We start from the raw sequence: 122,578 nt of genomic DNA, 5'->3' as shown, positions 1-122,578 counted from the left end.
CGTCAATCAGAACGCGTGGATTAATTTTCACGCGCCTGGTAAACAATGTTTTTTGCTGAACTTTTGGGAATCTTTATCGAATTTTGTGATAATGAGATGATATCGGCTCAATTCTCAACAGAGGTTATGCAATTTGTTAATATGTCACGCTTTTTACTGGAGAACAAAAACTTTTAGAACCAAATGCACTACATCCAGAGTCTATTAATTATCTGGTAGTCATCCTCTCAAAAATTGGTCTTGAGAGAGTAATAAGGGTTCTCCCTTACCCATAGAAAGATTCTGATGGTGTGCTAAATGCTTCAGGGAAGAGAGCAAAAGTAACCAATACGCTGTGATGTAAGTAGAACCGAATAAGATGGATCTCAATCGAGAGTTGTAGTGATATATGTAAAAAGAAAATCTATTGATATAACTATGATATGGGTATGGCCTCAACAAACAAACTCATCTGAGAAATTGAACAGAAATAACTCTTCTAAGCTTGCATCTACAACTTCACAGACGATTCAAGTAGATTCCGCGTAACAAATGTGTAATCCAAATATTACACTCTCAAATGTCTGGCAAATAACAACTAGAGAATGGCTAACAGTACGAGGACAATGGCAACTATCGTCCTCGTCCTCTTAATAATCGCATTTCTTAACTCTCTCACAAGAACCTCGAATCCAATTGTCTGAGCACCCGTAATAACGCCGGCCTGCTTGTTGCTCTGTGCTTCATGCTTTAGTACCACGTCATCCCGTATAAACAAGCTCAAAGTCTAGAAGCCATTCTCAGACATCATAGTTTTACCCATAAATTACCAATTTTGCTAAAGCTAGAGTGTCGAATGCTCTCAATCTCGCTAAATGATTAATAAGAATATATGATAAGTAATTCGATCAATACGTCATGAAAAACTTAATTTCTCAACTCCCCATATGATTTATACATCTATCTGTCTTATTTTTTGAGTCTGAATATCATCAGATCTTCTAATTCGTACCTTCTTTCAAGATGTTACGAGGATGGATTAGACGGCTTAGTCATCTGTTCCCCAACTTGCATTCGCTTAGCCACTCAGGGCCAATGCTAATCGGACATCAATACAGCCGCTTGAATTTACGATGGTTCTTCTCTGTGGTATGTATAGCATAGGATTGGGATAGGATAACAGTTCTCGTGTCTAGTTTACAGTTGATATCAATAGTCCGGTCTTTTAATGTTAAATGAACGATCGAAGGTTTCATCGTGTAACATCAGCTGGCTCTTAAAATTGTTTCTCCCGTTGAGCATCTATAATTTCTTCAATCTAGTTAGTCTCCTATAGTTTATATTATTTAGTCACATCTAATTCATATTACCTTGAATAACCGAGTTATATCATTTTTAGAATATAATAAAATTAATTAGAAAAGCAAAAATGAAAATCCTATGTTTTTATAATAATATTTAGATTATATTAAAGTATATAGTTATAATTATTTTTCTATTGAATATATATTCTAGTGATAATATATTTATTTCAAAAATCACAAGCACATTCGATCTAATTGAGTTAGCAATTTTACTGATCAGAGGGTCGAGGCAAAGTGAGTCCGGGGATTATAGCATGCTCCGAACGCGAGTGTTTGAACTCCTACAATTCCTTGTAATTGAAGAACCAGCTTCTGCGTGTAAACGTGACAACTGCTGTTGGTTATCTGGAGATCTAAGAGTGAAAATTCTTTTGCATTTTGTTTCTTTGATTCTTTTTTCTCTGGTTAGAATAACCGCGCACCAGCTATTGTGTTGCAATTTGAATTGCACGTAGCTTTTTCTGGCAAGTAACTTTGACAAAAACATATATTCCATTACAAAGATGACCCCAGATTTTTTTGCATGCATTACTCTAGTCTAAAGAAAGTGCTGGAGGTATAAGGATCGAGCGGACCTTTTAATAACTGGATTTCATAACGATAACAACGACATCATATCATATAGGTATACATTAGCGTCATTTGCACATACTTGTGACCCAAGACAAACCATAGAAGGGGAAATTACAACAGTGCATGACTATTTCAAGGTAAAGATGGAGACTCAAGTTACGAATCCATCATTGTAGGAAGAAACCCTTCCGCTAGGGCGAAGGAAGAATCTTATGAAAACGTTTAACTGATGTTCAACTTGAGGTAGTCAGAAATGGATGGATGTGATGCTTAGTGATGCGAAAGTCACTTCCTCGTCACCATTATTTCATGCCCTTCGATAACTTCCTAACAGGATTTCATATTTGACTTGCTAATTAGATTTTTGCAGGTGGTAGTAAGAAGAAGAGTGTGCCTACATCAATTGCCCTTTACAATTCCCCACACGAGTGAATTTTCAACTATACTTGACTTAATCGGATTCTCACTATACGCAACACATGCGATCAAGATTTCCCCCTCTAAATATCATCTCTCCCCATCTTCTTCACAGGACATGTTTGATTTATTAATCTTGAGTCTGGATGCTATTTCTCAATTTATAAGTCGTCCATGACGTGAACCTCTAAAGGATACCTTCGATTGACTTTAGAAGATACTCTATTATACTAATTATACCTACGTAGGTAGTTACAATCCACTAACCAGGATTGAGTTTAATGCCCTTGCTTTTTCTCCAACGCTAAACCACATATCGGCTATTGTCTCTTCAAAATAGAAATGTTATTAAATTGATCTCGGAATCTTGAAATTAGTCAATATTTTATATATTATATTTTTAATGTATATGCATAAAGAAGAAAGTATCAGAAAGCTTTATAATAATCATATAATTCATCGATAAGTGATTAATCTTTTCCGCTGGTTTTATTCATGGCTAATATACAAGCGGGTCAATAATGAGACTTTTGAGCTTTAAGATTAGATTCATATATGATTCTATAAGACTCTTACGATATCTACTTTAGTACTACACCATCTCGTATAGAGAAACTTAGACCCTATTACAGGTTTGAGAAGATAGATGACGTAGTACCTACGATAATAGACCCGAATTGTCAATGTTGTACTCTATCTAAAGAGCCAGCTGTGTGTAGGAATAAACGATCCTGATACACTTGAGGCTAGCCCCCTCCCCCCTACTTAGTATAATACTATAGTAGCCTATTGACTCAAGATCATGGCCTAGATTGCTGTCGCTTAAGTCTTTGATTCTAAATACTTGAGACATACCTATTTAGTCTCCTGTAATTTACATCTAGCTCATAATATCTTGAATAACAGAGTTCCATCATCAATAGACAATGATGAATTAAAATAGAGAAGCAAGATATATAAATCCAGTCTGCATAATGACATTTAGAAGGGTGATGAGCCTCTAGCTGTGATCGCTTTTCCGCTGAATATATATCCCAGCGATTGTATAATGACATCAAAAATCGCAAGCGCACTCGATCTGGCCGATTTAATAGCTTGAACGATTTGAGGGTCGAATATTAGCCAATACTCCTAACGTGAGGGTTTGAACCCCCCCAATTTCTAAAATTGATAATCCACTTTAACATTGATTAAAAGTGACAAACGCTACTGGTGCCTTGGAGAAATAAGAGTGAAAACTTTTTGTAGATTTGATTGTTGAAGAACCTAATTTCTTTCTAGATAATTTTTTGTTAAGGGCTAACTAATAATGTCGTTACTTCTATTATCGCGATCACCAGTACGTTGGTGTACATCTAGACTTTTGGATAACCATTCTCCTTCGCAATAATATCATTGAATTGACTTTTGTTCAAGTTGCTCGCGTTATCATTGAACCAACCACAGAAAAAAAGGGAGCAAAGTCCGAACCTATTTGATGTCATAATATCAATAAGAAAACACCTCACCCGAGAATATAAGCTCATTTCGCGGATACATAGTTCTGGATCATGATGTACCATATCAGAAATTCTTACAATTGCCTTTCTTCTTCACAGTTCTTGTGAGCGTAATGTTTCTCAATTCCAAAGTGGATCGAAGGTAAATTCCCCTGCCGGAGTTTCAAGAAAAATCCAGGTAAAGCGGTCGGAAAGAAGAGGCTGAAATGCTGGCAGGTGTTGTCATTCTACCGACTCCCAAGTATTGATATCCTGCGCGTAGGCAAATGAGTATCCTGCTTTCTCAACGTCCTAATAAGTATTTCTTCCGACTTTGTCCAATTATTTCACGAGTTGGCATTGAGTGGGTCTATGCCGTTTCGCCGTCGGCTAGTCCCCGCTGAAGTGAATGTCTTACTATCTATATATCTAATTTAACAATCGTTCTGTCACCCGCGTGTAAGGAGCTTCAAGCAAGAGCTTCCTGTTCTCTAGATTTAGTCTCCCTCCTCGCTCTGCGTCTCAATGACGTCATTGATCTAAGAACCATATTTTGGTATACTATTCCTCATTTCTAAGAGTCAAGATGAAATTGAAGCAGTGGTCGTTTACCATAAGAAAATTTATGATGCAATTATGGAGCCTCAGAGTTTTTAAAGGGTGTTATTGACCTCAGTATCAGGGGTTGGCATTACAGTTGTGGTTTAATAAACTATGTTCGGCTGCATTTTTGATGTGTAAATGCAAGATGAAATCAACTAAATGCATCCACGGAGGTGTAGATTTAAGCGCGTGGAGCCTCTCAGCTCTGATCCTCGCTTTGCATAATGTGAAGATTAATTATGAATTAATGCCTGCCCTTTGTGCTGGGACCTGGTGCATATCTCCTCCCAATCCTCCCATCCCTACTTACGCTAAGTGGTAACGTTTTCTTGCTCCAGATTCACATCCACCTTTGATTTAACTTTCATAAGCTTCTCGCTTCGTTGCTTGATTGTGCTTTCTCTTTTCTTCTCATAGTTGGATTTAGGCTTAACTTATTTAGCATTTTTGTGATTGTATGGTCAGCTTGTCGCTTTTTAATTCTTTGAAGGCGCTGCAAACGTAGTTTTCGGATCTTGACAGCTTGGTCTTTGACAAAGAACGATTTAGCTATCGATAAATTCTTAATAGATGGGAGAAGAATGATCTTAACTCCGCTAATTTGCTTACCGTGTGTAAGTCTCTTGCCTGCCCTCTGGACTGTAATTATCATTGGCTAGCTTGGAGCATGTTTTGACAGCGAAAATGAGGAGACCGCTCACCCTTGTCCCCAGTCGGAGCCAGAGCAGTACTTTTGTTTCGTGAAGGTGACATTGGGTTGTTTCTTCTTCAATATAGAGTTTGGTCTACTTTGAAAATGATAGGATGTGTTTTGTGACGTAGTAGAGGAAGTGAGATTGAGTTCTTTTTTTGTGATGTTGGGGGTTGAAAAGGTGTCTAATATAAAAAAAAAGAGCTAGTAAGAACATGCAGTACGGTTCTGAGAGGCGGCGTGCCGTACTATTTTAGAATTTATAACACGAGCACAAATACTGAAAGGATTTTACAAACGTGCCATCACATGTGGAATGGAATTGATACAAAATTGTTGACCCACCAGTGAATTGTAGAAAAAATAACTTTAAAGAGAGAAAATAAGGATACAAGAAGAGTCCGATGGACAGTTACCCACTGAGAATCATCGCAGTCTTCTGTGATTACGCACTTCATTTCGTAGCACTAGGCAGGCTCTGAAATGGGGAAATCGGTGGGAATTGAACCCATATCGCAGACATCTTCTCATTAACCCCCGAACTCACAGCGCACATGTTACCGTTGAAGTATGCTCTCGTGTTGCGCTTAAATGCTTTTTAAGGCGCGCTCAGGCGACTACAAGTAGTGATGTGTCGAAGCGAGATTTGCTTGCATGGCTCAACGAATCTTGAAGGAACTACGTCCGCTTGATGCTCATGATTGCTTTAGATTAGGGAAACTAATTCTACCAAATAACATTGAGAGCTGAGAATATTTAGATTGATCTCAAACTCACCTGCGACATTTATATCTCATGACATATGGGATCAGTTGTGTAGTACTTTTCGGTTGACTTGCGTTTTGGTCTGGCTCCCACTAATATCTCCGCATTAAAATGCCAGTCCCATTGGAACCATAAAAACAATAACGGACTAACTTATAAGTTTGTCGGTCTTCCAAGGTTCTGCACGATCGAGAATTCGAATTGCATTTCGCCCTCACCTAAACAGGTATTCAATCATCAGGGGCCACAAACAAGTGCGCACGATCTCTAGAAAATCAATCATTAATTCATTGAAATCATATATATTGTACATTCCTTGATACTTTTCTCTAGCCCAGATCTATTCTGCCAATTTCAATAATCCCTCCAAATTAATACTCTTAGGCCTCTCAATTGGCAATCCCAACGCTCTATCCCAGATCAATTGCGCCAAAGGTCCCAACCCTCTACTAACGCCAAAAGTCGCTGTATAGTAAAGTGTCTCATGGAAACCATAATGATGGAATAAAACACCGGATGAAGAATCTACGTTCGGATACGGATTTTTCGTCTTTCCGTGCTTCATCAAGACGTCTGGAGCTATTTCAGAGTTCTTCTTCACAAGTTGGAAGACGGGATCTTTAGCAATCTCTGGTCTAGAAGAGGCATAGTCCATGAGAGCTTCGAAACGGGGATCTGGTTTCCGAAGAACAGCATGACCATAACCTGGAACAACTCGACCCGAGTTGAGAGTCGACCAGAGATAGTCGGATACGTCTTTGTCGGTGAATTTGGTTCCAACATGCTCTTGCATTTGTAAAATCCATCTAAGAACTTCTTGAGCGGCCAGACTAGGAGCAATTAGTAATTGCGGCTTAACCGAAACGATTTGACTACATACCCGTGAAGAGGTCCAGCAAGACCTTGTAGACCAGCACTGTAACTTAAGAAGGGATCACTCAAAGCACTTCCGACCAAATGAGTGGTATGTGCTGAAACATTTCCACCTTCGTGATCACCATGAAGAGCCAAGTATAATCTCAGTAAGTCTTGGAAGTTCTCATTCTCCTTGCCTCCCTTACCGAGCATGGCTGCAAAATTGTAGGACCAATCTTGTTCCAGATCAACCTGAGCAGGGAGAGCTCCACCACCTCTGTAGGAGTTTTGGTAAATCTTGGCAGCAATGACTGGAAGTTTTGCCAAAAGAGATATGCTATCGTCGAAAGTTGGCTCCCAGTAATCTGCTTTGTTGACTCCCTTCTCATATGCCTTGGCAAATTTTGATGTGTGGGAGAGTGCTGAAACAGCAATAGCGAATTGAGTCATTGGATGTAGGTCCTTTGGGAAGTTGTCAAGCATTTTGTTGACGAAGTCCGGAAGTGCCGCTTGTTCTGCCAATTCCTTGGAGAATTGTCTGACTTGGGATGTAGAAGGGACCTGTCCGGTCAAAAGCAGCCAAAACATAGCTTCTGGAAGCATCTCTGTTCCGCTTGTTCCCTTTGGAAGCTCTTTCTGACAGTCCTTGATAGTTCTACCATGGAATCTAATTCCTTCATTGGCATCCAGAACTGATCCTTCCCATACCATGGCTTTCAATCCTCTGTCGTATCGTTAGTGTCGTTTACGCCATGTCGGTTTAGGAATTTATCGTACCTCATTCCACCAATTGTGTTCTCGATTTTAACTTCGCCAATAACTTTACTGCCATTTGCCTTGACCTTCTTCAACAACTCACGCTTCGCAGGAATGCACTCCTTGAAGGTAGTTTTGAGATCTGGCTCGGATGATGTAGCATAATTTCGATGAGCTGGGAGGGTGAAAGTACGAACACCGGCAGGCTATAAGAATATCATTGTTAGCATGATGTATCAAGTCGGAAGTGGAAGCCATACTCGCAAAGATCTGAAAGCCTGCGACGCAGTTCTGCCTTTCATCACCATAACGTCGGATGTATATTTTGGTTGTGGAGCTCGGATGGGGTAAATCGTGGGGCAGATTCGCGGGGTAAACCCAATTCAGATGCTGGATATCACTTGAATGGTCAGTAATAGAACAAGCGATAAACAATTCCTATTCAACTCACATTGGAAAAACGTCTCAACGATTGATTGTGGTAGATGTGAAATGAAACCAAAGTACTACCAAGAATCTAAGAAAGATATATGGGATGATGTTGGATAATACATTCCAGATCATCGGTAGGTTATGCCGAGGATAAACGGAGCACATTAGGACGAGACATCATTGACGAATCGTATTCTATCAATTGTAAATAATAAATTTGGTGGTGCGGATTTATCCAGCGGGTAAATGGCTCGACCGGCATTTACATGGACATGTGCTTTGACTATATCACACCAGGGGTGAAACTATAACTACGTATCTCGGCAACATCGATTGATCATCAAATAAACTACCGAACGAAACCGAAAATACGTCCATACTGCATCCCGATGACGGTGTAGCATGAATGGTTAGCGGCATAGGTAAGAGTAGGTATAAGTTATTACTCTGTTGAAAACCACCCATTTCCAATAGAGCATCTCAAAATGTTTCGCAGAATTGCTTCTGTGGCGCCACGCAGAGCTTTGTCTGCTAGAAGTTCAATCATTACTGTTCGTCATTTATCTACCTCGGGTATTAGGATGTCCAGCTTGAAAGCTCTCAGTGACCCAATATCGAGACCTCTAGCATCGGATTCATTCCAGCTCGTACCGGAATCGCAGAAAGCTGGCGCGGCTGAAGACGAATTATACGAACAACAAATAAAGGAAGTGGAAGCATGGTGGAATAGTCCAAGGTATGAAGGAATCAAGAGACCATATTCTGCGGCAGATGTTGTCTCAAAACGTGGGAGTCAGCAGCAATCATACCCAAGCTCCGTCATGGCTAGGAAATTATTCAATTTAATTAAAGAGCGGGAGGCAAATGGAAAACCAATACATACAAGTAAGATGAATCATGAGGCTCGGAGCTTGTAAGACATATGCTAAATCAATTGATTCATAGTGGGTGCTATTGACCCTGTACAAATGACCCAACAAGCTGCGAACCAGGAAGTCTTGTATATCTCGGGATGGGCATGTTCTTCTGTGCTTACGACCACGAATGAGGTATCTCCAGATTTCGGCGATTACCCTTACAATACCGTACCAAATCAAGTCCAACGATTGGCAAAAGCGCAGTCAATGCACGATCGAAAACAATGGGATGCTAGAAGAAAGTTAAGTAAGGAAGAACGGGCAAAGACACCATATACCGACTATCTCAGGCCCATTATCGCAGACGGAGACACAGGGCATGGCGGACTTTCGGCTGTTTTGAAGCTTGCCAAGCTTTTCGCAGAGAATGGAGCTGCCGCTGTACACTTTGAGGATCAAATGCATGGTGGAAAGAAGTGCGGACATCTCGCTGGCAAAGTTTTAGTGCCGGTCGGAGAACACATTAATCGCCTGGTGGCTGCGAGATTCCAATGGGATGTTATGGGGTCGGAAAACTTAGTAATTGCACGAACAGACTCCGAAAGCGGAAAGCTTCTCAGCAGTGCGATTGATGTGCGAGACCATGAATTCATTAAAGGCGTCGCAGAAGACGGTATCGAATCATTGGCGGAGACTTTGCAAGCCATGGAATTGGCAGGAGCTACAGGCGCTGAGATTGATACTTTTGAAGCGGAATGGGTGAAGAAAACGGAACTCATGACGTGTGACGAAGCCGTTGTCAAGCAACTGAAGGAACAAGGTGTCTCGGAGTCGAGTATCAACGAGTACCTTGAAGCTACTAAGCAAGATCGGGATATGTCGATCACGAAACGAAAGGATTTGGCTACAAAATACAGCAAAGCCCCAATAATTTTCAATATAGATATCCCTCGAACACGAGAAGGTTTCTATCATTATAAGGCTGGTATGGAAGCTGCCACAAAGCGAGCGATTCAATATGCACCATATGCCGACCTCTTGTGGGTTGAAACCGGAGACCCTAACGTCAAAAATGCAGCACAATTCTCCGGCGAGATTCGTGCCAAGTACCCTGGTAAAGGGTTAGTCTACAATCTTTCTCCCTCATTTAATTGGATGGGTCATGGTTTCACTGACGAAACTCTGAAATCTTTCATTTGGGATATTGCGAAGCATGGATTCGTCTTACAATTAATCTCGCTCGCCGGTCTTCATTCTACGGCAACAATTACCAGCGAATTGTCAAAGGCATTCAAGGATGATGGTATGCTCGCATATGTAAACTTGATTCAGAGAAGAGAAAAAGAGCTAGGTGTAGATGTATTGACGCACCAAAAATGGAGCGGTGCGTCATATATAGATGGCATTTTAGGTGCTATCCAGAGTGGTAGTAGCAGTAGTAAGAGTATGGGTGATGGGAATACTGAAGGACAATTTTAAGCATTTAGAAATGATGATACCCGAAGATAACTTGTTTCTTGTCTACCTGTCTCGTTTGATGTCCGCTTACGGTAGCCCGAGAGGCCCACATTTTGGTTGCATTTGTGATGGCGAGATACCAGTAAACTCAGACGAAATTCATTTGCTTTTGAGCATTAGTTTACTTGTTGAAATCAATCCGGATTGGTTGTGCGGACTGCATGATTGAATGTTTCAGCAAATTTTATAGTCTTTTGCTCGACTTCTGCTTTATTCCACTGCAACAGCAAGGTAGATCATTCTTCGAAGAGAATTAACTTGAGCTCAATCGACTGAGGCTTGGGTATCGGGTTGAACGCATTTCTTGTCTCTGCTTTTTCTTCGAGCGCTCACTCGCAACTATCCGTGCAAGTGTTAGCATAAAAATCTGACGCTGGTGATCCTTTTTTAAGTGGGATTTGGTCTGCCAGATCAGGGGGGTTGACAGAGCTCCCGAGTTCGCTCTCTCCCAATGACTCCCCAATAAGGATGATATGCAAGCTTCAATATACAAAGACCTGCTGCATAATGCTTGAATAAAGGCCTCAACCTGAATAATTATTTTCGAGGACATGAGATACATGACATGTTATGGATGTGAGATTTCGAAGAGATGCCCTATTTGTCTGGAATATTTCACTGTTTTGACTAAGGGGTTGAGGAGACAATGTTGCAAGCTACTGTCCCCTTCAAAATATGCAGCGACGCCATCTAAGAAGCAGAAAGGATGGAGTTAAACTATACTAATTAGACGAAACCTTTTTGGCAAGGAAAAAAAACTGGCTAGCATTTATCTACCAAGGATATTTTGTTTCATCGAACGATTGCAGAGTCCCCGATGTTCCTTCTCTTGTTGCATTATCAATCTTTTCCAGCATTCCTTTAACACTGTCCTCGATTTTGACCGGAGCACTCTCCAATCCAATGGCTGTCGCTCCTGCGTTCCCCATTTCCGTTTGTACCCACCCTGGAGTCAAAACAAAGGCAGTAAGTTTCTCATTTTCGAAATGGATCTTTCGAACCATGTAATTCAATGCCACTTTACTCATTCCGTATGGAGTAGCTGGAATTGGTATGTCCCCCATAGCACCGATACTCGCGAGAGCTGTCGACAAGGCTACGAAAACTGGAGTTGGAGACTTCATCAGGAGGGGAAGAGTGGCTTGGTAGAGAGTTAGAACTCCGATTGTATTGACTTCGAAATGATCCCGTACTTCGGATAGAGGGGTCTCGGAGACCTTGCCGTAGTATTGTGATATGCCTGCATTAGCGATGACTACGTCGATAGATGTAACACTGTGAGTCTTTTGGAGTGCTTCGACAGCTTGAGAAGGAGACAAGTCATCGGTGCTGGAAATTGCAAGCGGAATGATGCGACTACCGGTGGCTGTAGAGATATCAGAGAGAGATTTCGAGCTCGTGGACAAGAGGTCTCGGACGCCAGCTATAACGGTGGTGTTTTGTCGTTGAACCAGAGCTTCTAGAAGACCACGACCGAGTCCTGTTAAAATGGTCAGAGTTGAAGAATTATTGCAGATATGTTTAGATAATGCAAACCTCGATTCGCGCCAGTTATGAGGTATGTCTTTGTGTCAGACATTGTGAGCTGTGGATTTTACTGTTTAATCCTTGAACTGTGAATTCCAAAAAATGTTCCCGAGTGCGACTGCTAATATTTGCTTGAAAAAATGTTACCTAAGTCAGGAAAGAAGGGCATTTTATACTTTATCCACACTTTGCCCCCTAGTCCTTTCCCCATCCCAAGCGCCTCACTAGGAACTCCATTTGCCTAAAACTATCACTTCCATTCAATGACAATGCAAGGGGTACGATGTTAGGATTCGGGTTGAAGATATCTTAAAGGCATTACCACCCTCAAATATGGGTTCTCGATTACATATCTAATGTTCCAGTACATAAATGGCGCAATCTGTGGATAAATAACTTCTCGCTTATGGGAAGTTGCAGCTAACAAGGGTATTTGACTGGTTACCCCACTTTCCCTTTTGGCTGTAGTCTAATAAAAGAGGCATAATACCATCGGCTCCAGATCAACATGATTAATCAAGCCCTTATGAATTCCTTGGATAAATTCCAGGCCAAGCAATTATCAATGTTCAATTCATCCTAATTCCGAAGGCCTTGTTGGTTGTTCTGAAGAATTGACTACCTAGGTACATCAAAGTGCATCTCATTCTTCTTTACAGATCGATCTCCTTAATTCAACAAACATTGATTGTTGAGATGATAGATCAATGGCATGGAATCACCACTTTATGGATATATACGTAACTATGGTCATAGGCAGGGTAGACAGAAAACATCAGCCTGTCCCTACTTTCGCGTCCAATCCATCAAGCATGGTCGAAATGATTCTCGAATAATCTGATATATGTTTTAGTCATGGTATATTTGAGATGACACTCATCCACTATTCACCGTTTTGTAGGCGCAGGGCAGGTTAACCAAATTTCTGGATTTCTTTTGGCATTCAATTCTGCTGTACTCTATTTCAAGCATAGTCATTTATTGCTTGGTACCTATTCACTCATCTATTGCAATCTGATTTATACTCTTCAGAACTTTTCTTTTCTTGGAATCTTGCAAAGCTTTACCACAACATCTCATGGAAGACCTGAGAATTTTGGGTTTTGGATATATTCTCCACAATCGTCTTCGTTATACCCACAATATTAATTGCCATTTTCTTCAAATCCCATCAATTCAGCCTTACAAGAAAATCTGATCTTCTCAACCCCTAAACCCGGAATCCAGGACATCACCTACAAATTTATCCAGATATGTCGACAGCAAAACCTGTGGGTTCTGCTACGGCATATAATCCGGAGCTCGACAAATATGTTGATCTTTACGGTCCACCCATAGGAAGCTGCAGTTCTAGTTGCACAGAGTGCAATGCTCAATACCGTACTCTTGACCTGCAGCCCATAGATCGTCTGGCTTATGCCGAAGCATTGAGCGTCCACGAGGCCAAGACGATCGCGAAGTCGTACGCAGATGCTATCAAAGATGATTTTAAATACCTTCACCGCATGGTTGTCGTTCATGGTAACACGATTATCAATCGCTGGAGAAAGAAGTCTCGCGACAAACGCACCAAAACCTTACAGACAGCTTTCCCTCGCATGTTCTCTACGAAGTGGAACCTCGTTCATGTCCACTACGATTATGCAGACGTCACATGGCAACCAATGCGAGAGTTTCGAGAGACTTTGTTGGTTCCTTGGCTTAATCTTGAAACATTGAGAGATGATCCATACAAGTTATTGGCACTTTTGCACGCGCGCACAAAATATTCTCCCGAACAATGGGTTGCATTCGGTAACCATTCAATGAGAGCAAGTTGGGAGACCGGAGCACTTCGCACCGAGTATGCAGATTGCTGTGTGGTTTTTTATGGATCAAATTATGGTGATATTACTCCATGGAATACCACGAAAGTTCATCAAATGGACATCATCGGCTTTCCTCGTGGAAGACTAATTCTAGAGGCTCAGTCGATTATTCTCAAAACACTCCGAGGTACAGTCGAAGATCTTCTTCTAGGTGTTGATATAGAAAGCTCCTCGAGCAAATGGTATATGCTTGTCGACAGTAATTTTCGTGGCGCCTCCGGCTCTATCGCGTGGTCTAACTTCAGTGATCAAGCTTTCACCGCGCCTATCTTCGATCTTGATCGACTTCTGAATATTTCAAGAGCAGCTTTCCATGAGGCTGAAGATCATCTGTGGCTTCTTCAAACCGATCCAGTTTATTTGCAATATCGTGCTAAATTGGCTAGACAAGGATGGCTGTCTAAAGACACCGGTGATAGATTTCTTCCCAACTCTTCTTGGATGCTCTGTTACAAAGCTTTCACAACCATGCAGAGATGGTCGTGGGTTGTCGACGAGTTTGAACATGCTCAGGCTCAACGCAATAAATTCCGGGATAACATCAACTGTGGTGGAGACTTGCCAAGGAAATACAGCTTAGCTCTTGCTTACCTAGAGTTATTGTTGATCAATCTTCTACGTCAACGAGTCAAAAAGCTCGGCGAGTGTCTCCCGTGTTTCAAAGGATTTTCTGAAGATTACAAGATTTCTGATACAGGCAGTGCTTTCAGTGCTAAATTGAACACTGACAAATTTCCCACAAGCAAAGCAATGTTCTACGGTGATCCTCTTCACTGGTGCATAGTTCAGATGACGGCAGATCCTGAAGATGCAAATAATTATGACGCTTCGATGTTACTTGAATTCTTAACAGATTGGCTAAATAAAGACACGACAACAGCGCAGGACAAACAACGACTTGAGCCACAGATACTCGAAATATTATCCGAATTCGCAACTACCTACGAGTTACTCGCCGCAGTAAGACAACACAGACCTCTATTTAAACCTACAGACATAGACACCGCTCGAATAGAAGGCCGAGAGCGCTTAGCTTGGACAGGGGTCCCAGACGAAGAAAGATTACAAGAAACCGAGTGTTTAGCAGAGTTTCTCAAGATTGTTGAATTGACACCTTTTCCCAAAGGTAAAAGAGATGCAGCGTGGTTAAGAAAAGCAGATGAGGTCAGAAATAACACGTTAGCCTTGTGGGCCCACATGCGAACAATTCATGCTAGCATACTCAAGAAACACAAGTTCTCGACCGAAAAGGACTACAAACACGACATCACTATGTTGTCCTACGACAGTGCTCCAGAGCATCTTCTCGCGCTAAAACTACAAAGAGAAAGCATTCTTCAACCCAAAAAGCCAGTGCAACAACCGATCGCCGTCGATAGCAACTGGGATTTGACTCATGCTAACGAAGATCTTTCAACCTTGAACATCTCTAATCGTTCGAAAGAGAAGACCAAGATGAGACCTGAGCAGCAGACTTCCAGTCAATTAGAAGCTTCCGGTGTGGAAAGCGAAGATGATCCTTCTCGAGAAAATCCACACAAACCCGTTCATATCAAGTCGTCGAACCTACCAATTCTTTTGCGTATGTTCCCCAATAAAGTTGAAGAGTACGCTGCCAAGCCATTGGATTGGAGAACTTTTGTTACAGTCATGGACGACGCCGGATTTGCAGCAATGGAGTCTGGTGGCTCCGCTGTTACATTCCTTAATACTGTTAATGGTGGTAGGATAGTGTTCCACAAGCCACATCCCACTGCGAAGGTTGAACAATTCATGTTGCAGGCGTGGGGAAAACGATTAGGCAAGTGGTTCGGATGGACTAGAGAGTCATTTGTTGTTACATGAGTTAAGGAATCATGGTAAGATAGGGTATGGATGCTCAAACTTTGGGTAATATTGTGGGGTTGTGGCTGAGGTAGAGCAAAGCGAAACGCGCATTTTTGTTGGTTGACTGTCTTAATGAATTTGTTTTATGTATCCAGATAACCACCACTAGTTCTCAATTCCACAATTATCTCTTCTCTGTTTACCACAACACTAGGGGCAATCAAGACTCCGAGATACTGTGTTCCTCCTTTCCTGTCATATAGATAATGGAAAACTATTCTAAATTAATTGATTGATCAGAAGAGATAACTCCAACGTGCAAGTGATAGCTTCCCCTAAGTTCCGGAATACTTCTATCTTGGCTTTTAACCAAAGACTAAATAGCTAATATAGATACTACTACGGAGGTTGATGGGATAAGTCGTGTAAGTCCTATTTTTAATAAAAATTGTTGTTTTACGAAATTCCAATACTGCTTTTATTAATTTTACTAGATATTCAGTTATCCGTTTCAAAATTTCGAATTTTGGATTCTTTTATTCAAATTTTTAATTCTTATAATTTTGAAGCTTTTGAAACTTTTAAAGTTTTTTATAGATTCTAAATAGACTTAGAATAATATTTCTAAAATGAAAAATATGAATTTCGATAAATTTAAGTAATTTTGCTAGGGATAGAATAAATCTATAATACTTTTATTATCTAGAATCTGCTATATAAATTTTCAATCGGTATAATGATATAATTGGTTTAAATAATAAAAATAGGGAAAAGCTCGGTCGCTTTTTGGTGTGTTTTATAATACTTACACCGTCAACCTCTGTACAGAGGACTGTTGCTGAAATTTCTCCGAAGCGGCATTTTTGTCGTCCATGAGCCTGGAAGAGTGCCCCTCGAAAGCTTTCGATGTTTGTAAGTTAGCTGCTGGTTTCTTGTCATCCATTTGCTTCTCGAGAATGTGCATTCTCTCCTTAAAATAGCTAGGGCGACCATCCTCGTAGACAACTTCCAAGTTATCATTTTCCTTGAAATCCCCCATTGGAGCGCTTATCCACTCCCCGTCCGCCATCAAAGCAACACTACAATGCCAAGGGGTTGTAAATCCAGTTTTTGTATTAAGTAGACTCATGGATATCTTGTGATCGCCTGTTGACTGATGGATAGAAAGACGTAAATGGTTTGGGAAAGCATATTTGACCGCTCCTGCAAAAGCCTGTTTTCGGAAATTTAGCAAAGTGAGTGGAATCCTGGGCCTTGGTAGTATTTTTACTTACATATCCTCGAATTAACGCCTGTTTAGCGAGATATTTCACGTCTTTCCTGTAATTGGTTTTACTTCGACCGTTGCCAAGGGGGAAAATATATCGCAAATCTGACTCGAGGAATCTTCGATATCCGAGATAAGTCATTTTTGTATCCGGGTTGTTGGCGATCTCATCTTCAATATTGATGTCCTCTTTACCCCATCTATTAATCATAGATAGACGAAAATTGGTGGCATTAGCAACGTAAGTAATCTCGTCTAACTTTTCGGGCAATGGAAAATTGACAAGATCTTGGATTCTAGAGAAGCCGATATGGTCGAAACCTTTATTGACAGACATTGCGCGCAAGGCCTCTCCGTATGCCCATGTATCGCGATCTGATATACATACTAGATCTGGTATTCAATTAGCCGGCAATTTGAAGGAAGACTGGTAAAGAATAGGTAGGAGATAGACAAACCATTATAAACGAGTCCATCTGAAATTATTGTACACTTGGCTCCAGGCTGGTACACTTCTCCAATGCGCAAACACATTGTATTCAGTCGATCAAGAGCAATCTCTTCGGCTTTGTCAGGTAGAATACCGAAGACCTTATGCACCTTGTTTGATGACTTGAAGGGAAATGCCGGAAGGCACATTTCCACCGGTGTTCCACTGCTGACGAACTTCTCGATGACTGACAAAAACTTGGGCCTACCCGCGCTATGTCGATCCTTGGTGTCATCGAATTTATTGAGGGCGTAATCAAAGATAATATCCAGAATTTCGTTGCATACCACCGTGATGGAAGGATTAGTGGTAGATGACATCGTGCAACACTTCTCCATAATGGAAGACCTTTTGGACCAAATGATAGTATCTTGACACAGAACAGACTATTCGACTTGTATTCCAAGCCAGATCTTATGGCTAAGAATGTATCTCTTTGAAAGTGGTTCGTACGGGTCGATTGTAAAATTGATCCTATTCAATGCACAAGAACAAGACTAGAAGCAGTGATATGGAAATTGATATCTGTCAAACACTTCTCGAGCATGTCTATTATATATCTCAGAACTACCGGATTCTTTTGGAAAGTTTGCTGAACACTAGCAAGGATTATTACTTTAAGATTATTTTAGAGCTAATTAGATTGCTTTTAAATAAAATAAAACACCTCAAAATATTTGATAAATAATCCATCTAATAAGCAAATCAATTATTTTTGATACTTAATACAACCCTAACCCACAATGAACTTAAATTCTGAATCCTTACTAGCGTTCAGCAAACTTCCCAAAAGAATATGATATAGACAGCCTCACTCGGGATAGCTATCAAAACGTTCCATCATTGTCAGTAGCAGCCTTGAAAGCCATTGTATAGACAAACTCTAAGTAACAGTTTTTGAAATTCCGCAGCCGCATAGAAGTCAAACTTCTATTTTGAGACATTTGATTTCATTTAAAAGCAAGCCAATTAGCTTCAAAATAACCTTAAAGTAATTAACCTTGCTAGCGCGTGGCCTATTTGTCAAAAGAATACAGTAGCTCGACAGCTGTCAAAATGAAGATTCGGATTTCCGTGCATTGCAGGTCGATTTCGAGCCAAATCTAACCTTCTTGGCTCGACCTTTCGATTTTTCGGATGTCCAAAAGTTCGAGAAGGTGGGTATCGACTGATATCGAACTTGTATGGTTCGTACGGCTCCGTATTTTCGGCTCGCCTTGCCTTCCGCGGAGCTTCTCGGCAAAGGTGCTTTCGAGAACCGCCTTACAGAAAAACTTGGCTATACCGGACTGGGATATACCGGAAACTTGGATATACCAGACTTTTTTTTCCATTTTTTCCTAAATTTATATGGGGATACCGGAATTCCGACAAAAACCGGTATACCGGACTAAATTGACTGAATTCCGGTATAAACTCTTATTATTGATCAATATGCTACGTGCTAAAAGGGGTGAATCTTCGAATATAGCGTCATCGTCGTCGTCGCCGTCGTCGAAAAGGCCGAAAAACGTCGGCCACCATGGTCCTCGAATCAATTCAACAAATCAACAAAAAAAAGCTTTAAGAGCATAGTGGCAGGACCCTAAATACGGGAAAAGGAAGCATGATGATGCGATAGCATGGTATAAAGCTCAATATGGTGTAGAGCTAAAGAAGTCGACTATTAGTGATCTTTTAAGTAAGAAATTCGAATGGTTCGATACAACAGAGCTCACAAAATACGAATTAAGTCAATCCAAAACTCGACCTCCTGCCTACCCTGCTCTCGAAGAAGCTCTGCTTGAATGGCAGATTCGATACGATCGTCACCCTGATGCAGGACCTACTACGGGCGATGTTTTACGTCTTAAAGCTACAGAATTCTGGCAAAAGCTCTCTGAATATAAAGATAAACCTCTGCCATTCGATGAGGGGAAGACATGGTCAACTGGGTTCATTGATGGCTTTAAAAAGCGGAGTTCTATGAAAGAAAGACGTCGATTCGGTGAGGGGGCTTCTGCAGATATAGGCCCGGAATCAGAGGCTATAATGGAAGAGATACGACGTATTGCAGCTTTATACGATGCAGATGACGTCTACAATTGCGATGAAACAGGGCTTTTTTGGAGAGATAGGCCGGATCGCACGCTTTCTACATTCGAATCTGCCGGCAGGAAAAAGGAAAAAGCTCGATTGACAGCACTCCTTACTAGCAATTCTACAGGCACTCATAAGCTCCCCCTATGGATTATTGGGAAAGCACGTACGCCACAAGCATTTAGAAGAGAGGGGTTGACAACTCTCGATGGTTTAGGGGTGAAATATCGATCGAATGCGAAGTTCTGGATGAATAATGGTATATTCGCTGAATATCTTATATGGTTCGATGGTATTATGAGGCAGATGCATAAGAAAGCTTTGCTTATTATGGACAACTTCTTTGCACACGAGCTAGCTGTCACTACTCTTATTGAAGCTGGCAAACTACGCAATACGAAGATTATATGGTTGCCCCCAAATTCTACGTCTAAACATCAACCTCTTGATCAGGGTATTATACAGAATTGGAAGCTCCATCTACGACGTCGATCTATCAGATTTATGGTTCAATGCTTTGATAAAGATCTGCACTATTCTAAAGAGCTTGATATTCTACTAGTGATTCGATGGGGGATATTAGCTTGGGAAGACGTCAAAACTAGTACCATTTCGAATTGCTGGGATAAATCACAGTGCATCAACCTGGGATCGCAACCTGCGACGCCACTGACGGTATGGCAAGGTTCTGAAGAAGCTTTAGAGTCTTTACGCCTCACTTTGATACGTTTAAAGCACCAGGGCATTATAGCTAGTGTACCAGATGATATACGAGAGTATATTTCACCTTATTCAGAGCGTATTATTGAGAATGATGACAATCTTGATACTCTAGTTGATGATATTATTGAAGCTAGAGAGATGGTTGAGGTGGATGAAGAGGATGAAAAACGAGAGGAGGAGGTGAAGCCTCCTATTAGTCATTTTCAAGCTCTTGAAGCTATTCAGATTCTAATTAAATATCAAGAACAGCAAGGTGTTCCTGATATGAGTCTAATTAAGAGTCTACGCAAGAGAGGGTGTGAAATAGAGCTTAAATCTGATCAAGGGAGGGTACAGGAGACTATACTAGACTACTTTAATATAGAATGAAGTTGATGATTTTAAGCCGCAAAATATTGATGCCTTGTTGCCTCACCATTTTTATACCGGAATCCTCTTTATACCGGATTTGATTGGTCTGAAATCTCAGTCCGGTATAACCAAGTTTATCTGTATTTTCATCAGCTGGAAGAAACTTGAATTTATCCGACGAATTGAATTTGAAGATCTAAATATATCCAGATGCCAAATTTATCACCAGCCCACCCGCTTCACCCCTCGGCTCGCAGGCTCATGTACTGCCGTAAAGCTACCAATACGGACCCATGACTTCACAGGCTTCTCACTTCTGCGGACTAGAATTGATAATTGAACGTCGGACAAAATTCCATGGAAATCACGAAATGAACCGAGTTCTGTCATGCAGGTTCCCACCCGGCCCGAGTTACACTCAATTTAATGAAGTGTTTCCAAACCCTTAAATTTCAGTATTTCAACAAAAACACCTTATTGTTAGATTTCCTAATTTCAATCTACAATATCTTCATTAATTATCATTCAATTCAATTGAAAAGTCAATCAAATGATAGCGAATGATTGATTATACTATTAATATAAATTTCAGATAATTCAAGCTCTTTTTAATTGAATTAGAAATTTCAAAGCGAAAATTCGAAAACAATTAAAAATAGTTTGGAAACATATTAATTTTCAGTTTCAAATACTCTATCCACCTCCAACTCTACAACCATTTTTTCAAATTATTTATAAAATTGATATATCAATTCCTCTAATTGAGATATCAATTATTCTAAAGAGTTTATTAAATCTAAAAATATATTAATATAATTAAAGATAATTAAATCATTTTGATAAAATTAATGAAATATAAAAATTCGCTTTTTTTTTGGAAACAAGTTATTAAATCGGATATACACTTTCGTCAGGGGCATCTCATCCCCCCACTAAGCTCACTCCCTATTCCTACGAACGACAATCAGAGCAAACTGAGCTCTATATCCCTTACGACAACAATACCATTACGATAAGAGGAAGAAGAAAAGGAAGAAAAGGAGGAAGGATATTGCATAACGGAAGAGAGATCAGCTTGCCTGATAGGAGAAAGCTTTTAGGTTCCAAAAGGCTGGCTCTACTCGCCCCATCAAAGTGTATGCAAATGCTAATGCCTAGCTATTCAAATAAGCATTCAACCACACTCCCCTGATTATTAGCTGTAAAGGGGAGCACAAAACCAGATTCACTCGTTGAATCTACTATTCTTTTCTTCAAATCAATCTCTAAGACGATCACTCCAAGCTCAGCGATCGTGATCGTAAAGGAGCGAACAGCTCCTCTCATTGATATTAAACTATCAGATTCAGGCGATACAGGAGGAACTGGGTTTCCCTTTTGAGGTTTTACTAGCATACGCATCAACACTCTTCTGTATTTGTAACTTTTTATCCTGGCACGTCTAAATACCCTTCGGGAGGTTCAAAACAGATGTTAATTAATATAAATAAATAAATAAATAAATAAATACACTTTCGTCAGCCGTATAGCCTCTTGGTGAATGTCATCCGGTGGGGTACATATTTACGATTACAAATTTGAAATTATCATTTTTTGTCAATGGACGCACAAAATTTATCTGCACTGGAATACATGTATTGATCTCTCTGTAACCATGCAAAACATCATTATCATTGGCTTTGCTTTTCCTTTTGAAGATCAATCAAACATTTGTAAGTCCTGTGCTTAAATAGTACTATCATATCTAAAACGGTGTCCAAATATAGCAAGGAAACCATTTACCAAATTGTGAATGATTTAGCTGTCGCCGAGCCAGATCGTATGTCATTCTCAATGGCGAAATTCTCTGATCTTCCACATAAGTTTTGACAGACCTTTATGCTTGCACATTTTCCTTCGTGAAGGAATCAAAAAAGGCCATGATTGCTCTACGTTCAGCAAGATGGTGCAGTGAATCCCCTCCAAGATGACCTGAAATTTGGACATAGACTAGGTAAGTATTAAACACACAGACAGAATTCCGATACGATCGATTGACGATATTGGGACCTGTCCATCACAAACGGAACTTTGAAGCGTACTCTTCAGATGACTGACCATATGAAAATAATTTCCGACTTACCACGTTGAACTAGAGTGCTACGAAGGCTGGCTGTGTTGTCGCCAAGCTTTCATCTGGCTGCAGCGGATGACAATTACATATCATTCTCACATAGGACTCGTTTGCTATTGAAATAACAGCATTGATGATAATTATCTGTCTCAATTGAACCAAATCGCATTCAGTATATGGATTAACCTCCACGATCTTCCAGTTTACATCGTACTGTTTTGCCCTAATACCCAAGCTAAGCTGGCGATGGATTGACCTCATCATTAGCGATGAGGACTGAGTCTAACCAAGGGGCTTCTTCCGCATGCTTCCGGAAAAGTTACCAGTTTTCCTATAGCACTTGTGTGTTAGAAACTTCGTCAAGCCCGTTCTTTGAGCTTCCGAAGAAGCAAGTGACGATTGATCGTGATTTCCTACGGGCAACGATGCAATGTTCAATTGAGCACGAAGAAATTAGGGACAAAGCACGCTGCCGCTGATTTCTGACTCATGATATGAGCCAGGAGAAATTGAGCAAGCTTACTTCCGGAGTCGAAACAAGAATCAAACATTCCAACGCAGATAGCTATCAGAGTGGAAAGGCAAACAATTGACTCTCTCTCTGGAATAGTTTGTTTCGGGAAACTTTTGTCGCCTCTGCAAAGCTAGGGTCTTTGAAACCCCCGTATAAACCCACCATTTTGGCAAGTTATCAACCGCCTTTTGAAAGATAGAAACCTAGACGAGGGTTGAGTTATCTTCTTAGATAGATATAACACGTACGCAGTAGCAAAAGAACCCGTTGAGTTCTATCCTCCTTGGCCGTAGAAATGGCGTTTCAGCAGCTTATGTGGGGCACAGAGAAAGGAAGGAATCTCATTAGTTGCCAAAGTGCGGCTGATTCGAATCTGTACTTAAAAACTTCCTCAAACTTGCTCATGCTTCAGTTTTAACTCGGTTTTATTAGGTAGCACGATTTATCTCCGGTGTGCCACTTCCCATGACAAGTAATCGGCAACTGCAACGTGAAAATCTTCAGAAATTTAGTATTGGCTCGGGCTTCAACTTTGTATGATTACCTAGCTATAGAATCAGAAGTCTTTAAAATATCATGTCTTTGCTGTGTTTAAAGACGCTTCAATATGATTGAGTGGAAAGAAAATCTCATACACTGTTGTATTCATCATCAGATACTATTCCCCGGCTAGAAGCCCCTGTACAGAAATTGAGCATATTAGCGCAAGTTTGATCATGAGTATGCAAGCTAAAGACCTCCTGCATTGCTACCAGAAAATATCTATATATCTTCCCACGATTTCCAGGATGGGATTAAAGAATCTACAACTCCGCTTGTTGCTCAACTTAACTCATAAGGGGTTTTCATTTGCTTCTTATTTCTGCCTCGGACAGCTCGTCGCTCATGCATAATAAGTCTGTCAAAGTTCACACCAGTTGATTATGATACCCTAAAATGAAACTTGTGCTGAGAGGGACCTTAGAAGGCTTGAGATTAGCCAAAATACCGTTAATGTCAATTCCTGCGAACGACATGTAGACAACACATTATAACAAGGCGTCCGGGAGATTGAGGTCGTAACTCTGACAAGCTCGAGGACCTGGCTCGTCATCGCTTATGTTATGATCTGGATCACCTACTTCGTTCAAGGTCTGGTGTCTGGCGTCAGTGGCTCTCTCCTTCCATACATCACGTCGGACTTTGCTTTACACTCCCTTACGCCTACTACAAGCATACTGAGCGCTGTTATTGGCGGAGTGACCAATCTAAGCATTGCGAAGGTTCTGGATATCTTTGATCGTCCTCAGGGATATATTCTCTGCGCTTTGCTGTGTACTGTCGGTCTTGCTATGTCAGCCAGTTGTAACAATGTCGAGGCGTACGCAGCATCTCAAGTCTTCTACACAGTCGGAATAAATGGTATAGGATACAATCTGAGTGTCTTCGTCGCAGATACATCCTCACTACGGTATCGAGGTCTGATGCAGGCATTTGCAGTTCCCCAAATCTGATCACTTGCTGGCTAAGTGGGCCGATATCAACAGCCTTTTTGAATGGACCTGGCTGGCGCTGGGCCTATAGAACGTTCGCCGTTCTTGTTCCACTTGTGACTTTTCCGCTTTCTGGCCTTTTTATGTGGCAGTTTTTCAAAGCTAAGAAGCTAGATCTTATACCAAAGAATGATAGTGGACGCACTACCTGGCAGTCTACCATTTACTACTGCCGGGAGTTCGATGCTGTTGGTCTCATTCTAATATCTGCTGGCGTCGCGTTCTTTCTATTACCATTCAACCTTTACACTATTGAGGCCAAGGGGTGGGGATCTTCCCTTATCATCTGCTTCCTAGTCTTTGGAGTCGTATTGATCATCGCTTTCGCCATATGGGAGAAGTTGTTCGCCACCATATCATTCATTCCATGGTCTCTCCTCAAGGACCGTACAGTCTTTGGTGCTTGCCTCCTCTCCTTTACACTATTCGTCAGTTACTCCTGCTGGGCCAGCTATTTTACCTCTTTTCTACAAGTTGTGAACAGCCTTAGTATTACCGAGGCCAGTTATGTCATGCAGACGTACACTGTCGGCGGTGTCCTGCTCGCACTCGTCACTGGCGGTGTCATCAGCTTTACTGCACGATACAAACCCATTGCACTTTATTTTGGTGTTCCACTGACGATCCTGGGCATGTCGCTCCTGATTTACTTTCGTCAACCTGATCAAAAAATTGGGTACATCATTATGTGCATGATCTTTATTTCGTTTGCAGAAGGGGTCTTGGTCATCTGTGCCGAGATCGCCATCATGGCCGCCGCCGCAGAGCAACAATACTTCGCCGTCAGTCTGGCGGTGCTAGGCTTGTTTGGAAACATTCGTTCTGCTGTTGGTCTAACCATTTCGGCTGTTATTTGGCAGGGTATATTGCTCAAGAAGCTTTCTGAAAATTTTCCAGATATAGATCAAGCAGATCTACTCCTAATATATGAGTCCTTACCGACGCAATTGTCATTCCCGCCAGGAACGACTGAGCGCCTTGCGATTCAACACGCCTATAGTGACGCGCAGAGAGGATTGTTGATTGCTGGTACCGTTGTCTGGGTTAGCGGGTTAGCGGCGGTCTTATTGTGGCGGGACATCAGGGTTATTGGTATTCGCCAGACGAAGGGCCAGGTTGCTTAAGCGATAAGTTCAATCTCAATACATAGATTATCTGCAATGAATACACGCGTATAGTTTCCAGTGCTCCCATCAATAAGATATAGTAATCGTCTTTGTACACCAACTCTTCTGTGCTTCGTTGGATTCGTAGCTCATGGACGTTATTTTTGCGCAATTTTCGGGAAAAGGTCGTGAAAGGGAGATATTGCATATCTTCCGTCCTGAGTTTGAGGATCGAAGCTCTTATTTCAGGAACAGACACTTTGTAACCACAAGATAAATGAAAGCTTGAAATCGGCCGGCTCGTTGCAACTCAGCAAGCGGGTCCAAAGGATTGTTTGACCCACCACGGAGCTCTTGAACTCATCAAAATAACTCCATATGATTATCTTGTTTAATCAACAAAACAAGATCGAACTTAATTCTCACATCATATGAGTCTATTCAATCCTGCAAAGTTGTTGATCATGATAAAAACAAGAACGAGTCTCCAATTGCATTGGCATGTTCAAGGTCTGACATCGATTAGTAACGAACACAGAGGTCTTGGCACACCTCCACAATAATTCTACCTGAAAAGCAGGGGGCCATTGCCTTAAACAAGTTAGATTGGGTTTGTAATCAATCGTTCAATGTCAGCACATTCCAAAACAGCTCCTGCATCGCCATTATCATATTTAACAGCTAAAGAAATTAAAATGACCTGACGTAATCAGCCTCCAATTTGCTGTACAATGTTGCAGTTGCCAAAGACTATAAATTTACAGTAGCGTTACCCACCGGGTGAGTGTGTAAATGCAAAAATCGTGAACTCGAGGCGTCTCAAAATCTTGAAAAAATGATAATCAATACTCTGCCCGAAGATGGAAAATACGCTTTTATAACCTCGACTCCTTCTTATTCGGCAAAAGGGAAGCAGGAGACAAAGACCCTAGTGCGAAAACATGTGATGCGTCCATTCATGAAACAAAATCGGCCAAAAAGGGCAAATGGTCTGAAAAGCATTGCGCCAAGGTCTTTTGTTGGTACGTCACCACTGCAGAAATCTATCCCACACGCGAATAGAGAGGAGGTAGACACAGAAGCAGAAGTAGGAAGCGAAGTTCTAATGGGTTTGCAAACCAATTCGATGGTTCTACTGGGAAATGGCCGTGTGAATCCCTTTCAAGCATGGCCAGTTAAGATGGATACTCAAGAGCATGAGCTGGTGTATCACAGTAAGCTCTTCCAGGTTGGCCAATTTAGTTATTAACTTTCCCCAGTCTGGGATCCATCACAATGCTTCCAGCCATTCAGAGACTTCTGGTTCACGCTCGGTACAAACGATTCTGCAGCAATGCACTTGATGTTGTCTAATGTTGTCCTACACCTCAATACCCTTAAAGGAAATCGAGACGAGGATCGTGATTCGATTATGTACCATCTCTCGGCTGTCAGATCCGTAAATCGAAGATTAGCACATTTTGCGGTGGAAAATTCAGATGGAATTCTGGGAGCTATACTTGGCGTGCGTTTTACATGATATACCTTTATTTATTTATTGATGATTCTAACTCAGCATAGTTTATGTGCCACGACGTAAGACTTTCCGCAATTTTGACATAGCATCTACTGAGTCTACTAGCATCTTCTCTCTAATCCGGAGAGGTGGAAGATCCACCAGGCTGGCTTCTATAAAATATTGGGTCTGCGAGGCGGACTATCAAGTATCGAAAATATCCCACCAATGCGACTGTCTTTGTTTTGGATTGAACATAATATGTCTAGCGACTTGGACGTAGTTCCTCTTTCTCCTCCACCTGTTCAATATCTTACGAATCCTTATCTTCCAAGGTATCAGACTGAGGGCGAAGCTTATTTTCTTAGCATCTGTGAGCACTCTGATATCTCATCTTTTCTTTCTGTGGGTATACTCGATATCATGAAGCAGTTGAGTATCCTCACAGTCACGATAGCTCGTGAGAATGAAAAGAGAAATCTATCGAAAGATGCGCAATTTCTTTGGGGGGACCAGAACTTTGCTGGTCTGTGCGTCTATCCGATCTTGTCGAGACTTTTAACTATACAGAAAGAGCCGAAGCATAATATCGAAGAGTTGTGTAGGATTGGCGGGCTTCTGTTCATTGCGCAGACAAGAAGATGGTTCGGCGTCGCGCCCGTATTGACCAACGTGTTTATCACCAAGCTGCGTCGAATACTGGAGAGCGATGGCGACATCTGGAATACCAAGGCGAAGAGTCTAAGAGTATGGACTCTCGTTATGGCTGGCTGCACAGCTAATACAGAGGATGAGAAAGCTTGGGTAGCTGAAACCCTCAAGCGGGATGTCTTTGATTGGTCCGAGTTGGAGGACGTGAAGAATATGTGGTGGATAGATGAAATATTCCAGGTTGGGCTGTTGAATATCGAGACAGCCTTTTATTCACTCCAGGAGATTAAGTAATTATCAAAAGAAGTTACTATCTTTATCTACACGGTACAGAGAATTTGATCAGCAGATACCTAAGTCAACAAGAAACTTTTCTCTCTGAAATCGGGCTTTCTAAGCGGCGCACGAAATAAGACCAACAGAAAGGTTGCAAAATTAAAATAAAATACAAATCGAATGGCGAAACAAGTAATTTATAATCAAAATTTGTTACTGGAAAACCAAATTTGCTGCTTGACGCCTTTAAAAACGTGTTACAGGGCAAAGAGCCTTGTTACTTTACGTAGTGACACTTCAGAATACAGGATGTCTGGCATAATCCGCAATGGAGACTACGTGGTATCATATTAACCATGCTACAAATGTAACTAAATATCAGTAAGATGACATTGAAGGGCACATAAATGAGTATGAGATTTTCTGACTGATCTTTTACCAAAGTTATCCAACTACACTACGTCGTTTTCCTAAGTTCACTAATCCCCTCTCGGATTCTAGTGCTGAGCATTATCGGCTCTTTCTGAATAATCATCAACGTCTTCAACTTTGTCCAATCGAGTCTTTTCCCGGTTTCAGCCACATCGAATGTCCACAATAGTCTCGCAATAACAAGCCGAATCTCTGCCCAGGCCAAGTCTTTACCAATGCAGTTAGAGTGACTAATGCTAAAAGGCTAGCTCACTGAAAGATGATCATTATCGAATCCGGATGGTCGACTTCCTATCGGAAGCCAGCGTTCTGGGTGAAATTCATTTGGAGAAGAGAAATATTTCTCAGAGCGGCTCATAGCGTAGGGTCGGACGGAAATACTTGTTTACGATGGTCAGTAACATTGGAGTATTGGGTTAAATGAAGAATGCTTACCCTGCGGGTACAAATGTATCGGCATATGTATCACCACCTGGGGGAACAATTCGAGGAAGACCACCCGGAACCGGATTTGTAAGTCTCAATCCTTCATTTATTACCGCATTGAGGTATGCAAGACCGCGGAGTGTCGCAATTTTGATGTCCTCCTCACGTTGAAACGTCTCTCGAATCTCAGAGACAAGTTTGTGCAATTTATCTGGGTTCTGAACCAAGTAAAGTAACGTTCCTAAAATCGATGTTGCGGTTACGTCTATTCCAGCCACCAAAAGAATGGCCAAGTTTGACTGAGTTTCCTTCAAAGAAATCTTGTGGAAGTCCACATTATCTTTCATGAACGAGGCAACAAAGTCCGGCTTTTGCTTTTGCAGATTTAGGCGTTTATTGATCCGATCATTCGCGAACTCTGAATGTTTTCTTTGCATCTCCATCACGCTTTTCGGGAGTAATTTGAAGACCATTGTCTCGATGAATGGATACCATCTTGTGGCCGCTGCATATACCATTCCTCTTAGAAAATTATTTAGGGTGTTGGCCCAGGGATGAAGTTCGCTGTTTGCTAAACAACCAAAAGACTCGCCTAGCGCAAGTTCGCCAACAACATCGACTGTGAACCAGCTAACCCATTGGAAGACATCTATGATTGTGCCATTTTCTTGGGATGTGGAACTCATGAGTAAATCATCCAAGCGATCAATAAGTAAGTCTGCGAAAGACTCCATCAGAGGAATTTGATTCCGCAGACTAGTCTCGGTAAACGAAGTACTGAGCGCTTTTCGAAATCGAGCACGTCTCTCTGTATCAAGAGACGTAACAATATTCTGAGGCATCTCATCCGGTGCTTTCGATACCATCAGTAAAAATCTCTTCAATAGATAAACCCACTTCACGTGTACCTTTATACCATACAGGATCCTTAGTAGGATCTGCATGACCCGGTCGATGTACATAAATATCATTCCAAGCTTCTTCCTTCGTGAAGGATATTTCATTTGGAGCCAAGCGAACTACTTCGCCATACTTTTCGTGGATTTTCATCTGGTCTAATACAAGGTTACCTCGCACCAGAGAGATAATATATGGTAATCGACTTGATCTCCATAATATCGGACCTGGAAATTTTCGTAAAGGGTGGAAAAAGAGATTATATATCACGGTGGCTGTTGGGTACTGTGATGTTTGCGTGTTAGCACGAGGATTCATGAAATCAATAAGTGCTAAGGAGACGTACCAGAATGATCGCTGCAAAAGTCAACAGCAGTGTCGAAGACAGATTAGGTCCCGCGAAATCAATCATGATGGTACTCTCAAGTAAGAACTATTTCTTGAGGGCATTTCCATCAACTGAAAAATCTTGTATTCAATACCTGTTGAGTTCAATAATGGGTTATGTTAATCCGCAATCTGATTATGACAGATTCCCCGCCCTGTGGTTGGTTCAACACCAGGACATGCAGTGATCCAACATTTTGATAAATGTTGGTGTTGAACTTCTATCATAGATACAAGCAATGAATGATTTCATGACGACACTTCCGTCAACGGCCTTTTATTTGTAGCAAAATTTCTCAAGAGCTTCGTTTTCCTTGTTTGTCATGAAGCTTATAGGTCATCCTCTCTGGCAGAAACTCTGAGGAAATGCCAGGACTTCCCAGCCTTGAAAAGGGTTTCGAAGAAAGTCTATGAAGGAATCCAAATATTCACATGTGGAATGATTCCTCGCAACAGATGAAAAGCTGCGTTATGTTTTAGAGTTAAATCATACGATTAGGGATGGCGTTAATAGTTTTTGAAACTATCTGTTATATACCAACTGCATGATATGTTAGTGATAGTATTCAAACTCTGCATATATTGCTCTTTTTGAATGTCAGCTTTCATTTAAGGTAGGTTGATAGACATGTATCTGCAACCAATTGTCTGGTCATTTCAAAAATGAGTTGTTAGCTGTAGGTATAGTACCGGAGCGAGATTGTAGAATTAGCAGCCAAGCATAGAGATATGATACAGAAGCTATCCTCTTACAGCTGCAGAAAATCCTCTCGCGGTCTTCAATATACAACCGATTGTATTATAAAATCTTTATCAATGAGTGAAATACCTGTGCCATAATTTGCACATACCACGCCGTCCTTGCAAATCCGGAATTGGGAGAATCAAAGTTGGTGGAGACCAACAGTTGGACAGAAAAAGTCAGCTCGTGCAACTAGCAAAACATTATTAATGTGTAGACCTGAGTGATTCTCAGACATCAATTTTATCATCTATTTCGTTTTTGTAAAATGGAAATGATTACTACGGAAACATCTTTTGAAGTCTCAAACTTTTGCCTCTCATCCAGCCATCACCAATGAACTAAAACACACCGTAATTGCCATCAACCCAGGAAAACAAACCCAAACACCAACACATAAACCTCATAGCTCTCTTGATAATCTCTGCAGTGCAACCTCAATCCACTTCCTCAGCCATACATCTGTAGTCGAAGAGTACACACACCTCGATTCGCTATACACAACAACACACCGTCTAAATTCCAAAGCACTTCAAGTCAGCAGTAGTAACCGACTTGCGATGCGGAACTCAGACGGCGTAGTATAGAAAGGCTAAATCTGTCGGGTTTTGATTGTTGTTTTAGAGATACTCAGGATCTTACTATCTTAATCTAAATATACTTAATACAGTAATGCGATCACCGCTCGAGTCAGTGTATGAGAATGATGTCATCAAAGGAATAGTAACCTCAGAAATCCTCAATTATCGATCAAATTTCGTTGTGATAGCAAATCAATAGGTAGGTACTCATCATCGCTTGCTAGTAAAAACGAAACATTCAAATGGAAAGAAACAACCTTGGAAATTAATACTATTCCTTCTGATCTCGCTTTGTACAAACATGAGTGAGTATACTCAGTAACTATTTACACATCAACATATCATAAATCACTCAATTTTTTCATTCTCCCCAAGACCTAGACTCAAACCCCATTTTTCATTCCCGATCACACTCTCGAAACACTCTTCCCATTATATAATTGCAAAAGAACCACACAAGTAATTTGAATACATACTAGGTAAGTAAACGTATCTACAAGATTTCTTTCTTTCGATAACAAATCACATTATTCAATTCGTTCCGCTCACGTGATATCACATGAACATTCCTAAGTCGGAAGTTCCGACTCGGAACTGATGAGCGAAACTGGAATGTCCCCGTTGTAAATCCATATAAAACTATATACATTATTCGTGGTTGAAGTACTAGGCATGTATTACCAAATTCATCGCCATTAACTACCTACCTACCTACCTACCTACCTACCTACCTAGTAATCCATCAAAATATTCGATTCTTACTGCCCTTTCCCAAACATAAAGCATCTATATTATCTCTCCCCTCTTCCATTTTATTCTCACAAAATATGTCTAGTAAAAATCTATCTAAAATGAATAAAAATCCCAAGAACACATATACATACATACACATCACATCACATCACATCATATCAGAAAAACATTTACAATACCTAACCTAACCTTAGTATTTCCCCCTAGCGCGGGGTACTCCTTCCTCCCCACAAAGCCACGCACCTAATCCATCCCACCTAATATCCATCCCACCACCCCTCCACCCCTCGATCCCTCCCACAAAAAAACCCAAAAATGAAGCTAAGTGCGGGGTAGCTAGCTCCAGCTCCAGCTCTAATCTACCCTACAGAAAAGATGTGTAGAGTAGGTAGGTTTATTCGTATTAAGTGTAGTGCGTATTCTCTTGAAAGCTATGTACGGTTCAGTTGAGTATATCAACCAAAATGATTACCTAATACGCCTAATGCGTTTAGCCTACTTTCTCCTACCCACCGGAGCCACTCATTGATATCGTATGGATATGGATATGGATGTCGTATGGATATCGTGTGGATATGGATAATGGTGGGGTCGAAGCAATGATATGATATAATATGATATAATATGATATGATATGATATGATATAATGGTGTGTTGATAATACTCCGTAGATGAGAGGTGGGGTTTAGAAAAACAAAAACAAAAACAAAATAAAATAAAATATATGGATGGTGATTAAGAAATACTAAAGAAATACTGGTGGGTGAATGAACCCCACACCACCCACGTCCCGGACCACTTCTGTTCTCTCCACAAATAATGGAAGAGGTGAAATGTTGTGGGACACAGGGGTCAAGACTCGGGTGGTGCGGGAGAGGGCGGGTGGATAGTTGGTCGGTGATTTGAGGAGATGTGTGTATTTGCTCATGGATTGATGGATGGATTTATGTATGTATGTATGTGTGTTATGCATCGGATGGAGGAGATGCATGCATGGAATGTGTATATTTGGTAGATTAGTAGGTATTTTGTTCATATTAACCTGCCTACTTAATATACATAGCTATACTATACCCGAGCATTTACACTCGCGACTAATTTTATATAATTACACTTAAACCATGCTATCATTCCTTCATAATCCTACAATTCCCTGTCCTACAAGTTCCTAAATTATCTCCTAACTGTGCCATTCATCGCGGAATCAATACCATCCACACCATTAAACAAACCCAAACTGGCTTGCCAAAGTTTGTTCTCGTTCAATAACCACACTTGCATTTTATCTCCCTCATTTCCGAGGATAAAGTTCGCGGAACCACCAGCTACTGCAATTTTGCCGAGCAAAACACCGCCCTCGTTCCAGACATTGACTCCATCTCCACATCCTGCATATACATTTCCTGCCTCATCAGTTTTAATTCCATCTGGAAGACCTGATTGTGGTACTGCGAAGATTCTCTTGTTGGCAAGAGCTGGTTCACCTCCTCGAATTATAACATCGTATGCGTAAATAGCTCTTGGGGCAGTAGGGGCAGTGGAATTGCCGGCTCCGTCGGTAATGTAAGCGGTTTTCTCATCAGGACTAAATGTGATACCATTTGGTTCTTGGATGCCATCCGCAACGACACGGATGTCATTTGTACCTGGCATGTAGCGGTAGACTTGAGGTGGAAGTAAGGGTTGAGGACGGATTCCTTGCCATGAACCGTATGATGGATCTGTGAACCATAGGGCTCCATCGCTTGTCACGTGGACATCATTGGGTGAGTTAAACTCAACGCCGTAGTAGTTGTTGATGAGGGTTGTGGCAGTATAGGGAGCTGTGGCATTCATGAAAACAAGACCACCGGGTGCGGTCATGGATCCTTGGTCGCAGATTACGAGACCATCGTTGTATTTTGCTCCTCCGTTTGCGAGGGTGAGGGTTCCTTCTGGTTCAATAATGGTAGCGGACCATGAATCACCGGATTTATCTAAACGAGTGATGGAAATGGCCTTGTTGTTAGTGGCAGCAGAACTGGTATTTGAGGCATATTGGTTACTCGTGACGAAAAGAGTTGATTCATCGAAAAAGATGGCGGCTTCATGGAATTGAGGGAAAGAAGAATTTAGGATATTGCTAATAGCTGGCGCGTCTCCAAGAATTGAAGTGAAAGATTCATTGTAGACTTGAAATGGTGAGGTATTGCTAACATTGTACAAGTCCAATGTGGTGATTGTGTCGGCGTTGTATGTCTAAGGGTTCATTAGTTTGTGGTCATAGCTGTTACCATCACTCTGTACTTACATATATAGTTTCTTGAGCCAAGGCACCAGTGGCAATGGCCAAAGTTGGGAGAATATCTCGAGAATACATCATTTGTTTGATTATAGGTTCTAAAAGAATGAACAAAGATAGATCAAGCCAAGTAAAACAGTCAACGAAAGAACATAGCTAAATACTTATACTGAAGAAATATGGGTATGGATCGTCGAATATGCCGTCCTGGTGGATCTATCTATCAATATCACTTGGCATATAGGCACAGTCATCGACAGTGGCATGTCATTTGTAATTTGTCCGAAGTCTTGAAGCATTTGCCAATGCTCATTGTAATTTGGGTCAACGCCGTGAAACGTAAGTGCCAAGAATGTGAAAATTGACGGTGAAAAGGGTTCGTGAACATTGTTGAATTTGGTGCTTCCAGAAGGCATGAAAGGCCCTATTTTGTTTCTTTTGTTCGTGTGAAACATGCTAGAAATTCTTTTGGGGAGTGCCAAGGTTGAAATCTTCATTCATCAGATCTTTTACCTCGTCGTCGACCAAATTTCTGGAACCTCGAGGGACTTTAAGATTTCTTGGCATCATCCCATGGCTCATTTCAGAGCCAATGCGATTATGTGCATTGTGCTCTGATAAAAGTCTTTACCGATGTATGGCCGTATTTTCAAACCTTAAAATTCCTGCCCGTCTGAAGGAAAGCCACAAATGTTAAAATGGCATTATAAATACCTCTCGGGAGGAGATACGCATCATAGTTCGAGTGGAAATCATCGACTCGATTACTGATCTTGCAGTATCTGCAGTATCTCCTTATCGCCAATGCCCTAAGGTGGAATGAGCTGCATTGAATTGTATCAAGTTGGGCTGGGCTCGATTATATAGAACTACCTACTAGGCAGGTGTACCTAGTAGATATTGGATCGGATCGTATCGTACTATTGAAGTCTGTGAGCACGTGTTTTGGATGTAAGCAATTTAATTGGTCGTTCCAAATCCGATAAGTTCTACCGAAAAGAGCCCAATAGAATGGTATGATGAGTGTTTATGACTGTTTTTGACGGTTTTCCAAGTATCTTGGAACTGCGCTTGCCGCGATTAAAGAATACGGAAGCCGAGATGTCCATTCCTTCAAAGCGTAAGTGTATCGGTATGTCCCGGTATATTCACAGTGTGTATGTATTTCCGTCATTATTACCGATTGTGGATAAATAAAATCTGGAAATATGGAAACATATATCAAATGATAAAACAGCTTTACTTTTTTATACACCAGTACTGAGGATTCACATGAGAAAAGTCTGTGCTGTGCTTGTTGTCCCCGCCAGATTATCATTGAATCCCAATTGATCAGAGTACCATCGTAAAAAAACCACAAAAAAATACCTGTTGCCCAAAATGGATTAGTCTCTTATCTACCCCGCTAAGGTTAACCGTTCTTTCCAAATGTACCGATTAACCTTCAACCCTCACCTACCTACTACTGTCAACAAGATACATATCAAACTACACAGCAACGTAGCTTTACCTTGATAGACAATTACTCATCTGTCATATATCCCTTGTCTTGAGTTCTCCTGTCTGACTGGTATTACTTTCATCTGGTATTCACGATCTTTTCCTGGGTTCATTCCAATATTACACAGTCATCGATTATCTACTCCATCTCACCCTCGATTGAATCATGAATTCGAGACAGCATAGTACTACCACTAGTAGGGCCAACCGAGTCCAGAAGCAGCCACGCATCTACACTTGCTCGGTATGTCAGAGAGTGTTTAAGAGAAGTGAGCATTGTTCAAGGCATGAACGTGGTCGTGAGTACAATCGATCGTGCGAGTCATGCAAGTTCCTTTGTTGATACGAGTTCAACCTCTAGATACCCAGGAGAAACCATTCCCTTGCAAACTATGCGGTCGTAGATACGCGCGAAAGTATGTTGGATATTGCGCGACTTTGATGTTCGTTGTAGAAGATCGATCACATTGACTAATTTCTTATCTAGGGATGTCGTCATACGACATGAAAAGTCTTTCCACCGTGTCGAAAATCCACGACGTCAACAACCTCCTCCCCCTTTACAACCGTCATCTCCAGATTTAGATGCTGAGTCTGAACCGTTCGCAGATTCGATGGTTTCTAATGCGCAACATTATACTACTGATCCTCGGCTCCCCCAGATGCCAGTAAAACTCGAACATCAAGAATCACCAGAGATGCAATCTACATTAGATCCTCTACTACGAGAACATGATGCACAATTGGCTGGTCATTCCAGTTCATCTGGTCCTCAAATGAATGGTCATGGTGGGCCAAGTCATGGATTTCAACAATATCAGAATGGTTTCATAGATCCAGCCTTGGATATTTCTGATCTCTTTGGACCATCGCCTAATCTAGTAGCCCGAACCTGACAATCACAGTATTATTCGCAACAAATGCAATAAATTTCACGGCTTCTTAAAAGGTTATATGCAGCACAACGATATTACGATAAATGCAATTCAGGGGAATGGGATATCACGATTCGGTGTTGTGGGGATATATACAAATGGCAAGGCTTGAGATATTTTTATTAATAATCTCTCGTGTGCATTTGCATGGAAATGCTGTCAACTTTGAGATGTTTACTACACTGGCATAGAGGTTTTGCTTGGAGATGTGTTTTTCCATCTCATCTTTTCTTTTGGGAAACCTGCATACACAGCTTTCAGACAAGCAAGTCAACGGTGAATTGCACTGGAAGGGGATTTTGGTACTTGATTTCTTTGAGAAGATACCATATTTGTGCACCTCGAGGGCGTATCACTTATTTCTAAGCGATTAGCTCAATACAGAAGTTTCGAGATTTAATGAATGCAATCCACAATGTGCTTGTGAAGCCGTTTATTTCTTTGTTTCAATAAACAACAACAGGTCGGTAAATGATTTCTTTGTTCTATTCGTCGAAATTGTCGAAGCATCACCTCGCTTCCATGCTGTTGTTCAAGTGTTTCAAATTAGAATTCGTTCGATACCCGCCTGAAATCGAGACTTTTTAAAGCGGTTCGTGTATTTGAGTACCATTATCAAGAATAAGTCGAGTTCAAGTTCAGAACAATGTCTTTGAAACGTGTCAAGTGTCGAGTGCAATGGATACAATATCCAGTTAAATTAAATCAAGTACCAACACTACAACCACAGAGATTACAGCTATCAACTCTATTTTCTTGACACCCCACTTCACATTATCCAAGATGCCACCACAATTAACCAGAGTCAATGTAAATTCTCTCCGAGCAGACCAATGCACCTGTGCGATCTGTCAAGACAATCTCGGTGGTGGAGAGAACGGAGAACCTGTTAAAACTGCGTGTAATCACGTTTTTGATCGAGAATGTGTTCAACGTTGGCTTGACGCTGACCACACTACCTGTCCCATTTGTCGCGAGGAAATTCGTAACATCACCGGTGGCGTAAGAGACGCCGCAAGAGATCGGATTAGACAGATCAATAACGCTGCTAGACGCGTTAGAGATAGAGCTGTTGAGGAAAGAGAAGATATGATGCAAGCTCAGGCGGATTACGGAGGTGGTGATGAAGATGATCATCTTGAGGGAAATGTTGGAGAGGAGCTTGAACCCATGCCCCTTGACGTGCCGGGAAATTTCAGTACTCCTGCGCCTCCCCGTTATCGTTCTTCGATCGGGAGATCGGTGTCGAGAAGCCAGTCTTCTCCCCCAAGAAGATTCCCCTCACCACTTCCCCATAGATATCCTTCTCCTCCAAGAAATCTTCTCCACTCAACTCCTCCCCGAGTTTTCAGTTCCTCGTCAAGCACCTCTGCAGCAATGCAACACGCCGAAGCAACTTACATCAACGCCCTCTCCACCCTCCGATCCCTCGACACCAGAATAATTAACCAAGCGCATCTCTCCTACGAAGCCAACGTCGTCAAACACGACGCAGAACGCAACGTCCAACTCGCCTTTCAGGAACTCCAACGCGCAGTCCGATCGAACGATCAGGAATCAATCGATCTTGCGCTTGCGATGCAGGAAAGCGTTACGATTCTCTTGGACGATGCGCATAATGCGATGGCGCAGTATAGTGCGCCGTTGAGAGAATGGATGGAGGAGAGACCGAGGGCGAGTGAGAGGTTGGATCGCGCGAGATTGGCGTTTGCGAGAGAGAGGGAGGGGCTTATGAGAGGGGTTGGGAGTGCGAGGGGGGGGAGGGAAGAGAGAGGGAGAATGCGGGGTTTTGAGATTGATGGGGATGAGGAGGCTTGGGAGACTTATAATCCGAGGGATTTTGAGTGAGTGGATGGGTAGGTAGGTAGGTAGGTAGGTAGTAGGTAAGTGTGGCGATGACTTGATGAGGAACAGGTGGGTTAGAATATCTGAATTCTGCATTTAGTTTTTGTTTCTTCTTTGTCTGCTTGCTTGCTTTCTTTCCTTTGATTTTCTTGATACTTTTCTAGCTCACATTCTACCTGAATGAGAATTTAGTTTTTGATCAGTTGGTAAGTATACCATATCGATGAACTTTCGCCCCCTTCCCCATTTGTTTTTAATAAGATATATGATTAACTTATTAAATTATGATCACGATTGATCACTAGTGAAATGAATACAATACCATGCAATGTGATGTGATGTGATCTGATATGATATGATGTGATATACTACAACCCTCCAGTCCCTCTAAAATGTCTCGACTGAACATGACATGTGTGCGTATGAATTCATCAAACAGGAGCCTAATTACTGTAAAAAGGGTCAAATATCTTAACCCCCCCCGACCCGATCCTTCCTTGTGTATCACTACCTAGGTATAGATAAATGATACATTCATAATAATCTTCCATATATTACCGAGGCCGAGTGTTGGTATCAACTTGGTTGATAAGTGTAAGTACTTTAGTCTATTATGGTTGTATTCGTTCTTGATCATTATTATCTATAGGAAGCTAGTATTTAATATAGTAGAAGTGCTAGCGCTAGTGTATACGCTAGTGCAATACAGTGCCCTCTTTTGATCACATGATCGATATCCCGACACCGAGGTATACTGATACAAGCGAATACATAGCTAAAGAGGTAAGGAGTCACATATGATACATACGATATGAGAGATATATCGAAACGGATAGTTACTCGCTCCGCTGACTCCTGAGTGGTAGGAAGGATATCGGAGGTAGAAGTTCTACGGGTTGTGAGGAGCGGGAAGTGTGGTGCTTGGGGTAATGGATAGATGGGGATGGATAGACGGAGAGAGTATGAGTTTGGAAATTAAGGATTCTTGAGTTTTGGGATTTGGATTTTGAGATCTGAGATAACCATTGAGCTTGACTGTTTCCTCTTTCTCGATTCATCATTGTCTGATGTCTAGATTGGGGATTTGGGAGATGTTTGAGGGATTGATTACATATATGCAATGCAATAAATGTTTTGCTTTTGTTCAGATCTCGAAGTTATCCTAAATATTTATCGCATCTTGATACATTTCTATTGCCTTTCCTTATTTTTTAATAGGACGGCTAGACTAGTAAGAGTTTGTTTGCTGTTGTTGTATGATTGAACAGATATCTTTGGTGAATGTGTGAGGGTTTGTATTTGAGGTGTTGGACTAACTATAATCTCAACGTAAGAACTTCAGGTGGTTAGCAGAATTTCTTGAAAGCTTGTAAGTCATGATATGATGACTATACATTTAGGAAAGATTATTCTAAGGCTTTTACGTGATTTAAATTGATTTTCATAGACTATCCCGTTAGATCAAATATTTTTATCTAGGTACTCGCGTGTTCATTTGTTGAAGAAGTTTTTGTGTATGTAATAATCACATTACCACAGGTTTAAAATGTTAAATTTTGTGTGGTTATACGGGTTGGTCGTTGATTTTCTCATCATCTACTTGTCTTTTTAGCAGGGATGATGGATTAGGATCAAGGATATATCTTTTATAAAAGGGTTTGAGCATGTTGAAAGTCGAATCATTAGAAATATACATGGATTCAACATGATAACATAACGAAACACTATATTACAATAGGCGGATTTTACTCGATACTTTTAGCAATGTAGATGGCATTAATAGTTGTACCTCGACTTCCATTCCGTACCTAAGTAAAGGAGAAAATTTCCACAAGCGAGACGTCGAGCTGGAAATTTATAAGGCTCCTCGTATAAGATTTGAGGCTGACTGGTAGATTTAAAGTTGGTTAGGAGCAGGATTAGACTATTAGTTATCTTTTCTTTTGAGAAATAAATACCTTGAGTGGTGTAGAAGGAATGTTGTAATCAGCATTTCCCATACTTCAATAACGCCTCAAAATATCCATACATGAGCTTCATCTCAAGTGAGTGTTAAAGACATAATTTAATTGCCCAATCATTCCATTCATCTTGTATCTGACGCATGAAGTGACAAGTAATACACATACTAGAGAAAGATAGCGCATGCCTTCATATAGTACACCGGAATAAACGAAAGTTGACAGAAATCCTGAAATATCATATACAGATACATAGACAATTCAAAGTACACACTAATCAAGTGAATGAATGAGTGAGTTCACTGTCGGTAATGGCTCTAAGCCATCTGTTCGATGTAGTGGTACGCTCGATTATTAGGTTTCTATTGCTTTAAAATACTGTTAAAGTACCTGTTAGACTCCGCATCTCACCACAGATTTATAAGGATAATTTCACTTCGAAATTGATATTGTCTTGTTGGTCGTCGAATCTTTTCATCTTCGTTAGTTGACGAATTCGTAATTTCTAGTCCAATCCTCAATGTTATTATACTCGATAGCACTCCTTTTCAAGTACAACCTTCACTTTGGTTCAATCTGTTTCAATCTTGGCTCTATAAATAAATCACAGTTTACAGGATGCATCATGTACAGGTTTTGAATCATTACATGCTAATAGAGATTAATATTGCGGCTAGCGAAGCTGTTCTATGGCGAGATGCAATATTGAAACACCTACCTTATGAGCCAACGTACAGGTACCGTTAAATATCATTAGGTTCAATGGGTGAAAGCAGAATCACTTGATTTCATGATAAATATATGATAAACACATATCGGCAACTACTTTCTAAAAAAATTCAAACAAGGTCACTGTTGAAGCAACCGCTCAACAGAAGAGCACAGCAGAAGAAGAGAAATTTATTGTGCTCTACGGAGGACCTCGTATAGACAGCCTAACTGTGCATCGTATCTCATCCACATGCTCCCGTGTTCATTTCTTCTCTGCCTCTGCCATAGCGAGATCCTGATCAGCATAGATCTTCTGGACTGTAGGCCTCGTCTTCATCCTCTCCAGCCATGCCTCCACATGTGGGCAATCTTTATAGATATCTTCACCACCATATCGAGGTGCCCATCTTTGCCATGCTATGAAACAGAGATCGGCGTATGTGCATTTATCGCCGACCAACCAGTCTCGAGTCTTCAACACGGATTCAAGAACTCCAGTGACTCTACGGATCTCTTTCGCGTATCGATCAATGGCACTCTGGATGCTTTCGGGGTGGATATTGGTGAAATAAGAAGCCTGACCATAGTATGGCCCTTGACCAGAAGCTTGGAAGTGCAGCCACTGCTTAGCGAGATATTTTTCGGGGAAGGTGTTATGACTCAACCGGTGCTCGACATCATATTTTTCAATCAAGTACTCGATGATAGCACCGGATTCCCAGAGTGTAATGTCGGTGTTAGGATCTTCGATAGATGGCAAACGTCCGTTTGGGTTGATTTGAGTATATGGCTCCTTCTTGACTTCGGAGAAATCCACAAACTTTGTTGTGTAAGGGATGTTCAGCTCCTCGAGGATGAGGGCCACCTTCCACGGGTTAGGACCGAAAGGATGAGAATAAAGTGTGATTGGAAGCATTTTGAATGACGTCAACCAAAAAGATGGTAAATTTAAAGTTTCAATAGCGATTGGATTATTCGATGAGAGGATTGGTTTGAGGGTAGGGTACTTACGAGACTGTTCAAGGCAAGAGGCCATATATAATAGAATCTTTATTATTCTAGATCGTAGAGATTGGTAATTCGGTCTATCGGATGCGAAACTGTCGATCTCGAAGCAATCTGATCTTAGTAATATTCGAAACCATATTAAACAAAACATAGAGACAGAAGCTTACCGCAATGTCAAGATCAATTGCTGATGAAAATAAGGCGGTTCTCGGAAGCACCTTTGCCGAGAAGCTCCGCGGAAGGCAAGGCGAGCCGAAAATACGGAGCCGTGCGCCAGAAAATTACACTTTCCCGGCGGAAGCTACTAATGACTTTCTTATTCGTTGGGAGAACAACTCTGCATAATCTCTGCAGAATATACGACAGCTGTCAGAAAAATTTAGGCCGGCATACTTCGTGTCTGATAAAGCCGCGCGGGAGCAAAGAGTTGCCTTGACATTTCTGCACAAGGCTAATAAGCCAGCTCTCGCCACCAATTTTCAATTTATTAGACTTCTACCAACAAGGCACCCCCATGACTCAAGTGACTCTCATCATCGCTGACCCCCTGGATATTACGCAACTGTCGTTGAAATATCGTACGGTCCGTGGCCTCATGTCTACCTCCTCACAACTGTAAAAAATCTAATTACAAATCCAACCTCTAAGATCGATTGATGGTCTTAATATTCCAAAATAAAATTTATAATCAATATTGATTATTTATAGAAACCTAGTTGGCTGATTTCAGTCGTCTGACTTCAGTATCACTCTTACCAGATTTAAATTCCTACTACATTGAATATTGATATCCATTCCTATCATAAGACTCTGAGAGTTATCTCATTCGATTCCGTCGACCTTCAAGACCCTTCCCTCACCTATGATGGCGTCTGAATCTCAGCAAGGAGGAGCGATCCCTTCAACCACTGAATACTACAACCTCGGATCATTCAAGCTGGACATCAGTACCAAGAGCAAAGATGCGCAAGTGTGGTTCAACCGTGGCTTAACATGGGCCTATGCATTCAACCATGAAGAATCGGCCATTTGCTTCGAACAGGCTATAGCACACGACCATTCTTGTGCAATGGCTTACTGGGGGTTAGCATATGCCCTGGGCCCAAACTACAACAAACCCTGGGAGACATTTGATGAGAGTGATCTCAAAACAACGGTGCAGCGGACTTATAAAGCCTCTAGAGATGCAAAAGCAAATGCCGCCAGTGCGACGACTCTCGAACAGGCACTCATCGATGCAATCCAATTTCGCTTTCCGTGCGACTACCCAATTAAGGATTTCTCTGCCCAAAATCGAGCCTATGCCGACGCTATGGAATCAGTCTATGAACAGCATCCGGATAGTCTTGACGTAGCCACTCTTTATGCTGACGCAATGATGAATCTGACCCCATGGCAACTATGGGATCTTCACACTGGAAATCCAAGCCCGGGCGCTCGCACCTTGAAGATTAAGAGTGTTCTCGAGCGTGCTTTGGACCAGGATGGAGCAAATCGACACCCAGGTCTGTTGCATTTGTACATCCACTGCATTGAGATGTCTCCGAACCCAGAACTTGGATTGAATGCCGCAGATCATTTACGCGACCTGATACCAGATGCTGGCCACGTCCCTCACATGCCTTCGCACCTAGATATCCTCATCGGTGATTACCGGCGCGCAATTGCCTCCAACTATACCGCAACAATTGCCGATGAAAAGTTTCTAAGCCGATCTGGTCCGAATAATTTCTATACCATGTACCGACTTCACGATTACCACTCCTTGATTTACGCGGCAATGTTTGCGGGCAAGCCTAAGATCGCGCTTGAAACTGTAGCGAAAATGGAAGCATCTTGTCCCGAGGCTTTGCTGCGTGTCCAGTCACCTCCTATGGCGGATTGGCTTGAGACTTATATGTCGATCCGTGTTCATATCTTGGTTCGCTTTGGAATGTGGCAAGATATTATTCAGATGGAGTTACCTACTGATCGTCAGTTGTACTGTGTCACTACAGCTATGATTCATTACGCAAAGGGCGTGGCATACGCCGCAACTTCCAACGTGCAGGAGGCGGAGAAAGAGCGGAGTCTATTCATATCTGCTGTGGAGCAAGTTCCAGCCACCCGTTCGTCTTATCCTAACAAATGTGCTGATATCTTGGCTGTGGGTGCTGCTATGCTGGATGGAGAAATTCAATACCGCCGCGGGAGCTATGAGGAAGCATTTGCAAGTCTTCGCAAGTCCATCGAACTCAGTGACGGACTTACCTACAGTGAGCCATGGGGTTGGATGCAGCCACCGCGCCATGCCTACGCTGCGCTAATGCTGGAGCAAGGACATGTCGAAGAAGCCGCAAAAGTGTATAGCGCGGACCTTGGACTTGACGGGATACTGCCTCGTGCTCATCAACATCCAAACAATGTCTGGGCTCTCCAGGGCTATCACGAGTGTTTGACACGCCTTGGCCGTAAGACAGAGGCGCGCCTCATTGAGCCACAGTTAAAAATAGCCCTTGCGGTTGCAGATGTTCCTGTCAAGTCATCCTGCTTTTGCAGACTTGATACGTCTTGTTCGCCTGTTATAGCTTAGGGTGTATGAGCAGAAACCGTAGCTGCCACTGAAATGACTCTTCAATCTGAAAGGTTCTAGACATGGTTCGCATTGATGGCTGGCAAAAGAACCTCATCATTTTGTTTCCGACTTAAAAGCGAGGCAGCACATATAAATCCAAAACAGGCTGTGATAGACACTAAAAAGGAGGTGACAAAAGCAGTGACCCTATTCTTTTTCAGTTTTGTAAGTGGAAAACATTTAGAATAGAACACTGTAAAAGCAGAAGGTGAATAGCGTTCTCTGGTCTATTCTGGAAGTGTCTTCTCTATGGATAGCAGCTTATATATATCAAAAACTTTCCCGCCGAGCTTCACAATATGGCTAAAATCTGTTCTGAATTTTGGGCATGCCACTAGTAAAAGACTTTAAATCGTGCTTAATGGTAGGTTTCTGTAATGAGATTGTCGTGAACGGTAGTCAATTATACTACCTAGAATCTAGAACTAAGGAGAGAAGAGAGGAAAGAGGAGAAGAAAGAACACGGTCCTTGCGTACAGATACCCACCTACCCACTAGCACTCCTAGGCTAGAACATGACACCTGCCACAGGAATACAGAAAAGAAGCGTCATGTGACAGAAGCAAGACAATGTCCTCTTTAATTAGACACCCGGATTGTGCTATGCCCTCCCTTAAAATGTTTTTAAAATCTCATACCTACTGTTCCTCTCACCTACCTACTTAGTGTAAGAACTTAGGTAGCTATACCCTTCATAAATGTGAGAATTTGTAAGACAACTCCTACACACATTTTCATTATACAATAAAGAATTTAAAATCCACAATTTTCGGAACACTGCTGAAGTGACGAAGTAGAAAAACAGGTACAGAGGTTGATGGGATAAGTCGTGTAAGCCCCATTTTTGATAAAAGTTGCTGTTTTACGAAATTCCAATGCTGCTTTTACTAATTTTACTAGATATTCAGTCATTCCCCTTAGATTTCGAATTTCAACTCTTATAATTTTGAAGCTTTTGAAGCTTTTGAAGCTTTTAAAGTTGTCAATAGATTTTAAATAGAGATATAATAGCATTTCTAAAAAGAAAAGTATGAATTTTGATAAATTTGAGTGATTTGCAAGGGTTAGAATAAATTTACAGTACTTTCGCCATCTGGAGTTCACCATATAAATTTTCAATCAGCGTGATGATATGATTGGTCCAAACGATAAAAATGGGGAAAAGCTCGGTCGCTTTTTGGTGTGTTTTACAATACTTACGCTGTCAACCTCCGTAGAAGTGATCGGGATCGAAGGAATCATACTTGTAGGCGTGGAAGGGGTCTCGAGGGGGTGTGGATTTATGATCCAAACTTCTTGCACCCCACTGTAACTAGCACCCTTTAAGCTTAGAGCCGAACGGAAATAAAAGGTGTCCGGGAGATGGGAATTTACGTCGCATTTGTGGAAACTTACATTAGCATTTGTCTTGAAATAGACTGACAGATATATTATTTCGTTTTCTCGTCAAACAAAACATCATGCTTGCAGCACGAAGTAGCACTGGTTGCTGGACGTGTCGGCTCCGAAAGAAAAAATGTCAGGAAGAACGACCCACGTGTTCCACGTGTGATTCACTTCGCATCAGTTGCCATGGCTATAGTGAGAAACCCACTTGGATGGATGGAGGATCGTCAGAGAAGGCAGAATCGGAGCGAATCAAAAGAGACATAAAAGAGAACAAGAAACGGAAAAGAGAGATAGCCAGTCTCACTGTGGCAAAGAGTGGCCCAGCATCTACACCCATTACCGACAACTCGATGACAGATACAGAGTCCAGCGATGCACCCCAGAGGCCATTGTGCGTGGGCTGCTCACTGAGCCTCATGATTAACGAGTATCATGGACGCGAGGCGAGCCTCTTGATGCATTATTTAGATATTGTCTTTCCTGTTCAATTCAGATTCTATAGGCCTTTGGCCTCAGAAGGTGGCCGTGGCTGGCTTCTGAGTATCTTATTACATACGAAGCCACTGTATCATGCGACGCTGAGTTTAAGCGCATGTCATCACAGCGCTATGTACTCAGGCAGTGGGTCTAAAACTAGTGATAACATACTTGAAGACCTGCAAAGGCACCATTGTCTGGCGCTGGTTGGTCTCAGGCAACATATTGATCGGCTTAGTTTGGAAATTGGTTTGGGCAGGACAAAGACAAAAGTCGAAATACTTGCTTGTATGATCTGTTTGATTTCATTCGAGGTGAGCCTTATAATCTAAGGAATTGAAAACCTGCTAAATTGTGCATGGTAGGTTTTGAAAGGAGATAGTAATGACTGGCAGACCCATTTGCAGGCTGCGAGAACTATTTTCATGGGTCTCAAGGACAATTTTCTTCCGCCATTGAATAACTTAAATGCAGTGCAGGAGATAGGAGACTCCCCAAACCCCGATTCCGACGCTCTTTCTTTGGACGAAGAATTGGCCCTCGAGTTCTTTTCTACGGCCCTGATCTGGTTTGATGGTTTATCTTCCGTAACTATAGGTGCAAATTCAAAGTATTCCGATGTCTACCCTTCTATTCTGCGCATTGATAATGGCACAATCCAACTTTGTAAGTTGATGGGAGGTCAGAATTGGGTTATGATTGCTATTATGGACATTGCGCTCTTGGCCGAGTGGAAAATTATGCGAGAGGGTTTGGGCGATTTAAGCCAATCTCAGCTGGCTAGGCGTGCAGCCTGTATCGAAGATCAAATTGAACATGGTATACAAGAGAACAGAGCCCGTCAAATTGGCGAAAATTCTGATCCGTGTGGCATTCGAGCTCAAGAAAGCCAACATGTCACTCATATATTCGCATGTGCTGCAAAGGTCTATTTGTATGTCACTCCGTCCTGGTGCATACCCTAGGATTCCAGAGATCAGAGACAGCGTGTCAGCAGCCCTGAAAGCCTTTCGAGATCTTCCCGATGGTCGATGGATACGCCACCTTGTATGGCCTTTCTGCGTTGTTAGCTGTATGGCAGACGAAGAGCTTGAAGACGAATTTCGACAGATGGCGGCCCTGGCAAATAAAGATCGAGACGTTTTCTGCAACTTTCAGAATACATCCTCGATCATGGAAGAGTGTTGGAGACTTCGCAAATGTCAGCCTAGCAGTCCTTGCAGCTGGGCAACAGCCATGTCCAGTCTAGGGGTCAAGACTCTCCTTGTCTGATTGATACTCTTATCAGTTAAATCTTTACTATAGCTCTAGCGAGAAGTGTGGTCTCGGGTCTCTTGGGTGAGATTCTACATACGATCGGTCATACCTCAAACGCGCGCTATACTTGCCTTCACATTTATTCTTACGGTCGCCAAAGTTTTAGACTCAGAGCTTGCCAATATTTCGAGACGAAATGAGCAGCCGGTGGAATTCTTGAGGGACTGGAAGCATATATGTTCATGTAAAAGCGCAAATTCTCGTGTCAGATGTTATACTTGGTGAGACTTGTGTTACAACGAGAAACATATCTTGCATCACATGATCTTACTCTGCAATCATTATATGATGGGCAGCCAGGATAAGCAGGCTATCCAAGTTATCTAAGGAACATCTTCACAGATATCAATACACATCACTAAAGTGGAGTGTAATTCAAATACGAAAAATACTGGTCATGACACTGGTAGAGCTCCGTACTCAAGATCAATCATTTGGTACAACATACTAGTAGTTACAAATTGAAAACATTCATTGTTGTTACCAAGCTCCTGCTTGACGCTCAAGTATGAATCACATTGAGAACGAGAACTTCCACGTTATTGGTGAAGGATACCATAATGGATTTGAAAATTTTCAAAACTTTACCCATACTAAAATATTCGTCTTAGACAAAACTGAAAATCTACTCGATAGTGACACAGACTTTACCAACATGCTTCTGCTCCTTCATATATGTGTACGCTCTAGGATATGTTAGCACTGACTACTAGCAATATAAGGAAGGCCTTCCAATCATACTCTTTGAGATCCTCCAACTTGAATAAGCGACGATCAATGACCGGTTTGAGGTTGGTGGCGTCAATGGCAGCATTCTTTAAATGATTAGCACAGGATACAGAACCGCATAGAATAGAGACCAATGGAGAAAAATGAACTAACCATCTCTTCGAACATTGCTCTGCTTCCGACGAACAATCCTCGAACGGTGAAGACCTTGCTAACAGTTTCAAGGAAGCTCGGCTCCTTCTCGTCAGTCTTGGACAACCAGCCAATAACACTGATAACGCCGTCAATCCTGATCGATTTGATAGATTGCGTCATGGTTCCACCTCCACCAATTTCGATAACATGATCGACACCCTCCCTTGAACCTGTCAATTTCTTGGCTTCCTCTCCCCAGTTTGTAACCTCTCTATAATTTATCACATGATCCGCGCCCAAATCCTTCAGCTGTTGGACTTTTGCAGGAGACGAAGTTGTAGCAATGACCGTAGCACCAGCAGCCTTCGCGAATTGAATGGCAAATAGCGACACTCCGCCCGTGCCTTGTGTTAAGACAAACTCTCCTGGTCTGACTGGTTTGAGGCCGTATAGAGCGTTCCATGCTGTTACTCCAGCGCCCGTCAAAGTGGAAGCCTGCTGATAATCCAGTGATTTGGGCATCAGCACAAGACCCTCTTCGTTGAAAGTTCCATATTGACGAAGAACACCATCGAGGTCCCCGCCGAGTGCAGTACTTATGGTCTTCGAGGTAAGTGAGCCATAAGTATGTTTCTGGTTGAATAGAGTCACGACCTTCGAGCCCTTCTGGAACCGTGTCACTCTTGCACCAACTGCCACTACTTCTCCTGCACCGTCTGATCCTGGTACGACGCCTTTTTTAAACCCGAATGGGAACGTTCCCTAGTCTGTGTTAGCATCCTCCCATCAAAAGAATGATTGTGAGCGGACATGAGGTATTGAGACATCTCTGTAGTTCAAAGAAGCGGCATGGAACTTGACGAGAACATCATTATCTGACAAATCTGGAATAGCCTCTTCTAGGTTGTAGTCTAGACTGTCAAATCCGTCTGTTCCTTGGACTCTCCAGACTTTCGTTGTAGTTGGTAGAACGGCAGCCATTGATTATATTGGGGAAGAATGAAAGAATGATGTAAGTATGTTCTAGGAAAGTATTAAGACTGTTCGATATGAAACCATCATTGAAGCAGGACATCCGCTCTTTATACCATACTAGGTCTTAACCTCTCAAGGTTGCGTTATGCGAGCATTAATCTTCCACCACTGACACTTACTAAAACCGCTTACATAATTCGCTTCAGATCGAATTCTTAGCTTCTCCCGCGCGGCTTCATGCCCCACATTGTGTCCAAGCATCGAAAAGCTTGAGGATTAAAATAACTCCTTAGGTCAAGCCTTTAACTATTGACTTTCGCTCTTCGAAAAAGTGGATTTGCGTAATATACGAGAAATCCTGTTCTTTTACCAATCATAACAGTCCAAAAATCCCTCAAGAAGGCTTACATAATTTACTGCAAAAGGAGTTCTTGGCCTGTTCCGCGCGGCTTTCTTCCCATCCCACCTTGAGTTCAGATCACTGCTGGCATCGAAAAGCTTAAACTTCAAGCTAATTCCTTGGCCCAAACGTCACCCCAAACTTTCCCTCTTGAAAAAGTTGGTGTAACCTTAGAAATACACGAAGACACGGTACCGTTTATTACAAAACAAGATAGTCTAAAAACCGGTCCATAATCAAGGTTCTACGCCAGAATGTCTGTCAAGCTAACAGTAAAAATCTCAAAGTTCAGGAAGGCGGTTTCTCTCGTCAGGTAGCTTTCATTTGGTATTGTATGTAGGGTTGGGCAATTATATAATCTGGAGGATGATTATATAATTCTATATTATCACGTTTTTTGAGCGATATGAAATATTATGCCAAGGTTATGCACGTGTTTTGATAGCTAATTAAACCCTTAGAATGAATGAAAGTGGGTCGAATTCGAAGGTATTTTCTGATGGGTGATTAACAAAGTTATTATGGGAAGGTATTTATTATATTTTTGATTAATAAGAGATTGAATCGTTTATTCAACCAATTAAATTCATTTATTCAAATCAAGCTTTTAAAATTACCTCTCGATTGAAATAATGAATAAATTAGTATTCATTTATATAAATTCACAAGTATTAAAAGTAGCGAAAAGGAGTGTTGATTATATATAAGAGATTTTAGATAATTTGGGAAAGGATTTGATATTGAATCTAGAAGATAATCTTGTTTTTAATAATGATATTGAGGTTGAATTAAATGAATTTGTTAATCTTTTTGAAGATATAAATTTCAATGCTTTGAAAAGGTTCCTTTTCTAGTATAATCCAATCAAATTCATTCTTTTTATTCGGAATATTTTCGAAATAACCCACTAAAAAAATCGATATATAATTGTCACGATAGAATTAGCCTATATAAACCCAATTAGCTTAATGCTCTTGGTGATATCACTTTTAGCGTGATAATAATTTACTTGACCAATATTACATATTATAATTTGTTGACGAATACGTTCAAATAATTTGATATATTTTTCCCAACCCTAATTGTATGGTATTTACCGAGCAGAACGACTCCACATATCCTCGTATATCAGCAGATCCTGGCCGGCAATACCCACCAGTGGGTACACGGACTCACGGGACAGCGTGACAGGAAAGCACAGTTTCATACTAAAACGAGTGATTTTAATAATTCAAATAAAATTCAATATACTATTGAATTCTTTCAAAATTGATATATATAGTTCTTCAAGTATTAAAGAATAATTCGTATAAAAATGATCGAGATAAAATGTGATTTGAGCTCAAAACACAAATAGTGCGCTTTCTCATCAAAACTTTTAATGAGGAATCATATATTCTTTTATAAAAAGATCAATGTTGATTTTTTCGATTCAATTTTAGATCAATATAGAATATTTATGCTTTAGATCTATATATTTGATTTTCAAATTAATTCATAGAAATTTTGAATTTTAATCGAATTATTAAAATCGCTATTTTTGGTGTGAAATTGTGCTTTCCCTCTTGAGTGTCCCGTGAGTCCGTGCACCCACTGGTGACCCTACGAGGGCGTGTTTTTGATGAGGGCCGGGGTCCGTGCACAAGTATTTTTCCTACTAAAATTCACCTACTTTAGAATTCAATATTAAATAGATTTAATAATATTATATATTTGAAACCTTGTGAATAAGTAGATTTTGATATAAAGTTTCATAATATGATTTTAAATTGTTTATAAAAATTAATCTAATTAAAACTTATAAGGAATTTTTAATACTTAGAATTGTTATAAAAAATAATGCTTATTTTAAGAATTGAAATTCTATATAAGATTTATCAATCAGTATCTTATCAAAATCAATGAAGTTAATATTAAAATAAATATTAATTAATTCTTTAAATATATTTCAAATTATAAAATTTTATAATAAATATTTGAATTAATTTCAATTTATAAAAATAAAGTATAAAGCATAGTTTTTGGTAAGGAAATTCGCTTAAATTTTATCCGGGCCCTCGTATATAAATTTAGGGATGTCCTTGCGTGGCTGGTGATCTCAAATGATCGTGCTAAAGTAGCTATTAGAAGGTTTGCTTTAATATCAACGTGTCGTGCATAGAGACGCAGATTGAGTATGTGGTGTCAAATACGAACGACGTATGGAATTAGGTACGTCATGATAATCATCCATACTTTCCACGAATCATACTATTCACTAGTAGGAAGAAGTGCCAGGCTTGTGCTCAGTGCCGTTGTTTGCCACTTAAAGGCGAGGTTTTAGTTCTAAACGGTCCCGAGGTCGTCTCCCATTGCCTCCCGCGTACCGAGGATTAAAGTTTGCTGCAACTTTTGCTACCAATGAGCCGCGCGGGTGTACTGCGCGGAGACTCTAATCATGATTCGGGCAGCAAGAACGATCCCTAGGAGTTTGCCTCCCTTCGATCTTCCGTGCGAAGTCAATGCATGTTTTGTTACTGTCTGACAAATCGGATCTAGATCGCAGTCACTAAAAGCATAAAACAGCAGCATTTCCTCGTTCTTTCACGATCAATCATCGACATATTGAACAGTAGTCAATTTCAGAAACAATCTTTTCTTGCTCACTTTATTTAAGTCTATAAATTCCTTATTATTAAACATGCCTAAAGGATCTTGTTTGTGCGGCGAAATTCAATATGAATTCACAGGTTCGTCTTTTCAGGCCATCATCTGCTTTTTCATTCGATGCACATCGATAACATCTTTTAGGCGAACCAAAGATGACTGCTCTCTGCCATTGTCATGCATGTCAAAAATGGTGCGGCGCTACCTCGTCCTCCAACGTGCTTTTATCTCGAACTCAGTTCAAGCTCTTGCAAGGAACGCCAAAGACATATGAGATTCCCGGAGATTCGGGAAAAATGAACAAGCGTTCCTTCTGCGGGACCTGCGGAACCAGTCTTTTTGGTGAACTCGAGCTCATGCCTGACTTTTTTGGTATTAAAGCTGGGTAGGTCACTTTGATATTCGAGAGTGTAATTCTAGAACTAACCCGTCTAATAGGAGCCTCGATGATGGCGCTGCTGATTATGGTAAAGTTGCGACTGAGTTCTATACGGATTACCGACTCAGTTTCTGTAAAGCTATTGAGGGCGCGAACCAGGAACCCAGGTTTGGAAATTAAGTAGACGGTATTATATTTTGGAAAGGATGAGAAAGATTCGTGGTTCAATCTTTAAGGTTACCATGTTCATGGAAGGTCTTTGTATGGGATTGTCGGCTGGTGCAAGTATTATGTAGATATCGAATAAAACTGACAGCAATTCTTCCGGCTTTGGCAGCCCCGTAAGATTAGACTCAAATTGTTTCCTTTACCAGCTCGCTGTATGTGTAAGGTGTACAGGATTGTATTTCTTCTTTCATCATTCCAAATATTCTATGTTTCGCGAAGGATTGTGGTACCTTGCCGTGATGAAATCTTGCAGAGCAAGTGTCAGATATGTACTCATAGTATGCGAGTCAAAGGAGATGTTCGGCCAATTCCATGTATCTGCTACCCATTTTATACACTAATTTTGCTATCTCTCTCGGCTCTGAGTAACATAATATCAAGATATTGTTAAGTGTTACCCGGGTTCGTAGCCAGCACCGCGTACATGTGAGAGATTCGTATTTGCTGGCTTTCCTCCCCCGCACCCATACGATGGCATTAATTATCTATTCATCCGTTGATCCAACCAAAGAATTTGCGCTACAAAAAAAAAAGAGAAAAACAAAGAGAAAGTGGTGTGCAGTTGTACATAGTATAGTGTGCATCGGTAGCTCTTAGAAGAGATCAGGGTCAATTCTTGCCGCGCCAGCCAAGCACCTCCTCAGAAACACCTGTCCCTTAGCGGGGACTTTTATTCGACGAAACGTAGCTACCATCAAACTTGACATAGCAAACTCCATGCCTACATCGAATCCTGAACGCTAGAGAACTGATCCGCGGGAGGTGGGGAAAGAAAAGAAGGGATATTGCTTGTCAGGAGTGCTTCTTGGCGAACATGGGCTAGGGCCTTCCGTCCCAACCTTTCTCTCATAATATTTAGCTTCCGCTTTGGGTTGTTTGAATAGCATGTCGTAAATGATTTTAAGTCGGCGGTGACTCGTACTCTTTTCTCCTTTCCAATCGTATAGTACACCCAGACGGCAGTACCACCACGCGCTTGGCATTCTGCTTGCAGTACAGATATTGAATCTACATCTTCATGATGCTTCACTCGCTTGTATGTAGGGGGCGTCATTGTAATGAATACTACAGTGATAAAACGGTAAAAAGTGAGTAGAAGTCTGGTATGCCAATGGTTATGGGAGTAGAATGAAGCTTTATTCTCAGGTTCGATTGTTTTTCCTGCAAGCCTTGTAAAATCTGTCGCGTCAAAAGTAATTCACTGTTGCTACCAAGCCTCCGAACCCTCCACGCGTTTTTACTCACTTTTGCATAAGACGCGACCTATTCCACAAAACATACTTGAATGCAGAGAGTGAAGATGTACTATCATCCTTTGCGCTATTAGAACTTGGGTGATATACTATGGTTCTCCCTCCCATCAGCTCTGAGGCATCGTTCCTATCAACCATCTTAAACATCCGAAGCATCTTCGAGAACCCAATGCTTTGCTCTGGTAATTGAGCTCCACGTCTCATTCAAATACAACAACATATCATAGCAGCTTTGTTGTGCTTTAGAAGCTCAAATTTCTGACAGAAGTAAGCATAACGAGCTCTATTCTTGACGGGCAGCTACAGATCACACTTACTGCTAGCCCCTAGACTATATTCGACGATATATGACGAACAGCTTCACATTCGACTTGTTCTCCTTTTGTTTGCTTCCAAACCTTGGTGAAAAACTATCTGGCTTTGAAATGAGCCGCGGTTGTGACTCTCTATTGTCCAAGGAACCTACGAGGATAGGCCCACAGTATACTCTTTCAATAGTAAGGTCCGCCGCATTTTCGAGAGAGCCGAACAAGAGCCGAATTCAGATATGCAACAAAACTTTTATTGCATGGAGTCCAGCCTAGAAAGCCGAACAAGAGCCGCCGCATTTTCGAGAGAGCCGAACAAGAGCCGGATGCAGATATGCAACAAAACTTTTGTTCCATGGAGTCCAGCCTATCACGACTATGCCATAAATCAGATATGAATTTCCGAAAACTTTCAATCTCAATGTCATTCAGACAATACAAAAAGCCTTAATTGAATTCTTTCAAAGCTCAAACATAGCTCTTGTAGAATCTGGCTGGCTAACTCTTTGATACCCTCACCTATGAATCGCATGCCCTATTTCATTGTCATCAAGGTTTCTTCTCCCTTTTCGAACATCAATAATACGTCTTTGCTCTTGCGTTCGGCCTCAACAAATGGATTTCTGTTCACTATACGTACGAATCACAATGATAACTGTTTTGGGCAGGAGAATTCTACCCTCTTCCCTCTCCGATCTCCTCATCATACCACTCCTAACAACCTCACATATTTAAGGAGAGCTATTTACAGGTTACGATCCACACAGCATCGGAGAATGTTAGTATACGGAGTGGTCAGCGCAAGACCATCGATTATTTTTGTATGTTGTGGATAGAAAAAGACAAAAAATATTATTGCAACACTCAAGGACTTGCTGTCTGTAGCTCTAAAACATAACTCGACGATGGATATCAAAATTATACAACCAGTAGACTACTGGAGAGCGATATGTTCTTTACAAGCCCTGACTATCAGTTTCACTCCAATAACTACAACTGTTACCTCGATCATTCATTCATTATTAGCATGAAAAGTGGATTCTACAAAACGTATTGCTCGCGTACATCACCTCAAGTTTCCCAACCCACGAAAAAGCAAGCAAGTCAAAATGACAAAAAAGGTTATTAATCAATTTATGAATAACTATTTTTTTTTAGATCTAGTAGGTGCGGCCGACAATTCGTGATGTGCACCCAAGCGAAGTGAAATCAATTCGGTCGCTGCGACTGACGATCTTGTGGAAGTGGTGGGATGGACCACTGTACCACGCAGTCTGGGGTGATTTGTTGAGGGAGGAAGTTTATTTGAGGTGATATTTTGCCGTGAGAGATTCACTTTTGGCTGGTGGATTTGGTGGTTCGGGTAGGTTGGGAGTGGAGGAGAGTGGATGTGAGAGGGAGTATGAGTTTTTGTTTGCTATTTTAGATGTGACATATTAGGAGTTTTGAGTATGTAGAACAAGTAGGAAAGTCTATCTGCTTTTAAAGACGTGGAAGTTACTGATCAAAATTAATGCGCTATATACAAACTCAAACAAGCGCGCTTCTATACCCAATCTATTACCTCCCAGTACCTCCAGCCCAACTCTCTCCACATTCAATCCTTCCTCAAACCCGCCAACTCCAGCCTTTCTCTCACCGCCCAATCCATCCCCTCCCTAATATTCTCTTCCATATCATTCACGGGTCTATATCCCAACCTCTCCCTCGTCTTCTCAATAGAAAACGTCCTATCTTCCGTAATATACCTCCTCGTATGACTTCTCAGTTTCTCAGTTTCTCCGGCATCACCGTCCCAAAAGTACACGTCCAGTAAATACACTCCGTCACAACCGCAAGTCCAATCATGAACCATGCGGGAAAGACCCGGATATCTTTACGATCTACTGTAGTCCCAGCTGCGGCCCAGACTTTATGTGCGAAATCCCAAAAATGGACGGGATTTCCGTCTGTGATGAAAAATGCTTCACCCGCGATTCTCGGATTTATTTTCTCGTTTGTTGAACTAAATCAGATACCCTACTTTCAGGCCACTTCTATTTTAGACCACCCTTTCACACCATAAATCACTTTTTAAACCTATTAATATTTTTATCAATATAATAAAATTTAATTTAAATTTGTATATATAATTTTTCAATGTATTCTATTTATAAATAAGAAAGTTAGAAATTTCATTTTTGGTGTAAAAAGTGATCGAAAAGTGGCTCAAAACAGGGGTGGCCCGAAAGTAGGGTACCCGACTTATCAGCTTGGCGTTCCCTGAGAAGAGCTTTCTCGGCTAGTATATGAGCTCTTGCGGAATTACTAACAGAAACAAATTCCATCAAAGCTGTATTGTCCCCAATTTGAGAATGATGGTGTTTCTCTTGGAGAACTCCAAGCGTCCCTGGTGTCATCTGCACATCATGTTTACCATATATAGGAGCAATACGAAGACAGCGTGTCCTTAAACCTTTCGGATTATTGGCTTTCAAACCAGCGATATCTGCAATTGCTTTGGTAACCGTGTAGTAATTGAAATCCGCCTTTGAGTTAAGATCAATCAGAGGCTGTGTCTCATCATTAAAATGATAAGGAGGTTTCGATACAATAGTCAAAGATGTATAAACCAAAGCTTTGGTATACAAACTTCTCGCAGCGCAATCGAGAAGATTTTGCGTTCCACGAACATTGACTTCGTAGAAGAGATTTGCATTTGCGGTATTTCCAAAGGATACGGGAGATGCGACGTGGAAAATTAAAGTTGGTTTGATGAGGTCGAATAACAACTTGATGTCTTCTGGTGAAGTTAGACTCCCCGCATGGTATGAAACACCGGGTTGGACATTCACAGGGGGATTGCGCAAATATACGTCTACGGAATTGAAGGATGGTTCTTGTAGAACTGCTTGGACGATGTGGTAGCCCATACATCCTCATCCACCGGTGATAAGTACAACTTCGTCGTCCATGTCGAATTACAGGATTTGAATAGAAAGAGACTCTGAGTAAGAATCATGCGCACTTCGCTCACGTAACATCTTTGAGAAAGAAAAATGTTTCCCAAGATATCTCCGACATTGAATTACCAAAGAAGATTCCATTTTAGATTTCTGTTCTAGAACAACTGGTCCATATTATTGAACCAGCTTTTTAGAACCAAGGGTTCATGTAGAGTAAATTAGCAACCCAACTTGATTGACCGCTCAGCTCGGGTAAATATCCACCACCGTCTGTGCCGTACATACAACATGATGCCAACAAAATTGCAGTCACCCTGGAAAATTCGGGCACCACATTGTCCTGGGCAACCATGTTACCGGTAAATTACTATCTAAAGGCCATGTTCGAGAAAAGAATGGTTGGAATATCGAAATTGAAGCATTTCCTTCCCCAGTATTCATCAATTCATACCCGGAGTCAAGCGAATCGACAAACACCGATCTCACAAGACTAATAGACCTCATTCTCTCCCCCAACTTTCAAGACTTCTCCATTCATCCATGCTATCCCAAACCCACTCAACAAGTTCACCAAGCATCCCGCTGCAGATAACTCTCATCGTGCGCTACATCTGCCCACCCATGCCTTTTCTCTTTTCCAAAATACACCTTCGCATTTCCCAGCCTCGCAAGCTCAACCCCCAATTTCGCAAGTCTCTCTTCCTCCCAAGAGCCCTTCAACGAATTGTTCGTTTCGCCATGCAACCCACGGGATCTCTTCATAAATCCCGAATCGCCTCTTTGAGATCCAACCTCACCTCGCGAAAGCGAATCTCCACCATTTTTCCAGAAACTCCCCGATGCGAATGAGAGTTTCGATTTCAAAGCCAAGAAATGTGGAATACATTGACGGAGAAGATTCCACGTTGCCGGCATACAGGAAACAATTACTCCGATGAAAATTTCTGCCAATCTATTTGCGGTTAAGAAACCATATTTGAATGTAAGGAAAGAGAATACTTACGAACAGATAATAAAGTTCTGAAGAGCATACGTCGTATCTTTCGTATTACTCTGTTTGTTGATGAATCGATAATAAACGCTCAGCGCAGAAGCTATGCATGCACTATCCCAAATATCAGTCATTAGAAAAATTTCGTAGCCCCAAAGATGAAGATAAATCAAATCAAATCAAAGCAAACCACCACAAAGAAAACACCCACAAAATGCCTGTCAAAAATACAATTCCCACAACTACCTTCCTCCTCCACGGCAAACAAAGCTCTCCCACCGCCTTCAACGGCAACCCCAACAAAAACAAATCAATCCCCAATCCCACCGCCGACCAAGGCGAAGCGTAGATTTGCGCATACTGTTGTTCCATGGTAAAAAGATGCGTTTGCCATGTTTCGTCTGCGTGGGGGGAACTCCAGATAATCATCAGGATACCGGTTGTGGAGTAGAAAGAACGGTGATGCAGATTCCGATGTAGACGCATGTGCGCAGCCATTTAAATGGACGGAAGAGATCGAGATAGAGGAGGAAGAGGGTGAGTTTTGTGAGGAGGAGAGTAGGAGATACGAGGGCGTTGCTGAGGAAGGCGACGGCCTGGGGGTTTGGGGGTGGGTTGTTAGTTAGGGAGCATAAGAGGAGGAGGAGGGAGGGAAGGGGAGTATTACGATTATAAAGTCGTTGCTTGTTACATCCCCGATCGTTACGTCCCATTGGTGTTTTCCTACTGGTCCTCGGGTTACACCTAATTTCATAGTGTTAAAAAGAATCGAAGGTTGTGTTTTGATTTCCATGAAAGTAACTGAGAAACTCACCAATAATCGAAGCAATATAATAAGCCACCGCGAACGCCTTCCAAAACGAAACAAAATAAATCAACTCAAGCCACTCAAACAAACAGACAAAAAATCACTCCCCATCCGAATTACTCACCGTAGCAAACAAACAGCTCACTATCCCAACTCCCATTAGCAAAGTTCCCAAGAATAACCATTCTAATCCAATCCCATGTATAGAAAATAAATAAATCAAACTTACGATCCCCCCAAACATAACTCTTCCCCGTACATCTAACATACACCCTCGCGAAAAAACAAACCATCATGAAGAAAAAAAGCACAGAAGAAACGAGTATGAGTATGTATCCTTTACTTTCCGGATGTGCGAGGTTCGCTCTTACTCCCGGGGGCGGTGCCTGGGCCGGAAGATCGTGGAGAGAGGATAGGATTTGCGGAGGTGGACATGCTGAATTTATCTCGTTTATTGAGGGAGAGAAGGTATGGGAATGTAGTGTGAATCGTGATGAATCATTCACGAGTAGAAGTAAAGAATGGAACGCAAGATAAGCGAGCGAGAAGCGAGCATAAAAAATGCGAAAATCATGAAAGGTTCTCGAGTATCATATAAATAAGGTTACCTACTCACAATTGCGGAAACGCCAGACAGAAAGAATCAAAAGTAAGTCATCATGAATCAAGATACCAGCATGAAACAACCACTCGAAAATAGATAAAGTCGTACCTCCCCAACTTGGGGGTAAGGGCCAAGCGAAGCGGGGGCGGGGGCGGGGGCGAAGCGAGAATTGCCAGCCAGCGGGTGTACAATATGGGGGCGAAAAATCATCGGCATCTCCATCTTCAACACCCTGACTTAACTCAGCTCAACTCATGCCAAAAAATATCAATCTACGCATTTTTCCCAATTCCCAGACAAATTACAGTACGTTCCCTCCACCGCATCTCCCTTCGCCCATCTTTTTTCCCCTCTCCCTCGCACAAATACAAATACACAAAAACAGTCACAATAAAATCATTATCATACCCCTCTCCCCCCCCTCTCTCTCTCACTTACATTGCTAACCACCCCAAAACATTACCCCAATACCACACACACACACACACACACATACATCAAGAAAAGCAATCCAAATCAAACCAAACCATACACGATGTAGTGGGCCAATATCACTATCGTACATCGAGTAAGCGGATGTTTCTTGGAGTGCATGTTCTTGTGAGATTCGATTCCCTCGTGAAGAGTAAGCAGCTTTCAATGGTACAAGAAGAAAGATTTCATCAACATAACTACAGCGCACTTATCACCAAACACATGCACTTTCATAGGAACAAGCATGTTGTAAATTGACTATTCAATTTCCAGCCTCCGCACATCGGCATTGGCGTCCACCCATCCTTTTATCTATCTACCTATCTATTGATCTATCCTCCTAGTTACTGGACAAACCCGTCCTATCATAACTCAAACATTCATTTCAAAAAGACATTTATCAGGAAAGATTAGATCCCATCCACCCCGTCTATAAAGTACGCATAACGCAATTCTTTTCATATGACCCTATTGATCATGAAATCATAAAATGAAATTGCGAAGAACATCGCTTTTATATCATACGTGTCGATCCATCCAGAAATAAATGACCCTCTAATGGCGACCGCGTTCTAATGAATATGAACATATATGCAAGAAGCAAATTTTGGTATCTGACTGATTCCAATTCCATTATGATTCGTCATCAGTGTCAGCTGGATGAGGAGTACCCTTTGGAGAGTTGAGCCTAAGATATTATTAGTATGATGTACGACTATAAAGTTTAGCAAACAGGAGATCAACTAACCATTCAATGTGTCTAAGTCTCTTTCTAACTTCAGACTCCTTAAGTTCCTTCTTGGTCTTCTTCTTCTTCTTCTTGGCCTTGAAGCCAAGATCCCCATTATCCTCTGCACCACTGTTAACAGCACTGGCACTAGCACTTGTTGCAGCACTTGCAACACTGCTGTTGAAACCACTTGATGGTCTGCTATCTTCGAAACGATCAGCTGAGATAGCCATGGTACCCTTGTGAGTAACACGACCAGCAACAACATGCCATTGCTCAGGGCAAAGAGCACCAACGAATTCTTCGTTGTGAGAAATCATAACGACACCACCCTTGTAGTCACGAATAGCAACAGCGAGACCTCCCAAAGAATCACGATCCAAGAAATTGGTAGGTTCGTCAAGAACCAAAAGATGGGGGTTGTTCCACATAGCTCCTGCGATAACAACCTTGACCTTTTGTCCTCCGGAAAGACCGGAGATCTCGTTGTGGTTGGCGATTTCAGGGTCAAGTCCAAGATCCTCGAAATGTTGAGAGATAGCAGTTGGAGTAAGCTCACGGAAACCAAGACCTTCACGAGATGCCTCATGGTCGTCGAATTCCTGGATCAACTTGTTGAAACCAAGGGAAACCAAAGTTTCTCTAGAGATTTGAGAGTTGTTACTTTGGCACATTCCAACCCACTTAATCTCGTATTGGAAAGTCTTCTTGTACTTTTGACGTCCCATGATAGCTTCGATACGCTTTGCACCGGTTCCATCACCGAGATCAATCATCTTTTCCATTTGAGCTTTATCTTCATCAGACAAGATACGTGTTTGCTTCATGTGTACCTCACGATCATCTCCGTTAGCATAACGCCATTGGAGATATTGGTTGGGGGTCTTTTCCAAATGCATCTCAACGTGCTCCAAAGCGTGTTGCTTGATGTATCCAATACGCAAGTTGGGATGTTTGTAAACATTACCAGAAGTTGGGATGGTTTCACCAGTAAGAAGCTTGATCAAAGTAGACTTTCCGGCACCATTACCACCGATAATGGCGGTTCTGGAAGACAAAGTCAATTGACAGGAAACCTCGTGAAGAGATGGCTTGGTAGCTCCCGGATAGGTGTATGAGCAGTTGGACATTCTGAGAATGGCTTTGGTTTGAGATTTAACACCAGTAAGAATACCTGGAGGAGGAAACTTGAATTTGACAAGAGAGTCGGAGAGAGTGTAGTAACTCTTGGCTTCTGGCTTTTGCTTGACGAAAGCAGCAAGGTTACCCTTGTAGACGGCAAGCTTCTTTCCTGGCTCGTAATGATAGATATCGGTACAGACTTCATCCAAGAATCCGGAGTCGTGAGAAACAATCAAACTGGTGATTTCGGTGTGGGCCTTCAAGTATTCTTGTAACCATTTTACGTTGGCAACATCCAAGTGATTGGTAGGTTCATCAAGGAGAAGAACATCAGCCTTCATCAACATAGCTCTGGCTAAAGCAAGCTTCATCTTCCAACCTCCAGAAAGGGATCCAACCTTCTCAGATTGACGACCTTCTGGACCAGCAGTGAAGCCGACTTCGCACAAAACCTCGGAGATACGTTCACGACCTTCCTTGGCAATTTCTGGATCCTTTGCGACGAAGTCCAAAATGCTAATATCAGCATCTTCACCTTGGTTGTGTTCAACGAAGCATGTTCGGAGTTCATCTTGACTTGGGAAACCCTCGAGTTTGCCGTTTGAGATGGCTCTCATAAGAGTCGACTTTCCGGCACCGTTGCGACCACAGAGACCATATCTGTGACCCTTAAGAAGGCGTAGGTTGGTGTGGTTGAGTAGAAGCATACCTCCGTATGCCAAGGAGAAGTTTGTGTTGACAATTTCAATTTCACCATCATCCTCCTTGATTGGTTGTCCAAACTTTCGGTGGTCTTCCTCAAGGTAGAATTGTTGAACAGCATCACCAACAGTAGCGGCTGATCCTTCCTGCTTCATGATGTGCTCAAGGTAGGGTGTGACGTTGGCAGCAACACGTGCAATTTGACGATGGTTGACATCCTCAACGAGCATATCAGAGATGTATGATTTTGTGAGTTTGGCGATATCCGAGTTATCGGCAAGTCCTCCTGCCTTCTTGATCTCAGCTTCGAGAACCTTGGAAACATCAGCAGCAGTGATTTTAGTGACGTGTGCGACACCGTTAGCAACGTTTCCGGCATCATCGCTCATAGCCTTGTCCATGACTTTCATGGCACGATCAGCCATCTCTCTGACTTCTGGCAAGGATGCACGTTCCAAAACACCCTTGATACCAGGTTGCAACTTTGGCAAGAAAGTACGAGCTTCAACGGGGTCGTGAACCAACTTTGTCAAGTTCTCAACAACGACGACGGTTTGTCTCAAAACTTCTTGTGCGGTAGCGCGGTCGTTAAGAGATCTCTCGAGAAGGGGTGTGAGGAGAGCAAGAACGGGAGATGTTACAATGGCAACGAAAGTGGTTTGAGACAAAGCGTGGATAGCCTTTTGGAGGGTCTCCTTTCCTGGCTTTTGCATGGTTTCGATCAAAAGTGGGATTCTGGGAGCAACATCGTCGTTGGAAAGAAGGGTGGTCAAAGAAGTCATAGTAGTGACAGATTGCTTCTCAACCTCGGACTTCAAGTCGTGCATTCCAGCCTCGACGAGAGGAATCAATTGTGCCAATTTTGCACCCAAGATTTCTCTCAACAAGTCCTTCTCATCAGCTTCCTCCTTGCTGCCACCAATAGACATTTGTGCCTTGTCTGCCATCTTTTGTATTAACTTGAATGCAGCGACAGTTCCTTGCCACTTTCCGGTTCGTTTGGCGAGATAAGCAATGAGGATTGGGAGGAGACCATAGACGAGAGCTTCAGCGTTCAAGTTGGAGAATAATGCGTCGAGAGCATACTGAGCAGCATCGCGAACGACAGCGCCCTTGTCGGCGAGAGCGTCGAATGCACATGGTACCAAGGTAGTATCTTGCAAAAGGAAGACAACCTCAGAGATCTTTTGCTTAGGAGGGAAGCGTTCAAAGAGAGCACCCAAAAGATTTTGAGCGCTTTCTCTTCTCAATCCACTCTTTTTATCAGCCGCAGCCTTCTTGATTTGTGCCAAGATGCCATAATCTTGAAGTCCGCGGAAACCGACGGAGTTGAGAAGAAGGTCGCAGAGAGCGTACGATGCATCGACTGATGCGGCGGATGTCTTTGCTTCGAAAATGCTATCGAGGATACCGGAAACTTCCTCTTGTGTGGGGGCAACACCATTTGCTGCCTTCGAAATCATGGTAGGCATCTCGTGAGTGGGAGATTCCTGATGTGGCATTATAATGCCTGGAGAAACTTTCGAAAGTGTGTAATATTAAGGTATCGATGTAATTCGTTTTCTAAATAAGGGAAATTTGAGTCGTGAGAAGAAAATTCTTTGAAAAATGGGAAAAATGTGTTCTTTGGGTCGAGAGAAACCTAGTATTGGTCGCAATTCGCAAAGATTGTCGGGATTTTGGAGTGGAGAGTTTCTGACCGAGCAGAATGAAGTCTTTGAAGAAGTGAGAAACAAGAAGACTTGAATCTCGTTTTTTCTATGTTGAAGTTGTATCTTGGCCGCGTGTGGCTAAGATAATTATCAAAAAGAAGGGTTTGGGGGAAGAGGAAGGATGAAGAGAAGAGGAAGTGTATGAGGGGTGAAGAAAAAAAGATTATAGATAATGGAATTTTTTGGTGGGTGGGGGAGCGCAATCAGCTTGTGCCACTAAGGAGTTTGGAGTTAGAAATCACATGTAAGACAAGACCAGACAAGACCCTACGGGAAAATTCAGACATTTTGAGGAAGATGTAACTACTTTGGGTTTAGCTTGTGAGGTAGTATGTGACACTTGCGTTGAGTCTTTATCAAACCGATTATTAAGTTGGAGATGGAAGAGATCTCATTGGTTGAAATGAGTAAATGCCAGATATGAAATTCATGATTGGTTCATATGCAAAACTGAAACTTCCCATCTCTTTTATTGAGGAAACTGAGGACCCACACGTGACCCATTAAGGGTCTTTTTTTGATCAAGGATTGATAGGAGGTGGGTGGGCACGCACTGGGTATCGGCTGGAGTGAGTGGGTGGGTATTTAGATGGGCATTAGATAATCCATGGATCCGTGGATATGGATGATTGCTTGATTGCCGATACCGACTCAATCCGAGCTTTCTCCTGAGATTTCCTAGTCATGATAAGAAAATAATAATTCGAATGGCCGGCATTATCCAATATGAGTCTTTGATTCCGTCATAGAATTCCCGTGCTCAATTATAAATCTATATTTATATTTAGTTTTCATACAAATATGACTCGGCGTTGTCTCCTAAGTATATCTTCATTTTTATATGTTCTGACTTGTACTCATACCCAGGTACATTGCATTCACTACCCTCCTTATCTTTCGTTTGTTCGAGTACCGGTACTCAATTGTTGATTCGTCAATTCGTCAATCCGTCAATCCATCATACCAAGACTCGGTGACGAATTCGACCAATTATGGTGAAAGCCCCCTCAATCGAAGAATCGGGTCCTGCAGCTCAAAGTTCCCTTCCAACAACAGAACTTCCTTCTCCCAGCCGATCTCATAATGCTTCTATTAAAGAATCCCATGATTCTCTATGGGCTAGAACGAAATCACATTTCAGTGAAGAGATAACTCTCGTTCATGCTGATTTGCCAATGATAGCATGTGCTCTCGTATCCGGTATCTGCGACAGTAGTGCCTACAATGCTTGGACATGTTTTGTTTCTATGCAAACCGGTATGCGTTTCTGCAATATCTCTGTCTGCTGTCAATATTTATGCCATGTTCATCACTAATACATCTTTCTACAGGTAATACCATCTTTCTAGCTCTCGGTGCATCTGGTCAACCAATCAGTCATCCATTCGGTTGGGTAAAATCCTTAATTTCCATATTCTTCTTCCTCTGCGGTTGTCTCTTTTTCGCACAAACACGACGATTCGGCGCCGGAAAGATTCGCGGGATCCTATCCATATCATTTCTATTACAAGGAATTTGTATCATAATCGCTGCAGCATTGGTACAAAGAAATGTGGTACCAGAACCACTTGGGGTCAAGTCAATCGAGGATGAAGTCAATTTTATCGAATTGATTCCCTTAGCATTCCTGGCATTTCAATCGGGTGGTCAAATTGTTACATCGAGAATTTTGGGCTTCAATGAAATTCCTACTACGGTTTTGACCAGTGTCTACTGTGACATTGCTTCGGATCCAAAGGTACTTGCACGAAATAATGTGAAGAGGAATAGAAGAGTAGGAGCGGTTCTTGCTATTCTTTCTGGTGGAATTGCTGGGGGTTGGATCAGTCGAAGTTCGGCTGGTTTATCTGCTGCTCTCTGGCTTGCTGCTGCTATAAAAGTTGTGATCTCTTTTAGTTGGGCGATATGGAAGCCAAAGCCAGTCGCTTTGGCATAAATGGTTGTTATGAGGGGAAGAATACGGAATGCCGGCTTTGAGTCTCACTGCCCATGGGTACAAGATACTGGATCATGGAGCACGATCTACTTCAACACTCTGGAAGAAGTCTATATACCGTGTTAAGTCATTTCTTTCGTGGAAAGGGGAAATAATCGTGAGTCTGTACATTTCTACAACAATACCAGTTCTTACATATATAGGACATAATTTCAAATGCAGATGGGGGAAGGACTAGTATTGTCTAATTTAATAAGAAGATGTATTCAATGGTACAAAAGATGTATTTAATAGCAGAGATGTATTTAAAAGCAGTATCTGTTTACAGAATTAATATCATACATAGATTCAACAATTAGACTTATGATTGTGTCATCAATATACTCATGATCCAATACAACCCTCGGCAGTAAATGATGAAAAAAATATCACAACCTCGAATTTTGAGGAAAAGAGAGAAACAGAAGAGAAAAAGCCATCATGTGTGATTGCTCAAGAGAAGGCGAGGCTAGCAATGGTGTTTTGGCTAGATAGTGCGATGCTGAAGTTCGGAGTTTAGACGGGAGAATGACAGTATGGAGGGGATGTAGGTGGGTGGTTTTGAGGGGGAGTTTGAAGGGGAGTTTGAGGGTGGTATAGTAGGTGGTATAGTGGGTGGTATAGTAGGTGGTATAGTGGGTGGTATAGTGGGTGGTATAGTGGGATGGATACATGAAGTTGGGTATTGGATTGGGGCTTGAATTGGGGTGTTTGGAATTGGACATTGGGGGATAGGGTGATGATTGGGATTGGGATTGGGGGATAGAGTGATGGGGAGAGGAGGGCGATGAGGGTGATAAGGGGGAATGAGTGATATATAATATATAATGTGTACTGTATAGTGTACTGTATACCTAGTCCATGATATATTAATATATATAATATATAACATATAAATACAATACCTAATAATCACGCAGACAACTCGAGTGACAAAAATTCTTATGGCAATTTATAGGGAGAGAGATATAGATATCGGTATTTATTTAGAGATGGGAAATATTTATTGTGTTGTGTTGTATTGTTGTATGGTATAGTACAGGATAGTATAGTATAGTATCGTATAGTATATTGAGGGAGGGTTGGGGTTGGGAGAGGGAAAGATGGGGGGATGGGGGGGATGAGGGGGATGAGGGGATATTAAGGTAAAGATTATTCAGAAGCAGAAGCATAGATATGAAAATATGAAAATATGAAACTGTTCTGACTTTTGATTTTGATTTTGGAAGTGTGGTGGAGTCTGTGAGATGGAATGGGATGAATGGTTAATTTTATTTTGGGAGTTGGAACTTGGAAGTGTGATGGTGTGATAGGGTTTGTGAGATGAGATGGGATGGAAGAGATTTGTGATTATAATGGTGAATTTTCTAAGTTTTTGATAAGTAAAGAAAAATAGAAGAAAAGCTGAAGATGGGAAGAAAATGATATAAATCAGATTTAACATTGAGTTCAGAAGAATAGAGAAGACATAAATCGAAGGAGTCATTGAATGAAATCTCGGATTGTAGTTTAGGATATTAGCTTGAGATTTTTTTTTTTTGCTTCTTCTTTTTTGTATGATTTCTTCGTAGGCTGAAAAGATTAATATAATGAAATAGACGATTAGTTTTATTAAGTGATCTTAGATTTATAGTAATCGTATGGGAAGAGGGGAAATAGTTGATTTGTTAAATAGTGATTTGATGAGTAGATATAATATATTCGTTATAGGGGGAAAAGATATTAATAAGTGATAAGCGAGTTGTTCTTTCTTATTTTGAATTTTATGGATTTGCTGAGATGATTTAAAGAACTTTGGCCCTGTTTTGGAATATGTTGGCGGTTTGGGTTGAGTTGGTTTTGTATGTATATACGTATGTTGTATTGATTGATTGATTGATTGATTGATTTTATTAACGTCCATCTTCAGTCCAAGACTATATAGGACAACTAGGCCCTAAGGGCCTAATGGATAACTTTTTAATTTATAATATTGAATATAATCTAATTAAAGAAATGAAAACCAAATACTGAGGAATAATATCCGCTCATTATACACATTATATATAATAAAATTTTTTTGAAAATCAAGAAATTGTAAGGAGGTTAAACCCCTTTCTTATTTCCTCAACTACTTCTTTTTTATTCTTTTTTTTTTTTTTTTTTCTATTACTACTCCTTTCTTTATTACTTCTTATTCAAGAATCCTTACTAAATACCATACCCTTATAGCGATTTTGATAATATTGATAAATTGATAGTTAATTCGATACCTATTTTTATATACAATAGGAATTGTATAGTGTTTTTGATTAATAGTATCTTCTTAAAATCTTTTTTCTTTCTGTTTTATATATCAAATAACTAATAAGGAGGTATTGAGGTGTCTTGATATTATTATATCTGTATTTATTATTGATAAATTTGAAGCAATATAAATAGGATTTGATATATTCATAACCTAATTTGAGTTGAAAGAATATACTAATAATATTTCGAATAGTTCCGCTTGATAGCTTGATTTTCGAGCCAATTTTCTATGGAAATAGTTTCGAGTAAGTTGATAGGGATTGGTTTGATCTGAGTTTGTATTAATTGAGAGTATTAAGCCATTGATCTGAAGCATATTCTTTGATAGTTATATCTAGTAGTTCAAAGCTTGTTTCGTTCGAGATAGGTTGTATTGTAATTGCTTCTTTTGCTAGTTTATTTGCTAATTCATTTCCTTCAATTGAGATATATCCTGAGACCCAGTTTAAAGATATTTCAGCTCCTTTAGTTTTGATAACTTCCGCCGCTTTGATTATTCTTATTGATATGCTTATCCTAAATAATCTAAAGATATCTTTAAACGATATAAACCTGTTTGATTGTTTGAATAGATTTTGAATTTTTAACCAGTATAAGCAATTGAGCTAGCATATTCGATAGCTCTTGTAACTCCACAAAGCTCTCCATTATATACCAATTGATTAATACCAATATTGCTTCGCTCTTGATATAAAATTCGATTATTTGACTATATAGCCACTATACCTACCTCAATACCTACTCCCTTTTCGATGGAGGAGGCATCAGTGTAAATATAAGTAATATTCTTATCCCTATGATTGAAAACAATATTGTAAAGAGTAGCAGTATCTTCTTTTGACGAATTGCTAATATTAACTCTGAAAGGAATTTCTCTTTTTTATAGGGGAAAGTTAAAATGAATGATCTTTTCGAATGAGGAGGGGTTGAAATCCTTATTTATCGATTCTTGATTCTATTCAATTGAGTGGGCTTATATTGTTTTCTTAGAGGAATAGAGATCGCTTTCAAATTAGTTTGATATTGAGCTAATATACCTTTTTCGATATTAATTGGGTAATTTGGTGCTAGTTTGGCTAGACAGAATGCGTATTGTCTAATATTTGAATCTAATCGGATTCTTGAAGGCTTTAGACCTGCTTCTACTTCCATTGGGAGGATTGGAGCAGTTTTTGAATACTCCTAATATCTTTCGAAGGGCTAGGTTTTGAAGTGATTGCATCTTATTCTTGAAATGAGCTTGGCCTCTCCACCAAATCACTGATCCGTAATCGGCTATACTGGTCACGCATGCTATATATAGCTGCCTGAGGGCTTTAGGGCTAAGGCCTTTTTCGATATTAGCTAATCGAGCTATTCGATGGAAGGCTCCTTTAGCCTGTGCGATTCGAATATTAACATGTTGATTGAATTGAGGTTTGGGTCAAACCATATTCCCAGCCATCTGATTTGGGATTGAGGTGTGATTGTTTCAGAATTGGGTAGAGTGATTGGATAACGTATGTTGTATATATACATGTATGTATATATTTATATATAAAAGTAGATATATATATATATGTTGTATGTATGTATGTTGTATAATATGTTTATCTTTATCTGGGTTTGGGTTTGAGTAGAGTTAAGTTGAGTTACGTTAAGTTGATGAGGTTGCAGTCATGTCGAAGAATTAAGTGAGTGATACGAAATTCTCGCTTCGATTCTCGCTTCGGTTCTTGACTGTAATCTATAATGTAAATAGGTATAAATGCGGGGCGTGGATTGGTGGGTGGGTGTGTATTGGATGTATGCATGTATATGTGGAGATTGAAAAGTATTAGGAAGTGGGTGAACTTGTTTGTTGGATTTTATGGAGTAGGAAAGAATTTTGGGATTATTGGATTTTGGATTCTAGGGTGGGAGGTTGATGGCGGTGGTTTTCGTTTCGGATTTGGTTTCGGGTATAGATTTGGGCTTGATCTGTAAGGAGGCAGAAAGTGGTGGGGAATGGAGAATGAGAGTTTGCGATTGAGGTGACAGAATCTGCAGGTTTGTAAATGATAAGATGATAGGAAGAGTGACGGTGAGAAGATTACCTAATGTCGTTGATGATGAGATACGTGAGAAGAGAATTGCTCAGTGACAACGATACGTTACTACAGACAACGATAACTATAGATAGCATTTCTACTTTTGGATTTTTAGAGTCTACGTAGTTGATACGGGACATGAGGAAATTCTAGGCACAGGTGGAAAGCGCAGAGGTAGAGCGGACGCGAAGTTGTGCTCATCCATGATCGTCTTCCTCATTGTTTGCTTTTAATTTACTGGGTTTTCGTAGGATGGAAAGGGTTTTTGAGTAAGATAGGAGTGGGAGAATAGGACTCTTTGGCGGTGGAGAGGATTCTGGGTGACTGATGAAGGTTATAGGTAAAATACATGCATCGTCATTTGGTTGAGGCTGAATGAGGACATTTAATTGCTCTATATATTAAAATATTCCCCTCCATTTAACTATTTTCATTCATCTCTACCAAAGTATATGAGAGTGACTCATTGAAGATTCGGATATATGTAGATCATAAACTCCGGAATTATCCTTACTTATTTTTGATGGATGATTGTTGTAAAAAGGCAGGTACGCATAATGCCAGTGATGGATTGTGACCGGAAAGGAGTCGGGATCTTGCAAGTATACAGTGACCACAATTAAAAAGAGCTGAAATGCGTTTTATCGCATGCGTTTTATTCCCTAATTACTAACTTTTAAATATTTTATAATTCAATACCTACAATTTCTGAATGGATTTAAATTTATTATACTTAGGCTGTGGAAGGAGCTTATTTTATATAAACGAGGGCTTATTATTGGGGCTCGATAAATGAGATTTTCATTGTGTGAATTAACATCGAATTTAGAATCTCTCGCAAGGCAGTGAGATCGACTATTAATAACACTGAATCAAGGCCAGGAGGAATCTCTAAGCCTGGTAGATATGGGAAGATCCTATATTCGGCCAGGGGATTATCGATTTATGCTAAAGCATGTATGATGAATCCCAAGGCGAAAGTTTGAAATACATTGATAGGAAATAGATCTAAAAAATAAGTAATATTATATCAAGGATTTATGTAAACTCTATGGGATTACTTATTGATATACTAAGAAGCATTCTGAATTTAAAAAGGAGCATGCTAGACTGAGATTGAATTAATACAAGTACCAGAGCATATTAAAATATTGAAAAATGGAAGCTTTATATATAGAATAACAATGTTCCGCTGAGTATAACTGTGGGAAAAGAGATTGAATAGATATTCGGAACTTTTATTCAAAAGTGGGATTTTTGTTTTCATATTATTTATAAACCTGAATGGGATATTAAAGTCATAGTATAAGCAGCTTTCTGGAGGATAAAAGGATTCCATTATATCTAATAGAAAGGGATTAGGAGTCTAAGAAGTATGGGTACTCTGCAAGATCTTATATTCAGGTTTTTAAAGGATATGCTCCTCGAGGAATATATAATTCTCTCATTTTTTATACAGAATAATATACTTATATATACTACTCGTACTGTACAGGATTGGTTTATTGAAAATGAGATCCAGACTATTTGATTAGCCTCCCTACTCCCAAACCTTAATCCTATTGAGAATGTCTGGTAAGTATTAAAGTGTAAGATGATGTAATTATATTCTGTATTTATAGAATCTATAGAATATAAAAGAGAAAATCTAAAGAAACTAGAGAAGTGTTTGAAAGTGATATAGGAGGTATTAGATGAAGGATTATTCGAATTTCTAATAGAGAGTATATCGAGATATATAAAGTATATATTGATATAGATGGGTAGTATACAAAGTATTAGAAATCGATATATTGATAGAATATATAAAAGTAGTTTCAAAAATAGCATACGCGACAGTATACCCAAAATCAGATTTTTAAAAGAAAGAATTGAATTTATATCCTTCATTTTTCCCCGCAATGTGGATACCACTAAATTAAAAAAAAAGTGGTTCCGGCTTATTTCAATTGTCTAGTACTGTAATGGGTTGATAATTCCTACCTGATTTCATTAGCGAGAACAGAAATTTCAGTACCGGATTCCATGGTGAGTGTTTTTAGTCAGATCGTGCTTGCCTCATCTGTTTATTTGGATGAGGATTCGGCGTTTCAGGGGGCAAGAAAGAATTTTCGAGAAAGTGGAAGGAGGGCCGCAGATACGAGAGTGGTGAGGTGTAGAGTTAAATAAAGATAAGGGGAAACGGGATTAGAGAAACTTGGAAGTGATAGAGATTCAGAATTTTAGATTGTGAGAATAGAATCAATTATCTGAGTAAAAATATATTTAAGTCTTCTATGGTGAAGAGAACGTGTCAGTTCTTTTATGACTTTGACACTGAATAAGATATAAATCGATAGGTAAATTATTGATTAGATCTACTTCTTCTCAATATCTCTTTTATTTGTAAGACACTTTAAGATGAATTTATACTATTCCATCAAGTAGATTTCGTATCAATCCGAACTCATTAAGTTTCATAAAGTAAGATTTAGGGGCTCGCCATCAGAAGCACATGAGTCTGTTCAGTCTATATGCGATCATAGCATATTCAATGAGATTAAAACCACCAAAGTCTATTACACAACATAGGAAATCGAGTAATTAATTTCATTGAAAGTATCAGTAATGGCTGTATGTTTATCGTTACTTATTCATTGATAACAGCTGAGACATGTATGATTAGTTGAAAAAATGAACAAGGACCTGAGAATCATTTGAGACTTGTACTTGAATGTTCCAAGAATCCTATATAATCAAAAACTTATGAACATCTATAAGCATTGAATATTTACAAACAATGGGATAATAAAAAGCGCTTAATAAGTATTGATAAACACTCAGGCATTCAAAAGTACTCAAACATTGAGAGGCATACAAACATTCATAAGAATTTGAATATCAACAAGCATTTAAATATCAATGAACGCTTGAAATTTCTAAATACATGAACATTGATAAGCACTCGAATATTGACACTCATTTAAACATTGACAAGCTCTTGAATATTCAGGATGATATATATTACGGAATGTACCTGAACAATCAAATCATGTGCAAGTCTATCCAAGCACTCAATGGCTCCTGACAACTTGGGAAATTTGAGAGAAGGAAAGAACGACGATCAATGTTTACAGGTATGTAATGAACTTTTCGAATGCTTCTCAATCCTTTTCCTCTTTGTCGTACATGAGGTACCAAAAGTGATACAAAATTCCAATTTCCAGTTCCAATTTCCCATTTTCCGATCCAAATCCAATCAAAAAGCTCCCCTCTCTCCTTTCCTCTCCCACGATGACTTTCTGGGCCTTTCGTTCGGCCGAAAAATTTCCTCTCCCGTGTGTTGGAGAACCCCTGTTCCAGGGCTGTCTGTCGTTATCTAAAGAATTGGTATTCCAAACCAATGTCTTCTTTCTCATCGTGCAGTTGGCAATTTTTTCGGTTTCTTGGTGGGCTACTAGCAAGTGGAGTCTTGGTACGGACCTGCAGCCAGCTTCGCTGTGCTGTCAGTGTTTTTCCTCGGCTCTCCTCGTTCTGGACCTGGTCTCCCTGTTCTCCTATCGACTTCGCGCGGCGGAATTTGGCTTTGCTATATTCAATTCTCTTGTTGCTTTCCTCGCTTTTGTAAGGATATTGTATATCGATCATGAGAAGAAGAAGGAGGATCCTAAGTGGAAGGAAGGTCCAGGCGAGGTTGCTTCCTTGATTCTGGCATTTTTCGACATTTTTCTTATCGCCCTTGTTATAATTCGATTGCGAGCCACCGAAGCGCAAGCAGAGCGAGAGATGATGAAACGAGAAAGATCTGCGTGAGATCGTAGATCGACAACCCTTAGAGCGGGTTAACCCGGGGGTCGCACACTGGGGCAGCCGCATGGTGCTGTTCTAGGCTCGACCATGCTTGCACCGAGTCCAGCGGCCAAGGGACCGCATCCCGAGCCCCTACAGAGTTCGACGTTCACGGTCGTTGTCGGGCGTTAGTATTCGAGGGGACTGTCAATCATCATCAGACACCCCAGGATTGTCGATCATCACTAGACTTTCCATAAGTTCGAGCTGGGAATCTCCTTGCGAACGCGAAGAACAATGAACTCAGATCTGATCGACCCATTAGCTGCATGGGAACTCAAAGACGGTCAGATCACCTCCTACCAATCACTTCAGCATTGATCTATGCTATTTGAATATCCTCGCGATAAATTATCAAATATTTCGCCGGTAGGAGGTCTTACCCTGGATATCATCATCATCACTCAGATGTCTTTCCTTCAGATATCATCATCATCCAGATATCCTCACTTTCGAAAACTCCATTTATTCGAAACCCGCTCTATCAAAGGTTCTCCTCAATATTTATCGCAACTAGATGCTATCAGCAGAGGCTTCGCATTGGTTTCCCGAAGCGCAAGATACAACATCAATCATATCTCAGCGTCTCAATTCAAAGCTTTGAAGTGGCTAGCCTGCTTGGATTGCTATCTCAGTATTCCGTCAGTCTCCGTGTCGATTTGTCAACATTGTGAATTGGAGATTCCGTGAGAACCTCTATCTCAATGTCGATATTCAAAACCAAAAGCTCAAAATCAATATAAAGCTACTTCTCGGACTACTTAGTCATCATCAAGATATGCTCAGAGCCGGTAATCAAGCCAGAGACGACTAATCTATTTGAATTGACATCTCAATAACCGAACTGGGGCTTGCATAGCCAACAATCTCGTTGACGATCTTGCACTCTTATGCCATATCACTCCTCACTTCGAAGCAAAAAAAATTCAGAGTTTTGAAGTTATGACCATGACTGTCCGCTGAGAGTTAAAACTTAGAGTATAGTCAATACTTACTCTTTGTTTGATAAACTTTTGAGAATCGTCATTCTTAGACCTCGATTTGACATCAAACTTACTCGGCTGCTGTGCTGTTTGTCTCGCGTTTACTTTTGTTGCACACGCAGTCTTTTATGATCGAACAATCATCTTCATGGCACATTTCACCCATGGTATCTATCATCAAACTACCCAATATGATCAAGATATCTCCTCAAGAACACCCTATCTCACAAAGGGTTTCGCACACCGAGCTCTCTTTTTGCTAAAACATTGAGTTATCGAAGCCAGAACGCTGACTCGCATCGAAGACTGACCTCATTACAATACTTTTTGCGTTGAGATGTCATAGGATTGGGCCAAATACTTCATCGCAACAATCCATACGTTGAAAGCACAATTTTCGTCAGAATATTGTGAAACGAAAGTACGCTTTACCTCATCATTCCTGTGAGGATTCATAATAAGTCCACTAAATCACTTATTAATATCTTACTAATTAAGAGATATCTTAATGACTAATATGCATATAATATGATCTTATATTTAAAATCATATTATCATACAGTTGTATAATAGTATCTCTTATCAAATTGATTTATAATGGAATAGAATGAAATGGAATTAAATGGAAGTATATGGGAAATATCGGTAAATCGATTGGTTGTACTTTCTTTTTATTATATAAAATTATTCTATAAGATTCGATTCAAATCAATCTTATTTATAAGCATAGAAAATACTGGAATTTCATTATAAACTATATAAACCTAGGATATTCTTTAAAGAAAACCTAGGAAAAAGCAAGCAATTTCATCTCAACTCAGCCTAGCTCTTCTAAATTGACTTCAATTCAACTCTTATATATATTCGATTTATCCCTTAAGCTTAAATTGACTAGATCTTCCACTATTATTATAATAATAATATTCCTTATTATTATAAAAGCTAACCTCTAAGAATTCCTGCTTCGATTTGATGAGAAATTGGAATTTTGACCTTCTCTTTGTTACAATGGGTCATGCATCTGCTCATGCGGAGCATTCAAATCCCCCGAGCATATTGTGCATTGCCGCAAAGTCCTCGTGACCTATGAAACCTGGCCCCCAGATATCAAGCCCAAATACCCACTCTGCAATCAAGCAGCTCAAGAACGACTACTGAAACAACTAATGCATATACTAGCCAAATTCGCTAAATTCATTGCTATAATAGATTTCTATAAAAGCATATACCCTAAAACACTATCAGAAGAATAGAAAGAGAGAAGGAAAGGAATCGATTGATCCAGGCGAACATAAGCAGAGAGTAGAAGAGAATAGATCTAGAAAAGCTATATAGAAAAAAATTGAAGTATACAGCATACCATATTACAATAGAATATATACAAAAGCTACCCTTATAGAATAAAGCAGTTTTCAAATAAATACTATATAAAAAATCGGAAAGCACGTACGGAAGCACTCAGAGGATTGGAGACAAAGGTGTAAGTGCGCTAGCTATCGCTTGGGAGGCTATTGAGGGTATTGAGACCCTATCTCTAGAAAAGGGGGATTATGTAAACTAGAAAATTATCCCGCAGTTAGCCCAATTGTAATGCCCCCTGGGAGGCTTGCCTATACGGCCTGGTTGAAAATTACTAATAATAATAATAATAATAATAATGGGTCATGCATCGAAGGAGGATTTCCAGAAGAAAAGATGTGGAATTGGAACATTCACTTGATTGAAACAACCTCTGGATAAAAATTCTATGGATTTGGAAACTCAACATTCTATTTATGAAAAGTTGTGGAACTTGGAATTTTCACTTACAATAAATTCGTGATGAAACTGGAACACTATCCTGATTGGAGTGGAAGACTTTCGTTGGAACACTCCTTTGTCCGAATGTTGTGAACTTGGAACACTCACTTCATTGCGGCAAAGTACGCTAAAATCACTGAGAAAACTCCCTGCATTGATTACCTCATTATTGGAACGCTCATTAGCTCTGTTTGAATCACCATCGGATCGGAGTTTCATGGGAAGACTCTCGTCGTTGGCAAGTTTAGATATCGGAGCCTCGTTACAAGGGAGATACTTTGTTCATTACAGCACAACATGTTATGGTATATTTTTTGAACGGGTTGCCGAAACACGACTTAAAACGGCAGGCATTGAGAGATGTTTCTCCGGGACTATGTTCGTGGAAAATTTCTATTCGTTGGCAACCTTTAACACTCAACAGCAAAAGAGGTGGCATGTATATTTTTCTCTCGAATTATTGGTGAACGTTGAGGCACGTTGATTTAAAAGCTGTTGGGCAACCTCTCAACTACAGCGCCATCTTGAGATAAGAGCGAATTCAGAATAATAATTATATGAGAGAGTCTCAAATTCAAAGAAGTGAGCTTCTCTGTCGTTGGATAACTCAGTCTCTTCCCCGAGACTCGCAAGTCAAATTTCGATCCTCATATGGACGTCAGCTGTGATGAAAAGTTTGAGGGGTTACAAGTTTCTCCTCTTTAAGAGACTTCCTCTTTTCAGGTACTATCTATGGCTTTGACTCTACGGCATTGGAATATCTCGTTCATTGAGATACATCCTTCTGTTTACATGACACTGGGATTGTGTCTTTTAGACAGCGAAACCACTGGCCAGCATAGAATTTTGCCATAATCCAGCTTTCGGCTTGTCAATTTGGACTGTTGAAAACCAACCTTAATTCATCGATTTCCAGCTGGTAATTCATACAAATCAAACACCCAGATGGACTATGTTTTTATTAATACTGCCGAGCTCGATCTCTTTCCTACTTAAACACATCAGCGAATAATTAGAATGTCGAAATAATGGGTTGCTTGAAGAATGAGTGGGAAGAAGAATGAACATAGCTTGAGGAAATTTCCTTTCACTTCCAGGATAGAGCTATCCTTTGTTTTTCTGGCTAACATTTAGATAGTGACGTCCAATATACCTCACGGTACGAATCCGGTTGTCTCGAACCAGTCTTGGCACTTTCAGTACACGGAATTCATTGAACTCTCGATATATCAGATGATACTTTGGATTATCCAGGTCATTATAATGCTTTAAGTCTCGGCTTACTCGAAGTTAAACCTTGGTATTCTAAGTAAAGAAAGTGTTTGAAATGTTTTGCATTTCGACATCTGAGAAGTGGTCACGATATGTGTATAGTGAAGGTGAGCAAAATTAACAAATTCCAGGCCAAAATCAAAGTAACTTTCGAAAATACCAGAATCGAATGATCTTTTGTCGTAAAGCTGGATCGATTCCAAATTTTCTTGGAACACGACACTGTACAAATGACAATCAGTAAATTCCGATTGTTCGTGCTAAATTACTAGCTTGAGTCCGTCGTAGAATTTAGGTTCACGCTACCCACGATCCAAGGTTTCACACAAACTTGGAAATTATCATAAATACATCAAAATTTCTCTTCACAAATTGTTTCACTATCTCACTCCTCCGCAAAGCATCACGATCTTCGGATTTTGCCACAACGCTGAAGGTACTGAACTTAGTCTTATGGCTTCAGATTTGAATGAACCGAAGATACTAATGGTTGAATGTAGGTTTCAAATTGATCAGAACAAGAATTCAAAATGCTCCTCGACAAGCTTATGCCATTCTTCGAATTTATCGCCTACTTTGGGGCACTTTTGTCTGGATGGTTGATTTGTTCACAATATGGCCGTGACGGTTATACAGGGGGCGAGAGTCGGATGCGAGCAAAGCTACTGTTGCAACTATTACAGATGTCTCCAGAGGAACGATCTGATAGAATCTTGGATCTCTTCTTCTTTGTACTGTCTGGAAAGACAACCGAGGTACCTGAGGAAGTTCTTCCCGAGATTCTCGAGCATCTCGAACGACGAATTGGTGGCACAGAAACTGTTCAAAGAAGCGAATGGTTCCGGACATTGTCCACATCCGAACTTAACAGATATTGCGACGCGCAGCTTAGAGTGACTCCAAGTCGTCGACGTAATTTTGCATTAGAAATCAAAGAGAACTGGAACATACCAACTGTGGAGCGTCCAATGGGATTTGAGAAAGAGATTGCCAGGGTTCAGAAGCGTATTGAGGAGTACAAGAGAGGAATTTCTTCAACGAAAGCAAAGATGGCGGAAAACATTGATCTTGAAAAAGGACCTGGATGGGAGAGATGAGAAATTGGTATATAGTCAAGGGATTAAGCTGATAGTGATGTACAGTATGAATAAGTTCGATTTCTCAACTGTTACATTATCTAATATATCGCCTAATTGTATTCCGGAAGTCATGAGGAGATTGTAATGATTTCAGATATCTAAGTTCGTTAATTGTCCGTCTACATGATTCCATTCAGATAACCAACAAGAACTTCAATAAAAGATAGACTCCTAAATTAAAGCTCATCTTTCTCCCTATTGCCTCTTGAAACTTTCTTTCCCTCAATAATTGCCCCCCTGAAAAGCCTGTCTCTCGCCTCCATACACTTGCGCCTGTGAGCATTACATATTAGTGGCTTCGGCTTATCGATCCTTTTCCTTGCTACTATCGCCGCCCCGAATGATGTTACGTATATCATATTTTCATCTTCCAAATTCAGATCTTTCTGTCTATTCCCCACAATATCTCTTCTTTCTTTTCCTTCCGCTGCACTTTTCCACTGTCCATCCAAGATCTTAGCCATTGGAACGCGCATGGCCTTCCTGGAGGTTGGATCTAAAGCGTGATTTCCCCTGAGTACAATATCCAACGGATCCATCTTGAATATATTCGAGAAAAAATGCTCGTCTTCCCAATATGGCTGAATGGAATGAATTCCAAAACGAAAAGAGTGTCTTTCATGCCATTTACATAGCTAAAAGGTATGCGGGGCTCTGTTTGCAAGAAACTTAGTTACGTGGCGAGCACAGGTGAAAATCGAATCAACTAGTATGGGAAGATGAAAAATCTCAATCATTGAGCCTTCCTTATATAAATTTCATGCTGCAGAAGAACCTGTGTAATATTTTAGACACTAAACTTTGAAGGTTACGTGTTCAATATTTTACTTTCGATGTTTCCATACAAATTTACCCCAGATCTCTCCCTCAAACTCCCTTCTCAAGATCCACACATCCCGCTTCATCTTTCCCCGATTTTCGTGCATTCTTCGAAATCCCTCCCTCCAAAGGCGCCTCCTCCTTCTCTTTCTCTCGCTCCCTCTCCTTCTCCTTAAATTCCTCAATACGCTTCTTAACTCTCAAAACTTGCTTCTCATACCCCATCCACTTTTCTACGCACAAAACATCCCTGAACCTTCCACCATCCATCTCATTCCTCCGCATTTGCATCTCAAGATATTCATACACTTCCGGAAGCACATCATTTTCCAATCGAGACCGAGTACTCTCATTATCCGCGATGACGAAAAAACATAATTCGAGGATTCTCTCTGTACGCTTCTCCGGAGGAGCTTCTAGTATTTCGTTGAGGACTCGGGCGCGCATTTGACGGTCTTGTTTCGCGCGTCCAAATGTTTGAGCGCACTCCCAGCCAGCAAAGAGCATGACGAGCATTGAGGTCAGAGAAGCAATCGGGAGAAACCAATCGATAAACATCGCTCACCTATTTTTCCTCCTGATTGGAGAACAATTGGGCTTTTATAGTCAAAAGGATTCGTCGTGTTCTATTATTTCCAACGACAAGTCTTAGAGGTTGTAACCGTTCCTCCTAATTCAATGAAAAAGTAAATGTGATGATCCTAGGTAATTGTTGTCGAGAAATTAAGATCCAAAAAGTTGTGCAGAGTATGAGGATGAGGATCATATAGATAATTCTCGAAAATGGGAGAATGTGAGGTAAAATTCGTCCTGCGAATAGCGTAGACCTAAGTTTTGCGACGGACTGTGACTAGATTCCTAGTTGAGGAACAAGCGAACTGTCGATCAAATTTTTGAACTACGTTCCGGAGGTCTTGCAGATCAAGAGCAAACTCGAGAGTTGAATGTTAGCAGATACGTGTGTCGTAACTGGTGCAACGCTAAAGCAAGTTCGAGGGTCTGATTGTATGATTATGAGAAGTAGATACTAACTTGGTCTTTATTGGTGACGAGATACCAAAAAAATTCGGACTTGCAGACTGGATGTGCGTACAGTAAGTAATTATAATCCACCCAAGAACATCGCAGTAGAACCACTCTAAAACACCGGCTGCCAACCACGCAAAAAAGTTGTCAACAAGTGCTTTGAATTGCATTTTGATTATTGGATTGGATTGGATTGGATTGGATTGGATTGGATTGGATTGGATTGGATTGGATTGGATTGGATTGGATTGGATTGATTAGATTAAATTGAATTGGAAAATTTGGAAATTGAATCACTTTGGTACAACGAGAGAAAAGCATCTTGTTATTGGAATTTGAATTTGAATTTGGAATTGAATTGAATTGAATTGAATTGAATTGAATTGAATTGGAAAATTGAATCACTTTGATACAAAGAGAGAAAAGCATTGAAAAACGTTCGAAAAATTTCTTACATACCTAGGTACTTGTAAATAAAGATCATAGTTCTTTCCCATCTTCATTCTCAATTTCTTAACATTGTCAAGAGCCATTGAGTTACTTGAAAGCACTTGCACATTCAAATGATTTGATTGTCTGTAATCAATTTGAATGCTAGAATCGGGATAGACAATTAGATACATTTGAATGCTTGAACTGCTTTGATTGTTGAAGTCGCTTAGAATGTCTGGTTGACTCTGAGTATTCAAACTATCTTGAATATTCAAGTGCATATGATTATTTGATAACTTAAAGAATGTTCAAGTGCCTATAATTGTTTAATAGCTTATAGAATGTTCAATTGACTATAAATATTCAACTGACTTTAAACATTCAATTAATTATAAACATTCATATACTTATAAAAATTCAACTTCTTCGAAACATTCAACTTCTTATAAATATTCAAATGACTACAAATATTCAAATGTTCAAATGACTATAAATATTCAATCAATTACAAATGTTTAAACATTTATACACACACAATAAATTTCGAAGGAAACTTTTTCTTCGAAATACAACCTTCTCACAATCGCTCTAGATCATAGTTATCAATACAATTCCATTGCAATTATCTCTAAGTGATTCTGGCCAGTAATTGTTGTGATACTGTCGTCAACATTTCGAAATACAAAACGCATGCAAAAAAACGCATGAAAAACTCTATCCTAAGACTTCAGAATAAATAACCTAATCTCAATATTAATATGGAACACTCCGATTATATAGTTATAAAGATTCCAAATACTAATCTGAATACTTTTTAGATATAGATATGAGAAAAGCCACCCCAAATCAATCTATAATATCAAATACCTATCTAGCAATTACTTCCAGCCCTTCTATAATCCCAAATTTGCCTACTTATTCTAGAAGAATCCCAATCGAATTATTAAGTCTTACTTCATTAATCAATCAAATAACCAGCCCTGAAATCAGAATATAAGATTTCAATATATCTAGCAATCCTTTTATTATTCAAAAGCCAAACAATATTACTCAAATCTTCAATTAAAACAAAAAGCGAAACTTTATTATACTACTTACCAATCCAAACAAGTAATTCAAAATCCAAAACAATCCAATCACTCCTAAAGAAGTTATTCTAAAAGCTAGAGATCTTATAGTTTTAGTTTTTACTCTTTCTCAATCACGTGATAAGTAATCTAAGCTATTAGACCTTTTAGAAATCTTTAGAGAATATACTGAAAAAGGAAATCTCACTACAGCTTCCAAAATCATCATATCCCAAATCAATTACTTGGAAATAGCTATACAGAAAATCGAATCTCAAACCAAAGCTTTAACCAAATCGGCTCCCACCAGTACCACAATATTAATATCAAAACCTTTTTACACTAATATTACAAAAAAAGGAGAATAGAATCTAGTTACTAAAGGAAAAAGTAACAAATCTATTCCAATAGAGAAAAAGACTAGTATTATCCAAAAACGATTACTCTTAATCAAATCAGAAATCCCTAACTCTAAAACCTTCTCGCCTTTAACGATTCGAAACAAGATTAATAAAGCCTTCCAGGAAATTGGAATTAAAGAACCAATAGTTGCTATAGTAATATTCTTTTTCAATAATAATATCATTATTATTATTAATAATCCCTTTACAATACAATTCCTAATTGAAAAAAAAGCCATTTGGAAAAATATTATTAAATTCGAAAGAATTCAAAAAGACCAAGAATGGCATAGGGTTATTATTTATAATATCCCTATAAAAGAGTTCTCTGGGTCTAAAGGAATGGATTTGATTATAACTGAAATCAAAATCTTCAATATAGATTTCAAGCTAATAGGAACTTCCTTCTGGCTTATTCTAATAGCTAAAAGAGCCTACTAAAAAGATGGTGCTATCGTTATAGCTTTTACCTCAAAATCAGAAGCCGAATTAGCTATTCGAAAGCGATTGTATATTGCAGGCACTAGTATTAGAATAGAACAATTCTATAAATCCAAATCTATTATACAATGCCAAAAATACCAGGGCTTTGGGTATCAAAGCTTATATTGCAAAAAAGACCCTTTTTGCAGATTGTATAGAGGCAAATACATTACAGCAATATATCTCTATATGGTTTGCAATTTAAGAGAAAAACTCTGTTTTCATATTATTATCAAATGCTCTAATTGTCAAGGAAATCATATAGCTAGCTCTAAAAGCTGCGAAATCTTCAAAGCTATTCAACAAAAAAGCCAATAGTATTAATTTTTTTTTTTTTTTTTTTTTAATTAACGTCCTTTTCTCAGTCCAAGACTATTTAGGACGGCTAGGCTTTAAGAACCTAACAACTGCTAGTGGATATCTATAGTAGATATATTCAATTTGGGGGAGTAAAAACGAATGCTGGGGTGCTATGCCCGATCTCTATTCGGAGTGCAAATAGAGATTAAATAGTCTTCATCCTCTGAGACACTTCCTTCCTCACTCTTCCCCTACCCCTAATCCAATTAAAGCATCCCAATATCCAATTTCTCTTTTTAAAATCCTAAATCCAATTTGCTATCCCTCCCTTTCTATAAAAGGCAAGAGTTATCCCCTCCCGAGTTGCCTCCAATATAACAAAGGGTCCTCTTGCTAGTGAGATAGCAGAAGAAGGCACCACTCTTCTCTGTCTTTATCTCTTTTAAACTAGCCCCTTGTATATCTTCATAAGCTTGATATCCTCCAGCTCTTATTAGATGTGTATAGTCGAAACTGTTGAAAATAGTGGGGCAGGGCCGAATCCTAAGCCCTATTGCCCACACACAAATCAATTCGGAAAATTCGAAAATTCGAAATTAAAAGAAAAACGTTGTATTGTATCGATGCCCAGAGCATGGTATTAATTTGAAAGCGATGGCATTCTCTGTATTGTGTCGTCGTAGTATTCGAGTGGCTGAAAGCCAAAGGGTATAAAAAAGGGTTGTAGTACGAGTAGAGCGGCGGCAAGCTCTATATCGAAAAGACTCTTCTAAAAGAAGAGACCTACTGCGTATCATATTTCTGTATTTGAAATAGTAATCGATGGTAGATGTTGAATCTAACCGGGGCTTCCGTAACCTTCGTATCCGCGTCTAAAGCTGGTATTCAACTCTTCGTAGGTATTGCTGTCGTAAAATCGTAATATAATCCTTCGCTATATCTCTGAACCTCTCTCCTTCCAATTCTTCCAATTCCATCTGCGACTCAATCTTAGCTCTGCAGACTCTCAAGAGAGAGCTGGAGGTTCGTAGGATGCACCGCGTACAGGTGTTGAGTCTTCGCATCCCCCAATAGTATTAATCAATGTGTTACAATAATATCAGATTTCTTCAAATAAACCTTAACAAAAGCCCTCAAGCTACAGAAAATATTCTACAGCTTACTCTTAAGCTCAATATTGATCTGATTTTAATTTAGAAACTTTGGATTCAAAAAAATGGAACCAATTTCTCTAATTGCAGATCGACTATATATTCCAATTTTATACAAATTCTCCCCAACTTCAAACCCCAATCTCAAACCCCGAATCCTCCTATATATTTCCAAAGACCTCCGAGCTATAGTTAATCTAGTCCCTCATTTGCCAATAGACCCGAATATACAGATAATAAACTACCAAAATGGAAGCGAAACCTTCCAAATTATCAATATATATAACGAAGCAGATCAAGCACAGAAAAAAGGATATACAATTGATCGGTCCCTTTATAATCTATCGATTAATCAACAAACAATAGTATTAGGCGACTTCAACTCCCATTATCTATTATGGAATCCCTTTTCAAATAAAAGCGTTAATGCTGACCAACTAGTAGAGTGGATTGAAGATCAAAATCTAAATCTATTGAATGAACCTGGTGCTATTACTTTCTTTCGAACTAATCTGACAAATCTAAGTATATTCGATCTCACATTAGCTTCTCAAAGTATCTCTTCAAGGATACAAGATTGGCAAATACTTTCTAATATTGAATTCGATTATTCAGGGATTCTATTTGAATTAAAAGGAAAAGAGAATCCAAATACCCTTTATCAAGAGCCAATAATCAGATATTATACAAAGCTAGCCAATTGGGAGCTATTCGAATCTATTCTATAATTCAAAGCCAAACACTTGTCTATTCTAGTCGAACTAAGTATGTTTACAACAACTATACAAGATTCAATTGATTTCCTTTAAGAAAACGATATATATTGTTCCAAATTGGATCATGCTGTTAGCGAACTTACAAGGATTATCCAAAAGGCAATGGAAAGCTATACTCCGAAGATTATAATAAATAAAAGAGCTAAGCTATGGTGGTTTTCTGAATTGAAAGCTCTTCGAAAAGAATTAGGAAAAGCAAAACAACAAGTTGAATTTAATCTCGAAAATATTAGTTCAAAAAAAGCTTATCGAATTATTAGAAACAGATATTTTTAAGCTATTAAAACAGCAAAGAAGAATTATTGGAACAATTTCCTAGAAAAAGAGAACACTTAAACTATTTTCAAAGCAATAGTCTATATAAAGAATTATCAAAATCAAAGAATCCCTGATATTGCTTCAGAAATCTTTTTTGAAGGAAAATGCTCTGCTTTTCGAACTACTTTGTTCCCTTAACCTTTTATTACAGTTGAACCTGAATGGGAAGGATATTAACAATCCAACGAATGGGAATGGCTTGATCTCTCTAAAAACGAATTAAAAAATACCTGTTCGACTAAAATTCAAGGGAAAACTCCTGGTTTAGATAGTATTACTTAAGAAATCATTATAAGAGTGTATAAAGCTATTTCACAAACCTTCTTTATTTTATATAGCAAGCTTCTCAATATTGGATATCACCTATAATGCTGGAAACAAGCCACTGGAGCAATCCTTAAAAAAGCTTCGAAATCAGATTATTCGATACCAAAAGCGTATAGGGTTATTGTATTTCTTAATTGTTTAGGAAAAGTAAGCGAAAGGATTCTAGTTTAATGATTAGGATATTTAGCGGAAACTATTCATTTCTTATATTATAGCTAAATGGGAGAACAACAAAAAAAATCGGCAATCGATATAGCTCTCCTTTTGAATATAGAGATTGAAAGCAATAAGCGAGCTAATAGTAAGACTTCAGTTTTATTTATGGATATAAAAGGAGTATTCGATTATATTTCAAAAAATCGATTATTGGATATCTGTAAGAAGTTGAGACTACTAATCAATCTTATCTCCTGGATAGCTTTATTTCTTCAATAAAGACAATTAAAATTATCTTTTAATAATCAAATCGAATCTTTCAAGCTAATTTTGATCGGAATATTATAAGGCAACCCTATCTCGTCAATCCTCTTCTTGATTTATATTAAAGATCTTTTCCAAAACAATTCAATTAAATTCCTTTTATATATTAATGATATCGCTTTTATCACTAATTCATCTACTTGGAGAAAGAATGTTAATTCATTAGAAAGAGCTACAAAACAATTATACGAACTCAGCTCAAAGAATACAATCCAATTCGATTTAGCTAAAATAGAGCTAATACATTTTTCCTCTTCCAAATTAACAGTTCAATATCCTATTACTTTACCCAATTCGGAAATAGTAATACCCCAATCTCTAATTAGATGGCTTGGTATCTGGTTTAATCCGAATCTCAAATTCGATTAATATATTAATATCAGAGTAGCATAAGTGAAAAGAGTCTTTCAATGAATAACTCACTTAGCTAATATAGAAAAAGGCCTTAGTTCTAAAGCTATAAGATAGTTATATATAGTTTGTATAATTAATATTACTGACTATAGATTGGAAGTTTAGTGAAAAGACTAGATCAAATTCAAGGATACGTTTCAATCACTTCAAATCTAGCTTTTCGAAAGATATTTGGAGTTTTCAAAATTGTCTCAATCCTTTTAATAAAAATCAAAGTAGGACTAAAGTTAGCAAAAATTCATTTAAATTCAAATATAAAATGATATACCTTTTGATTAGTGAAATTATTATTAAATTATTCAATTAATATTGAAAAAGAAGTGCTATCTTAATATAAATCGGATTTAAAAGTAATGGCTACTCCTCGAAGGAAACGATATAAGTTATTTCAATTAGATAAAATAAGAGAATTCATAGAATAAGATTTCGATTTATTTACTCTCGAAAAGATTACCTATTTTAACTTCCCTTTCTGAAAAGAAATATATCTTACAAAGTCAATATTAATAAAGTCTTGAAAGAAAATATAGCTATTTTTTATAATATTATATTTAAATATAAAGATCAAAATACAGTTTATATATATACTAATACATCTTCTACTAAAAAAGGAATTGGAATAGGAGTAGGGATAATTGTAATATAATCAAATGGATCAATCTCTTATCGAAAATGTTCGAATATTGATATCAATCAATTAATATATAATGGAGAATTATTGGGAGTTATAAAAGCTATCGAATATATTAGTACTGTAGTATATGAAGGATAGAAATTCAAGATCTATTTGGATAACCAAGCTGGACTCTATTGCCTAAAAACCCCCTCCGATCACCCCGAGCAAGCCTATCAAATACGAACAATCAAGGTAGTAGAGGATATTAGAGCAAAAGGAGCTGAAGTCTCCTTAAATTGGGTTCCAGGTTACACTTCGATATAAGAAAATGAAATAGCTAATAAATTAGTGAAAAAAGCAATTTCAATACAGGCCACTTTAAGCGAAACCAATATAGGACTATTTGATATAATAGTAAAGGAATACAACTCCGATTAATGGCTAGAGATTCTCAATCAATACAAATCTAGATTAAATCAATTAGATATAATCTATTTGAAACTCTTCTTATGGAAAATCAGCTCCAAAATCAAGCTATCAGAAGGTACTAAATGAAATATTGCTAGCGTCTTTTTTCAATTCAAAATCGGCCACAGTTATATTAAGTCTTATTTATATCGATTCAAACTTTCAAACAATAAGTATATCTGCAACAATATCGAAACAGCTGCATATCTCCTTATTGATTGCTCAATATATAGAAAAGAAAGAAAGGAAATCTTTAAAGAAATATCAATCTCTAAAATCAACCTACAATTCCTGCTACATACGAAAATAGGTATCGAACTAGCAATCAAATTCATCAATACTACCAAAATCGCTACTCGAACTTAGCACCTATCAAGAGCCAAGATACAAAACGAAATTGTGGAAGAAGAAGAGACAATAAGAGAAGGAGAGAGAGCCATTTTGGAAATGGAAAGAGAAGGAGGAGGAGGAGAGAAAAGATAGAGAAGAAAGGGTTTAACCCTTTCTACTCTATATCTTACTATACGCACTTCGTATAGTAAGCGGGAACGAGTCCCCAGTATTAGTTTTCACTTACCCTATTGTTAAAATCCCTAATTTTGTACTTTAAAAGTTATCCGCTAGACCATTTGGCCTAGCCGTCCTATATAGTCATAGACTGAAGGTGGACATTAATTAAATCAATCAATCAATTTAAACATTTATAGATATTTAAATGACTTTAAATATTCAACTACTTGTAAACATTTAATTACTTATCAACATTTAATTAATTATTATCACGGAGATAATAGCTATATCTAATGGTCACTTTGATCAGGAGATAGGTATATAGAGTAATAATAATCTAGATTGACTTAAGATGTAATTATAAGAATTATATTTGATTTATATATTCTAATCAAATAATGAAGTCGCCTAATTAGATATATAAGATATACAAATAAACTAAGTGAAATAGTTTTAGTAATCATAGAAATAAGTACTCCGAAAGAATACTAGGATTAATACCATAGGGTTACACCATATAGTGAATTCCGTGATAATTATAGACATTCAACTTCTTATAAACAATCAACTAATTATAAACAATCAACTGATTATAAACATTCAACTATTAATAGATATTTAACTATTTAGAAAAGCTCAACTACTTATAAACATTCAACTGCTTGTAAATATTCAACTACTTTGTTACAACGGATTAGTAACAGGCTGTAGAATCACTGACTTATAGGCTATAATGGTATTATAGGCCTCAGTGATTCAGCTATAATATACTAGGGGACACTAGATATCCAGGAAAGCTTTAGATATATATATAGTATTAGTTATAAGATATTCTAGAAATATAGAATATAGTTTTTAGAATAATAGATTTTAGAAAAGATAGAATATAATAAACAAAAAGGTTTTGCTAGGATTAATAATATTCTAAAAGATTAGTTTTAGAATAAAAGAATAAGCTAGAATATTAAAAGTTATAAAATTAATATTCTATAATAGATAATTCAAAAACAATAGTGTTTCAAAAGTGTGTGAACAAGGGAATTCACTTCAAAAGAATGACTTCAATACAATGGCTACTGTATTAAAGGTATTTAGGCGAATGCGAAGGAGACTAGCTCTTTCAGTAGTGCCTATATAAGGCCTACTATTTCCCCTCATTAGCTAGCTCTTTAGATTGAATACAAATAGACATTTAGGGGCCTACTGATAGTGGGAACCACGTCTTCCGTATCTCTCTCGAACCAACAAAAAGTGACTAGCTATTTTAATTATTTAAATAAAATAAAGATCTATATAAAGGAATAGATTTCATTATAATATAAAGCCTTGTATTTAAGAACAATTATTAGTTTTATTATCATAATTACAAGAATTACAATCAGTTATTATTTTATTGAATTCCTATTTAAAGTCTAGTCTAAACTATTTTAAAAGATTTCTAAACACTTCTATATGTTACGGGTATATATATAGTAGTAAGCTGTCAGGAAGCGATCTCTGATACTGTGCCTTTTGACCAGATTGCGTGTGTAGCGTAGTAGTAAAGCTTACAACTCCTATTGTGTCCGCTTACATAATACTATATGACCCTAATTGATTGATTGATTGATTGATTTAGTTTAACATCCCGCTCCAGTCCATGATTATATAAGACAGCTAGGCTCTAAAAGCTTAGTAATGCTAATGAATATCTACAATAAATATAATCAATTTTGGGAGAATAAAAACAAATATTGGAGTACTCTGCCCAATCTCAATTCAGAATGCAAATAGAGATATAATGTCTTCATCCACTAAGACCTTTCCCTCTTCCTTCTTCTCCTACCCCTAATCCTATTAAAATATCCCAATATCCAATCCTCTTTCAAACTTAGAATCCAATTTGCTATCCCTTCCTTCTATAAGAAACAAAAGTTATCCCCTCCCGAATTGCCTCTAATATAACAAAAGATCCTCTTACTAATAAAATAAAAATAAAAAGCACCACTCTTCTTTTAACTCTATCTCTTTTAAACTTACCCTTTATATACCTTCATAAGCTTAATATCCTCCAGCCCTTATTAGATATATATAATCGAAACTATTGAAAATGGTGGGGTAGAATCGAACCCTAAGCCCTACAACCCATACACAAATCAATTCGAAAAATTCGAAAATTCGAAAAATTCGAAAATTCGAAAATTGAAGGAAAACATCGTATCGTATTGATACTCAGAGTATAGAATTAATTAAAAGGCAATAGCATTCTCTATATTGTAAAGTCGTATTTGAGTAGCTGAAAGCCAAAGAGAAAGAAAGGGTTGTAATTCGAAGAGAGTGGTGACAAGCTCTATATTGAAAAGACTCTTCCAAAAGAGAAAAGAGACTAACTTTCTATATCATACCTATAGAGATAGTAATAAAAAACAGATGTTGAATCTAATTGAGGTTTCTATAACCTTTATATCCATATTGCTTTACTAATATTCATCTTTTTATAAAAATCGCTATCACAAAATCATAATATAATCCTTCCTTCCCTATATCTTCCAAAACCCCTTTTCTTCCAATTCTTCCGATTCCATCTGCAACTCAATCTTAGCTCTACAGACTCTTGAAAAAGAGCTGGAGGTTCGTAGGATGCACCGCGTACAGGTGTTGAGTCTTCGCATCCCACTATATGACCCTAGAGGCAGCTCCCGTAACATACTTATAAATATTTAAGTAATTATAAACATTTCTTTAATTAAAAATATTCAATTACTTATTGTTAGGATTGATCCACTTTACCACTAACTCATAAAAGCGTAGAGTGTTCCGAATGCGTTCGGAACAGTAGATCTACTGTGACACTTTGCCTTAGAAGAACTGCGAGAGCAGGGTACAATTTATCCTTAGAATCTACAACTACAGAATCGGGAGCAAAGCGCTCGTAGAGCGCTCCTATATACTAGCTATGTACACGTGATCGTGCACGTGCGCAAGCGCGCACGTGAGCGATCGCAGCTGCGATTGGGTGCGATCCGTGACATCTACTATATAAACCCTGTCAGGTGGTCGCTCCCTGACACTTATAAATATCTAATTACTTATAAATATTCAATTACTTATAAACATTCAACTATTTGTAAATATTCAATTGATTATAAATATTTAATCAATTATAATTATTATTATTATTATTATTAGTAATTTTCAACCGGGCCGTATAGGCGAGCCTCCCGGGGGGCATTACGGTTGGGCTAACTGTAGGGTGATCTTCTAATTTACATGATCCTCCTTTCCTAGGAATAGGGTCTCAATACCCTCAATAGCCTCCCAAGCGATGGCTAATGCACTTACACTTTTGTCTCCGATTTTCTGAATACCTCCGTGTGCGCTTTCCGATTTTTTATATAATATTTATTTGAAAACTGCTTTATTCTATAAGGATAGCTTTTGTATACATTCTCTTGCAATATAGTATATCACATGCTTCAATTTTCTTCCATATAGCTTTTCTAGATCTATCCCCTTCTACTCTCTACTTATATTCGCCTGGATCGATCAATCCTTTTCCTTTTCCCCTTCTATTCTTTTGATAGCGTTTTAGGGCATATACTTTTATAAAAATCTATTATAATAATAAATTTAGCGAATTTAACTAATATATATATTAGCTGTTTCAATAATCGTTTTTGAGCTGTTTGATTATAGGGTGGGTATTTAGACTTGATATTTAGAGACCAGGTTTTATAAGTTGCAAGGACTTTACAGTAGTATATAATATGCTTAGGGGATTTGAATACATTGTATAAGTAATGGATCATTACTTTCTTGTATTTAAATTGTTGATAATAGCTTTCGAAGTTGCTATATACTAAGTGAATCGTTAGTATACAATAAAGAGTCGTTTATAAGAGTTCTAGTTCTTTAAAGCATTTGTTTATACTCTTTGAATTCTATTTCTAATATTATTTGAAAAATATTAATATTTGTTTAATCTATTATATCTGTATTGCCGATTCCATAGTGGTTTTTGTTATAAAACAGATACTGCTTACTATAGATCAGTTTGCATATCCTGAGGCTGATCTTCTTGTATCTTTATTAGCAAGTATATCTGCTTGCTTATTTCCCTTGATCCCTATATAGTCTAATGATTATTTGATTTGGATTTGGTGTGTTTATATTAATTTGTAGTATTTAAGAAAAGCCTATTATAATATAATAAAGATTGTATTTCTTATTCCTTATATTATCAATAGCACGCGGCATACCATGTTGCAATAGAATGTATACAAAAGCTACCCTTACAGGATAAAGCAGCTTTCAAACAAATACTATATAGGAGATCGGAAAGCGCGTATGAAGGTGCTTAGAGGATTGGAGATAAAGGCGTAAGTGCATTAGCTATCGCTTAGAAGGCTACTGAGGGTATTGAGACTTTATTCTTAGGAAAAGGGGATTATATAAATTAGAAGATCATCCCGCAGTTAGCCCAACCGTAATGCCCCCTGGGAGGCTCGTCTATACGGCCCGGTTGAAAATTACTAATAATAATAATAATAATTATTATATTATCAATATACTATCGATGTATATACAGATTTCCATCCGTTTTATACTAATGATATTGCTGATTACTACTTGAAGGCCTTGATATACCCCAATCGCTTCCGTATCGAATATATAAGAGTTGTAATGTAATCTATTGTTTCCTTTGTATACTATTATCTATTCTCTATATACAATATATCTATATCCTATTCGTCTATCATTCTTATCGATTTATTCTGATCTATCAAAGAATATAGTGATCTAATTATGTATATACTTATTCCATTATTCCTGAAACTATTTTGCCACTATCTTTTTTGTAAGATCTTTAATAGAATCCATTCGATATTCTAGTGTATAGTGGGGCTCTGTTAAAGTCATCTTCTTGATTTGGGGAAGACATTAATTGATCATTTGGATCTTTGTTCTGGCTGACTGTAATTAGCCTTTTCTATTGTTGAAGGAATAGATGATTCTTATTTTTTGATAATAAAGAGGGTGTTTTGGATTAATAGTTTGGGTATAGAGGGCTACTTTCTATTTTATTTGTTCTAATACTACTTCTACTGGTAGGAGAATGCTATCCCTTATTATCACTGTATTCGGGGTTGTTCGCTAGACTGGGAGGACTCTTCTGATTATTATTTATAGGATCTTATTGATAATTAGAATCGCTTTTCCTAATCGGGCATTTACTACTATTAATGTCCCATTTCGATACTATTTAATGGTTTTTGTTTGTTCTATATATTATACCTTTATTCTATAAAATAAGACTAGGTATAAGGCCTCGCTGATCAGGGCACGGCTGGGCCGCTTGACCCTGGCCCATCCTGCCTCTCCACAGTCAGCAGCTCCCGCTTTGTTCTACGTGCCAAATGTCGGTGCTCCGAGAGCAGATGGTGGAAGGAAAAAAGGGGTCTGATCTTCGAAACGTACGATGCATGGAAACCGGCATATGATACCTCGAAGCCGGAAAGCCTCAAGCTCCCTCGCGGGGTACTATACAGACTCATAGCGATACGGACCGGATATGGTGACTTTACAGCCTATCATATTAGATTCAATCACAAAAATAGCACAAACACCTGTATATGTGGGATTGAGAAAAGCCCACTGTACTTCTTTCAATGTTTAATCAATAATCAGACACGCGGCGACTGGCTGCTTGCACCAAATCGATTTCGATCCGAATAGGACGTGATAGTATATATTAACCGCGTTCTGTGAATACAATATAGCTTTATTGACCTTCTCGCTAGATCCAGATTCTATATTAGGATATGCTCAAACTACGCGAAACTACGCGAATTCCAACCTGCTCCAATACCCCGAGAATGAGCTCTCCACCCTAATCAACCTAAGACCTGCACCGAACAGCCATAAGCACTCCGAGCGCTCTCCCGATCGACAGTGATTGACCTGATCATCCGCCGATACCCGGATGGCATACAAAACAAGGCCCTCTGAAACAGAACCACAAACCCTTAAACAGAACAGTTGCAGGATCGCCATGAGCAATACTGAGCGGGGGAATACTAGAGGCAACAAGCCTCTAATTAGCTAACATTACACTACTATAAGCGGCTGGAACGCTAGCGGCCCGTAGGCCCGCTTCTTAGTACATCTAGAATACCCCTTGGGAGGTCAGATATTAGACGTTAATCACTATAAATAAATAAATAAATAAAGACTAGGTATAAGCAAGTAATCACTGCTTTTCATAAGGATACTGCTGGAGGTTTGTTTGTGATCCGGGTTAACCCTTGGATATGATAAATTAATTTCCAATCTTTGATTGCTCGTATTTCGATATACTGTTTAAATGTAAATTTGCAATCAAATCATATGCCTAGCTATTGTAGAGTCAATCCTGATGCAATTGGAGAGATAGTATAATCGCGGTTTATTTTGTATATCAGGTTGATAGAATGCTTATATCGTGTTATATAAATCATCTCCATCTTTTCGAATGCAAAGATTATTTTGTTTCTAGTTTTTCAGCGGAATATGCTTTTCATATCTCTTGCTAGTATTGTAATGTTTTGTTAAATACTTGCTAATAATCGGTATAGATAGATATTGTTTGTATACCCGAATCAGAGTTTAAAGTCTTGCTAAAGTAGCTCTGTGAGATAAAGTATATACAGGATTGATGAAAGGGGTAAGCCTTGTAGGATACTACATTCTACTATGCTATAGCTAGTTATTGCTTTATTAAATCTAACCCTAAGTTGCTTTTGGGTTAAAAAGAAATCGATTAGAGCAATCAGGTTTTGTAAGAACCCTTATTCTCTTATTTGTTTCAGGAATTTGTTTTTAAATAGAGTATCAAACACTTTTTGTATATCTAGTGTAATCATTGTGATTTTGTAGTCTTTATTGAATACTATTTTTATATTATAAACAAATGATATTATTAAGTCTATAGCCGATTGTTTCGAAAAGGCTTTGTAATATTGTAGGCTGAGTATTTCTTATATTAGGGTTATCTACACTAAACATCTTACTATAATCCTTTCAAGATCCTTCCCAATACAGAAAAGGAAGACGATAGACTACTATGATCATAGGGATGTTCGGTTTATCTTTCCCACTTTTGGTAATATAACTATCTCTGCTTGCTTTTATATTATAGGGAAGTGATTGAGTTATAAATACTTATTGAAAATGATATATAGAACTAAGTCTATTTCCATTCAGATAGCTTTCAGTAGTCTTATTGTGATTCAGTCTGTCCCCAGAGATATACTCGAGATCTCTATAATATTATATTCTATTTTCTCTATAGAGATAGGCTTCTCTCAGGGTAGTTTTTCTCTATTTTGATTGTATTCGGAATCTGGGAGATTGTCGATGGCTTTGAAATGCTGCAGAATCTCTGAGCATAGCAGTTCGGCCTTTTCTTCATTCGATATAGTAATATATTCGCCTATTATAATTGGTAAAGAGTAGTATGTAGAGCTCAGATTATACTATCCGATTATTCTATACAGATCTCAATCTGATTTTATTTTATTAAGGAATTTCCTTCAGTACTTTTTTTTAGTCTATTATATATACAATAAGAATACTCTATATTCTATAAAGTAATCGCTATTGATTATATAGTTCTGGAAATATATATCTCGAGTGATTATATAGTTAAGTATTTATCAGAAAACTGATTTTCCTATCTTCCGATTTGGTTTTTCTGTTATTCTGATTGCCTGTTATAATACTTTCTATATATTTTTGATAGCTCGATCTAGGGCTATACTTGTGACTGCTATTTGTGCCTCCCGTTTAATTCCTATTATGTTAACTGATACCACTTTTTGAAACAAAGGTAGATCTTTTTTTCTGATACAATATGTGACGATCCTGTCATATTAGTGGATCGGCTAGGTCCTCACGTGATCCACAATCCTGTATATTACCACTTCCTTCCGAAGAGCTCTTCTAGCTCTTCACCTTAGTATTCTAAATGATGCAATCGTCACATTATACTAAGGTCATATAAATTTTTTAAGCTCTTGATCGCTCCTGCGAAGCTTCCTATCGCTAGCCCGCTCGCCGAATGCCTACTGCCTTCCACGCCCGCTCCCCCGATACGACTATTCGTACGACCTCCGATCAAGACCTCTCCCTAGCTCCGCTCCCGCAGACCTCACCCACCGACGAGCTGATACCTCACTATCACATCACTTAGAGTCTCCTTGCTCTATCGACAATGGATCCGAAGATCCTGAACCTAGCACGCAAACTGCAGGAACTGATCGATTCGAAGCATCAATACGCTCGCACGATCGATGCCGCAATGAAGCAGCTTATTCAGTTGATCTGCCAGGCCAATCCGCGTTCCACCAACGCTTCCGCCGCTCCATCGGCACCACCGACAAGAGATGCATTTCAAGCGGATCTCCTCTCTTTCGCTCATTTTATCTTTCAACAACTCTCGAAACCTCCTATTGATTTCGAAGCCTCTCTCGCAAAAGCGATGAAACCGCAAAACGCGTACTTCCGCAAAGCGATCGACGACGCTACGAATTATATTATAGGCAACATTGGAACTAGTATTGGAACTATGGACCAGATATTAGTGGTAGTAGAGAATATAGATCATAATATAGTTGGATTGGAGAACCGTATTTAGAATACTATTAGTACGCTCGAGGGCGAGCTTTTCAGAAGGGGGGGGTAGTGTGACGATCCTGTCATATTAGTGGATCGGCTAGGTCCTCACGTGATCCACAATCCTGTATATTACCACTTCCTTCCGAAGAGCTCTTCTAGCTCTTCACCTTAGTATTCTAAATGATGCAATCGTCACACAATATATATATTGGAATCTCAATGCTGAGTTTGTTCTTTATATAATGATAAGGAGGGTATTATAATTGGATTTATAATGTATATTAGCTCTTATTTTTATATATATTTCTGGGATATTGAAAAAGACTAGATCGATTACATATCCTACTTTATATATCGCTTGATCCGGGATGTTTGTGAACTTGAGGCCTTTGTTGCTGGATTATTCCGTAAGCTGATTATCATTATATACTGTATTTACATTTAACTTAAATAATATATAATAAATATTAAAGTCTCCCCTAATGATTGTGTTTCTAGTTGGTATTAGGTTAAGGATTATCTCCAGAACTCTTAAGGTATTTGGTTCTCTATATAGATTTAATAATTTAATTTCATTTATAGAAAGTTATATATAGTCTCTATACTCCTCTTTTGCTAATTGTAGTATTTATAATCTAGTTTCAATTCTGATATATGTTATTACTTGTGGGTATCCTTGCCCTTCCTTACACATTCTGCTTATTTTCCAGAAGGTCATTGGGGATAGGTATTAGTATCCGTTATATGTTTGAGTGTGTGTATTGGATATCCAGAGCTCTTGTATATATATTATATCGATCTTTTCCTCAAACGCTTGCTACAATGCTACTGTATATGGTGCGAGGCTTTTTCGCATATTTATTCAGACAATAGATAGCGGATTCGATCTATTCATATAGATCTTTTATTGTTGTATTATATTCCCCAATTATAGCCTGATTACTCAGAACTTCAAGATTGAGATTCTTATTGATCTTTACTGCTCTATTATAAATAATACATTGATCTTGTGCATTCCGCTTTTTATTCATTGAGTTCTCCAAGGTATTATTTGCTTGCTCTTTTCTAGTATCACTTTCCGAATTGTTGCTATCTTTGTATCAAGAGATTGTATCCATTCTAAATTTCCTTTTCCTTTCTTGCATTATTATCGATATTTGAACTGTTATTGCTAATGTTAAGACAATAATAATGCTGATCTTCTTTACTTGTCGAATAATCTGAATCTACTTTTGATTTGGGTGTACCGTCTTGTTATTCACCCACTAGGGCTTGGTGGGGTAATTGTTATAGTCCATTGGGAAGGGCTCGCGGTATCCTGTATATTATATTGAATGATTACAATCCCCGATTAGTTCATAAGTAAATAGTGGGTATATGCACTTTCTGTATATTACTTCTCTTTTGCATTTTTAGTTTTTATAATATTACTGATACCCTGAATTGTGTTTTTCCAAGGCTCGTTTTCTACTTATTGGGAATATTCAAATCTCATTGAATAGATTATAATTGTTGGAAATCACATGTGTAGCACGTGTGTGGCACGTGCACACCACTATAAAACTCCTTCTTCGGACTTCCCGGATATATAGATCTGATATACATATTTCAATATATCACTCCTTATGCGTAACTTGCTGTCTATTTCTGACAATAATAAGATAATTGTTTCTAAAAGAATAGTATTCAGATAATCTAATTCTGCTTATTTACTCCAAGCTTGGATCTCATTATTCATATTAGATATAATCCTGTCTAATATCAGATTTCTTTTTTTTATTTGTTTTTCCCCAATCTCTGTAAAACATTCCTAGAAGATCAATAATGATTATCGGGATCCCTAATATTATATATATATACCATAACTCATTGATTACAAGATCTATAGTTTTTAATAAAAGGGCTAGCCCGGATCACAAACGGACCCCCAGCAGCATCCTTACGGAAAGCAGTGATCACTTGCTTATACCCAGCCCTATTCTATGGGGCAGAGGTATGGTACGCAGGACAAACAAAAACCATTGGATAGCATCGAGACGGGACATCAGTAGTAGTGAGTGTTCGATTAGGAGGAGCGATTTTAGCTATCAATAAGGTTCTACGAATAGCAATCAGAGGAGTCCTTTTAGTCTGGCGAACGATTCCGAATATAGTGATAATGAGGGACAGCGCTTTCCCACTAGCAGAAGTAGTACTAGAACAAATAAAATAGAGAGCAGCCTTCTGTACTCAAACTATTGATCCAAAACACTCTCTTTATCATCGAGGGATAAAAGCCACCTACTCCTCCGGCAACAGGGAAGGCCAATTGCAGTCAGTCAGAATAAAGGTCCAGGTGATTAGCCAGTGCTTTTTCCAAATCAAGGAGATGACTTTAGTAGAGCTTCACTATATACTAGAATATCGAACAGATCCCACTAGAGGTTTTACGAAAGAGGTAGTGGTAGAGCAGTTTCAGGAATAGTGGAACAAGCGTATATACGATCAGATTATTATATTCTCTGATGGATCGGAACAGACCGATAAGAATGATAGGCGAGTAGGATATGGATATGTCGTATATAGAGGACAGATGATAGTATGCAAAGGAAACAATGGATTGTATCACAACTCTCATGTATTCGATACAGAAGCGATCGGGGTATACCGAGGCCTCCAAGCAGTGATCAGAAATATCACCGGCATAAAACAAATGGAAATCTGTATATATATCGATAGCACATTGGTGATATAAGGAATGAGAGGTACAGCCTCTATTATATCGCAGTGGGCTTTCCTCAAATGTTACAAACTGATACAAACGCACTCAATCCAGATCAAATGGTTGTTAGGCCATATAGGGATTGAAGGGAATAAGTGTATGGATGTACTTGCTAATAAAAGAACAAGAAAATCAGCCTCAGGGTATGCGAATCGACCTATAGCAAGCGGTATCCGCTCTATAGCAAAAACTGCTATGGAATCGGCAGCACAAGTGTAGTGGATTAAACAGAAACCAATGCTCTCCAAACAATACCAGAAATGGAATCCAAGGAGTACAAACAAATACCCTAATAAACTAGAACTCTCACAAGCTACTTTCCACCACATACTAGCGATCCACTCAGCACACAGCGATTTCGAAAACTATCACTAACGATTTAAACACAAAGAAACAACAATCCATTGCTCATATAGCACATACAAATCCCTCAAGCACATTGTGCACTACCGCAAAGTCCTTGCGATCTACAAAACCTGGCCCCAGATATCAAACCCAAATACCCACCCTGCAACCGGGCAGCTCAAGAACGATTACTGAAACAGCTAATGCACACACCAACCAAGTTCGCTGAATTTATTGCTATAACAGACTTCTACAGGAGCATATGCCCTAAAATGCTACCAGAAGAATAGAAAGAGGAAATGGAAATGGATTGACCGATCCGGGTGAACACAAATACAGAATAGGAGGCGATCGATATAGCAAGGCTATAAAGAACAAAATCGATATACAATACTCTGCGCTGCACTAGAATACATACAAAAGCTACCCTTACAGGATAAAGCAGCTTTCAATCAAAACATTATATAAAAGATCGGAAAGCGTGTATGGAGGCGCTCAGAGGATTGGAGACAAAAGCACAAGCGCGTTAGCTATCGCTTGGGAGGCTACTGAGGGTATTAAGACCTCATTTTTAGGAGAGGGGGATCATGTAAATTAGAGATTATCCCGGAGTTAGCCCAACCGTAATGCCCCCTGGGAGGCTCGCCTATACGGCCTGGTTGAAAATTACTAATAATAATAATAATAATAATAATTATTAAAACTATATTATTATTATTATTATTATTATTAGTAATTTTCAATCGGGCCGTATAGGCGAGCCTCCCAGGGGGCATTACGGTTGGGCTAACTCCGGAATAATCTCTAATTTACATGATCCCCCTTTCCTAAAAATGAGGTCTTAATACCCTCAGTAGTCTCCCAAGCGATAGCTAACACACTTATACTTTTATCTCTAATCCTCTAAGCACCTCCATATACACTTTCCGATCTTTTATATAATATTTTGATTGAAAGCTGCTTTATCCTGTAAGGATAGCTTTTGTATGTATTCTAGTGCAGCACAGTGTATTGCATATATTGTGACACTTTGCCTTAGAAGAACTGTAAGAGCAGGAGTACAATTTATTCTTAGAATCTATAATTATAGAATTGGGAGCAAAGTACTTGTAAAACGCTTTTTATATATTAGCTATATATATGTAATAAACAAAAAGACCATTGTTCTCCGTAGGAATGGCTGGCTCAGTGGTAAAGTGATTGGTGCCCACTTCTGCTCAAAGCCATATCCCATCGATATTTATCTTTTCGAAGTTTAGTTATTTATGAATCTATAGCTTATTATTTGTATATAATCAAAGAAAAATATTGTACTTCTTTTCAATCCTTTAGCCCCAACATAGAAAAGCCTTCGCTCTACCGTTATTCCACTTCTCTATTAGAAAAAGTGATTCCATTTACATTCGAGTAGTTACAATATACCTCTCTCTCTCGATAATAATAATTATTTGGTTATAACAGTTTACAATCACCTTAGCCTTCAACAATCCAATCACTCTGACCTTTACCAGCCTATAATCACCCCAGCTTTCACTAACTAACAACCCCTACCTTTTTACAAAGACTCTAAACAACCCCTGGACTCCTCAACATAAAATGAGTTGGACAACCCGAACTTACAAGTTAAAGTAAAGCAGTAAAAACACTCATAACGCAACCGCCCTGCTCGCCACTAACATCACAACTGTAAAAGAATAGAATGTTTAACTATACCAGCAATTGTATATACATAGAATTGTTAGTTTAGTCTATCCCTAATACCCTCTAGGAGGTTGTGGCAAGCCCCTGTGGCTTGCCCCCCGGATATAAAATAATAAATAAATAAATATATATATGTAATCGTATATGTGTATAAGTACGCATATAAGCAATCGCAATTGTAATTGGATACAATCCATAATACTACTTCCCTTTTCGAAAAAGCTTACCCTCAAGCTTTATAATTATCTAATCCATAAATATATTGATAATCCAATAAAATATTATTGTTTATATTATAGTATAATATAGTAAACAAACATATATACAAATTTTGCTTTTTGTAACAAAAAGATATATAGGAAATAAAGAAAACTATTCTATAGTCTAATAATAATACAAAGTTTTTGAAATATATAAATTACCCGAATTTCCCTCTTTTTTTCAAATCTTTTCTAATCATTTATTTTCTTTATATTTCTCAATTAATAATTAATATATCTTTTATATTATTAAGGAAATACAATAGTAAAAGCAAATTATTATTAATATAATTGAAGTAGTAGAAGAATATATATATAACGATGAATTATTTATTTTTCTTTTATATTTATTTTGTTAATATATTTCTTTATAGTTTATAATAAAGAGAATATTTTTTTTTTTTATTATATAAAATAAGTATTTTGTTAAGGAAGAAAAAGAGTTAAGCTATAGTAAAAATAGTAGTAATCTTATTAGCCAAAAGGAAGATAATAAAGAACATAGATTGACATAATGAAAATATAATGAATAAGCCTTTCTTTTTGATATCTTGACTTATAATCGGCTTTACCTAATAAATACAATTACAAATACCGAAAACAATATAGCTGAAAAGTGGGGGTCCGATCTTCGATATATTCATTGAATATATTCATTCTATTATTTTCGAAATAAATTCGAAGAAAGAATATAACCTTTAATTGATTATATTAATAATTACAAAAATAAGTTTGTTAATAAGTTGATTATAATAAATATATCATTTTCATAATTTCAAAAATGATGGCGAGCGACGGCCGCTTGCACCAAATCGACTTCGATCCGAATGGGACGCGATAGCATATGTCAACCGCGTCTGCAAATACAATATAGCTTTATTGACCTTCTCGCTAAATCCAGATTTTATACTAAAATATGCTTAAACTATGCGAATAACTATGCGAATTCCAATCTGCTCCAATACCCCGAAAATAAACTCTCCACTCTAATTAATCTAAGATTCGTATTGAATAGTCATAAGCGTTCCAAGCACTCTCCCGATCAATAGCGATTGATCTAATCATTCGCCAATACCCGGATGACATACGAAACAAGGCCCTCTAAAACAGAACCACAAACCCTTAGACAAAACAGTCACAGGATCGCCATGAACGGTACTGAGCAGGGGAATACTAGAGGCAACAAGCCCCTGATTAGCTAACATTACACTACTATGAGCGGCTGGAACGCTAGCGGCCCGTAGGCCCGCTTCTTAGTACGTCTAGAATACCCCTTGGGAGGTCAGATATTAGACGTTAATTACTATAAATAAATAAATAAATAAATAAAAATGATGGCGAGATAATTGAAAAAGATATCCTAAAGACCTTATATCAAAATCAATCTAATCACAAATTCGATATACTTTATTATAGAAGTATTGGTTTTATTGATATCGATAAATGGGAATCTTTAAATAAGAGATTATTAAAAAAGATAGTATTATAACAGGAACAATATATTCAAAAAAACAACTAGATTTGTACTGGCTATATATACAGTTGTATTTCCAGCAAGGAAGATAATATTTGCTATCGATTTCCTAAACAATTGTTTAATCAATCTCACTATCTGCTTTGTTTAATTAATAAGTATAAATATGAGTACTTGCTTAACAGGGATATATACAAGATATTTCTTTAATATCAATCGACTATTACTGAATATAGCAATATAGTAAAGGTAAGTTACAACTTTGCTAGCTTTTAACAAAATTAACTCTTGAGATAGCTTGATATACAAAAAAAAACTAAAAAGTTGTATTTCAAAAGAAATACTTTCTTTTACCCTTATTCAAGAAGCTGTGGAGTGTCGTATAGCGGAGGCTGTATTGCAGGGAAACAAATTGGAGTAATAGTATTAGCTCATCCTAACTCAAATGGAAATAGAGTTTTCGGCAACTCGCAAGCAATTGGATGTAACTAAGCGCAGGCTTGGTTTTATTGTTACGCATACTATAACCAATAGTCATTTTGTCTTCAGCTTATAATTGTTCTGTATATACTTATTATTATTGTTGACTAGAGACTTAACTAATATTTTGATTTAAATTATTCAGTCTTTACTATTATGCTTTATCCGATTATAACCGTTGATACCTATAAAAGCTTTTTTTTCTAGCTTGGTTTAAATCTGCCGAACAAAGAAAAAGACTTTCTTTATTGATATTTCATTTTTATTCGATTGCTTTCAACCTCTCGTGCAATTAGGATTTTCTTTATCACAATAATAAATTAAAAAAATTCTTTCTATCTTTTTCATTTATATATTGATTTATTTATTTATTTATTTATTTTAATTTACATCCAGGGGGCAAGCTGCAGGGGCTCGCCACAACCTCCCAGGGGGTACTAGGAATAGATTATGCTAGTGGGGGTACCGGTATAGTCATGTGTTCCATTTTTCTATGGCTGTGATGTAGACTGAGAGAGAAGCAGCTAGGAGTATTGTACACACTCCTACCGCTTGTTTCCCGTTTACAATATTGATACTATTCAACCCACTTCATACTGGGTAGCTTAGGTTTGCGGTTGGCCAGAGGGTTCTATATTGTTAGTTTTTGTTTGGTGCAGTTTGTATACAACAATAGAAAAGGGAAAGCAGCTCCAAAAGGGATACAGCCCCAATTGGTAATATAAAAGTGGAAGATCAGAGGATCTCTGGAGAGACTGACGTGGTTGCTTGAAGTGATTAATGATCGTTAGAAAGATTACAAAGTCTATTGGGGTTTTCAGAAGAAGAAAAAGATAATCGATTGCACTCTTTGTATCTCACGGGATTAAGCCGGGTTTGTTCGGCCAGTTGTCGAATTAGGTGCGAGAATATCGGCAGAGCATCAGGTGTTTGTATGCGGCGGTGGAGGGGGGAAAGCGGTTCCAGAGGGGGTGCAGTCCCGGTTGGTAATGTGAAAGTGGGAGATCAGAGGATCTCTGGAGAGACTGAATGTGGTTGCTTGAAGTGATTGGTGATCGTTAGGAAGATTGTAAAATCTGTTGGGGTTTTCAAAAGAAGAAAGAGATAATCGATTGCACTCTTTATATCTCACAGGATTAAGCTGGATTTGTTCAGTCAGTTGTTGAATTGGATGCGAGAATGTCGGCAAAGTATCAGATACTCAGGCTCTTTATTATATCCGTAGGAGCATTCTGAGGTAGCATTATCGTACTGAAAGCATCAATAATAGAACACGAAGTCCCTATGTCCGGTTCTGAGTATCACCAGTCACTAAAGAATAGAACAGGAGAGAGTAAGTTTCTCAGATTCCTTAACTTGATAGCTAAAATATCAGCAATAGTATCAACCAGCAAGAATAACCTTATTTTGCTTTTATTATTTCTATTCTGCCCCTCGTCTGAAGGTTTTGATTATTAAGCTTATCCCACTAATAATAGAAAGCAATGAATTGTTATTCTCGATACAACCACTACAAGCACCCAGATCGGCAAGCCGATTAGCCTTCTCATTTCTAAGGATTCCAGTATATCCAGGCAATTATTGAATCGCCATTTGCCTATTCCTTATAATTTTATAATAATACAGAAACACCTATTAGAATAAATCGAAAGCATTGCCCCTGATATATCAAATAACTAAGGTACTATTGATACACATAGTAATCTACCCAACCAACTCCAATCGGATAACACGCTCCAAATCTTTTAAAGCGCCCACTATCTCGGCATCGAAGATGTGTAAAAGCAGATTAATCGCTCTATAGCCAGATACTACTGGAAATTGTTCTTGATAGATTGTGTAGCCATAGCCGACTATCTTTTGTTCTCGATAATACTGTTCAGTACTATCCGAAAAGACTGTAATATAATTATCAGGCAAACAGTTCCATTATTATATAAATTCAAGTGCGGCTGCTTCTTTCTTTATATCTCCTATAGAGTCTTTACAACTCCCTATAGAGAAATACAGCGAGAAGAGTATTGGTCTCGGTATTTTCGGAATCAATCCGGTTAGTCTGTGAAGGTTGGTATTATTTATCTTGCGTTGAGATGCTTACACTAAACGAATTACTAGTGGGTGGTTTTCGTTTACCTTGCAGAGTCGGAATGCGAATCTTATTTGTGCCTATTCGAGTACTAGCTCATTGAGTAATAATCCAGAATCTCTCAGAATCGCAATGGTCGGAGTTGTACGCTAAGCAAATAGAACTCCTCTTGCTGCTAAAACGATTGCTCGATTAACCTTGATGATATGATTGCCCAGTCTTGTGCTTATTATTATGCTATGGGTGGCTCCCCCCGCCCGGTTTGGTTTTGTTCAGCCTATGTATTATACCTCGAATCCATAAAGGGCAATGAGAAGGATGCAGATGATCACTGCCTTGTATAGCACCGCAGCTGGCGGGCTGTGTTGTGTCTGTACGAGCTCTTGATATATCTCGCAACCTTACAGACTTTTGCTTCTTATTCTACTATATATCTTTGAAGGAAAGCTTCCAATCAAATCAGACTTTTAGCCAACATAAAGCTAATTAAACAGTTTCATCACCTGTTTTGTTGATTAAATAGATTGTTATCTTATCATTCACCTCCAAGTACGGGGTATACACCTTTCTCCTTTGGGAAAGATATATCATCTCTAGCTTTTCCAGTACAAATACTATACGGTTTCATTTACCCCACTAGAAAATCTGACGGAGATTACATTTAAGGAGATCAACGTTTTTGTGAATGTTCTTGGATGCACAATAAATACAGATATCGTCAGTATACCCGAAGTGTAGTTTGATATCTTGATTCAAAAGCTCAGCAAGGTATAGAATGTATAATATAGGTGAGAGTGAAGAGCCCTATGGGGTGCCGCACTTGATGTGGCTGTATTCTGTAATTGCGTTTTCCAGCCGAACTCTTACTAAGCGATTGCTCAGAAAGGCTTGGACTAGTTGCAGGAGTGAACGGGGCTACCCTTGCTGACATATGCGTTCCAGTAGCCTGTTCGGCAGGAGTATGTCAAATACACCTTGTATATCCAGTATAATTATCGTGACTTCTTGTTTACAAGCAAAAGCCTTTTCGATATTATATATAAACAAAATAATTAGGTTCATTACTATTCACTTAGGAAACACTCTATTATACTAAGAATTGAGTATATCTACTATCATTACAATCCATAAGATGCGTTAAGCGATTATATATTCCAGACCCTTCGAGATGTATAAGAGTAGAGCTATCGGTTACCAGAATCGTACTAATGATTTGTTTTTTTTTTTGATCTTAGGGATCATTACTACCTCTACCCATTTCCATCTGTCTGGGAAGTAGCTAAGTTGCAGACATCTATTGAAGATCCCAGCAATCACCAGTCCAATGGAATCCCAGCAAGCCTTCAGAAAGCAAACAATGACCTGGTCAGGCCCCGGTGAGGTACTCGAGACTCCTATAACACTCTTTTCCACTTCTTCGAGGAACACTTCCGTACTCCATAGAAATTCATTGGGTATACAGCCTGGCCGGAGTGGATCCATTGTGAGATCATTGCTACTATCGAAGTACTCGAGGATCTCCTTTTGTAGAATCTGGGCTTTTTTCGCGGTATCTTCGATCGCTACACTATCAACAACCAGAGGCGATACTCTGAGGTTGATAGCGAGCTTGTACCAGTCTATCACTTTGTATAGATCTCTGTCGCAGCTGACCCTATCAATAATCCTATACCAGTACTAGCGTTTCGCTTTTCTGATTGTAATCATCAATCCCCGCCGCCGTTGTTCCGCCTAATCGATATCCTCAGCTCTAATTATTCTATAGTTTTGATATACCATTCTGCATTTGCTTATCTACCAAAGGGCAAAGTGTTTAGAAGCGTTTTTCTCCTTTCCTGTTAAGCGAATCGCCAATTCAAATAAAGAATCCAGTATTCCTATTAATTCATTAACCTGCTTGGCAAATATATTCGCTGAGCTTGGAAAGTGGGGAACTCCATTTTTTATAATCCCCTGAAAAACTAAAAGGCTTTTCTCACTGATTACACAACCAAAGGGCTTGGCAATAAGTGAAATGAGGTTTGGGATTATAATTATTTATATTTGTAATCGGAGCTGCTTTTCAGATTAGTATCAACAATAGTGCTAGCGAACAGGATATTAGAAAAGGTCAGATCAATCGTGTAACCTGCTTCGTGAATAGGGACTCCTGGGGTCCTGATAAAGTCCATCCCACTCGAAATGAACCATTCTACAAGGAGAGCTCCTTAGTCAGCCAAGACTATACTAGGCTCAAATAGATTATACTTAGTATTAAAGTCGCTACCTATTATTATATAATCAGAGACATTATAGAGACTACTAGATCTATTATCTTTCTAGTATCTGACTATTAGTATATATTAATAATCTACACACTATTCATTTCTATCCAAAAAAGATTCTGGTATAATTGAATATATCTTTGTTGAGCATATAATCGCTTACTTTTGTATATATATATCATTATTCTTGATCTCTCCCTCTCTCTTTCGAGACTATCCAGGCTGTCCCAGCTATCTATCAGCACAAAGAAATCATACCCCGAATAGTTCTGGGTCCGAATTCCAGGGTATATAGAGGGTTCCTGTATATATAGAACCTCCAAATCTTATTCGTATGCTATTTACAGTATTGCTATATATACTCCTATCTTTTTCTATATATTTGCCCAGCCAATTTGTATAGATCGGGCTGTAGCTGTCTGGTGATTAGTACTGCAGTATTGAGAGGAATGGCTATTTATTTAGATCGATATCGATATTTATATCAATATACTGCGATAGTATAGTATTGAAGAATGTTTTCTCATTCAGGCTGCCTTTATTTAGGCACTTCCTTTTAGAACGACAGGGGTCCTCGAGCAAGCTACTAGTTAGAGAGGTATTCTGAGGGATATATTCGGAGCTGCTCAGGTTTTTATATACAGTAATATGTTTCCTACAGATTGGGGGGGGTATCTTTACTGTAATGTTTTGGAAAGCCGTTGTAGTCGAGGCAGGTGTTTTGTTGGCTAATGCTTTAACAGTTAAACGAGTTTTTCGGCTGTGTTTCTTGATCTTGTGGACTTCGGATTTCGTGAGGTATATGACTTTCTTATTGACTTGGTACAGCATTACGGGATAATCATTATATCTGGCTTGGAACGGTTCTACGTAGTTTGCGTATTCAGTCTTGGCCTTACACTTAGGCCCAAACAAGCCATTGTGGTTTATTTGTAGGACACTGCAATTGTTGTATCTTGGAGCACTCTTGTATATCGTTGGATTATAGAAACTCTAATATTCTGGATTATGATAAGTGATATACTGCTTTGGTTTAATGTATCGAGCTCGTTTAGAGTTATCAAAGAGCTTGAAGGGAGAGACTTCTCTTGATAGACTAACAATCCAGATCTGCTTATAGGAGTTGGCTGTTTGGATGGTAGTTCGATAGTTGATTGGAGGAGTACCTGTTTGTATTGATATTTCCTTAATTATTATTTTCTTAATAACAAGTATTCTATTTTCATTTAGGCTACAGAGGGAAGTTGGGACCCCCTTTAGTATGTAGTGGTATTAGGTTATAGGTTGTTCTAGGCTATTATAGTTCAGGATTTTCTTAATCTTTTCCGTATTCTCAGCTTCGAGGAGTTTATTATATATAACACCGTTAACAGTGTATACTGCCCAACTAATAGCTATAAGGGTAATAGCTGCTATATCAATATTTTTCAGATTAAGAATAGTTTCATCAATCGCCTTTCTTAATATGTAGGCACTCGGGCAGCTTACTATCAATACAGCAATTCCTGCTGCTAGTAGACGAGTATTCACTCTGATTTTCCAGGGTTTGATTGATCTCCATTTATTGGCCTGCCTTTGTATATATATGTTCGTGTTTGTAGACGTGCTCGAGTTTTTCAGGATCTTTATAATATCCGCATAGATACAATTTAGATTATTGCTATTCCTATTTCCAGCTATAGGTTGTATTGTACTTTGTAATAACCTAGTTTTGATATTGTTTATTGCTATATTGCATACTTCTTTGCTGAAGGCTGCTTTCTCTGGTATGCTATCGGCTTCGAATTGGTGAAGCATTGTTTCGAACGCTTCGTAAACCTCACGTTTGAGTCACACTTGCTCGTCGAGAGTATTAAGTTATACCACAATAGAGGATCCTCTCGTTGCTCGCGGGCTTGATACAGCGGCTCTTGCAGCTTCTGCGCTATAGGCGCTTGTGCTGCTGTAGTCAGAAATGAATTATATTATAACTACTTTCTAGAATATATTATAATACAAAGTAGGTTCGCTATACCTACAAACGCTTTCCCGGCTCACTTGTGATAAAGCCACTAGTACTAGGCTTCTGTAGAATCTTCTGACTATGTTAAACCACCTATTGCATGATTGCCTTCGGAAGTTCCGGCCAGGACTAAAACCATTCCTTCATGCCTTCATTCCTGTTTGCTCCTTAAGCCTATCTGATATCTCCATTATGCTCTCTGCCCTATAGTATCCGATTATAGACTGACATACGTATCCGTCCTCTCGAGCTATATAGATAGTATCGCTGTTGCTATCATTATATACTATGCCTTACGGCTAATAACCGTTTCGCATTACCTTGCCGGATCTTTTCTATACAACAAGGTCGACTATATCTCGCAGGCTTGCTATTTCAGACCCCTAGCCAGACAGCCCTTCTATAGTGTTTCCAACCCACTAACCAAAGCTCTGCTTGTAAAATCTATTCCCCCAATGTATAGTTTGTAGTCGAAAGTAGAGCGCTAGGAGCACGTTGCACATATATATTGTAGGATTGGCCTCTGTCTGAGATCCTCCGTCTTGGAGGTTAGCTTTTATAATAATAAGGAATAGTATTATTATAATGATAGTGGAAGATCTAGTCAGTTTAAGCTTGAGGGATAAATCGAATATATAGAATAAGAGTTGAATTGAAGTCAATTTAGAAGAGCTAGGCTGAGTTGAGATGAATTGCTTGCTTTTTCCTAGATTTTCTTTAAAGAATATTCTAGGTTTATATAGTTTATAATGAAATTCCAGTATATTCTATGCTTATAAATAAGATCGATTTAAATCGTATCTTATAGAATCATTTTAGATAATAAAAAGAAAGTACAACCAATCAATTTAGCGATATTTCCTGTATACTTCCATCTAGTTCCATTTCATTCTATTCCATTATAAATCAATTTGATAAGAGATACTATTATACAACTATATGATAATATGATTTTATAATATAAGATCATATTATATGTGTATTAGTCATCAAGATATCCCTTATTTAGTAAGATATTAATAAGTGATTTAGTGGACTTATTATGAATCCTCACAAAGTGGAACCAATTGAAACACTGCTAGCGCATTCTTTCAACTCAAATTAGATCATGGATATATCAAATCCTATTTACATCGCTTCAAACTTTCCAATAACAAATGTATATGTAATAATATCGAGGCACTACAACACCTCCTTATTAATTGCCCTATATATAAAGCTGAAAGAAAAGAAATCTTTAAGGAGATATCTTTATCCAAAATCACTATACAATTCCTACTTCATACCAAAATTGGTATCGAGTTAGCTATCAAATTCATCAACATCACCAAAATAGCTACAAGGGCATGGCATCTGGCTAGAGCTCTGATACAAAACGAAACAGGAAAAAGAGAGGTAGTAGAAGAAGAAGAAGATGTAATAATAAAGGGGGAAAGAGTTATTGCAGAAATAAAAAGAATAGTAGTTGAAGAAGAAGAAGAAGAAGGGAGGAGTCTCTTTCTAATTTCTTGAGTGTTATACTTCCCTTTCCTTATTATATACAATGCGTATAATAAGCGGGTACTGGTCCCTAACATTTGTTTTCATTTCCCTAAATCGAATATATCCATCTTTGTAGAATAAAAAGTTACCTGCTAGAGCCTCTAGAGGCCTAGCCGTCCTATATAGTCTTAGACTGAACGTGGACGTAAATGAAATCAATCAATCAATCTATTGATCTAGTTAGTAAAATGATTTATAATGTAATACAGGAAGCTCTATCTGCTTATAAAATAACCCCAACAATTACTCTTCTTATAAAGATCGATTTTCCAATAGGGATTATTATATTAGAATAAGCCAAACTGAGATTTGCATTTTAACTATAAATAGTGGATATACAACATTTACTTATAAATTGATTGAAGCTAAATATCAAAAAGAAAAAACGAGATATAGGTATTCTAAAGAGCCTGTCACGGGGTGACACTAAGCCCTTTCTGTCCTGTCCTGTCCTGCTATATATGTGAGAGTAAGGTAGAACTTCCAGTTCTACCTCCTAGTCTTTTGGGCGTTTAGCTCAGCGGTAAAGCTTCTGAATACTCCCAGAAGTGATCCCGTGACATTAGGTAGAACTACCCTTGGTTATAAGTGGAGCTGTGTGGGGGGCCCACTTATAGCTTACAAGCCTTCATTGGTTTGGGGGCTAGCATATATAGATCCTGTCTGCCTGTCTGAATGCCTGAGGCATTAGAATCCAGAATCCTGAAACCTCCTAGTAGGTGATGGTATGGAGACCATACCTTAGGGAGGGGGGTGGTGTCACGGGGTGACACTAAGCCCTTTCTGTCCTGTCCTGTCCTGCTATATATGTGAGAGTAAGGTAGAACTTCCAGTTCTACCTCCTAGTCTTTTGGGCGTTTAGCTCAGCGGTAAAGCTTCTGAATACTCCCAGAAGTGATCCCGTGACAGAGCCTCAATACGAAACTATAAAGGATAGAATGGGCAATTCCTACCACCAAGCGCCCTAGACTTTTATAGTTGTATTACTCTTCTAGATACTATATTAATCTAACAAACAATATAAACAAAAAGAACACTACAAAAGCATTCAAGAAGTAATAGGATTTAATCCCTTAAGACAACTACTTTGTATTCTCAGACGAATTTGAATAATACAACAAAAACAATTATCACATAGAATACAACTTTGTGATATATTATAGCAAGTAATAGATTAATAATAGTTATAATCGAATATATGAATAATTGTATATCTTTAATACTAAAGCAATTGGCATATAGCAGGAGCTAAAATATCTCCTAAATACTATTAATTGCTTTTATTAGGAATAGATATAATTATATATTGATAGTATATTAGTAATCTAAGGAATACAAGGAAATACAGCTATCTCCTTTTAATAGACCACACCTTCTCTTTAGATGCCCAATATATTCAAAAGAAAGAAAAGAGATCTTTGAGGACCTTCCCATTATCAATCGAAACCGTCAATTCCTATTGCATACAACAATAGGGATTGAGCTAGCAATCAAGTTCATCAATACAACCAAAATCGCAACTCGGACCTGGCATTTGGCTAGAGCCGATATCCAAAACGAAACAATAGAAGAGGAGGAGACGATTAGTGAGGGAGAGAGAGTAATTCGTGAATTGGAGGAAAAAGAGATGAAAGAAAGAAGAGAGGAGAGAGAAGAGTGAAAAGGGAAACCATTCCTTTCAAAACCTACTATATGGACTACGTATAGTAGTGGGTATAAGACCCCAACCTTTGTTTTCACTTCCCCTAGTGCGCTATTCCAATTATTGTACTTTAAAATTTACCTGCTAGACCACTATAGTCTAGCCGTCCTATATAGTCATAGACTGAAGGTGGACGTTAATTAAATCAATCAATCAATCAATCCTTTTAATAGGTATATTACAAATATTATTGAGTAATATAACATTACAATATTATAATCAGATAATCCTTTAGGCATATTGAAATCGAGGGCAACGAGATAGCCGATTGTCTTGCTAACCAAAGCACAACTAGGCTACTTGATCCTAGCCTCTTCTGCCTCCCTATAATCAGCAGCACTCACTTTATTCTATATATCAAATATCTATACTCCAAAAGCAAATAATAAAAGAAAAAGAGAAATCTGATTTTCGAAATATATAATACATAGAAACTAATATATGATATCTCAGAACTAGGGAACCTTAAGCTTCTTTGTGGGGTACTCTATAGACTCATAGTGATAAGAACCGGATACAGTGACTTTGCAATCTATTATATCAGATTTAATTATGAAAATAATATGAATATCTATATATACAGGATTGAGAAAAGCCTATTACACTTCTTTCAATACCCAATCAATAATTAGATGCATAACAACTGACCACTTGCACCAAATTATCTTCAATCCGAATAGAATACAATAGTATATATCAATCATGTTCTATGGATATAAAATAGTTTTACTAATCTCTTTATCAAATCTAGATTCTATACTAGAATATACCCAAACTACACAAAATCATATGAATATCAATTTGCTTCAATATCTCAAGAATAAGCTTTCCACTCTGAACAATCTAAGATCTATATCGATCAACTATACACACTCTAAACATATTCCCAATCGATAACGATCGACCTAATCATTCACCGATATCCAGATAATATATAAAACAAAATCCTTTGAAAAAGGATTACAAACCCTTAGACAGAATAATTACAGGATCACTACAGTGATATTGAGTAAAGAAATACTAAAGATAATAACTTCTGATTAATTATATTATACTACTATGAACAGCAGGAATGTCAGCGGTCCCGTAGACCCGCTCCTTAGTACATCGAGAATACCCTTCGGGAGGTCAGACCTTAGATGTTAATCACTATAAATAAATAAATAAATCTACTCATCTCTCATTAATATTTCTCCTATATACTCTAATTTATATATATTGATATAGATGACTATTAAATCAATAGAAATAAGAAACTATAGAATTAAATATAGTACTTAATTCATCCTATCAATCTATTAATATATCAATCTCAAAATCCTACATCTTATCTCAATCTCATTTCATTTCATACCATTCTATTTTTAAAAAATACTATCTATTTTCTATTATATCTTATAACAAACTGAATATTTTCCCATGATTTATATATTATATTATAATATAATAATTATTCTCATTAACTACTTAAATCATGCATTCTGATTAGTGCTATCATTAAAATCCTACTATTCCTGATCGTACAGGACAATAGCATATCACGATAGAGGGGAATGATTGGACAATAATGGTATAAGTATGAAAATGTGTATATCTCCTCATCTACAGTTAGAACTGATTCTTCTCGTAGAGAAGAGATAGGATTATATACTGGGTGATCTTCGGGTACCGATCACGGAGCGGTGATCGGTCTGCGGCCGATGCCGGTTATCGTTGTCCGCTCCGAGTATTCTATATAATTGGAAGACCGGACCAGCACAGGGATCTGAGCCACGGGGGCGACAACACCGGTGCCGGCACACGCAGCCAGTGGTACGCTAGGGCCCCCGCGATGGCTCGCGCGCCCGCCCGGCCACGACGCGCAGCCGAAGCTCAGCAACCCCCGCATCGCTTCCACAACGCTCCGGCCCCGGTAGCGCAACAGCGCAACAGCGGCATGGGCCACCTTCCCCCTGGCCCTTTCCCGGTCCTTTTCATCTCTTTCTACTCAATCATACAAACTTATAACTAGAAATGCAAAGGCCAATCCCTTATTCCCGGCCCGTAATCGTCCAATCATTAGTCCCTGCCGGCGCAGCTGGTGGGCGGTGTGCCGTGTCGATTTCTAGTCTATTCAATCCAATGCCATCCAATCCAATTCAATCCCATAAATCTCCTCACAAATTCTCAACTCATACAATTATTCTTTTCCACTCTTTGATCACTCCTTATTATCTAGCATCCTTTTATCTCCCCCATCCTTCCTTCCTTCCTTTTCTCCCCTCATTTTTCACTTCCTCCATTTCTCTCTTCTACTCTTCTACCCGATATTAACTTTCTTACCATATCCTACAAACATCCTATCAAAAAACCTAGATTAATAATTAAACTCCTCGATACAATTTAAATCTTCTCAAGTCCTCCTTCAATTCACACTCAATCTATTTCCAACCTACTTTCTCTCTCATCTCTCTCATCTCTCTCCCCTCTCTCCCCTCTCTCCCCTCCCCCCGTCTCGCTTAACTACCCAATCACAAATCATCAATCACCAACTCACAATGCAACTCCTCATCAATCTACAACTTATAACTCACAAACCACCAATCCCCAATTTACTAAATTACCTACCTCTCCACAACTTATAACTCTCCCTCTCTTTTTCTTTTATATAACGTAGTTTATCAGCATATAACCCATATCAGCATATAGCTTACTTTCATCTCAATTTATACCTTTCTTTTTCAATATATTTATTTTATTTATTTATAGTGATTAACGTCTTGTGGAGAACCTCCCGAGGGATATGAAAGATATGGCTAGATTTAGAGTTACAAATACAGAAAGGCGTTAATGTGTATGCTAGTAAAACCTTATAGAATAAACCCAGTTCCTTCTATATATCCTAAACAAGCTAGTATAATAATCGCAAATAAAGCCGTTTTTTGATTGACCCTATATTTCTAGTGCTTCTTTTTGTTTATAGAGAGGAGCGCTCTGGTTATACAATTTTATTTATTTTTTTATTTATTTATATTAATTAACGTCTGTTTTGGACCTCCCTAAGGGTATTTAGATATGCTAAGATAAGGAACTATTTGAACAGCGTGATTATCGTGATCGAATTTAGTAATTTAATTTCAATGCTAGGGGCTATTCGCTTCTCTGCAGGTGCGATCCACTTTTGTTTTCAGAAGGGAATGTCTAATCCGGGTTGTTATTGAGGTAGAGCTTGGTTTCCGGGTGGATAGGCTTGTTGTAGACTTCGATCTTTATGGTAGAGGAGAAGAAGCAAGAGTGGGTTGCTATTTGTTTAGCCGAGCAGTAGGGCTTTTGTGTTATATATTGGATTTGCGGTTTTTAGAAGTGTAGTGTATTCGAGTGATCAGTTGAATGATAAGTTTATAAGAAATAGACAGCAAGCTTTGTTGAAAAGATTGTTGCTTTCTAAAGGTCCTTTAATAGTTAGAATAAATCTGAGTATAGAATTCTGAGTTGGTAATTAGTTGAATGAGCTTGTTAGGTGTGTGTAAGAGTTTCTTGATATATATGATCACCTACTTGTTAAATTGTATTTCTATAGGGGCAAGGGGCTAATCTGAATGTTTTAGATTGTTTATAGTGTATTTAAAAAAGTAATATAGTTTTTTAGCGCTGCTGCATGAGCAGTCCAGCTTGTTGTTTTGATGACCAAATCGCTGATGGTAAGCGGCGTAGTTGCCGTGGCCTGTTTTCATAGCTATCAATCGATGTAAGACTGCTCTTGGTAGAGTTAGTTCCTTTGGCTCCTTTGTATTGTATCTAGGAGACCACTCCTTGTAGCCAGCGGAGAAAAAGGAGTTCATCTCTTTCCACCAGGTAGATTCTGCATGTAAGCACTTCTGACAAACAATTGTTCAAACCCTACTGATTGTTGATAGCTTGTCGATTACCTGGTTCATAGGCTCAATTACACCTGTGTTTGCTAAGCAATCTACTTCCTTATTGCCTTTGATCTCTATATATCCAGGTGATCACTTTATCCTGATATCGAATTGTTTTATTGCTTTATAATACTTATAAAAGGCCTATTACATTGTAAGCGATGTATTTCCGTATATACCTCAGATAATCGATATACTATCAATACATATCCAGATCCGGCTGTTCAAGGGATCTTCAAATATAGTGATTAGATGCTCCAATTCGTGCTATACTCCTATCGCTTCTGTATCGAATATATATGAGTCGCTTTGGATCTGCTTAAATCCAGAGGCTATTTGAGTGTCATTGCGATATATTATATATCCGTAGCTAATACAATGTTTGTAATTAATGGTTTATTCTGATCTATTAGAGAAGATTATATAATCTTTGGGTGAAAGTTATTATTACCATTCTTTGAAGACTTAAACTGCTTCTTCTTTGATTAATCTTTTCGTTAGATTTGTTTTATAGCCAATCGAGAAATGCGGGTGGAGTAGCTTCGAGCATTATATTTCTGAAATGAGATAGTTGAACCACTGGATTCTTGTAAAAGGCCTTCTTACTATACCTATTCCTTATTCGCATTTTCATATTACTAGCTTCAAATGATTTATTAGCAAATGTTGATTATCGATTGTTTTTAATCGGAATGTGAATCGCAGCTTGGTATATTCTAATGCAATTATCTTTGATAGCAAGCCTGCTTTTTTGATAAGAACTGTAATTAATATAATCTTATATACTGGGATTGCTCTTTTTGCAGCAATATTGATTATTCTATTAATATAACAGAGATGATCTTTTATATCTGTACTTATACTTGGATTGCTTTAGTCTAGGCTAGGCTTATATTTACTAGTATATCATATTTTCATGCCGAATAATGTTATTGGGAGAATGTAGGTGATTATTGCTTTTCTTAAAGAGAAAACTAGCGGTCTATGTATAGTGTAGGCAATCGATTTGATATATAAGGCTACTTTCATAACTTTCGTTATATATATTTTGATATATTATAAGAATGAAAGCTGGTAATCGAAGAAGACACCCAATCATCTCAAAGTAGGCTGAGCATTTCTATTTATTGTAATCAATATTGAAATGATTATCAGATCTGGATTTACTATCAATAATGAATTAGTAATATTATGTTATCTAGTAATATAAAGTAGTTCGAATTTCTCAGAAGTGAATAGAATTCTGTTCTCCTTGCTCTATCTGATGATCTGCTGTACTCGTCATTACAGGATTCTAGTATTCATAGAGAGATATTTGAAAGAGTAGTAGATTATAATATTATTTATATAGTTGAAACAGAATTTCATATTTCGATTAAAGAGCTTAGTAAGATAGAGTATATAGAGTATAAATAATAGTAGGGATTTCTAAGGGATACTATATATTATTAAATACTTCTTAATTATAATACCTTTAAATCTCATTCTGATTTTTCTGTTTATAAGGAATAAGTCTATTAGCTTAAACAACAAAGTTGGCCACCCTTGTTTAATCATTTGGCTTAAAAGTTGATGTTTTAAGAGAATATCAAAAACTCCTTATACATTTATAATAACAATCGAAATCACATTATCAATTGTTAATACAAACTCCATATTATGAGTAAAAGTAACTACTAGATCTATTCCTGATTTTCTAGAAAGCGTTTTGTAGTATTGTAAGCTGATTATTTTATATCTCAAAGCTATTCAAGATATTTAATTAGCTATATACTATTCGAGACCTTTTCTAATATAGGAGATCAAGACTATTAATTGCTACAATCGTGGTGACATTTTGTTTTTCTTACCTATCTTAAGAATCATTACTACTTTTGCTAGTTTTTATCCTTCTGGATAGTAGTTTAGAGCTAGGCATAATGCAAATATCTCCTGGATTAGTAACTTGACACTCGGTTAGCATACCTTAAGGAGGTGTATAATAGCTTAATTCACTCCTGGTGTAATATATAAAGCTTCTATAATATACTTTTCTACCTCTTCAATTGAAATTGTTTTTTTTCAGGGGAGAGTTCCCTTGTATATTTGATTGCATAATGGATCGTTTGGAAGATTATCGTCCACCTTGAATCGATCTAGAATCGCTGTAAATAGAGTATCCACTTTCTCTCTTATATCACAGATCTCCTACTTACTGATTATTAGGAAGGGGGATTTTGTATTACTTTCGGAGATCAATTTATGCCATCCTATAATTCGATAAAATTCTTTATCATCCTTAACCCTATCTAAATGTATAGCCCAATAGGATCTCTTGACTTATCGCATTACTTTTTATAAAAAGTGTATAGTATAAATCTTTCTTTCTAAATCTATTCCCTTTTATACTTTTATATATACTTAATGAGTTTTTCTATATTTATCCATTTATTATAATAAGGCTTTCCCTATCTTTCAATCAATCTTATCAACTACTCGAATCGATTTATCTAACACTTTCACAAACTCATTAATATAGATCTCGATTTTGGTTATGATTTGAATATCTACATTACTGAGGTGGACTAGCTGATTGACTATTAATCTATTTAATCTTAACAGATTCGCCTTCTTTATTTGGTAATGGTATTAGTTTTACTCTATTGTTCTATAATTTGCTAGATTAATAATCTGAGTAGTATAATCAAATCCATAATGAAGTTTTTCCAGTACCTTTATATAAGCAAATGGTATATTGGAAAAGGTTAGATTTAGTATATACCCTTTTGTATAAATGGGTATACCTGGAATATCTATAAACTCCATACCCTATTTGTTTGTTTATATTGTAAACTGTGTCCCTTGATTGACTGCAATCACCCCTGATTCCCATAGCTTATACTTTGTATTAAAATCCCCTTCTATAATTGTATACTTATTTGGGATTAAGTGTATAATATAATTAATAATATTCAAAGTATACAAAGCTCTATAAATATTT

At 38.7% G+C, this 122,578-nt stretch overlaps 23 protein-coding genes across 23 annotated transcripts; 13 read left to right on the top strand and 10 right to left on the bottom strand.

Moving 5' to 3' along the window:
- Positions 1-6,127: 6,127 nt before the first annotated feature.
- Positions 6,128-8,002, bottom strand: EAF02_002464 (uncharacterized protein). Its single transcript, XM_038898512.1, has 5 exons — positions 7,933-8,002; positions 7,742-7,881; positions 7,503-7,687; positions 6,751-7,449; positions 6,128-6,700 (listed from the first exon to the last, which is right to left on the bottom strand). Exons 2-5 carry the CDS (start codon positions 7,787-7,789, stop codon positions 6,211-6,213), a joined length of 1,422 nt encoding a protein of 473 aa, XP_038762204.1. The 5' UTR covers positions 7,790-7,881; positions 7,933-8,002; the 3' UTR covers positions 6,128-6,210.
- A 396-nt stretch (positions 8,003-8,398) lies between these two features.
- EAF02_002463 (uncharacterized protein) lies at positions 8,399-10,249 on the top strand (the record flags this gene model as incomplete). The annotated part of the gene is made up of 2 exons (XM_038898511.1): positions 8,399-8,798; positions 8,859-10,249. The coding sequence occupies 2 exons, from the start codon at positions 8,399-8,401 to the stop codon at positions 10,247-10,249; spliced, it is 1,791 nt and encodes a 596-aa protein (XP_038762203.1).
- Positions 10,250-11,061: 812 nt separating this feature from the next.
- Positions 11,062-11,867, bottom strand: EAF02_002462 (uncharacterized protein; the record flags this gene model as incomplete). Its single annotated transcript, XM_038898510.1, has 2 exons — positions 11,062-11,768; positions 11,825-11,867. 2 exons carry the CDS (start codon positions 11,865-11,867, stop codon positions 11,062-11,064), a joined length of 750 nt encoding a protein of 249 aa, XP_038762202.1.
- A 1,201-nt stretch (positions 11,868-13,068) lies between these two features.
- On the top strand, positions 13,069-15,528 carry EAF02_002461 (uncharacterized protein; the record flags this gene model as incomplete). Its single annotated transcript, XM_038898509.1, has 1 exon — positions 13,069-15,528. One exon carries the CDS (start codon positions 13,069-13,071, stop codon positions 15,526-15,528), a length of 2,460 nt encoding a protein of 819 aa, XP_038762201.1.
- A 609-nt stretch (positions 15,529-16,137) lies between these two features.
- Positions 16,138-17,822, bottom strand: EAF02_002460 (uncharacterized protein). The gene is made up of 3 exons (XM_038898508.1): positions 17,236-17,822; positions 16,785-17,170; positions 16,138-16,723 (listed from the first exon to the last, which is right to left on the bottom strand). The coding sequence occupies exons 1-3, from the start codon at positions 17,603-17,605 to the stop codon at positions 16,316-16,318; spliced, it is 1,164 nt and encodes a 387-aa protein (XP_038762200.1). The 5' UTR covers positions 17,606-17,822; the 3' UTR covers positions 16,138-16,315.
- A 582-nt stretch (positions 17,823-18,404) lies between these two features.
- Positions 18,405-20,695, top strand: EAF02_002459 (uncharacterized protein; the record flags this gene model as incomplete). Its single annotated transcript, XM_038898507.1, has 3 exons — positions 18,405-18,454; positions 18,869-20,337; positions 20,631-20,695. The coding sequence occupies 3 exons, from the start codon at positions 18,405-18,407 to the stop codon at positions 20,693-20,695; spliced, it is 1,584 nt and encodes a 527-aa protein (XP_038762199.1).
- A 3,455-nt stretch (positions 20,696-24,150) lies between these two features.
- EAF02_002458 (uncharacterized protein) lies at positions 24,151-25,703 on the top strand (the record flags this gene model as incomplete). Its single annotated transcript, XM_038898506.1, has 2 exons — positions 24,151-24,505; positions 24,574-25,703. 2 exons carry the CDS (start codon positions 24,151-24,153, stop codon positions 25,701-25,703), a joined length of 1,485 nt encoding a protein of 494 aa, XP_038762198.1.
- An 817-nt stretch (positions 25,704-26,520) lies between these two features.
- Positions 26,521-28,125, top strand: EAF02_002457 (uncharacterized protein; the record flags this gene model as incomplete). The annotated part of the gene is made up of 4 exons (XM_038898505.1): positions 26,521-26,899; positions 26,945-27,189; positions 27,246-27,260; positions 27,307-28,125. 4 exons carry the CDS (start codon positions 26,521-26,523, stop codon positions 28,123-28,125), a joined length of 1,458 nt encoding a protein of 485 aa, XP_038762197.1.
- A 658-nt stretch (positions 28,126-28,783) lies between these two features.
- Positions 28,784-30,274, bottom strand: EAF02_002456 (uncharacterized protein; the record flags this gene model as incomplete). The annotated part of the gene is made up of 4 exons (XM_038898504.1): positions 28,784-28,919; positions 28,975-29,818; positions 29,874-30,147; positions 30,209-30,274. 4 exons carry the CDS (start codon positions 30,272-30,274, stop codon positions 28,784-28,786), a joined length of 1,320 nt encoding a protein of 439 aa, XP_038762196.1.
- A 3,225-nt stretch (positions 30,275-33,499) lies between these two features.
- EAF02_002455 (uncharacterized protein) lies at positions 33,500-34,685 on the bottom strand (the record flags this gene model as incomplete). Its single annotated transcript, XM_038898503.1, has 2 exons — positions 33,500-34,564; positions 34,617-34,685. The coding sequence occupies 2 exons, from the start codon at positions 34,683-34,685 to the stop codon at positions 33,500-33,502; spliced, it is 1,134 nt and encodes a 377-aa protein (XP_038762195.1).
- A 1,588-nt stretch (positions 34,686-36,273) lies between these two features.
- On the top strand, positions 36,274-37,003 carry EAF02_002454 (uncharacterized protein; the record flags this gene model as incomplete). The annotated part of the gene is made up of 3 exons (XM_038898502.1): positions 36,274-36,406; positions 36,469-36,523; positions 36,595-37,003. 3 exons carry the CDS (start codon positions 36,274-36,276, stop codon positions 37,001-37,003), a joined length of 597 nt encoding a protein of 198 aa, XP_038762194.1.
- Positions 37,004-37,825: 822 nt separating this feature from the next.
- On the top strand, positions 37,826-38,890 carry EAF02_002453 (uncharacterized protein; the record flags this gene model as incomplete). The annotated part of the gene is made up of 1 exon (XM_038898501.1): positions 37,826-38,890. One exon carries the CDS (start codon positions 37,826-37,828, stop codon positions 38,888-38,890), a length of 1,065 nt encoding a protein of 354 aa, XP_038762193.1.
- A 2,931-nt stretch (positions 38,891-41,821) lies between these two features.
- On the bottom strand, positions 41,822-42,475 carry EAF02_002452 (uncharacterized protein; the record flags this gene model as incomplete). Its single annotated transcript, XM_038898500.1, has 1 exon — positions 41,822-42,475. One exon carries the CDS (start codon positions 42,473-42,475, stop codon positions 41,822-41,824), a length of 654 nt encoding a protein of 217 aa, XP_038762192.1.
- Positions 42,476-43,429: 954 nt separating this feature from the next.
- Positions 43,430-45,139, top strand: EAF02_002451 (uncharacterized protein; the record flags this gene model as incomplete). The annotated part of the gene is made up of 1 exon (XM_038898499.1): positions 43,430-45,139. One exon carries the CDS (start codon positions 43,430-43,432, stop codon positions 45,137-45,139), a length of 1,710 nt encoding a protein of 569 aa, XP_038762191.1.
- Positions 45,140-46,641: 1,502 nt separating this feature from the next.
- On the top strand, positions 46,642-48,319 carry EAF02_002450 (uncharacterized protein; the record flags this gene model as incomplete). The annotated part of the gene is made up of 3 exons (XM_038898498.1): positions 46,642-47,361; positions 47,413-47,981; positions 48,034-48,319. 3 exons carry the CDS (start codon positions 46,642-46,644, stop codon positions 48,317-48,319), a joined length of 1,575 nt encoding a protein of 524 aa, XP_038762190.1.
- Positions 48,320-48,989: 670 nt separating this feature from the next.
- Positions 48,990-50,209, bottom strand: EAF02_002449 (uncharacterized protein; the record flags this gene model as incomplete). Its single annotated transcript, XM_038898497.1, has 4 exons — positions 48,990-49,050; positions 49,106-49,179; positions 49,247-49,990; positions 50,039-50,209. 4 exons carry the CDS (start codon positions 50,207-50,209, stop codon positions 48,990-48,992), a joined length of 1,050 nt encoding a protein of 349 aa, XP_038762189.1.
- Positions 50,210-53,097: 2,888 nt separating this feature from the next.
- EAF02_002448 (uncharacterized protein) lies at positions 53,098-54,149 on the top strand. Its single transcript, XM_038898496.1, has 3 exons — positions 53,098-53,332; positions 53,394-53,634; positions 53,688-54,149. The coding sequence occupies exons 1-3, from the start codon at positions 53,284-53,286 to the stop codon at positions 53,806-53,808; spliced, it is 411 nt and encodes a 136-aa protein (XP_038762188.1). The 5' UTR covers positions 53,098-53,283; the 3' UTR covers positions 53,809-54,149.
- A 4,780-nt stretch (positions 54,150-58,929) lies between these two features.
- Positions 58,930-59,725, bottom strand: EAF02_002447 (uncharacterized protein; the record flags this gene model as incomplete). The annotated part of the gene is made up of 3 exons (XM_038898495.1): positions 58,930-59,314; positions 59,366-59,467; positions 59,565-59,725. The coding sequence occupies 3 exons, from the start codon at positions 59,723-59,725 to the stop codon at positions 58,930-58,932; spliced, it is 648 nt and encodes a 215-aa protein (XP_038762187.1).
- A 1,759-nt stretch (positions 59,726-61,484) lies between these two features.
- On the bottom strand, positions 61,485-65,649 carry EAF02_002446 (uncharacterized protein). The gene is made up of 2 exons (XM_038898494.1): positions 61,988-65,649; positions 61,485-61,927 (listed from the first exon to the last, which is right to left on the bottom strand). The coding sequence occupies exons 1-2, from the start codon at positions 65,293-65,295 to the stop codon at positions 61,873-61,875; spliced, it is 3,363 nt and encodes a 1,120-aa protein (XP_038762186.1). The 5' UTR covers positions 65,296-65,649; the 3' UTR covers positions 61,485-61,872.
- An 848-nt stretch (positions 65,650-66,497) lies between these two features.
- EAF02_002445 (uncharacterized protein) lies at positions 66,498-67,441 on the top strand (the record flags this gene model as incomplete). The annotated part of the gene is made up of 2 exons (XM_038898493.1): positions 66,498-66,762; positions 66,837-67,441. The coding sequence occupies 2 exons, from the start codon at positions 66,498-66,500 to the stop codon at positions 67,439-67,441; spliced, it is 870 nt and encodes a 289-aa protein (XP_038762185.1).
- A 12,810-nt stretch (positions 67,442-80,251) lies between these two features.
- On the top strand, positions 80,252-80,818 carry EAF02_002444 (uncharacterized protein; the record flags this gene model as incomplete). The annotated part of the gene is made up of 1 exon (XM_038898492.1): positions 80,252-80,818. The coding sequence occupies one exon, from the start codon at positions 80,252-80,254 to the stop codon at positions 80,816-80,818; it is 567 nt and encodes a 188-aa protein (XP_038762184.1).
- Positions 80,819-81,727: 909 nt separating this feature from the next.
- On the bottom strand, positions 81,728-82,195 carry EAF02_002443 (uncharacterized protein; the record flags this gene model as incomplete). The annotated part of the gene is made up of 1 exon (XM_038898491.1): positions 81,728-82,195. The coding sequence occupies one exon, from the start codon at positions 82,193-82,195 to the stop codon at positions 81,728-81,730; it is 468 nt and encodes a 155-aa protein (XP_038762183.1).
- Positions 82,196-98,678: 16,483 nt separating this feature from the next.
- On the top strand, positions 98,679-99,101 carry EAF02_002442 (uncharacterized protein; the record flags this gene model as incomplete). Its single annotated transcript, XM_038898490.1, has 1 exon — positions 98,679-99,101. One exon carries the CDS (start codon positions 98,679-98,681, stop codon positions 99,099-99,101), a length of 423 nt encoding a protein of 140 aa, XP_038762182.1.
- Between the last annotated feature and the right edge of the window lie 23,477 nt (positions 99,102-122,578).

This window comes from Botrytis sinoallii, assembly GCF_014898435.1.
Source record: "Botrytis sinoallii strain Bc 23 chromosome Unknown BSIN_003, whole genome shotgun sequence".
NCBI lineage: Eukaryota > Fungi > Ascomycota > Leotiomycetes > Helotiales > Sclerotiniaceae > Botrytis > Botrytis sinoallii.
This window is presented reverse-complemented; position numbering and strand designations above follow the sequence as displayed.

Coding starts and splice junctions, on each gene's coding strand:
- EAF02_002464 (XM_038898512.1), bottom strand. CDS start 7,789: ATGGTGATGAAAGGCAGAACTGCGTCGCAGGCTTTCAGATCTTTGCGA. Junction 7,688..7,741: donor AGGCTTTCAGATCTTTGCGA/GTATGGCTTCCA, acceptor ATATTCTTATAG/CCTGCCGGTGTTCGTACTTT. Junction 7,450..7,502: donor AACACAATTGGTGGAATGAG/GTACGATAAATT, acceptor ACGATACGACAG/AGGATTGAAAGCCATGGTAT.
- EAF02_002460 (XM_038898508.1), bottom strand. CDS start 17,605: ATGGAGAAGTGTTGCACGATGTCATCTACCACTAATCCTTCCATCACG. Junction 17,171..17,235: donor AGATGGACTCGTTTATAATG/GTTTGTCTATCT, acceptor ATTGAATACCAG/ATCTAGTATGTATATCAGAT. Junction 16,724..16,784: donor AGGCGTTAATTCGAGGATAT/GTAAGTAAAAAT, acceptor TTCCGAAAACAG/GCTTTTGCAGGAGCGGTCAA.
- EAF02_002448 (XM_038898496.1), top strand. CDS start 53,284: ATGCCTAAAGGATCTTGTTTGTGCGGCGAAATTCAATATGAATTCACA. Junction 53,333..53,393: donor AATTCAATATGAATTCACAG/GTTCGTCTTTTC, acceptor AACATCTTTTAG/GCGAACCAAAGATGACTGCT. Junction 53,635..53,687: donor TTTTTTGGTATTAAAGCTGG/GTAGGTCACTTT, acceptor CCCGTCTAATAG/GAGCCTCGATGATGGCGCTG.
- EAF02_002446 (XM_038898494.1), bottom strand. CDS start 65,295: ATGCCACATCAGGAATCTCCCACTCACGAGATGCCTACCATGATTTCG. Junction 61,928..61,987: donor AGACTTAGACACATTGAATG/GTTAGTTGATCT, acceptor ATAATATCTTAG/GCTCAACTCTCCAAAGGGTA.